Here is a 134,352-nt window from a genome sequence, read left to right as displayed (position 1 = left end):
AGAATCTTTGAAAACTGGCTAATAAAAAACACAGGAGCCAGGCACAGTGGCACACGGTTGTAAACCCAGTAACTTGGGAGGATGAGGCAGGAGGATTGCAAGTTCAAAGTCAGCCTCAGCAACTTAGTGAGACCCTGCTTAAAATAAAATATAGGGCTGGGGATGTAGCTCAGTTGGTAAAGTGCTTGCCTCACGTGCACAAGGCCCTGGGTTCAATCCACAAAAATAAATAAATAAAATATAAAAAACAGGGCTGGACATATGGCTCAGTGGTTAAGCGCCCCTGGGTTCAATCCCTGGGAACAAAACCAAACCAAAACAAACTGAAAGGGTAAAGTTTCTAAGCTGGAAAGCTTGAATGTAAAAGATTAGGTATTATTAAATTCCTCTGTTACACCCAGATTCCTGAGATAGTTAAGACAACACCCTACTGGCCATTTAGCCTAGGGCCCTGTGCAGTTCGTCACAGGGCCCAAACCAATCAGTTTGAATGTGTAACCCGCTTACGAATGACCAATCACCCCCGCCCCACCTGTTCCCGCCAATGATTGTGCCAATCATGTTTCAGAGTTGTTGTTCAATTTTCCCGCGCCTCATGATGATTTGTTCTGATGTATGCAAAGCTTCCTGCCCTCCCCAAAAAGTGTACTTAAGCTTGGTTTGAACCTCTGCTGGGGGCTCTGGGCTGCTCTCCCTTCTTGAGTGAGCACAGAGTCCCAGCGCGCTGGAATGGATCCCTAATAAATCCCCTTTTGCCAATTGCATGGAGTCAGTCTCTTGGGTGGTCTCTCCCTCCGTACCTTTACAAAACAAAAAACCCATGTTTATATATATAAACTTATATAAACTCTCCCTACAGTTTTTTGGAAGTTAAATATAAAAATAAAAGGTATTAAAGCAGTTGTAGAAGTTGGATGTTTAGAGGTTGAGGGTCTGTGCTTTGGAAAGCCTGATGCCTCTCCTCTGTCCCAGGTCGCCTGAATCTGACTGTGCAGGTGTCAGAGGCCGCTGAGGCCCCTCATGGACACACACCCAGTTAACATCCACATTGTGCATCCTGCCCTAGATGACCCATGGCCAGGGGGCCACTTCCAGACCTTATTAAGGACTGCACATACTCAAGCAGGTTCCTCAGTCCTCTGACCCCTTGTCTGGGACAGGGGCAATGACAGCATCCCTCTTGCAGAGTTCTGGTAGGCTTGATATGAGATAGAGTGACACACAGATCAAGTGCGGGCAGTCAACGAAACCAGCTTACCCCACTAGCCTGTGACTTGAGGGTCGTCCTGTATCTCAGCATCTGTGCTGTGCCAGGCTGGTGTCCCACTCAGGAGGGGTTGAATGTATGATGGGTGGATGCCCAGTGGGAGGATGGGGGGGATGCAGGGTGGGGGGATGGGAGGGTGCAGGGTGAGGGGATGGGTGGATGCAGGGTGGGAGATGAGTGGGTGGAGGGTGGGGGATGGGGAGATGCAGGGTAGGGGATGGGTGGGTGCAGGGTGGGGAGATGGGGGATGCAGGGTGGGGGATAGGTGTGCAGGGTGAGGGGATGGGTGGATGCAGGGTGGAGGATGGGTGTGCTGGGTAGAAGGATGGGTGGATGCAGGGTGGAGGGATGGGTGTGCAGGGTGGGGGATAGGTGTGCAGGGTGGGGGATAGTTGTGCAGGGTGAGGGGATGGGTGGATGCAGAGTGGGGGATGGGTTTACAGGGTGGGGGAATGGTGGGTGCAGGATAGGGGGATGGGTGAGTGGAGGGTGGGGGGATGGGTGGGTGCAGGGTGGGGGGATGGGTGGATGCACAAACAAATGGATGGGTGCTGGTGGGTGGGAAGGTAGATGGATAAACTAGTCAACTACTTTGAAAAAGGCAATTTCTCAAAAAAATTAAACAGAATTTCCATATAATCCCTCAATGCCACTGTCAGGTCCATACTCAAAAGAACCTGAATTGATATCGACACACCCAGGTCCAGAGTAGCATTATTCAGAAGAGCTGACAGGTGGGAACAGCCCGAGTGTGCATCAGTGGATGAATGGATAACATGCAACCTGCGGAGCCAAAGTTTCACCTCGACCCTTCCGACTGGGCTGAGAATTAAATTGGCATAGTCAGAATAAGAGAAAAGTGTATAAATAGATTGAATTCGAGTTTTTCCTGGCACAAGAGCCTTCATAGGGAAATGAAGATCCAAAGAGAGAGGCAGCTGAATTCTTACGCACTGACGGTGGCCACTGGGGATAAGGGCTGGTCTAACCGGGTTGGCTTGCACAGTGCCTCAGCCCCAGTCCCTGTCCTTGGTGAGAGGGATGCGGCTGTCCTCTGGGGTGGGCAGGACATTCCTTGCAGCAGAATATCGTTTTCTGTTTTTAATGAACAGAACTAAGGTCAGAGTGATCTTTCTCATCTGCTGTTCGTAAAATGCCTTTAACTTAAAAACAGAGTGCCCAAGCAGGTATTTCAGAATAGTATGTTCTAAACTCTCCCAAGAAGCAAATTTGGCCCGTTGAAACAATGGACTTTTCTTTTATATATATATATATATATATATATATATATATATATATATATATTTTATTTTTTAATTGGACACAATACCTTTATTTATTTTTATGTGGTGCTGAGACTCAAACTCAGGGCCTTGCACGTGCGGCGAGTGCTCTACTGCTGAGTCACAACCCCAGCCCCCAAACAATGGACTTTTCCCCCTGATTTTTGGTTCTAGGGATTGAATTCAGGGGTGTTTTACCACTTAGCTACATCTCCAGACCCAGACTTTTTTTTGGAGGGGAGGTACTGGGGATTGAACTCAGGGGAACTTAACCCCTTTTATTTTGTATTTTATTTAGAAATGGGGTCTCACTGAGTTCCTTAGCACCTGGCTTTTGCTGAGGTTGGCTTTGAACTCACAATCCTCATGCCTCAGCCTCTGGAGCTGCCCCAGACCTTTTTATTTTCTATTTTGACACAGATATCACTAGGTTGCTCAGGGTCTCACTAAATTGTTGAGATTGGTCTCAAATTTGATATCCTCCTTTTTTTTGGGGGGGGGTGTATTGGGAATTTAACCCAAGGATTTACCATGAAGCCACATTCCCAGTCATTTTGTTTATTTTTATTTTGAAACAGGGTCTCACCAAGTTGCTGAGGGTCTGGTTAAATTACTGAGGCTGGCCCTGAATAATTTACAATCTCTTGTCTCATCTTCCAGAGTCACTGGGATCACAGGCTTATATCACTGCTGCCCAGATTAACCATGGACTATTATTCAGCCTTAAAAGTAAAGCAAAGGGCTGGGGCTGGGGCAGTGGCAGAGCGCTAGCCTAGCATATGGGGGGCCCTGGTTTCCATTCTTAGCCCAGCACACATAACAAATAAAGTGCAGGCATGCCGTGCCTCTGCAACTGCAAAATACAAATAAATAAATAAAGGAGAAACCAGGCATGGTGGTGCAGGTCTGTGGTCCCCCATGGGGTGTCTGAGGACAGGCCCCAGCATCTGGGTGGCCTGGCCACCTTCTGTGTGAAGTCGCCAGGAAGGGCTGCGTGTGCCACGCTTCCCAGGGCTGCGTGTGCCAATGGCAGGGGGGCGGGTGGTGGGGAGCTCTACTGCTACACCCACCCAGATCCTCTCTTTCTCTCTCGACTTCCCTTCTCCCTGCTCCCTCCCTTGTCAGATCAGACCCTCTGCTTGCCTTTGGCTTTCTTCCTGCCAAGTGTCCTGCCCTCTCCTGCAGTCGAGCTCAGCAGGAGCTGGACACAGAGCCCAGGCAGGCAGGCAGGCAGGGGCCACGACCTGGGCAGGGCGTCTTCTGGGTGTCAAAGCCCAGAATCACAACAGTGTAGTTCAAGTATCTTACTTGGCTTTCTTTTTAATGCTAGAATCAGGCAACACATTCGTCCTTAAAACAGCTTGCTTCACTGACAGAAGGACTGAAGGAGGCAGAAACAGGTGGTACATACCTGGGTTCCCAACTACTGGGGAGGCTGAGGCAGGAGAATGGCAAGTTCCAGGCCAGTCTGGGCAACTTAGTGAGACCCCCATCTCAAAATAAAAAGGGAAGGGGTATAGCTCAGTGGTAGAGCACTTGCCTCATGTGTGTGAAATCCTGAATTTAATCCCTAGTACTACAAGAAATAAAACTTTAAAAAATGAAGCAGAGGGGCTGAGGCTGTGGCTCAGTGGCAGAGCACTTGCCTAGCATGTGTGAGGCACTGGGTCCGATCCTCAGCACTGCATATACATAAATAAAAAATAAAGGTTCATCAACAATGAAGAAATATTTTTAAAAAAAATGAAGCAGAAACAAATCACAAAGAATAGATTGGTCTTTTTTTCCCCCTTCTTTGGTACTGGGGATCGAACTTGGGGATGTGTAACCACTGAGCCACATTCCCAGCCCCTATTATTTTTTAATTGAAATGGGGTCACACTAAGTTGCTTGGGGCCTCACTAACTTGCTGGGGCTGGCCTTGAACTTGGGCTCTGCCTGGCTCAGTCTCTAGAGTTGCTGGGATTACACACGTGCACCACGGTGCCCTGCCTGGATTGGTGATTTCAAAGTGACTTTCCATATGAGGCAGAATAGGGACACACAGAACCACAGGAAAGTAGAAGTTTGGTCAGCATCAGGAGCTCCAGGTTTCTTTTTTTGGCTCCCAGCGAGCAGGGAGCCCATCATGCGACTGAAACTGGCCTGTCCTCTCTCTAGTTTGTCTTGCCTTCCGCTTTTCCCTGCTCCCTCCCTTGTCAGTTCAGACCCTCTGCTTGCCTTTGGCTTTCTTCCTGCCAAGTGTCCTGCCCTCTTCTGCAGTCCAGCTCAGCAGGAGCTGGACACAGAGTCCAGGCAGGAGGGCAGGCAGGGGCCATGACCTGGGCAGGGCGTCTTCGCTGACAGTGGATGGAATCAGCTTCTCTGCGGGTCATGTAACAGCTTGGAATCTGATTTGGAGATGCGAAGCTTTAGTACAGAGTCAGCAAGAAAAAAGTAGACTTATTGCACAGTCACCAGAGAGGCCGAGAGGATGCTGGGAGAGAAGCGCCAGAGCCAGGAGTCTGGTGGGGGGTTTGGGCCTCTTCTTTTTTTTTTTTTTTTTTTGAGAGAGAGAATTTTAATATTTATTTTTTAGTTTTCGGCGGACACAACATCTTTGTTTGTATGTGGTGCTGAGGACCGAACCCGGGCTGCACGCATGCCATGTGAGCACGCTACCACCGCTTGAGCCACATCCCCAGCCCTGGGCCTCTTCTTTTCATGGTCTCTGGAATCTCCTCCCTTGTCCATGTGATCCTCACTATTATTGATGGGTCCTCCTGTGTCCATGTTTGAGTTTTCTATTGGAAAACTAAATAGAAAAACTTCTGTATTTTTCCACAGACGCCCAGGGATTCTCCAGAAGCCTTTGGTCTCAGACTAGGGTAGCACCGTTGGTCCCCCCTGTTCTGGGGCTTCAGCCTCTTGGACTGGGCAGCCACTGGTTCTCCCTGCTCTCCAGCCTGCAGATGGCCACGCCGGACTGTCCAGCTTCTGGTCGTGTGAGCCAACCTGATAAATCCCCTTTTTATAATTATTCTTCCTGTTGATTCTGTCCCTCTAGAGAGCCCTGACTAACACAGAACAACTGTGTGCTTAGAGGCATGAAGCCCGGCATCTCCAGGCTCCTCGTGCACCATAGCAGCAGCGCTGTGGGCTGAGGGGCTCCCTCATGACTTTCTTTTTTCGTTTCTGGTGCTGGAGATGGGACCCAGGGCCTCACACAGGCTAGTGAGCAATCTACCTCTGAGCTACACCCCCAGCGCTTTTTATTCATTTGATTTTGAGATAGCATCTTGCTAGGTTCCTGAGGCTGGCCTCAAACTTGTGATCCTCCTGCCATTGCCTCTCAAGATATATTTTTTGAGCAAGGTGGTCTTTAAGCACAAGTCAGGAATTTCTTCTGGTGTTCAACCAGAGGGTCTGTTCTGCTCAACAATGAGGAAAAACTGCATCTGCGGGACCCGAGGGAGGTGCCTCCCCAAGGAGCCCTGAACGTAAGTCCCCAGGTCCTGATGTTCTAATCCACACCCCAAGGTAATAGCATCAAGAAGTGGGACATGTGGGAGCCTCGAAGGATCAGGGCCCTATCCCTCAGAGGGATCTCAGAGACGTCTTCACCCCTCGATTGCCATTTATGAACCAGGAAGTAGTCCTGACCACAACGGAACCTGCAACACCTTGACTGTGGACTTCAGCCTTGAGGATGAGGAGAAACCGATTTCTGTGTTTTTCTTTTTTTTTTTTCTTTTTTTAAACTGGGGATTGAACTCAAGGATGTTTCATTACTGACTTTTTAATTTTTTTTTTTTTTTTTTTTTTTTTTTTTTTTAAATTTTAATATTTTTTAGTTTTCGGCGAACACAACATCTTTGTTTGTATGTGGTGCTGAGGATCGAACCCGGGCCGCACGCATGCCAGGCGAGCGCGCTACCGCTTGAGCCACATCCCCAGCCCCCTGACTTTTTAATTTTGAGACAGGGTCTCACGAAGTAGCTTAGGGCCTAGCTAGGTTGCTGAGGCTGGCCTCAAACTTGCCATCCTCTTGCCTCAGCCTCCTGAACTGCTGGGATCACAGGTGTGGCCCCTGCACCCAGGAGTTCATAGCATTTTGTTAAAGCAGCCCCACAAGTTAAGACATCTCCCAGGGCTGGAGTTGTGGCTCATGGTAGAGCACTTGCCTAGCATGCATGAGGTACTGGGTTCCATCCCCAGTGAAAGGAAAGTGACCACAACACTTGGAGCAACCAAGAGATCTTTATTGCAGCAGTGCAACAGAGGAGAAAAGAGAGAGAGAGAGAGAGAGAGAGAGAGGGGCCCGGCAGGAGGGAGTTTTTATAGCCCAAATCTAATGGGGTCTCTGGGTCTGCAAGCTGCCTTGTTGGCACAAGAGGGGTTAAGTGTCCAGCCTTGTCTGGGGGGGGGTGTTGAGTCTCAGCCTTGAGCAGGGGGGTGAAGTGTTCAGCCTTGACACAAACAGGTGATAAAGGACCAGACAGAGGGGGATTTGAGTGCGTAGGTCATCTTGCAGCTAACATTCGTTTAGCCTACCCTGCAGACAACTTATTCAGCCTGTCCTGCACCTAACATTCCTCCCTTTTTGTTTTTCTAGGTGACATGGGGGGCGGCGTAAGATCCTCTGGCTACTTCCAGCTTAATGGTGGCGGCCTGGGACCTAGGAGGGAAAGTGGAGGAATGTACCGGGGACAGGTCTGAGAGCACCAGGGCAGCCAGAAATAACACCCAGTGGCTATAGACAGTTATCTCAGAAGGGGCAAAGTCCACAAAGTTCCTTGAAGCCATAGGTTGTCAAAGGCATCAAACCATTTCTGAGTGGAGGAGATCTTTGGTATCAGCCATTGGTCCTGTAGCAGGGACTCTAGGAAGTATCGGAGGTGGCTTGGTTGAATTCAGTAATGGTAAGGGTGACAGCCCAATCATAGCCAGTGGAAGGACCATCACCTTGACTCATAAACTGAGAGTGGGTGGTGTCATCCTGGTGCCATGTCGCTTGGATGTAGAAGTGGCATCTGTGTTTTCAGATAAAAGCTTGAGAGAGATTAATGATTAGTAAAAGAAGAAGAGAGTTGGCAAAAAATCTTGAGTTTGGTGGGTGTGGAGGAAGTCCAGGACTGGACATTTGGAACAGGTGCCTTTTTAAGATGGGAGACATGGTACCAGGGAGAGTACCATGTCTTGGTCACCATTGGGGTAGTAAGTATGACTGTAGGGGGTCCCGTCCAGGGAGGTTCCAACGATTGAGAATGCAGTTCCTGAAGTAAGACTGTGTCATCTAGTTGAAGAGGGTCCAGTTCAGTTCGTGTTTATGCTGAGATGAGGCAATGAATGGTGCAGGAAGGCACCGGTCTGCATGTTCCCTTAGGAGTTTGCATAGAAGTGTGAGATTAGGCAGTGTTATAGTTAAAGCTTCATCCCAGGGTTGCATAAACTGACTTCCAGACCGCTCACGTATAATCTAATCAAGCCTTTATTGAAGCACACCAGTGGTGGCTGACCAGAACATAAAGCTGTTCCCCTGATCAGCCCCCAACAGTTGCAAGGGCCCTCCTTATAAGCCTGAAAACCACAAAAGGGATGTTCGGGGGTCCAGCCAATGCAAGCCAGCCAGGTTACAGAAGCCGGACAGTGCAGTCAAGCAGAGGGAAGCCTAACCCATCACAGTCAGCCCAGTCACCCCAGTTACAGAAACAGAGCCCCGTGACCCTAGTTACAGAAACAATGCCCCATTAGGTAGTTCCGTGTTCTTAAAGGTTTCTATAGCAAAAGGAGAAGAACACCTTGCCCCAGTCAGGACCCTTCCACCTGGCCTGGTTGTTTTACAGGATGAAGTCATAAAACAAAATGGAGTCACATTTGCTCCTACGATCACAGCAGGTAGGACACAAGGGAGGAGGAGTGATGGGAAAGCTGTGGGTGGTTAAGAAAGGGCACCCACAGAGTTGCTCAAAGGGGCTAAGGCCTGAAGGAGCTCTAGGGGCTGCCTGAGTTCAGGTGAGGGCCAACTGCAGGAGATGGGGCCAGAAGAGCCTGAGTTCAATGGCAAGTTTAGTGAGATGATCCTGGAGAATGACATTAGGCCTCTCATCCTTACCCAAGGATTGGGGTTGGTGGGAGATGTGGAGCCTCCAAGTGATGTTGAGGCCTTTGGAGGCTAGTTGAACCACCTGAGAAGTGAAGGCCAGACTGTTGTCTGACTGGGTGGAGGTGGGAAGTCCAAACCTGGGAATGATCTGCTGGATGAGGATGGAGGCGACGGTGTCAGCAATTTCCCTGGAGGTAGGGAAGGCTTCTCTCCAACCTGAAAAAGTATCAACCAAAGAAAGTGGTAGCGAAGCTTTTTGTGCCTAGGCATGTGGGTGGAGTTGATCTGCCAGTCTTCGCCTGGGTGGTGGCTCCTCATCTGAGGTGTGGGGAGCTTAGGTTTGATGCTTCCTTGTGGGGATGCTGTAGAGAGGCAGAACAAGCAGAGTGGACCTGCCGGAGAGTAGTTCTCATTCCTAGGAAGTGAAAGAGGGGTTGTGAAAACTGGAAAAAGGGGCTAGAGAGTGTTTTAGATGGGGGTAGAGTCTCTGGAGCTAGAGGAGTTGGTCAGGAGTCGTAGGTCTCCATCTTGGGCATCAGGGGCTGGTAGTCTTGAAGAAGTAGTTAATTGAATGACTGGTTGGTGAATTTGTGTATCTGATCTTGCAGGAACTTCTGTAGGCAATTTAATAGACATGGTCCTATTAGGAGAAGATAAAGAGGACTAATAGGGGTCCTGCCAGGGGAAGGAGCCAAGGCCATTCTTGACTGAACATTCCCCATGGAGCCTGTTGGCCTAGTTGCTGTCTCCTCTTTTCTAGCTGTTCTTGACCTTCATTACTCCCAGGAATGACTGTGTTTTGGCTTAACTGTTTTGGGTAGGTGTTTAAGATCAAGCTGGTCAAAATTGACTTTTTTTCTATCTATTGTTAAGAGTCATGGGGCTGGGGATGTGGCTCAAGTGGTAGCGCGCTCACCTGGCATGCGTGCGGCCCGGGTTCGATCCTCAGCACCACATACAAACAAAGATGTTGTGTCTGCTGAAAACTAAAAAATAAATAAAAATTCTCTCTCTCTCTCTCTTTCTCTTAAAAAAAAAAAAAAAAAAAAAGAGTCAGCCGAGTTCCCATAGGGGTCACCTGTGGGAGAACTTGAGAGCAGCTTCTTAGTTCTGCTAGTGCCATTTGTGCTAGGATGGGTCCAGGTCTGCTTGACCATGTTGACCATGTGGCTTCCCTTGGAAGCATCAGGGATGTCTCCTGTCTCCAATGACCCTCCTGTTCACAGCAAGTGCACTGATTGGCTTTCCATTCTCCAGTGGTCTCATCAATCTCCCTGATCAGGAGGTTATGTGGCCCAGGTTGCAAAGCGCTTTAGAGAAATTCCCTGTTCCCTGGATTCAGACTGACTCAGAGGGCCAGAGCCAAATATTGGTTTTCTTGGCCATTTTAATTTAACTTTAAGTCTTGAACTTAAACAGCCAGCGAAGTCATTCTGACATGTAGCAAGATGGGAGGCAGAGCCTTATCTCTGGTAAGGCAGGGCTCTTTATAAATCTTAGGTAAAGTGTTTTAGTATTGAAGTTGATATTTGTTTTTTAAATATCATTTTATAAAGTGTGTATATATTGTTGCTTGAAGTCACATGAATACTAGCTAACACAATATGATATTACATTTAAATTGTACCCAGGGTATAGAACTTCATATTTATCTTATTGATAACAGGTCCAGTTATAGAAAGTTAAATGATATAAATAAATCTCCAATATGTTATTTTTATAAGCCTAAAATTACCATGCAACCTTTTGGAGAACACCAGCTTGATATATATTTTTTTTCTCTGTTCTGGGCAAGTTAACCCTTCAAGGACACCTGGGAAGGGGAGAGCTTTTCCTTCCCTTTCTTTCCTCTCCCTCCAGCTGTTCCCATGGAGCCCAGTTGGTAACTTCCTTATCTTAGACATGTAGCCATCTCTGTGAAGCCCCAGCTCCAGGCCAGAGGCCTTGTTTACATATTTTTGTGAAAAACTAGTAAGGGGGTGTCCAGCACCTGGAGTGCTGATTTTTTCCAGCCAGTGACCAAGTAAAACAGGGCAACACGAAAAGAGGAAGTTTATCTACACTGAACTCTTTTGTAGAGATTCTTTTGCTGAAAGTCCTAAAATCAGCCATGGTGAAGATTCTGGAGAAGGTCAGTTAAGACTTTTCTGTGGCCTGGGTAGGGAGGGGGAAGAGAGGAAGGCGGGGCTGAGAGCAGCTCCCTGGATCTGAGAATGAGGAAGGAGATGGGAGAGAATAATGGGAAAGGGGTTTGGGATTTTCCTAGCAATGAAACTTGAGCAGTAGAACAGGTAGAGCAGAGGGTAAGATGGGAGTGAGTATCTCAAAAAGCCTGTAAGGGACTTTAATTCTTAGTAACCTGTTTTCAGTGATGACAAAGCAACTTTAAAGGCCATTTTCACCAGATCTTGGATAGAGGTCTGAGGGCTCTCCTCAGCTAGTTTGAGCTTCATTGAGAGATCACTCCGGGGCGGAACTCGATCAGACCCACAGAGGGGACAGGGGAAGGGTCTGAGGAGAAACTGCATGGAAGCTCGACCGGACTGGACTTTTATGGGGCTTACAGCAGGAAGGGAAGGGCTTGGGTCAGGAAAAGGTGTTTTTAGGGTCCCTTGTCCCCTTGGAGTTGGTCAGGGGAGTTGGCTGAACTCCAGGATTGGCCAGGGGGTCCTGCTGATTGACAGGCGTTAGGAGATCTGGCTGATTGTCAGGCATTTCCGCTGGCACCTGATTGATGTTCCTTTCCCTGGGGGCTGCTTTGTTCTAAGTCGCCACTAAGTCGCCACCACCAACCTAACAGTTACCAGTCCTCTGAGGGAGACCTACAAAGCCTATGCTGGTAAACTACCAGCTGAGAAGGGGAAGGGGAATAATTTTGAACCCAAGAGTCCAATCTGCACAAGGAAGGAGTCCCTGAGGGCCACCGTGGCCTTAAAGGCTGTGGTGGGTGAAGAGGTTTGCCGGACAATCAACGGTCAAATCCTCCCGACACCACCATTGAGTTCCCAGGAAGGGGAAACTCACCAGTTGAAGGCCGGAGTAGATGGAGTTCTGGCGGTCAAGAAAATGGGTTCAGGCCGACCGGTGAGTGGCACTTCCGGAAGAGGGATCCAAAAGTGGGTTTTAACCCTCTTCCCGGGTTTTGGCACCCATGAAAGGAAAGTGACCACAACACTCAGAGCGACTAAGAGACCTTTATTGCAGCAGTGTAACAGAGGAGAAAAGAGAGGAAAGAAAAAGAGGAGAGAGAGAGAGAGCAAGGGAGAGCCAGAGCAAGGGAGAGCAGAAGCAAGAGAGGGAGACAGAGAGAGCAAGAGCAGGAGTGCAAGACAGAGAGAGAGAGAGAGAGAGCGCGAGAGCGCGACAGAGAGCAAGAGAGAGGGGGCTGGCAGGAAGGAGTTTTTATAGCCCAAATCTAATGGGGCCTCTGGGTCTGCAAGCTGCCTTGTTGGCACAAAGGGGGGTTGAGTGTTCGGCCTTCAGCAGGAGGTGGGGGTGGAGTGCTCAGCCTTGAGCAGGGGGATGGAGTGCTCAGCCTTGACACAAACAGGTGATAAAGGACCAGACCCAGGGGGGTTTGGGTGTGTGGTTATCCTGCAGCTAACATTCATTCAGCCTGCCCTTCAGACAACTTGGTTCAGCCTGTCCTGCACCTAATACCCAGCACCACATAAAAGCAAACTAAACGAAGTAAAGGTATTGTGTCCATCTACAACTAAAAGAATATTAAAAAAAAAAAAAAAAGACATCTCCCAAATACCCGGCTTCCTAGCACCATCACTTTGACGTGAGATTTCAATATGAATTTGGGGACACAGACACTCAGTCTGTGTTCTGTAGGATTGTCCGTGGGGCAGGCCTAGAGATTCTGGGGATTAGAGCTGGTGAAGAAGCAGGGAGGAGCCTCCTGGCCAGAGGGCCCCCACAAACAGGTCACTGATCAGGGTGACACCCTGGTGTTTTGGGAGTAGAGGGTGAGACGGGTGCTTTGAACAGGGTGTGGGTGGGTTTGGGGCTGAGGGGAGGCAGACATCTTGAGGCTTGTTCAGCATGTTGAGAAAGTGGTCGCAGGAAACCCGAGTCCTGCCTGCCTGGGCCCCATTCTCATCAGCCTGGTTCCCACAGGAGTCTTAAGGTCAGGTTACCTGCTCAGTGTGTGAACCATAGATAGCATTGAGCAGCCACTCGTGGAGGTGGGGCAACTCTCAGTAACAGAGGAGCGCAGGGGGCTGCCTTTTCAGAGTTACCGGTGGCCAGTCCTGCTCCCCACAGGTTGAAGTACAACCTTGGAGAAGCACCGAGGCAAGCAGATAAAGCAGAGTTTATTTAAAAAGGGGTCACATATTCTCCCGGGAGCAAGAAGGGGGCCATAGCTGGTGTCCTGGTACCCCAAAGTGAGAGCGCCTGCCTTTTGTTCTAGGTCCTGGGCTTCCTTTGTTCTCCCCCCCCCACCCCCTCTCCCTCCTTCCTGCGAAGGTGACCAGGCCCAGGGGACAGACGGCCAAAAGGTGAGGAGCAGATGGCTGGAGGGGCTAAGGTGGAGGACCAGGGCAGGAAGGGGGTTGACAACTCCCTGTAGGGAGGGACAGAGCCTGGGACAAGTTACTTTAGCAACAGGTTGGAGCAGGGCAGGTGACCTCCAGAAGGGTGGAGGGAGGGCTGTGAAGACAGGAGCATTTCAGTTCCTCGGTTCTCTGACTCTGACTCTCGCCTATCTGCGCTGAAGGCCTGTCTTGAACTCTGGCTTCATTATTACAGAGAGTGTGAATTATCTCCAGGCTTCAGAAGAAGGTGCTGTTGACACAGACTCAGAGCCGGGCACTACTGGTTGGTTGTATTTTCAACTTTTATTCTTAAAACCCGAGGTTGAGAAATAATTGCAGGATTTAAAGATCTATGTACCCAAGCCTCAGTCACAAGGGGATGACTAATACCAGCAAGAATTGCAGCAATTTTTAGACTGGGTTCAGAAAGGCAGCGAGTCCCGGGAACAAAAGGCAAGTTCAAAGCTTTGAGGGGAGTGAGGCTGACCTTTGCAGAACTCAGTGGACTAGCCCACCTGGTCCCTCTTCCTCTGAGTTCAGGGGCCTGTGGGTTGCCTCCCCAAAGGAAGCATGTCGCCTTGTGGGAAGTGGGTGTGGCTGCCTTCTGGGGCAGTTCTGGAACAAGGGACAGTCTTCTTTGGCCCCCTGAGTTACCTGATTGAGGGCAGACCAGGCTCCCTGCTTCAGCCCACCTGGAGGCCCCTGGCTACCCTTTCCTACAGCCAGGTCACCCTCCTGGCCTGCTGCTCCCTGGACAGTGCCTCTCTGGTGCTGTCCCCCTGAGGGGAACCCTGAGGACTGACTCTGAAGCAGGCTGTCCACTCTAGAAGCCTCTTTTTTTTTGTTTTTTTTTTTATTGGTTCTAGAAGCCTCTTGATCCCTAGAGAAACACGCTACATATAGACAGGTGTGTCCCACCACAGGTGACCCATGAAGACATTGAGGAGCAGAAAACATGGCAGCAGGGAGGCAGACACTCTGGGGACCCACATCTTCCTTCTCCTCTTTCTCCCACTCTTGCTGGGTCCCTCCTTCCCCAATCAACCAGAAATCTGCTCCCTTTACTCTGTGGAGCTCAGAGGAGCCTCAAGTCCAGCTATTCCTCTAGCCTATGGCCATCTCCACTTCCCACTCTAACTGTCCTTCCTGCTCCTAGGGCACCCACTGAGCCAACTTGGCCTCCAGCTGTCCTGAAGCATCCCACAAAGCCAGGATGCTCCATGTGGCCACAGGACCTCCAGGCCCTAGTCCCACCTGCATTTTGTGGTGTCCCCACCCCTGCCTCTGCCTTGGTGGTTCCCTCTGCTGAGGTCCCCACCCCAGCTTGGCCTTGGACAGGTTCCCACCTTGGTTTTCAGTCCTGGGGGCCCTCTGGCCCTTTAGAAAGAAGTTTCAGGTAAGGCCTCACTAAATTGCTGAGGCTGCCTCAAACTGCCTGGGCATCTTGGATTGCTGGAATCCCGGGCATACACCCTGCGTCCAGCTTCCCTGTCTTTAGGTGTGGAACAGCCATGGTCAATGTCACAGCTGCAAGCCACGGGTGGCTGCAGCACTGGGATGGGACTGGTCCCCAGTGACACTCGTCATTGGTGTAATGTGCATGCTGGGTGTAGACTGGAAAAAGTCCCTGTAAAACCTCTCTTATACTGATTATGTGTTTGAATAACATTTTGGATTTATTGGGGAAAATAAAGCATATTATTAAAACATTTTTTTCCAGTTTCTTTTCTTTTCACTAAGTTGCCCAGGCTGGTCTGGAGTTCCCGAGCTCACACAACCCTGGGGCCCCCTGACTACAGATGCAGCCACAAGCCTGGCTTCTCCTTGTTTTTATTCTATTCTGCTCTATTTATTTATTTATCTTTGGCACTGGAGACTGAACCCAGCAGGGCTTAATACTGAGCCACTTCCCCAGCTCTTTTTATTTTATATTTATTTTGAGACAGGGTCTTGCCAAGTTGCTTAGGGCCTCGATAAGTTACTGAGGCTGGCTTTGAACTTGCAGTCCTCCCGTCTCAGCCTCCTGAGCTGCTGGGATTGCAGGCGCACTGCCATGCCTGGTATGTGTCACTAGAGTGGACGGTGCAGTGGGCTTGCATTGTAGCTGGCGGGCTCTGCTGTTCTACTTCCATCTCAGTGTGCCTCTGCTGCCGGGAGCCTGAGCACAGTCCTCCCTGCCTAAGTCCCTGTGCCTGGCACTGCCCAGACACTCTGAAGATGCCAGGTGCTTGCCAGAGAGCCAGGGAAGCCCTTGATTTGCACCCTCTTTCTGCTGGGGGTGGCTGCGGGTCATAACAGCAGGTGGGCTTGCCTTCCTCTGGTGCAGGTATCACAGATGAGAGTGTTTGTGGGGCTCTGTGGGAGCTGGGTCTTCTGCCAAGGAGGGGCCACCTTTCCTGTGCCCCGGGGCTCTCTAGTGGAAGAGCAGGTCACAGCACTGTCCTGGCTCTGGAAGCAAACCTGAGTTCAGTTATTCTGGATTCAGCATTGTTTTTTAAACAAAACTTTGGCTTGGCGTATGTTTCATTTATAGAAAGTGATACTTAGTGGTGGAGTCAGACAGACAATGAAGTTGTTCCAGAGCTTTGTGTTTTCCCAGCAAACCAGCCACTTCTGCTGCCTGTGGTGCTAACCTGTGAATTCACAGGCTCCCAAGGTCCAGGTGGTCCACAGCTCTAGGCTAGTTGGATGACTGTCCTTGAGAAGCTGTAGGACCTCCAGGGAGAAGAGGGATGTGCCTCAACTACGTGAGAACAGGCCTCCTCAGGTCATATCCAGGCAGAACATGCTGGCCTGCACTGCCCCTGTGCTAATGGATTTGGGTCCTGGTGTTGGCGAGGAGACCATCTTTCCTAGAACTGAAAATCAAGCTCTTCTCTGGGCCAGCTGGAGGTTCAGGCTGGACCTGTCATGGCAACCCCCTACTGATCCATAGCATCGCCTGGCTCAGTGGCAGGGCCTTGGGCTTCCAGGACCCCCCCTGCTGAGGTCCCTGGGACAAAGTAGAAAGGTCAGGACCCCTGCTGGACCATCCGCAGGGCAAGTGGAGTCATTGGTGGCGCTGTAGTGTCAAGGTTAGACACTCTTAAAAAGTGCATGGTCATGAGGGAAGGCAGGCAGTGAGGTGGGCGCTCCAGAAGACAAACTTCAGACGAGTCACTGAAGGTAATCTGTGGTTCTGGGGCCAACAGGGAAAAGTTGAGCAGGAACTGTGAGCGAATGGGGATCGGCAACCACTCTGGTGCCTGCAGTTACGTCAACAATTGACTCTGAGCTCAGTCCAAAGGAATGAATAGCCAGGTACAGTGGCCACACCTGTGATCCTCGAGACTTGGGAGGTTGAGGCAGGAGAACCACACATTTGAATCCAGTCTCCACAACTTAGTGAGATCCTGTCTCAAAATAAAAAAATAAAAAGTGTGGGAGACCAACATTACACATGACTGAGTCACACTCCCTGGCTGGGTGCTGAGGCGCTCAGTCACAGAAATGTGACAGAGCTTTCCCCACCCTTCTTGGATTCAAGGGTAGGTGTCTCGTGCATGGGTGTGTCTTGCTACAGCCCCATGGGTGGAGCTACGCTCACCTGTTCCTTTGTAATCTAACCCCTTGCCCTGTTTAGGATAGAATCTTCCATGGAAGTGCCTTGTTGTGTGTGTCCCTTTCTCTAACTGTGCCCTTGGGTGTGGCCTACCCAGGTGTCAGTCAACCTGCTGACAGTGGACATCATGAAGATAGACTCAGCCCCCTGAAACTGACCCCTTGCCTCATTTGAATAGCTTCTCCTCAATAAAAGGGGTCAGCAGGGTCAGCATGTGCTCTCACTCTCTATTCCTGCGGACCCTTAAGGTCAGAGGAGCCGTCACAGCGACCCCAAAGAAAAAGGTATTTGTGTCTCCTGTGGGTTATTTTGCGCAGCCCAGTCAGCCCAGTTCAATTGGCTCAGTAAACCCCGAGCCTTTTAGTCACAAGCGAGAACAGAAACCCAGCAAAAAAGAACTGGGGATGTGGCTTGGGTAAAGTGCCCTGGGTTCACTCCCCAGTACAACAACAACAACAACAACAACAACAAAACAGGATAAGCACAAGGCAAGGTGTGGGAATTGGCTCTTGACAGAAGGGGGTTCTGCAGGTGCCCAGAAGGTGAGGCTCCAAGGAGGAGTTTCTTCAGCTGGACCTCATGGGCACACAGCCAAAGAAACCCCTTTGGACGTGTGTGTGTTCTGTGTGTGCAGTGCTGGGGATGGAACTCGGCGAGCATGCTGGCCAAGTGCTCTGCCACTGAGCTGCATTCAGTGTGACTCAGCGCAGGCTTGTGGAGGCCTCCTGTGCTGAGGCACGGTGCTAAGCTGCAGCCTCTGGACCAGGCTCCCCCAGTGCTGCCAGCCCTGGGGACGCTGGGTGGTGAGGTGGGCCTGGTGGCCACAGTCAAAAACCAAATACAAATCTGAGGGCAAAGACACCTTTTTTAATAGGAATGCAGCTTTGAGGAGTACTGACAAACCTTGAAGACACGGATACAACTGGATCGTAAACAGCATCCTTGCCAGCACAGGTAGGTAATTGAGAGAAAACACATACAAAAATCAAAGGACAGACCCAACTTCATAGTTATCCCGACAATAATGATTGCTTCCAGGGTTTCCTCATATTCATTTTTGTGCTTTTAGTCTAAGAAGTTAGAAAGAATAATAAATCTGTCAAGTCTGATACCAAATTGTACAAAATTGTCCAGACCTATGGAGGAGAGGCGAGATGATCATTTTACAAAACATTGCTGCTATGATCACCAGCATCCGTTTACATTTTCCTTTCCTGGACTTTCAAGACTCCTTGGCAATTTTACCAGGAAAATAACATGCATCAAATAGAAAACACATATTCTTTATGTAACATATTCTTACTGGGTGGTATAGGTCATGAAAGTTAAAAAAAAAAAAAAAGGTTTTGTCCTTCCTTGTCAAAATATAGGCATTAAAACAAACCACAGGAAGCCTATTTGGCCAGCACACATGATGGAGTCAGCCAGACCCCTGCAGGACAAAGGACACAAGAAGCGCAGAGCCCCTCGGGTCTGACTCTGGCAATGCGCTCAGGACAGGCAGGCCTGTGGACATGCCAAAGGCCTGGCGAGTCCCCAGAACCTGTGCACCACCACTGCCCTGGTGCAGCTCAATATCTTTGGCCATACGACCTATCTTTAAAGCTGAAAACTATTAAAAAATATTTTGGCCAAGAATAGTGAACATTTTACAACGAAAAACTGAAAGCATTTGTTCCCTTAAACCTCATGGTTTGCGATGCTGGTTTTGGTTTTGACTGTGACCTTAGTGAGCACCCTGAAACCATGCAGCCACAACCCCCTTACGCTGTGCGGGAGGGTCTCACCACATGGCTACTTAACTGCAAGACGTTAGCTTTCTCTTCTTCCATGACTCAATCCCGACAAAGCCTTACTGTCCCGATGGGCCTGTGGCAGCCACTCTTCTGAGCAGAGCCTCCCAAGCCTAGGCACATGAAGCAGATGTTCTAGACATGGCAGTGGACACCTGTGAATGTCACACACACTGTCCCAGGACTGCCTCAACATCCAGGGGACTCCTGAGCAGCCCCACTGGCTCAGTGGGTGGCACAGGACAAAGGGATAGACACCCAAGGAGCCCTGCTTCCTTCTCTTTAGGCCATCAACTTACCCTATTTGCAGATGAAGCCCCACCCTACTTCTGTGAATAAATGAAACCCAAATTAGACCAGTTTTCAAACCCTAGGGGGCCTCTCAGCTGCACTAAGTCACAGCAGGACAATTAAAGCAACCAGAGGGGTCCTGTCAGGGAGCCAGAGTGGAGGAGGGCAGGGCCAGGGTGAGGGCAGAGCAGGATGAAGGGCAGCCCAGCCATGTCTCCTGGCTGTTTTCATCTAGGATCTATAACTGCATAAACCATGGTGAAAACCTGGCCTCGTGACAGTCATTCCCAGATGGCCGTCTCTCGATCACGGTGGCTTCCTTAAGAACAAGTCTGGCTCTAAAAGATCAGCTTCTCCAACAAAATGGAATGCCTTCCAGTGCTGGTACTGGAACTACCTTGTCAGGAAAGCTTTAGGAGGACGGTAAGCCAGAGCGCCTTGTCTAGGCAGCAGGCAGCAAGCATGTACTCAGGTCTTCCTGGTGGCTGCTTCCCACTCAGCAGAAGCTCAGGGTCCAGACGCTGCCCCTGTGCCTGAGGGCCTGTTAACCTAGGGTAGCAGCTGGCTTTGGGCTCTCGGTCACACAGGTCCTGGGAACAGTGTGTGTGACATTCACAGAGGGTTCAAGTGTGGGTGGGGTTCTGGGTGGGAGCTGAGGACCTGAAGACACTTGGGGCTTGCTGTAGAGGTAGAAAGACGTGCAGCAGGCAGGGTGAGCAGCTCAGAGAGCAGAGGAACCTGGCTGGTCCACCCCTCTGCTGATTACAGGTAGAAAAGACTGGGTATTGCTGATTTGGAGAATCATACCCATCAGAACTGTCAAATGCCCACAGGACGTGGGAATGGAGTCCACAGGCTTTTAAAAGAAAACAAACCATGAAACTGAAAGTAACCAAAAAGCAACATGGCATGGTGGCCGGTGATGGGCACCGAGGTTCTGAGAAATGGAGGCTGGCCACAGGTGCCAACAGAATGTGTGGTAAGGGAGGGACACACGATCTTACTTCCTATGTGGTGGCAGCCCCCGAGGGCAGAGTGAATTCTGGAGAGCTGAAGCACACAGGCAGGCAGCTAATGGTAAACTGAGGCCCAGCCGTGTGAGCCCTGGGCAAGCTGCGGGTCATCCCAGGATCGGGACGTAACAGGATTTATAAAATGATAAAAAAGCCCATATTTTCAAAGATATAATTTATAGAATATTCTGTACAAAAGCAGTCTTTAAAAGGGACTCTGTTCTCAGAAGAAGTCCGCAGCCGTTGGCCTTCTCTTTTGAGTGGCAGCCAGCAGCTTCTTGGTTTCCAGGGGAGAGCTGGTGGGGGTCTTCAGCACTCCATGGAGGGGCCTCTGCTCAGGGTTGAAGGCCACTCGGGAGAGGCCTGTGGGGCTGACCAGGATACTCTTGTCCGTCTTCTTGAATTCTGTCCCAAAGGAAGGTTAGGCCATGTTAACCAGGTGATGCCTGTCCTTCAACCTGCCTTGGGCTGCTGGGTGGTCTTCCTGCAGGCCCTGAGGACGCAGAGGCAGCAAGGTGCTCCAGTGCCAGGCAGCTGCCAAGGGAGCTCTGGGGGAGGTGGCTGGAATGCTGGGCAGTAGGCGCCTCTGGGAGAAGCACAGCTGCGGGTACAGGAGCAGCCCTCCTCCCCACTCCACAGACCAGGCTGGGTCACAAGGCAGGACGTGTCCTTGTGGCCTAAGAGGCAGATCCTTTTATTCTTTCTTTTGGGTACTGGGAGTTGAACCAAGAGGCGCCTGACCACTGAGCTACATTCCCAGTCCGTTTATTTTTGAGACAGAGTCGCCCCCTAAGTTGCCCACGCTGGGCTTGAACTTGTGACTCTCCTGCCTCTGCGTAGCTGGGATTACAAGCGTGTATGAGCCACTATGTGCATTTCATGATCAACTTTTTAAAACATGGTTTTGGCTGTGGTGCAGCTCAGTGGCAGAGCACTTGCCTGTCACACAGGAGGCCAGGCTCCAGTCCCAACAGTGAAAAACTGAACACCACAAAAAACTTGCAGCCAGCAAGGCGGGGCCATCCCTCCTCCCTCTCCCAGTCTGAGTAGGACAACTGCAGCTGGCCTTTTGTCTCGCCTGCGCCCTAGCACTTGGCAGCCCTGAAGGTGAGGGGCACACAGTGGGTGTTGGCAGAGGTGAGGAGGGGCCTCCACCTCAGCCCCCAGTCCCAGATTTTCCAGGCCTGTGGAGGCAGCCCTGCCTCTCTTCAGGGGACCCTGAGCTGGCTCCAGCTGTGCCGTCTGAAAGAAATGTTTCCAAGAGGAAGCCCCGACTTACCTGCAGTGGTATTTCTGTTCAACCCAAAGGTGACTTTCTTGGCACTGCTGGTTGTTCTGTCCAGCTGCAGGAGAACAAAAGGCACACTGTGCTGCAGCGGGTGCCTCCTCCTTGAATGGGCTCTTTGGGACTCGCCCAGGAGGGAGGCCCCAGCTTGTCTGCAGAGACCAGAGGGCCAGTAGCACCACAGCCCACATCGACGCCTGCTCTGTGTCTGCAGACCCTGCCACCACTCATCCTGGCCTGGACCACTCTCTCCCAGCACACAGCTTGCCCAGCTGGAGGACGGTCACCTGGCTCAGTCCTGGCCACATGGCAGTGTTCCCAGGGAAGGAAGCAGAACAAGATCAGGACATCTGAAGTCTATGGGATACATGCTCGTGACCCCCACTTGTTTTGTCCCAGAGTTTGTAATTTTTAATTTGCAGATTATACAAAGTCAATTAGAATAGACCTACAATGGAATCTAATACCACTGGGCAATGAATGCAAATTATCTAACTTCTATTCCTGAGAACTTTAGATCATCAAAATTAATAACATTCTTTCCTACTTGAGAAACTCCTTAGAGGCTGCTCCATTCTAATTGTGAAGCGCTGCCTCAAAGCCTTCCTAGAGCCCGCCTCCATGTTTCTCCTCTGTTCCCATCTCGCTCTGCTCAAGTCAGGCTCCACTCATGAGGAGCATTGCAGCAGCATGCTCATCTCACTGGCACCTGAGCCCCGGCTGTGACCTCTCAGTGTGCTTCCAGACCCCAAAACCACCAGCTGAGGACACATGCCCCAAGGAGGCGCACCTGGACAGCTTGCTCTGCAGGGCGAGGGGCAGCACTGCTCTTGGCTTTTCTGAAGAAGAGGGGCTTTGGTAAGAAGTGGGTGTCAAACTTCACAAAATCCTTTTCTGTCCTCAGTGGCTGCTTCTTCAAAGGGGCGACAGTCCTGCTGCTTCCCTAAGGGTGCAAGGGGCAAGAGGTCAAGGGGGGTGGGTCACACCAGAGAGCCACCTGTGAGGCCTTACACACAGAATGTGACCTAGGCCAGCAAGGCGAGAGCTCTCGGAACAGACTCATGTCAGTGTGCCAAGAGCCCTTCTGCCAGCACAGGAGACCTCACACGCAGGCCACAGCTCACCTCGGCACCACGCCACTAGGGGACAGAAATCTCTTCTCAGCAACTAAACCCACTTGTTCACCTGCATATCCAAACCCAAATCCTGGGCCGAGTGCTTGTCCTTCAGAGTTTACCTGCTAAACAGCAACTCAGTCTCTAACCTGGGACCAAAATGTCATGTGGTTGCAGGTCTGGCATGGAGAGCAGGCAGTGCCAGCACTGGCTCTGCAGGTCCCCACAGGCTTCATAGGACTTTCTGGGGTGGCTGTAGCCAGCAACCCACCGGCAGAGGCCTAGTCTGGCTCAGGGTATGGGAAGCCCAGCACAGTGGATGCCACAGGGTGGTTTTGGCATTGGTATTCCTGACTTGAAGCCAGCTGTCTTCCCTCAGCAGACCCAGCAGACTTGGGCCCCACGAGCTCCCCACCTCTGCTGGCACAGGCCCTGGGAATTACTTAGCAACTGTGCAATCCTAAAACGGGTTGCTAAGGGTGTGAGCCACACAATGTCTGGGCTGCTCCTGGAGAAGGCAGGTGGCACAGCTCAAGTAGGCAAAGGGCACGCTACCACTTGGGCAAGCCTACACTAGGAAGAGACTCCAGTCCAGCTCAAGCCCTGCTGACTCTCTGAGGCGTCTTACTGACCACACACTCACTCCCTCACCTGGCCACCCAGGAGGCCTCAGGGTCATGGCACTGCTATGTCACGGGTCTAAAGGCTTGTGCTAAAAACTTAACAGGCCTTTCCTCTGAAGGGCCAGGGAGCAAACATTTTCTGATCTGGACCATTAGATCTGTCACACCACTTAATTCTGTCACTGTGGAGTGAAAGTGAACATAGACAGTGCAGACATGAATGACACAGCTGTCCCCACAAAACCACGTGTCCACCCTCATGTGGAAGCAGTGTGCACCAAGACACAGAGTGAGGGCAGGCCCACAGCTGGGCCCCTCCTCTAGACCTGACTTAAAAGATCAGCAGAGAGAAAGTTCCTCTCAGGGAAAACCTAATACGTGTCAGAGAACTCTGGGTTCCCTCCTTTGCTAGAGTCCCAGATGGACCAGCTGGATGAAGAACCAAGCCCAGCACTGGACAGAGACCTGCACCTGCCTGTGAGCACTCAGGGGGATCTCCCAGCCCCATGCCCACCTTTCCCTCACCTTGGAGCGTGTGGCCTGGGTGTAGGTGGTAGCCGGGAAATACCTGCACTTGCCACTTGGACAGGCAGCTGTCATTTGCTTGGGTGAGGAATGTTATAAATCACCGCGCCTTCTAAGCATGGCTTGGTCCAGGTCTGACCATGCCCAGCAACCCCCAATCCCTGCCACAAGAGGGAGCAGGGCTCCTCAGTGGGCACTCTGAGGGCCTGGGCACCCCTACCTCGGGCCCTGCCCACCTTACCAGAGCTTGGAGCTGTCTGACTCTGGATCCCAGTATTCCGTTGTATTCTATCAAGCTTGACATTTCTTTCATCTTCTTCCTCTTTTTCAAAATTGTCTTCTGACTGGACAGACTATAGAGGTCAAGGCTGCTGGGCTCTGCCTTCTTTTTTTGTGGCCTCCTGCACTGGGGCAAGGTGGTCTGGCCACTGCCATTGACAGGGTGCACTCCAAGCTTCCTCTTCCTTTTCGGGACTTGGGTTCCATCTGTTGGGGAGCCTCTGGCAGCAGGTCCATGAGGATGGCTGCTGCCAGGGCCACTCTGGGCCTTGTCCTCCAGAGGCAGCTCTGTGGGGTCCCGGATCTCTCCCTGTGCGCCCAGGCTCTTTCTCTTCAGCCGGTTCCTCCTGCCACCTGTGGGGACGGAGGCAGGATGCTCCGAGCTGCTCTCCTCCCTGGTGCTAGACTCGGCCGCTCCCACCTGGGGGACCTGCCTCTGAGCAGGCTCAGGCTCCCTGCCCCTGCTCTGTGCTGAGGGTGAGGCTGTGTCCCTCAGGTCCAGAGTCTCAGACTGGGGGTGGCTCCTCTTCTTTTTTTTCCTTTTTCTTTTCTGAATGCGGCCTTCACTGTCCTTTTCCTCAGCAAGAAAGACTCTGTTTCCTGTAAAGACAGAGAGCAGTAAAAAAAGCTCCCCAGGGCTGGGGACAGCCTTGCCTGACTGGACTGGCACCCAGGGCCTCATATATACAAGGCAGGCTCTCTGTCACTGAGCCACACCCCAGGCCGTGGGTTCTGGGACATCTACTTCCAGAAGAGTTCTGACCTCCTGGGTGCACCTGGTGCCTCCACAGGCCTGTCTCCTTCTTCCCTCGCAGCTGTGACTGCAAGCCTCCCCATCCCTTTCAGTGGAAGGGGACTGAAGGAGCCAGGCTTCTGATAATGTGATGGCCGTAAGGTAAAAGCCACCACGAAACCCCTACTCCAAGGCCGAGGCAGGAGTCTAGAGAAACCCTGGCACATCCCTGCTCCAAGGGCAGAGGCTCTAGTCTCCACATCTTGTCCTCGCTTTCCTTCCCCTGAAGATGCGGCACAAGAGGAGGAGTTGAGCTGGAGCCCTGGTTACATAGAAAATAACAAAACGTGGGGAAAAAACTGTTTACGCTTTAGCCATTTAAAATGGACACTCTGCCAGGCACAGTAGCACCTGCCTGCAATCCCAGCAGCTCAGGAGGCTAAGGCAGGAATAAAAGCTCAAAGCTAGTCTTGGCAACTTAGTGAGGCCCTGTCCCAAAATAAAAAGATCTGGGGTTGTGGTTCACTGGTTAAGCGCCCAGTGTTTAATCCCCAGAACCAAAACAAAAACAAGGAAAAAAAAAAAAAAAAAAAAAGAAACAAACAAAAAAACCCCAAAATGAAACTTTTTGCTCTGCCCATGATTTGTATGCTATCTCAAGTTCTCTGGACCTCAACAGCGCACCCACTCCACCACCCTCAGCCCGGCGTGCCCTGCTCTGAAGCCCTCCAGCTCACCTGTTTCCTTCTCCAAGTCAGCTTTCTCTAAGAGCTTACGTCTTTTTTTCTTATGTCTTCTTTGACTGAGAGCTTGATCACCTTCATCAGCAGCAATGTCCTCAGGAAAACTGAGTTGAGATATACCACCTGAGAGACACCGGAGCCACCTCTCAGCTTCCTGAGGTCTTCTGCCCTGGGGTCTTGGAGCTGGCCCCTGCCCAAGCTAGCCAGATCAGACTTTAAATCTGGATGTCTGCCTCATCTCCACCACCCTAAACCTGGAAGCCGCTGACACAGTAATTACACACTTAACAAAGCTTTGTGGATTTTTATCAACTGTGGGTAACCCTCTGTGGCTCAGTCCTGGGGCTGGACTGGGCCAGGCAGTCTCCTGACTGCACCTGCTCTTTGCTTCCCCCAATTCCAAGCGTCCAGTGGATGAGGGGGGCTTGGGTTCGTCATTCATCCAGAGGTGACCCACAGCACAGCAGCTTTCCCTTGGGGACAAAAGGTCATAATAGCATAGTAAAGGGATCAGAGGCAGACTTCCTTCTTCATGAAGGACCAACTGGAATCTCCCTAGCCCAAAAGAAATCTGCTTAGTCAAAACGTAATAAAAACCCAAACAAGGGGCAGCCTGCTCCCTGGCCCTGGTATTTATGGGGTGCCCAGGGCAAGGTGGGCAGGTTGTAAAGGGTGCTACACTTGCATTCCCGGCCTCTTGTGTCAGGTGCTCCAGGAAGAACACAGGTCAGGGCTACCAGATCCCAAGAGCTTTCAATAAGTGCCCTGTCCAACCCCTAACCCAACGCCTGGCACAGATGTTCAGGAAGAACATCCTGAATCACTATGCAGACTCTCCTCACCTTCAGAAAGGCCTTGGAACCTGAAAGAGAACACAAAAGTTCATAGAGAAACACTTCCTTCTGTCTTGCACAGACTCATGCATTGAACTCATAACACAGGCAGGCTTCAGCTACTCTTAGCCCACTCCCTTCTCCAGCAGGGGGCCAAAGAGGAATCCCAGAACATGTATCCAGAGAAGGGAGAGACCGGGACAAAATCACCCTTGATCACCATGCACATCAAGGACAGTGTCTGTCTTGCAAGTGCTCTACCCCTGAGCTACATCTCCAGCCCTTTTTGTATTTTATTTTGAGACAGGGTCTTGCTAGGTTGCTCAGTCTGGCCCAGACATGAGATCTTCCCACCTCAGCCTCTCAAGTGGCTGGGATTAAAGATGTATACCACAGTGCCCAACTGAAACCCAATTTTCCCTCACTTGTTTCTGAAGGTAAAAGAATTTAAATCTCTAATTATGTTTAACTGTCCCATGGAGACATGCCAGGTGGTGTTCCTATACAATTTTGGTGCATTAGAACAAGAAAGCCAAGGCTGAGGACTGATGCTGTGGCCTTCAGTCACCCAGCTATACAAAGGGGCAAGTTATAGAAGCTACCTTCCGGGGGTCTTTTTAATATGGAAAAAGAAACGACAGTGCTCACATCAGTGCCCACACTATAGTGTGATCAGACAGTTGTTACTTGTCTTGGGTCATAATGTGCCACGGGATCCATGGTGCATGACTGACATGCCTCTGTGCACTGACACCAACCACTAAATCAGTGCACCATGTTGGCCTAACCCTGCTGGAGGAGAAAGCAAGGGAGGCAACCCCCACCCATCTTAGCAACGTAGGACTCCTGGACAGCATCTGACTTCAGTCTCTTTACCCATGACTTGCAAACACCAGCAGGCTTCTTTTTACATTGATGTTGTTATAAAACAGTGAAAAGCCAGGTGTGGTGGCACATCCCACTGCTTAGGAGGCTGAGGCAGGAGGATCACAAGTTCCAGGCCAACCTCAGCAACTTAGCGAGGCCCTGTCTCATGTAGCTCATACCACAAAACAAACCAAAACAAAAACAGCAAAAAGACATAAGCATGGCTGCATCTGAAGAATGGAACCTGAGGGGCAAGAGCCAGCTGTTTTCATTAGGTCTTCAGTTTATGTGTTTATTACATTGCTGGGGCTGGGGCTCAGCCATAGAGCGCTAGTCTAGCACGTGTGAGATGCTGGGTTTGATCCTCACCACCACATAAAAGTAAACAAATGAAATACAATAAAGGTATTGTGTCCATCTACTATAACAACAAAAACCCCCAAAACCCCAAAGGACAAAGGACACAAAGTGAGCATGATGACAGCTGCCTGTCACAAGACTCAAAGGAGCCCACCAGACCACTTACTTTTTGATGAGTTTGTAGAGACGTTTCCGGTTGAAGGGAGGAATGTTTTTCTTGTTGGTTATTTCCAAGAGTCGGTCTGCAACAGCCTTATAGTCAAACTACATCACAAAACAACAGCCTTATAGCAAAGCCACATGCTTGACTTTGGAAGTTCACATCTTCCAATAAGACCCCTAGGCACCAGAGAAAGGCTCAGCAATCTCATGCTGAGACGGGGACCAGGGTGGGAACCATCTTTGAAAGTCACCTCCCAGCTATCTTTCATCTAGGAGAAGCCAGGCAGTGAGCATTCCATACCCCCTTTAAACTGTGACATAAGGCACATCACCAAATTCTCCTAGATGTGCTTCTTTTTAAGTTTAATCTATATTTCTTTTTTTTTTTTTGAGAGAGAGAGAGAGAGAGAGAGAGAGAGAGAGAGAGAGAGAGAATTTTTAATATTTATTTTTTAGTTCTCGGCGGACACAACATCTTTGTTGGTATGTGGTGCTGAGGATCGAACCCGGGCCGCACGCATGCCAGGCGAGCGCGCTACCGCTTGAGCCACATCCCCAGCCCCTTTAATCTATATTTCTAATCTGTACTTGGCAGAACAATAAACTCTTATTCGAAAAGGACTGCTGGAGCTGGCTCTGTAGATCTTAGCAATTAAAATGGGGACCGAGAGCTTTCAAAATTCCACACTACTTAAACTCATCTTCAGTAAGCTCATTCTAAGGAAGGGAACTTCAGTGACAGAAGTGATTAAGAGCTTCACATGCCAGGCTCTACAGCACGATTAGCTTTGACCCTAATTCTCTTGCCAGGCCACGAAGTAAGTCTATATTCTATAAAAAGCAAACACCCACCTGGAGAAGTAGCCCCGTGTCCTCCAAGGTACCACAGTCCTTTCTTCCTCTTTTATCACTGATTCCATCTCTCCTGGAGGGGCATTTGCTCAGTGCTGTCAAAATGCACCAAAGGTCAAGATTCTTCATATGTCAGATATGCAGTAATGATGCTTCCCCAGGAGCAGTGTTTACCCAGATGAAAACAAATGTTTCTTCCCAGAGATAACCCTGCACCTGCACTTGATAATCTCCCAAAGGGGTTTGGGTTGTTTGGTCCTGGGAAGAGCACGAACCCTGGAGGAAGCACACTGCTCCTGGCCCTCCTCCTTGTGGTGACACCACAGACAAACCCACATAAATTGCTGCTACCTCCACTTCCCTGCCATAGGCTGTCCTGGCTACTGCCTGTGGCTGAGGGGAAGGGAAGCTCTTGAAGCACTCAGGCAGGTGGACCACAGCTCTGTGCTGCTCTTGACTGTGAGGAGGTGAATGGACTTGGAGTCTGTGGTCAGTTCTAGGTGGAAATCTGTTCTACAGCTTCAGAAACTTTTACCTTACATGCAGGATCAGATGCATTTCAGATTTAGGAGCTTTCTGGATTTTGAAATATTTGCACAGACTGAACTGCTGAATATTTCTAATCCAAAAGTCTGAGATGCTCCAGAATCTGAAACTTTTTGAGTGTCACATTGATACTTCAAAAGTTTCAGATTTGAGAACATATTGGATGAGGGATGCTCAATCTGTACTAGATTGGCAACTTTTCCTGAGGCCACACTAGGACTTGCTCAAGCCTGCCACCTGGGCTACTAACACTCCAGTCTATCCTTGTTTTTTGATATTGGGGCACTCCAGGGGCACTTAAACACCAAGACACATCTCAGGCCCCCCCTTTTTTTGGTGGTGGTAGAGATTGAACCCAGGGCCTTTTGCATGCGAGACAAGCACTCTTATCAACTGAGCTATATCCCCAGCCTTTAATTTTTCTTTTTCTTTTGATACCCGGGGTTGAACTCAGGGGCACTCAACCACTGAGTTATATCCCCAGTCCTATTTTGTATTTTATTTAGAGACAGGATCTCACTGAGTTGCTCAAAACCTCACCATTTTTGAGGCTGGCTTTGAACTCACGATCCTCCTGCCTAAGTCTCTTGAGTTGCTGGGGTTACAGGTGTGCACCTTCCAGATTTTTTTTTTAAAGAGATTCCTTTATTTTTTTTAAAAATGGGCCTTTATTTTGTCCATTTATTTATACACAGTGCTGAGAATCAAACCCAGTGTCTCACATATGCTAGGCAACTACTCTGCCACTAAGTCACAACCCCAGCTCCCCTTCCAGATTTTTTAAAGACAAATACAATATTGATTTTCCACAACAAATATTGGTCTTTTTAAAAAAATAATATAGAGCCTCCTTTGCTAGGGGATGGAACATAGGACCTTGAGCATGCTAGAAGTGTTCTACCACTAGGCTGTACCTTTAGTCCCCAAATTTCCTTCTTTTTATTGGTGCATTATAGCTATACAAAATAGTGAGATCTAGTGTTACATGTTTGTACACAATCTAACAATATAATTTGGCCAATATCATTCCCCAACATTTCCGCTTCCTTCCCTGCCTCTCACCCCTGAACTTCTGCTTCTCAATGGCAACATGCATTTCAAAAGGTGGTGAACTCTAGGGTTGGGGCTGTAGCTTAGTGGCCAAGCACTTGCCTAGCATGTGTGAGGCACTGGGTTTAATCCTCAGCACCACATAAAAATAAAATAAAGACATTGTGTTCACCTACAACTAAAAAATAAATGGGGGGGGGAGGTGGGGAACTCTGACCTAACCATTTACTTCATACCACTGTGGGGGTTTTGATGGTCCACAACCTCAGAACCTCAGGACACAGAACAGTATAAGAGCAGTGTCAGTCCACAGTGAGCGTCTAAACACCCAAAGACAGGAAATAAGAGCTGCCAGAAGGTGAGCACATTTCTGACCACCTGCAGAGCTCTGCAGAGGAGGCTCTAGCAGACAAGTGTTCACACCAGGGTGTTCAGACACATCAAATGAAACAGAACCAATGAGAAGACCCCAACATATGAGCAAGGACAATGATAGAGCCCTCACAGAACTCAGCTCCCAGAAGATACAAAAGGTGTGGGCTTGGGGCTCCCCAGGTCCCCAATGGGAGCAAGTGTCTTCACGCACCCGACTCTCTTTCTAGGGAGGGGTCTGGGCAGAGCCATATTCCACGAGCCAACTCTGGATTACCTTCAATAAGAAACCACCAAGTGTTTTACTATTTATTTTTGTGTACTAGGAATTGAACCCAGGGGCACTTAACCATGGAGCCACATCCCCAAGCCCTTTTTATATTTTATTTAGAGACAGGGTCTCACTAAAGTTGCTTAGGGCCTTGCTAAATTGCTGAGGCTGGCTTTGAACTTGTAATCCTCCTGCCTCAGCCTCCAGAGCTGTTGGGATTACAGGCGTGCACCACTGAGCCTGGTTAGCAAGTATTTAAGAAATGTTTACTTGATGAGAATTAAAAACAATAACAGAATCCCCAAAGACAGAAGAAAGACCACTGTAGGAAATCTCACCTGTCTTCTTTCTGCTAACTACTTTTTTCCAAGCTGCCTCGTTTTCAAAAGTCTCCTCTTCAGGGAGGTCACCATCACCCACTTTGGTTTTCTGTTCCTCCACTGTGTCTTCAGGTACAAGAGGAGACTGATCTACAATGACTTCAAAAACACCCCTAGCTATAGTCTGTACCAGTGTGTGGCTGAGGGTAGAAGCACAGCGGAGAGAACGCAATTAAAACACACCATCTGGACCTTGCACAAGAGGAGTGCAGCACCTGTGGGGTCACTACCAGCGGTCAGCAGGCACCTGTGAGGAGCCACCTACATGCCATGGGATGGTAGGCCATGAATGCACAACAGGCAGAACTCTGGGTGTGGGAGGACATTCCAGGAACAAGCGGGTCAAACCTTGAAGCGGGAATCCAAATCACTACCCAGTGCTTCAAAGGCCTCATTAATGGGAATCGACACTGCACATTCTTTGCTCTGGACACTCATCCTAGCTGTCCTGCACCCTGCCTCAGAACAGGACCCCACCCACCTCTGAGTATCCACCAAAGCAGTACAAACATGTGATGAGCCACTTACTCCTTGGTCTTGGCAGCAATTTTGCAGAATGGGTCAATAAACTTGAGGTTCTGATCTGCCAAAAGCTGTAATTTAGACATAAAATAAGAAAAAAAGATTGAAATAAAACAAAACAAAATCCAGCCCCCCTTTCCTTCCTTACATACTGGAAAGGGAACCGTTCTGTGCATCTGGAGCGTGAGATGCAGTGATTCCTGTCTTCCAGCCCCAGATGTGCTACACCACAGAGGCCTGGTAGGCTCAAGGTCACAGCCATCCTACAGCCTTCTGGGTACCTTAGTATAGTAACCCCAAGCACCACCAGCCCAGCCAGCGCTATCTTGCAATACACAGGCTTTCTCCCTACAAGAAGTTCTACGTGGGTACTACCACAAAGTGTGAGATGAAGGCTTTCTTATTCTTTTTTTTTGGTACCAGAGATTGAACCCAGGGGTGCTTAACTACCAAGCCACATCCCCAGCCCTTATTGTATTTTATTTAGAGACAGGGTCTTGCTGAATTGCTTAGGGCCTTGTAAGTTACTGAGGCTGGCTTTGAACTTTTGGTCCTCCTGCCTCAGCCTCCCAAGCCGCTGGGATTACAGGTGTGCGCCATTGTGTCTGGCTACGGTCTCTTTTAACAATGATGATGACAACAACAACAACAACAAAATCTCTACGAAACATTTGTAAAAGAAAAAAATCAAAATTGTTCATCTTCTCAATGTTAGATAATTATCTATATACTAAAAATACACTTCATACCATTTGTATACATTATGGTTTGGGTGTGAAGTGTCCCCCAGAGCTAATGTGAGAAAATGTAAGAAGATGCTGAGAAGAATTAGTTAGATTACAAGAGCCTTAACCCAATCAATGAATTCATTACCTGATGAGATTAATTAAATGGTAACTGAGGGAAGGTGGGGTGTGGCTAGAGGGGATGGGACACTGGGGGCCTGGCTTTGTAGGATATATTCTGTTTTTGGAGAGTAGTCTTTCTCTCTGCTTTCTGATCATCATGTGAGCTGCTTCCCTCTGCCACACTCTCCTACCATGATGTTCAGCCTCACCTCGAGGCCTGAAGAATGGAGTCAGCCTTCTATGGACTAAGACCTCTGAAACTGCGAACCCTAAATAAACTTTTCTTCCCCTAGAATTGTTCTGGTCAGATCCTTTAGTCACAGTGGTGAAAGAGCTGACTAAAACATATGCATTGTCTGTTGCCTTTTCCCCTGCTGCTTTGAAAATCCTCACTATATCCTGAGGATTTCTCCTCATTCCTGAATTCTCTGAAGGGTATTTTTAATTGTTTCTTTTCCTTTCTGTCTCTCTCTTTTTTTTTTGCCATCAGGAATTGAACCAAGGGGTGCTGAACCACTGAACCATATCCCCGGTCCTTTTTACTTTATTTCTTAAAAATTGAGACAGGGTCTTGTTAAGTTGCTTAGGGCCTCACTAAGTTGCTGAGGCTGGCCCTGAACTTGTGATCCTCCTGTCTTAGCCTCCTAAGCTGCTGGATTACAGGTGTGTGCCACCATGCCCAGCTCTCAAGGGTATTGCTATATTGGTACAGAAATCCAGGGCTCAAATGACCCTCCTGCCTCAGGCTCCAGAGTCACTGGGATCAAATGTACGTAACACTGTGCCTGGCTCACTTCTGTTATACAAACAGGACTGCTGCATGCATCCTGGTGCCCATTCCCCATGGGGAATGACTCGGAGAGGCTGGACCCACTCTGCTACTAATGTCACTGGTATCAAGTGCCAAGGGGCGGCACTTTGCAGACAACTCTTCCGAGCACCTGTGGTCTTGTCACACTGCTGCCAGCATGCCCAACTGTTTCTTACCTCTTTTCCTCCCACTTTGGATAGTTCGTCCAAATAAATATCGATGAAGTGGAACCTCACTCCATCAGGAGACTGGCTCTCAGGACAAAGGATCTCCTTCATCAGAACATCCAAAAAGAGCTTGATTCGGCTAAAGAAAAAAAACAAAAAAACAAAAAAACAAAAAACCAAAAAAAAAAAAAAAACATGATTCTTTTAACGACAGCATGCCAACACTTTCATCCCCAAGAGAAAACAAAATTACTTAGGTGAGAACTCATACTGCATAACAATAAAGACAAGGCCAAGGAAGATGTCCAGGGAAGGCAACCACTAAACCAGCATGAAGTACTGCCCGCTACACCTGCCAGCTACTTGTGCCTTCACAGGGCTTGGACCCCTCCCTGAGGAAGGAAGCCTTGCTCCTTACATCACTCTAGGGCATGACTGCACACCAGACAATTCAGGAGTTCTGATCAACTGAAAAGCTTTAGAAAGCACCCTATTATCCTACAAGTGTTTTCTGGTGTCACTGAAGATCAGCCAGGCCTTGTGTGTACCAAGTGTGCTACTGCTGAGGTAACCCCCAGGCTTTCTTCACTGGTCTCGAGGGTCACCAAATGCTAACTCAAATAGTTTACCAACCTTTCCTCCCAGCCATTCCGTTTCAGAACTTCAAAAGACTGCCTCAGGACCAGGCGAATCAGCTAGAGAGACAATTTTTGTTATAAAGAAATGTTAATCAGCTTGGCAGAATAAGGAGATCAAATGAAATTGGTGCATTGTCTGGATCCGGAAAAACAAAACAATATCCATGATAAATATAATGATATATTTTGTTTACTAATGATCCCCAAGTGCTTCCTTGACAGCTAGAAGAGCTGCAGAGAACCTTCTATAAATACCTGATGCTGCTCTACTTCAGACAAGGGCTCCACTGTTTGTTAATAATTCCCCCCCCCCCCACAGCACTAGTGATCAAACCCACGTCCTTGTGCAGAGTGGGCAAGTGCCTGGCCACTGAGCTAAACCCTAACTCCCCTCTATTGGTTTTATGATGCAGAACATTCTTTTTGCATAGAAGCCTTTTCTTCTCAGTACTGTGGAATGAACCCAGGGCCTTGTGCATGATAGACAAGTGCTCTACCACTGAGCTACATGCCCAGAGTATTTTATTTTGAGACACTGTCTCTCCAAGTTGCTGAGGTGGGCCTTGAATGCCTGATCCTCCTGGCTCAGCCTCCTAGGCAGCTGGGATCACAGGCTTGTGCCACTGCGCCTGGCTGCACATGAACTCTTAAAGTCAATGTGGACAAAGGCATGCTGACCTTACCATGTAGTATTTGTCCAGGCGCAGCTTGTCTATTCCCTTCCATTCTCGATTCATGGTTTGCCAGAAGGTCTGAATGAACAGGTGCTCTGCAGGGAACAAGAGGCTCTGAGAGCTCGGTTCCCATGTTAGGGTAGACCACATAGTAAGAAAAGAGTGAAGAGAAACTAGGGTTTATTTACTTGTCTCAAAAATTCTTGGGAAGTTAAACAATCTGGTCAATAATTGAATACACTTGATAATTTCCTTTACATTAAGATAAATAGATTAAAATACCAGGAGGCTAGTGATACCTCCCCACCAGAGCATTCTCTGGAGCACCTTACCTACTGAAAAGCCACGTTTACCTAAAATCCAAATTCCCTGATCCACACTGCAGGCCCTTTCCACAGCACCCTTTAAAACACACACTCATCCTGATGAGCACTCACGTGATCTTCGCAGGCTCCACTTTCCGTCTGTGCTAGGTATCATTTGGGAAAGCTTTAGCACAGGGCATTCTAGTCCTCTCTTCTGAGCCTTGATGCTAGCACGTTTCCACTGGAAACACTTGCTGATTTCTTTCTTGGATTTACTTTTCAGAGTAAAATTCTTTCTTAATACATCAAGCCTATACTATACATGATTCAATTTCCTTCACTGTGAGCTGAACCCAGAACCACTGTGGTTTCTCAAGCCACTGTGATGATTTTGCTCTGGGGCGTGCTAAGCAGAACACACTGTCATCCTTTCTTCCTTTATAAATAATTCAAGTCTGTCTCAGCAATCTTAATTTTCCCTCTGGCTTCCTTTTGGTAGAGAAGTTTCCTTGTAGTTTGCTACCAGTGTTGTCCTCTATCTAACCTTGGGGAGCATGCACCTGCCAGAGGTGACCAAATAAGCTGGCTTGTGAATGGACAGCTGTGAGAGTGCCCAAGTGACTCAGAACCTGGCTGAGGAGTTAGTCTTTGCGTGTCAATTGACTATACACAAGGTGCCCCCATACTGTCTTAGAAGTTGCTACCTCCGTCTACAAGCTTTTAAAACAAGAAAGGCTTGTTGCCCGATGCCCATATAACATAGTACCAGGCTCATGTTAAACCAACGCCCTGGGAAATGGGGGACTCTGAAGGAAGGAAAAGAAACGACACTGACTAGGTTTCCCAGGCAAATTACCAAATGTGAAGAACAAGGAAGTTTTGAAAGTCATGAAAACATCAGGACTTACGAGCCTCTGAGCTGTTAACAACATGGATGAGTTGGGAAATAGAGTTCGCTAGCTCCTCCTGCAAAGGTGGGGTTGGGGAGAAACATCGGGGTTATTACGTGTTGTACCATCAAGGCAGCACTGTGGCCTGCATCCTCCTCCCACCCTGCTGGCGGGAAAGCCTGTGCTTCCTGCTCTAGTGGCTGCCAACAAGGGGTGAGGCTGTGAGCACCTGGTGTCTCCAAGCGTAAGACCTCAACTGTGCTGACTTCATGTGTGTGTGGGAACAGGCTACGCTGTGGGTTTGAAAGCATGTAGTAAGCTGTTCAACGACCCACCAAAGGTTCACATTAGCCGTCAATCCCTGGCTTTAAAACTGTAATCAAGCTGAGATTGTATCAAAATCTTTAAATGCTGTGAAAGTCAGAAAACACAGGGTCCCTCCCTGGTGGCTGAACACTGGGGTTCTCACTCCAGAGACCTAATTTGTGGGATAAAAAAGTCTTCTACCTGGCGAGAGTAGGTTGGAAAATAAAGGTTAGATAGGACCCTCCTAAGGCTCCGCCCTGCCAGGAGTGCCCTCTGAAGACAAGCTCGCCAAAGCACAGCAGGGCCTGTTTCGGGAGAGCGCAGTGGGCACGGCCTGTGGAGAAGCCTGCCTGGCAGCAAGCCTTCTGTCCACGAGGTCCCTGGGCATGAATGGTCCTCAGTGATACTGCTCACACTTCACCTAATTTTCCTTCCTTTTAAAATGAACTCCAGACTTGAAAATGTTGTTGTTTATTGGTTCTTTCTTCACTAAAGCTGCTGGTTGTTACTTTTGAATGAATCTAAAAATGTTTTGCCCTGCTAACCTACTCAAAATATGTTGAGTAGAGTGAATATGAGAATCCAGACAAGCTGTTACCCGGCATGGGTGCAGTGGCAGGGCTGCATGGAGGAACCCAGCAGGAAACTGTGCAGGAGGACCTGACAACAGAGGCTTGCACATTTCTGCCACCAGAGGCGCAGCTGCTTTCAGAAGGCAGTTTTCTATGAGCATTCTCTAACTGACGGTGGGGCTGAGTGTACTCCACAGATGGGCACCAAGGCTCACCCAACACACTTGGTGAGTGGCACAGTTTCCACCGAGTTTCCTTGGTTAGTGGTTAGAGAGGCTTTAGCCACAAGGGCCTGTGGAAGAACGGAAGGCGAGCAGGTAGCTGCCTTATACCCAATACCAGCCACACTGTGGCAGAGGCAGGCGTGGAGCCTACACCTCGCAGTTTCTTAAGATTAGTGCTTCCTATCACACTTTTTTGTCTACAAGGAGTAAACTTGAGAGAGAAGAAACAGAAACTTTAAAACACATAATGCAAAACCTACCATGGAATCTATGAAATGATGACAGAAGTCTACGACTTAGAATATCCATTGTATTTGAAAGATGATTAACCTAAAAGCTGGTGCAGCATCCCTTTCTGTTCAGACGAGCTGAGAAACCGGCTCCTGGAGGCACTCATTCCCAATCTGCTTAGGTATGCCAGGGCACTGACTGAGGGTCAACATCAAGTCTCTCTTAGCCAGCGTGCCAAAGGTCCAGGAACACGACAAAGGGGCTGTGTTACCTGCAGAAGGGGTTCGTCCTGCACCCACATGCAGTAGAAGAGTCCTTTCCATATTTTTAGGAGTTCTTCTTGGCTGAAACCTCCTGCAGGGCAAAAGAGCGCACACACACACACACACAAATCTTATTTTAGAGTCTATATATTTCCTTTCTTAAAACCTAAAAGGGCCACAGTAGTGGTGAAAACATTACCACATGCTTCTAATTCTCTTCCAACCCTAAGCCTTGTTTCTTAAATTTGAATGACAGGTTTCCTATGTTACAATGAACACATGAACCGCACAGATAGTTCAGCCTTGGAGAGGGAGCTATGATGACAAGTCCTCAACAGTCAAGAAACACAAGGAAGCACGTGTGATCACAACACAATCAACCCCCCGGGGCTGAGGGTGCAGCTCAGGGGTACAGTGCCTGCCGGGGTTGATACTGAGATCCTGGGTTTGATCTCCAGCACAGCCAATGCTCTCCAAACCAAAACCAGACAGAGCCCATGAGGTGGCCATTTATAGAATCAGCACCCGCCTCAAGCACTGCCTGCTTAGTACTGCAAATCTGACAAATGATGCAGGATTACCCAGTCACATGAAGTCTAGCAATTGGCAGGCCCACTGAAGAACAGAAAGCCAGGCAGGCCGAGGATGCCTGAAAGTCAAAGGACTAGGAAAGATCCTTTGGAAACTGATACGGCTTTGAGGTATTTTCCAAAAAGCACCCCTTAATTTTTTAAATATGGTGCTGAGGATCGAACCCAGTACCTCACGCATGCTAGGCAAGCACTATGCCTCTCAGCCACAACCCCAGCCCAGTACCCCTTAATTTTAAGGATCCTACCGTGAGGTTAAATGCAGCTGTCCCTAGTCTCCTTCCCAGGGACAGCTGTTGCTTGCTGGGCAATTTTAGCTGGTATTGAGTGTAGCCCTGGGTTGGCCTTATTCTTCCTCTAGCTTCTCAGAGGCCCCACCTCCCCTTTGCTATGTAGGAATGAACCACCAGGCTCCTTCAGCCTGTAACCGACCCAGGAGCCATGAAACATTCTGAGCCACACAAGGAATCAGAAATGAGAGACAGGTGCCCACTCCTGGATCTCAAGACCATGGGCCAGGGAACCAATATCCTTAAGTTTCCATGTGCTACAAATGGTCTTCACTGATATCTTACTAGGAATAATGGGGACAATCTTTGGGAGTAGCAGACTGGGATATAATAGATGAATACAAAAAGTAGCATGGAACTGGTGTGATTGCAACACTCCAGAGATAATAATGGACTGATATTTGGTGTATTCAAAATGAGTTTACTCCATTTTATACACTTTATTAAAAATAAAAATTTCCTCACATCAATAATTTTAAGATGGTCTTGATTCTTTTTTTTTTAATTTTAGATGTTGATGGACTTTTATTTTACTCACTTATTTATATTTTGCAGTGCTGAGAATCAAACCCAGTATCTCACATGTACTAGGCAAGTGCTCTAGCACTGAGCTCCAGCCCCAGCCCTGGTCTTGATTCTTTTGTGACAGTTTCCCACTTAAATCAAAATATCAGAAACTATGGTGAAATTCAAGTACATGCCCTTCAAGAGCTGCACAAAAGAGGTAAAGGCTGGTTTTCCTCCCTTCTGTTACAAATGAGTCACATGTAGGGATCTTCATCTTTATTTTATTTTTATGTGGTACTGAGAATCGAACCCAATGCCTCATGCATGCTAGGGGAGCATGCTACCACTTGAGTCACATCCTCAGCCCACATGTAGGGATCTTTACACCAACAACATAAAATCCACCAGAGTCCAGCCAACTGTAGTCATAAAAGCAACATTTTTTTTTTTTTTTTGATCAAATTCAAAGACTGCTTAAGTCTCTAGTGAACTAGTGGACCTGGGCAAGGATCAATGACTGCTAAAACATTAGGCAAAAAAGTACTGAGGAACAAAACAAAACAAAACCTGAGTTGTGTTAAACCTACCTAGCAACACCAGCTTATAGAAAATCCAGGGGGTAGAGGAACAGGTTAAGGATGACCTTGTGATGTAGTTGGCAAAACCTCAAATGTGTGAGTCTACAGGACAAATGACCAGTCCTCCAACAAATAAACTGTATGGGGGAAAAAATGCATAAAACCTGTTGGAATTAGCAGACGTCAGTCAAATGCAACAGGTGAGTCTTATTTGAATTCTGATTCGTCATAAAAATCAGCAGACTGGGTATTACACATTAAGGATGTTTTTAAGGTATGAGGAGGGTACTGTGGCTATGAGTCCATATCTTTCAGACACATATGTTGAAGTGTCTGGAAATGGAGTGAGATGCCTGGGCTTTGGTTCACAAGAACCTAGAGGGAAGGAGGAAAGGGCAGACAATCTGGCTGGGCACTGGCAAATGCCAAAGCAGAGAAATGAGGACATGTGGACTAGGGTTGTAGCTCAGTGGTATAGAGCGCTTGCCTAGCATGTGTGAGGCACTGGGTTCGATTCTCAGCACCACATATAAATAAATAAAATACAGGTATTATGTCCATCTACAACTTAAAAAAAAATGAGAACACTTTTTATATGTTTGAAATATTCCTTAACAAAAAGACAAAAAGGATGCTATAAATGTTAAAGAACTTACAAGCAAAGAGGATTAAAGGAGCTGGGTTACTGTGAGGCCAGGGCCTGGCACTCTGGGTTTTTGTGGCTGGTTCTGGAGTAGATGCACCGTTATTTCCTGCCCAATTTCAGGGCAGGGATATGGAGGAGGCAGAGGTTGGTGGGGTTCACCCTACACGGAGGGGAGGAAGAAGCAGTAGGGGCTTAAGTCAGATTAGCAGGAATTCTCTGGGCCACAGGACTGCTCAACAGCAAATGGCCCTCTGCTCAGGCTCCAGGAAGTCTCTCTTCCACTAGGCTTGGAGCACACAAGCGTTTCCTGTGCTCAGCCACCCTCAAAAGAAGACGGCCTGCCTGAGAGTGGAGTCTCCCCAGGGAGCAGAGTCTCAGTGGAGAAAAATGGGGCTCTGGTGCCACTGGCTGGCTGCAAGAAGCTGCTCTTCAATTTCCACTTAAAGCTAGTGTGGCTTGGAGGTTCTGCTGATTGGCAACTGAAGAGTCCTAGTAAAAACACATTTTTATTACAAAACATTCACACACTACCAAAGTTACACAGTCAAGTGTGCCTTGTTCACTGCCTCCCAAATCCCGTTTCCTCTCCATAGGGGTCACTGCTATCTGCCTTCTGTTTCTAGATCTTTCCTATGCATGTGCAGAACAGTTACTTGTATTATGGAAAAGCATGGCTACCTGTTAGAACGTAAGAATGACATTCTTTTGTATTCTGGCTTTTCTTACTTAAAGCTGCTTGGTGTATGTTTATCTCTTGATAGTTCTCAAACCAATGGTAAGCAACAATGGGGTATACCCAATATCACAGGCAAAGAAACAATACGATATACTACAGAGACCTATATGGAAAAACAGAAGATTCTAACAAAGCCAAATTAACAGCAGAACCCAGACAGTAAGCAGGTATGTGAAACACATTCTGACTCGTCTCTGCTGAAGGAGACCACAAAGTACAGCAGAGACCTGACAGGTGGGCAGGCCCCAACTGCTGTGTATAAGAGCTTAGTACCAGAAAACTGGCCACTGACCTTTGGGACTTAGTCTCCTTACTGTACCAGGCATATGGTCAGGGTCAAAATGAAAGGCACATCAGAGAAGCATGTTGTGAGTGAAGTGTGTTCAACAGCGGGGTGTGGTTCTGATCAACTCACTGTTCAGCCATAGTTATCCAAGTGTGCCACCATGCCCATCTAGGTTTAGTTATTTTATTTTTTTTGGTACTAGGGATTGAACCCAGAGGTGCTTTACCACTGCCATTCCCAACCCTTTTTATTTCGAAACAGGGTTTTGCCAAGTTGCTTGGGCCCGCTTAGTTGCTTAGCCTGGCTTCAAACTTGTGATCCTCTTGCCTCAGTCTCCCGAGCTGCTGGGATTATTTGTGTGTGCCATTGTGCCTGGCTAGGTAGTTATTTTAAAACAAATCAGGTGAACATGAAAGTGAGACAATACAGACACAGGATATACTGAATGGTAACACTATTTTTCCCAGGACATGAGCACAGAAGCCATTTATGATAGGGGCAACATCACACTAACTTAGCCCAGGGTCAAAACTCCTATTCATCAAGACCTCAGGTAGAGAGTTGCCTCATCACCATCAATAAATTTAAGACCACTTACCACAGACACACTGTTGTTTTATATGTATCCAAAGAAAGCAATGATGTGAATGAAACCGCCACAGGTTGATTCAAATGCTAAGATATACCTCAATTTGGGGCAGAAAATTTTATGTGGGTGCAGTACTAGGAACTGAAACCCATGCTCTATGACTGAGCTACTTCCTCAGCTACTTTTTTTTTTTTTTAAATCTTTTGAGATGGGGATCTCACCAAGTTGCTGAGGCTGGTCTTGAACTTTTGATCCTCCTGACTCAGACTCCTGAGTAGCTGGGATGACAAACACACACAATCCTGCCTGGCAGATGTTATAAAGTTGCAGAATTGATAAAAAGGTAGGGATTGCTGGGCATGGTGTTGCATGCCTGTAATCTCAGTGATTCAGGAGGTCAAAACAAAAAAGACAGGCAGGGATTGACTGTTTAGTTCAGTGCCAAGAACAGGGTACATAATAATAGGTGCTTCTCAAATGTTTGCTGAATATAGGAATTAATGACTAAATCATGACAAATGAGTTGTTATGAACCAAAACCATGATCAATTCATGTGAGTGAGGACTCACGGGTAAAGCACAAGAGCAATATTGTTTTAAGTGGTACAAAGATTTCCAACTTGTTTTAAAGATTATAGAGCTATTGTGAGTGAGGACTCACAGGTAAAGCACAAGAGCAATATTGTTTTAAGTGGTACAAAGATTTCCAACTTGTTTTAAAGATTATAGAGCTATTTATTTGTTGGTGACAGTTAAAATACTTCCTAAACAAGATGCAAAAAGATCCTGAGCCTGTCAATGAGAGTCAAATGTTGGGCTAAGCTATTTCCAAACTTGTGTTTCTATTTTGATGGGGCTTAGCTGTGGAAGAGACCTTGGTTTTTCTCATCTATTATTGTTATGACATCTACTGTAGTTATTTTTGATGGCCGATTATACTAAATGCAATGTGCATATGGTGATGAACACCACAAGTAACTGGGTGTGATGGGTGCTAAGGAGGCAGGAACTCAGGACATTGGTGTCAACTGATTGGCCTCAGGCTACCTTAGCCTGGTGCCAAATTTGAAGTTCTAGACCTGCTCACAAAGTGGTGTGAGCAAGAGGCTGTCTGGATGTCTCAGGTCCATATGTACCACACCTGTCTTTGTTCTTGTCCACAGCCAGGACCTCATAAGTTGGATATGCCCCCACTTCAAGCTAAGAAAACAGATGGAAGCTTACTGAATTTGGGGTAAGAATGGCACATCAACAGATAATTAAGAAGCAATATACCTAAATGCTACAATAGACAGCAGTGTTTATAGGTGCTTAGAACCCTACAAGAGTGGGAGCAAGAGGGAGGAAGTGATATTGAACTGAATGGGAATGGAGAAGAGGTAGGCTTCTCTGCAGAGTGAGCAGGAGGCAGACAAGCAGCAGAAAGTTTTGGGGGACTTTGGGCACTGAGCATGAGGTGCTAGTGGGACAACCATGCGGAGTGCTGGGCTAGCGGTTTAGGTTTAAGAGGCATTGGATTACAGATATGGGAAACCAGGAGGGTAAACTAACGGAGATCCCAAACAGATGTCAGGAATTCCGATCCACTCCTTAGACTTCCCACCAAAGCTTAATTTTTCTTTTCTTTCTTATTTGGGATATGTGTGTTTTGTGTCAGTAACGGGTGTGGGGAGTAATGCTCTTTTAAGCAATTTCAATTGTGCTATTATTAGCAGTAACTAAGCCCAACTTTGGCCACCTCGATGCAACATAAGCAGGCCTCCGTCGCCCATTGCAGTCCATACCTTAGGTGGGACTAAAGGGTCCCCAGAACCTTTTAGTCGGGTAAATAACACTTCCCCGCACTCCACCGCCTGCTTTCCAGCTGCACCTCGGGAGCCCTCCAGCCGCGCTTACGGTCTCCGCGCCCGTCCCGGGCCGCGCAGCTCCTGCCCTGCAGGCGCCGTGCTGGGCGCACCGCCCGCGGCCCGCGCTCGCTCGCGCACTCCACCTGGCCACTTCCCGCCCGCGCGCCTCCAGGCCGGGCCCGGCTTCTCCCGGCACCTAACGGCGATGTCCAGCCACCAGCCCCGGGCCAGTTCTCGGCTCCGCCGCTGACCTTCGGCATACCACCGGACTCCTGGCCGTTCCCGCCCAGCACGGCCCAGGCACAGCACGCGATGGCTCGCCGCTTGCCCCGGCGACCGCGACGCCGGCCATGTGGCGCGGCGGACCCCCTGGGCGCCCACCTGTCTCGCTCTGCGTCTTCACGCTGAGGTACTGGCGTAGCTTCCTCACCGCGCGGTCGCGGACGCCCTTCTCGCCGGACGCCAGCCGCTGAGCGAACTGGACCTCGGCGGGCTGCACGGCGGGGGCCATCGCGGCCGCCTGAGCAACCCCGCCGAGCGCCCGCCCCCCGACCGCGCTTGCGCAGAGCGCGGCGCGTGCCGATGGCGTCATAGAGGCGCCGTGCGCCGCGCGTTCCCGGCCCGCGCGTTCTGGGAGCGGCTCTGGCCGCGGGAGGAGCCGCCCGGCCCCACGGCGTCGTGTCGGCGCTGTCTTTCGGTCGCCGCAGGTCAGGGCGGTCGGCGGCGAGGTTAGCCAGGGTCGGGTCTTGTCCGGAAAGACACAGACGGCTGGTTTAAGTGGCCTAGAATCTCGAAGCACACTTAGCAAAGCCCCGTCAGGCCAGCAGCTCAGCTCTCCTGCGATGCGTACGCACCGCGTTTCCGTGGCGCTTAGCCCGGGAAGGCAGGTTCTCCTGGGGCCCTGCTTAGCAGGCTGACAGGCAGCCCCGCCGGGCCGCTACCGCGTGGTTCTGCCAGGGCCAGAGCACTCCTAGTGCCCAGTGCCCCGTGCGCTGGTGCAGGGTTGGGATGTGGAGTACGGCGGGACCCCCGCCCCCAGCACCTGGGGCAGGTGCAGGTGTGTGCACTGCGAAGGGAACCAACCCATCCTCCCTAGCTTCATGGGGCGGGTGCCGAGGTGTCCAGCGCACAGTGCTCGGTCTCTCCTCCCCCCCCACCCCCCGCATCTGGTGGGAGGGGTGTGGGGTGCCAAGTGAACCACCTGGTCTCCCATTGGGCATCCTGGGCCCAGTTCCGGTTGTGGTGCGGCCAGAACCTCCCCTTGTGACCTCTCCCCGGGCATCCTGGGACAGGTTCTGGGAGCCAGCAGGCCAACAGGTTGTCTGGCCTTTCAACATGCACTTTACGGGAATGGGAATCGTGCAGACCTTGCTAATCCCAGAGGGGAAGTCCTTAAAGTTGTGCTAACTTTGGGATCATGCAAGACTGTAGGGAATTTACCGGTGTAGGGTGACTCCCCTGGATTTAGGGTGGTTATCTTACTGTCACCTGGAAGAAATAACCCTCGTGTGATCGCAAACGTTCACCTCTCGAAGTGAAAGCTCCAGGAGCGGGTCGCTGGGTCAGGGCCAGAGCAGTATCTCTCACCAAAAGAGAAAGGACTATTTGGATTTATTTATTTGATATTTATTTCTGGGTTTCACGTTTCGTCTACTCTGCAGTTAACAAGTGTTTAAAACCCGGGCTAAACCAGAAGATCAGAAGTGGGACCTCTCGGAGTCCATCCATCGATCCCGAGGCAGAGGATGCTGCTCAAACTCCGGGAGCTTTGAACCTCGCAGCTCTCCATACTGCGGACCATTCGGACCCGGCGTGGCTTCGTTCCCGCGCTTTCTGGCGTGCCGGGGTCAAGGAGCGCCGCGCAGGCGCACTGAGCCGAGGCGGTGGCCATGGGCGAGGCAGGAGGCGCTGAGGAGGCCTGCCGGGTCAGTGGGGAGGGCCCGCTTCCGGCGGTCGGCCCGCGGTGGGCATCGCCCAAACGCTAAAGGCTGTTCGCATGGCCGGGCCCGGTGCACTGGGCAGGGCAGGAGGGGGCTGGGACGCGGCTTCTCGCCGCCCTGGAAGGCCTGGCTCAGGACGCGGCCGGCAGGTGGCGAAGGCGGCTTCGTGGCTGCGGCTGTGACCACGCGGCCTGAGGGCGACTGGGTGCTCGGACCCAGAGCTGGTCCTGGCCGTGTCCGGTCCGCGTGCGGGCAGCGGAGGCCGCCAGGTTAAGTTGCAGCGCGGCGTTCAGTGGGTCCTTTGCGGCGGCCTCTTCGCTTTCTTGCGGCCGCACCGCCCGCCCGGCGCTGTGCAGGAGCTGCACCTCTGCCCCTTGACCTTGCGCTTGACCCCGGCGCTCCGCTGGAGCTATGCCCCTGCCCTTTGACCTTGCACTTCGCTACTGGGTCTCCCAGTTTCCAGGCCTCGGCAAGGGGTCCGAGGCTGGCGTGGCAGGCCCCCCCCCCTTTTCAACCTGGGTCTCGCTGGTTCCCCGACGCAGCGAGCAATCCTCGGGCCCCCAGAGCGGGGGGAAGAGGTGCGGGGCACGGCCCGACACCCTCGCGTTGTCACCTGCTTTACACACGTGTGACCCAGACCCGTGTCCCCTAGGAGAAGACACCTAAAGACGCGCTAGGAACAGAGGGTCAGGAAAAAGAAGCAGGTCGGCTTGGGCTGCTGGTTTTAGTCATCTGAAGAGAAATATAATAATTTTAAAGGTCTTCATTTTTTAGCACATGGGAACCAAAGAAGAGTTCGTTAAAGTCAGAAAGAAGGACCTGGAACGGCTGACAACTGAAGTGATGCAAATACGGGACTTCTTACCTAGAATACTAAATGGGGAGGTACTGGAAAGCTTCCAGAAATTAAAGATTGTAGAAAAAAGTGAGTCCCACCTTGATTTTTAACAGTTTGATTGGTTATTGGTAATGTAATCTAATAGAGCAGATTTACCTTAGGTACATAACTGTAATTGTATATAAATTTTAACGTGTTGGCTATAGTCCTTGTAATTACATTAGGGAGAGTCAGATAAAATGTGGAGATCCCCTGAAAGAGTAACTTAAGAAAAGTGTGTTGTGTTGGAGGAAAGGTTGCCAGTTTTCTGTAGCTTCTCTTTCTGTCCTGTTTTCTTCCTTGGAAGAAGAATTTAATGGTTTTCATTCTGAAAAACTCCACTCTGAAAATTAAGGCCTTTTGCAAATTAAAGATCCTGCCATGTTGCAGCCTCAGGTGGGATTAATGGAGCCGTAGAGATAACTGAATGTGTGTGCACTTGTCCCTGGGTGGATGGGAAGGTCAACTTCCAGCACTGAGTTAAGGCCAGGATTTTGAGGTCTTGTCCATTCACACTCTTGAGCTTCAAACTGAGCTGTCATGTCAAGTACCAGTGTAGGACCAGTGTAGGACCCTTTTAAAGTTCTTGAAGGTAGTTCGAGATTGATCAGTACATGTCTGGTTGAGGCTGCTTCACCATCAAGTCAGCCTTTAAGGGTTAAGGCTAATTCCCCATGATCATTTCAGATTCTTAAATGTTTGTCCTAGCTTAATGAGACTGAGGTCACTAGGAAGAGGCCTGTAGTTTGACTAGGTCAGGTTTATGGTTCATTGCAATGTGGGAGACCACATTCCAGAGGAACTGGGAGGCATCTCACCAAAGAGGAGGATCATATTGTTACAGGACTTGAGGGGCAGGGTAGGATTAGGGTGGTGTGGAAATGAAGCAGTGGTGGTTTTTTTTTTTTAAATTTTTTTTTTATTTTTTGGGGTGTGTGTGTGTAAGTGTAATATGTTTATTTTTATTTGTTTATTTTTATATGGTCCTGGGGACCAAACCCAGGGCTTCACACATGTAAGGCAAGCACTCTACACTGAGCTACAACCCCAGCCCTTGGTGTGTGTTTTTATTTTCTCTTTTTGGTGGTGCTGGGAATTGAACCCAGGGGCCTTGTGTATGTGAGGCAAGCCCTCTACCAGCGAACTATATCCCTAGCCCTGAAGCAGTGAGTGTTTTGATGGCTCAAAGCAATGTAGAGCTTTGTGTAAAGAGGCAACGTAGGTCTTATTGAAGAAGTTCCTGGTTCCATTCACTTAAAAAGTGCAAAGTTCAGATAGACTGTGTAACACTGTCTAGAAATCCCTTACATGAAGCTCTCTGGCTAGCAGAACATGCAGGCTGCCTATGTTACAGAGGCTCTTTAGGCCAGGATGTGGTGTTCTTTTTTTTCTGTAAAATCTCAAAACAGCAGTTTCTAGGAGTTGGATTTTTCAGAGTGAGACTTCTAAGTGAACAAGTCCATAGTCCCTCAAAGATGCATTGTGACCCTTCTCAGTCGCAGGGTCCTTAGGAGATATATTGTTCCTTGGCTTTTTCCATGTCTGCTCTTCTAGCCTGACAAATTGCAGGATGGGTTTTCATTTTTTCAGCAAACTAATTTTTACTTTCTCACATCTGACTCATGATAACCATTCCTCTGTCCCCATCTCACACTGGCCAGCCTCAATCTCAGAGTAACCCCGCCACCTGCCAACCCCCACACACTGGAGACTTTGTAGCTACCTGTCTGTCCTCCTCAGCTGTTTCCCAGTGTACCAGTGAGTCCTGTATATTTTGCTTCAGAGAGGCAGCCTTACTTCCACCGAGGCAGCCTCGTCTCCACTGCTGTGGGGACATGAAGCTCTCTGGCTAGCTGAACATGCACCTAAATCCCTGCTGTGGGGACATGAAGCTCTCTGGCTAGCTGAACATGCACCTAAATCCCGTGTTTGCCTCCTCCAGGCTGTGTTGACCCCTTTGCCAGCCTGAGTAATCTTTGGCAGTTCAGTTGATCACATCATTCCCCTGCTCAAGTCTTTAACAGTTGCTCTTTGCTCTTAGGATAAAGACCAGCCAACCAGTAAAACCATTACCACCCAAGTACCTAAACCAGATCAGATCAAGGGTTAAAAGGCTTCATATTGCTGGATATAGCCCCTGCCCAGAGTCGTTGTCAACTTTGGCTGTCCAGATGTGGCTTCCCTTGCTGAAGTCATAGTCCTCTGTGCTGCTCCTTCCTACTGTGTGGGGGTTTTTCCCATTTTACTTTGATAGTAGTAAACAAGCAGGGCCCTTGTTTTTGGTTACTGTTATCTTTTCCTGGCTGGATGTTTGTTCTTGTAGGATTGCCCTCCTGTCTGCATGCTCCTTTTTCTGAGTTGCAGTGTTATGATGCTTACATGTGCTTCTAGAAACCTGATGTTAGAAAGGAAGGACCAAACTGGCTTGGGTTATTGTAGAGGGTTCACTGTGGACTTCCAACTTGAGCTATTGAGGAGGACTTTTGCTTTTCTGGCCTGGCCTGAAAGGTGGCCTCCTAAAGCACCTGTCGTCTAATTTTTGCTCTGAGTTCTTACCATTTGGGAAAGGTCTGAAGGAAAACAGTATCTCCCCCCCCCCTCCCTTTTTTAAAGGCCTACATTTGATAGCCTTGGCCTTCCCATGGACCTGTCTTCAGTTGAATCACTTGTAACATGACTAAGAATGAAGCCACAGAGAAAATCCAGAGATCACACTGTGGCAACAAGAACTGTTTGGCATATGGATTCTTCTTTCCTTCCACCAGCCCTGTGGTCCAGTAGGGTTATTGGCTTTGCTTGGTGTTGGTTATTTTGCTTTTAGAAGTGGGTGTGTGCATCTAGTCTTAAGCAGTGACCATGGGCAACCTGAAGGTAGAAACAAATGTCAGGGAAGGGAGTTGAGGGAAGTTGTGTACCTCTTTTCAGAAGTTTCCTTTAGAGTGCAGGTGAGATTCTATTTGGATGCCTTCTGTAGGCTTAATCTATAATGTAACTTGCAAGCCAGCTTTAGGGCCTGAGTTGATGATGAGCATAGGGAGAGATTGATACTAGCATAGGACCTACCTTGGGAGGCTGGTCAAGGTAAGTGGTGCTTTGGAATACTACTGATGATGTGTTACTGGAGCATCTTTAGGGACTCAGCTCTAAGAGGGAAGATGTTGAAGTTTAGGGTGGTGGCATGTATGGAAGTCTCAAATGGGAGTGAGAGGGAGGATTATGGGTTCATTAGCTGGTTTTTCCTCCTTGTACAGAGTAAGAATTAGAGTATAGTAGAACTGAGGACAGTGAATCTGAGTAGTTTATACAGGACAAGTAGAATACAAGTCATGGATTGTTTTTAGTTTAAGTGAGAAGCGCTTGGAGGTTTCTACATAGAAATAACTTCCAAGTAGTGATTCAGGTGATATTTTCAGGGGGATGTCTTTTGCATCTGAATATAGGATAGTTTGGAGGGGTTGGGTGGGAGATGGAGAGAAGCAGTGATAGTTCCTCAAGGGAGCCTCTGGGCTCTGTTGAACTTTGAGTCTGAATGGAGCAGGAGGGAGGTGAAAAGAAGCCACTAGTCCTGGTGATGAAGTATGGACACATAGTCATGCTCAGATCAGCCAAGCAACTGTGGAGTGAGGGGAGCCATCTGTCCTACTGTCAAGCTAGTATCTCAATGTGTGTTTCTGTCTATTTAATAGGAACAATAGTATTTACTTCATAGGCTGTGGCAAGTTTAAGTTGAGAAAACTCTTCCAAAGTACTTGGTCTATTCCATAGATAGTATCTCCCAGCTATGGGAACCACTTGAGCTTTGGTGTAATGCAGAGTGTGCTCCAGTTCACACCCTAGCAACTTTAATCACTATTGCTTGGTGAGTTTGGGAAAGGTATTGGAAGATTTGAATAAGAAACCGGGTTGATGCCACTTCTGTCCTTGATTATGTGTAACCCCCCACTTCAGGTTTTTCTGCTTGTAAAGTGGGGGTGCCCACAGTGTTCACAGTGACAACTTACTCTGTATCTTCTCTTATCCCTTCCCATTCTTTATTCATCCAACAGGAGGTATCAAAAATTTGTTTTCACCTGGGAGAATTCTCTTTGCTTTTAAAATAAATTTTCACATAGTATATGGTGGTTCTATATGTAAAATATGTAAAAATTGTATTTTGTATTTTTTGCATTTTTTTAATATTTATTTTTAGTTTTTAGGTGGACACAATATCTTTATTTTTACGTGATGCTGAGAATCGAACCCATCGAATTGCATGCTAGGCGAGTGAGTGCACTACCACTTGAGCCACATCCCCAGCCCTGCATGTTTTTTTTTTTTTTTTTTTTTTTAATATTTTTTAGAAGTAGTTGGACACAATACCTTTATTTTGTTTATTTATTTTTATGTGGTGCTGAGGATCAAACCCAGGGCCTCACACATGCTAGACGAGTGCTCTACCGCTGAGCCACAAATCCCAGCTCCTGCATGTTGTTTTTAAAAATTGAGCTTTAGAACATTTACTTATGTAATCAGGAGGTACAATAGGGGTGTTGTGATAAAGACAAAAATTCAGTATTAGGGCTTTTTGAAGACAATTGCATTGTTATCGTCTGCATCCAGTTTTCTCTTTTTAGTTTTAGCAGTCAAGTAGCCAGAAAGACAAATTACAGAGACAAGGAGTTGCAGATGGTAGATAGTTTACCTGACAACAAGGGCTCTTTCTAGTTAAACTGATCTGGGTGTTTTGTTTTAATATAGCTAAGCAAGATGCTTTCCTTCATTGGTGAGTGTTCATCTTGGGGAGAGATGATGAAAAAGCCTGTTAAATCTTCATTATCAGATTGAAAATGCTTTTCATGTATTATGCTGTATTTTGTATTTTTTTGGTAGTAGGTCCTGGGGATTGAATCCAGAGGGGCTGTACAACTGAGCAACACCCTCAGCCCTTTTTATTTTTTATTTGAGACAGGGTCTTGCTAAATTGCTGATGCTGGCTTTGAACGTAATATCTCCTGCCTTAGCCTTCTTAGTAACTGGGATTACAGGCATGTGCTACTGTGCCAGGCTGCATTTCAGATGATAAATGCATAATTGAAAAAAAAAAAAGTACCACTTGACAACTTGGTGGTAGTTTATTAGATATTCAGAGTTTCAGGGGTTTTGAACTAATTTAATTTTGTTGACATCAAACAAAATTTCAGATTCATTTCTGACATACTTTGGTTTCAACATCTTAAAATTTATTTTAACAAGGGGCTGGGGTTGTGCCTTAGTGGAGGAACACTTGCCTTGCATGTGTGAGGCCCTGGGTTCGATTCTCAGCACCACATATAAGTAAATAAATGAAATAAAGGTCCATCAACAACTAAAAAAAAAAAAAGCTTAAAAATTTGATTTAATAAATATATTTAAATGTTATTACTGTAATATAGGCTTGTTGTGGTCATTGAAAATACCAGCAGTGCATATCAACTGTTGCAACCATGATACACAGGCAGAAGATTTGACAAAACTAATTTTCTTTAGCAGTGAAAAGTTATCTTTTAAAAATTTTAGGTTTGTCTATCAGCGTCTAGCCTCTATCAGCTTTGTCAGTAGAACTTTGTGATGATGATGTGTAATCCATATTGTCCATGTCTTTTTCAACTAGTACTTGCCTGTGTGGTCAGCTGACCTAGCACTATTTTTGGAAAGGATGTCTTCCCCCACCCTCCCCATGCCCATTGTTGTTCTTGACATAAGTCAAGTCATAAGTGGCCATATATGTGTGGGTCAAATTCTGGATTTTTTGTTAATTTTTATTAGTATCATTATATATTGTTTAATTTTTTTTCCAAAACTAGGTATTGAACCCAGGAGTACTAAATCACTGAGCTACATCTCCAGCCCTTTTTATTTTAATATTCATTTTTTATTTTGAGACAGGATCTCACTAAGCTGCCCATGATGGCCTCAAACTTGAGATTCTCTTTTCTCAGCCTCCTCTGTAACTCTGATTACTGGCATATACCACCATGACTGGTTTTCTTTATTCTGTTTCTCTGATGAAATTCTCTTGTGGTCTGTATTCTAGAACATACTAATCAATTATTTTGAAGTCTATATCTGGTAAATATGAGTTATATTAGGTTTACTTTTGTTGTCTGCTTTTCCTCTTGGTAGGCCTAGTGATTTTTTTTAATTGGTTAACAGGTTTTTTTTTTTGTGTGTGTGTATGTGTGTGTGTGAGTGTGTGCAACTGAGGATTGAACCCAGGGCCTTGTGCATTTGAGGCAAACACTCTACCAACTGAGCTATATCCCCAGACCTTGTTGTTGTTTTTAAACATGAAATCTCACTCTGAATGATGGTGTTTTTTCCTACAAGGATTTTTTTTGGTGGGGAGGGTTCTGCCAGACAATTAGAAGAGAGTAAGAGTTGATCACCTTCATTCAACCAGAGATTAAGTTGATTCATGGTTGGCTCTATTATCAGTTCCAGCTGCCCTGATTCTAATTCATTCTCTCTTGTGGCAAGAATACTTCAAGGGAGTTCAGTTTACCACAGTCTTCTCACCTTGGCAGTCCTTAATTAACATTTTTTATCTCTTGCATGCCATGGGCATAATTGTAGCTCTGCCAGGCACCTTGGCTTCTTTATTCACTGCTTGCTTCTACAGTATCTCTGTGTCTTAACAAACTGCTGAGTGCTGTAAGGGGAGAAATGGTGCCCATGTGGGCTCATTTGTCTATTTCCATTTTCTCCAGGATCATGGCATACCCCTACATTTTGATAGCCCTGCTCTTTAGTCCCCCAGTTTCATGGGACTGTTAGATGCTCTGTCTAGCTTTGCTGTTTCTTTGCCTGTATGGCTTTTGAGTGTGCAGAGGCCTCAGGAAGAATTAGGTCCACATACATTGAAATATTTCTCCTGAGTTTTGTTATAAATTTGAAGTTATTTAATTAAGTAAGTTTTAAAGATATTATAAAATGGACATATTAATTGTGTACAGAACTGTAATTTTGAGTCACTCAGGTTCTTGGCAGCAGCTTGAAATCCATTTCACGGTGTGGTTTCTGAAATGTTTCACCTTAAGGTGAACTTTCTGAGAATTTGCTCTAATGAGAAGCAAGGGGAACCTCTCTTTTAGCTCTGAGAATTATTTCTGGTCCATAGAAGTATGAACTAGAGAAAGAACTAAGTAGAGTGGAAGAGAAGTAAGTATGAAGAGCTGGTTGTTAATTTGACCTGGGCTTCATATGAATCAGTTCATGTCTTGGTGGAGAATAAAAGGAATAAGAGTACAGAGAAGTGATGACTTGCAAAGTTGTTGCTGGGTCATGGGAGCCAGCATGTGGAGGGAAGCATCCAGGAACTGGCAAGAGTGGAGTGTGGTCACTCCACTGCCCTGGACCTGGAGGAGCCAGAGCCTGAGAGTTACCCCCTGAGTGGGAGGTGTGCCTCTATAGGATGGAGTTCTGCAGGGAGAGTGCACTGAAGTTAAGAAGTAGTTGACTTAACCTGTTTTCTGCTGTCTTCTGGTTTCCTGCGGGGCCTGCCCTGTCTTCATACAGCAGGAAGCCAGCCATAGGGCAAGGAGCCAGTTACTGTGGATGTTGACATCAACCTTTTAAGGCACAAAGCAGGGTGGACTGGTGGGGCTGCCTGGAATACAGGAGAGCGTAAAGAAGAAAATCAAAAGGGACTTATGCACAGAGAATGTGAAAGTTTGGCAAGATGGAGAGGATAGAGTCATGTAGTATTTGAAAATCACTTCAGATTGCCCAGTTATTTCTGTCACATCTGTTTATCGATAGATAAAAAGCAAAATCCTCAACTCTGGTTGGGAAACACTTCAGCAGGATTCATTTGAGATGAGCAAGGTTAGTCTTTTTTTTTTTTTTTAATTTTATTTATTTATTTTTTATTATTAGTTGTTCAAAACATTACAAAGCTCTTGACTTACCATATTTCATACATTTGATTCAAGCGGATTATAAACTCCCATTTTTACCCCGTATACAGATTGCAGAATCACATCAGTTACACTTCCACTTTTTTACCTACTGCCATACTAGTGTATGTTGTATTCTGCTGCCCTTCCTATCCTCTACTATCCCCCCTCCCCTCCTCTCCCATCTTCTCTCTCTACTCCATCTACTGTAATTCATTTCTCTTTTTTTTCCCCTTTTCACCTCACTTCCTCTTATATGTAATTTTGTATAACAAAATGAGGGTCTCCTTTCTTTCCCATGCAATTTCCCTTCTCTCTCCCTTTCCCTCCCACCTTTCGTCCCTGTTTAATGGTGATCATCTTCTCATGCTCTTCCTCCCTGCTCTGTTCTTAGTTAAGATTAGTCTTAATTATATGCTTGATATTTGTCAAGGACTGCTAGGCAGTGAGGGAATATAAAAAGGATAAGATTTGATCCATTCCTTGATTTCTAGGTAAGTTGGGGAGTTTGATGTGAAGGTAAAAGAAGGTAGTGAAGCCAGGTAGTGCCGTATACACTGGCTGTGCCCGTATGGGAACACATTCTGATTAGTCATACATTTTCCTCATTCTATAAAAGATTAAGGCCTTTATATAGTTTTAGAAGCAGATTTTTTGTTAGTTCAATTAAAAATTTTCTATTTTCCCTCCCTCCCTTTGATTTGTTTAAAAATTTTGATAGCTAATTAAAGTATTTGGCTCGCTTAGGATGGATGCTAGGACTTCAAGTGCATTTAAGTTTATTAACTGAGGTATTATTTCATTTTTAAAAAATAAATTTTGGAATATTAACTTTTTTTTCACCTTTTCAACATTTTTGGAACCTATAAGGAGTACACCAAAGGAGATCATCAAAGTTCTATTTAAATCACCAGCATTATTTCTGCGGTACAATTTCATTTGCTGGGTAGAGGGTTCTTTGTGGAAGGAAGGGACTTTTGTTGTTGTTTCTAACTTTGTGCTCTTCCTCCCCATATCTGAGAGTCCACCACTGAAGATACTGTAACCTTGCTGTTGTGTGGGTACAGCAGTGGGGAGCTGCTGAGGATGGCATCACAGCAGAGCTGGCCTCCAGAAATTGCCCTAAGAGGTTGGGCACTCATGACGTGGAGCAGGGAGCTGGGTAACTGGGACTGCAGGCACCACTGGAGGGCCTTATGCAGTGGGATCTTCTCAGTCCTCTACTGAGTATATATTGGTTACTGTAAAAAATTCACAAGTGTACATGAGATGGTTGTAGCCTGTAAGGAACATGAGAGCAGGGAAGATCAAGATATATACAGACAATGCAGCCTAAGTAGTACCTTCTGGAGGCCATATGACTGAAATGGCTATTAGTTGTTTGGGGCTGCCAGAAGGTGGAAGAGGAAGGAAGGATCCTTCCCTTTTAGGTTTAGGAGAATGAATGGCCCTGTGATGCCTTGAGTTGGATTTGTAGCTTCTAGACCTGGGAAATAATACATTATTGTTCTAAATCACTCAGTTTGTGGTACTTTGTTACCACACTCTCAGGAAACTAATATACTACTCAAATCTCAGTTCAAAATAGAAATGGAACCCATCAGTAATATACTGTAAATTCTTTTCTGAACCTAACAGAGAGTGATAAAAGTTAATGGTTAATTAAAAAGCCTTTATTTTTGTTTTACGATTCATAAAAGTGAATATATTAATGGAAGATGGTTGGTGATTTGTGGTAAATATGCCTTGTGTTAAAGGGTAGAAATTAATCCTTCTGGATGGTCTTCATTTCTTTGATTAGTGTTTTAGAAGTCCTGCTTTTCATTTAAAGCTCTCTGCCTTCCCTATGAATAAATTGAGCATTAAAAGAATTATTCTGTGGCTGGGGGCTGTGGCTCAGCGGTAGCACACTTGCCTGGCATGTGTGAGGCACTGGGTTCGATTCTCAGCACCACATATAAATAAATAAAATAAAAGTCTACCAACAACTTAAAAAAAAAAAAGAGACATTCTAATATTATTAAAACTATGAAGCTGGGTGTGGTGGTGCACACCTGTAATTCCAGCCACTCAGGAGGTTGAGGAAGGAAGATTGAAAGTTTGAGGGCACACAATTTAGTGAGACCCTGTCTCAAAATAAAATAGAAGGGATTGTGATATAGCCAAGGTAGTCCAAGGTACAGAGCACTTGCCTAGCATGTACAGTGACATAGGTTCAATACTCTGTACTGCAAAAAAAAAAAACTCAAACAAAAAATAGACTATAAAGTAAGGATTATAGTTTTAGAAAATGCATTGGTGTTGAAATGGTTTGTGGTTTCTCTGTATAACAAACCCCTAAAGCCTTGCTTTCCATTCAGTTTACATAGTTAGATTGAGAGTTCATCTTCGTTTTGAGTGCTGAGAACTAGCAACTAAAATACAATTGAGACTGGGTGGCAGGCCCCATTTTAATACTAAGGGCTGGGTAAGATAATGTCTTTTTTTTTTTTTTTTTTGTAGTGGGGATTGAACCCTGCACATTGCACATGCTAGGAAGGTGCTCTACCACTGAGCTACACCCCAGCCCCTTATGTTTTATTTATTTATTTACATTTACATTTTGAAACAAGGTTTCACTAAGTTTCTCAGGCTGGCCTTGAAATTATAATCCTTCCACTTCATCTTCTTGTATAACTGAGACTATGGGAATGTGCTACCATGCTCTGCTAGAATAATGTCTTGACTAGATATAATGTATCACTGACTACTATATTATTTTATTCCCTGGGTTTTTAAAAAATTGCAAAAGCAATATAGTTTTTCATTTAGAGGCTACAGATAATAAATGGCTACATGTTTTTCTCTATTCTAGGGTAAGGAGGAAGGATATATAAAAAAGTGAAATTATCCATGTGACAGATATTTAGGTAGTACCTGCTGCATTCCATATTCTTGGAGCTTAGCATAAAACCAAACAAAATCCCTGCCCTCATGGGGGTAGGTGGCAAGCAGTGGGCCAGGTTGAAAAGTAGGATAGTTAGGAGTGGGCAGCAGTGCTCCCATCTGGTCACAAGGTGGCGGCCTCACACAGTGGAGAGGGACTGCTGGCTCAGTGAGTGTGCTTGGGTGGCTCCCTCATCACTGACTTGGAGTGGGGGTTGCCCTGTGGCTTTGTGTGTTAATCTACAGTAAGGTCATAATCTGCCAAGAGAGCAAGAGATCATAAAGCTATCTTAGTGAAAGAAGTCTTTTGGGTGGCCAGAATTCCTATAGATTTTTACACAAAATAAAGATGTAGAGATGTAATTTTCTGTTTTCTTTACTGTGTTCAAGTAATATGTAGCTTAATAATGGAAGCAAACTTTAAGGGTTAACTGCAAAGAGGAAATTTTAAACTACTGATAGTTTTGTCTTAGTTTTCTACATTTTGTTTTTTTGTCTGTGACTGCATGTGGTATGTATATTATATGATTATGTATTTGTGCATGCATATAAATACTATTTTTATTCAACACCTACAGATATGCAACTACATGGTTTTTAAAGCATCTTAGTCATTGATAGTTGATTTCTTAGGTTATCTAGGATTAGTGGGACAAAAGAAAAGAATTACAGTAAAAGTCATGTCATAGCTCAACATATCTTAAAAGAGCGGAAAAAACAACTCTGATTTAGGAAATAAGAAATAGCGCAAGTGATGGTATCCTAGTTTCTGAGAAACATTTTAAGAGAAGCTTTGCCAGCTAGTTTTGTAATCTCTATCTGGTCTGAATATGAACCTTTAGGTTCTAATCTTTCTTCTTTGGCAGGAAAACTTAAGAGACTGCCTTAGTTTCTTCCTCCAGAGCTTTTGGAATGCCATGTAGTTCTCAGCAGTTCCTAGGAGTTTATCTGGGCTTTCTCTAGCCTTCTCAGACCACTAGGTTAAAGCGTTGTCCCCTCTCACTTTTTTCATTTTTTGTGGTACTGGGGATAGAATCCAGGAGCTCGTATATGCAAGGCAAGTACTCAACCACTGAATTATATCTCCAGTCCTTTTTTTTTTTTTTGATACCAGGGGTTGAACCTAGGAGCACTTAACCACTGAGCCACATCCCCATCCTTTTTTATTTTTTATGCTGAAACCAGGTCTCACTAAGTTGCCCAGGTTGGCCTTAGATTTGTGATCTTCCTGCCTCAACCTCTGGAGTAGCTGGTTTTACAAGCATGTGACTCCACACCCAGCAACCTGCCCCTTCTCTTTTTTTTTTTTTTTTTTTTAAAGAGAGAGTGAGAGAGGGGAGAGAGAGAGAAAGAGAGAATTTTTAATATTTATTTATTTTTTTTTAGTTCTCGGTGGACACAACATTTTTGTTGGTATGTGGTGCTGAGGATCGAACCCGGGCCGCACGCATGCCAGGCGAGCGCGCTACCGCTGAGCCACATCTCCAGCCCCTGCCCCTTCTCTTTTGTCTGCTCTTAAATGAGGACTTGTTTGTTATACTTTTCTCCTTGAGGGTGGAATAACATTGTTTTCCAGCTGAGACTTTCCCTTATCACTGAGGCCTTCTTTACCCTCTGTGTTTGCTCCTTCACCAAGTGGTGGCTGAGTTCCCATGCTCGCCTATGCTGCATGTGCCTTGTGTTCATTTCGTTTTGTTAGTGATGAGAGATGACAGCTGTTGTCCTGAAGCAGTTGTACTCAAAGTGTGGATTTTCAGACATCAGAAATGTGAATTCTCAGGTCTACCCAGGCCCACTGCATAAGAAACTCCATGGATAGAGCCTAAATCCTGATTCTGATGTATGCTCAAGTTTGAGAATCACTGTTGAATTAGAGACATTATACCGAGTGTTTAGCACTATTCTCAAATCTTGGAATATATGAGTGTAAAAATGGATGATTTTGCTGGATGTGGAGGTACTCACCTGTGTTGCTGGTTACCAGAGAGACTGAGACAGGAGGATTGCAAGTTCAAGGCCAGCCTGGGCAACTTGGTGTGACCTTGACTCATAATAAAAAAATAAAAAGGCTGGTGATGTAGCTCAGTAAGCACAAGGCCCTGAGTTCAACCCTTAGTACTGACAAAAGCCAAAATTCCCAGATGATTTCTCAACCCTTCTGGAAAAAAAAAACAATTAAAAATTTATGTTAGGTATTTGATTTTTTGAACATCGGTATTTCTAAAATGAAAGTATTTGAAGTTGTTTTTCTAGGCCATTTGTGACTCATCAACTAAGTGAATGTGGTGGAAAGGAAGCATGACTAGTTCCTACCCCTCCACTACAGCATTTTCTCCTCTTGATCTCTGTTGCTTCCCTCCTCCATTGACTGCTTCTGCAGTTGTTCCCATTGAGTCAGTCTGCCAGTTGGTGGGACTTGCTGTATGAATCAGCCTGTGCTGGCACCATCGACTCACTGAGCTGCTTCTGCTTCATCGGGAACCATGAGACAGTCGGCTTCTCTGCTCTGCCTTCAGTTTTTTAAATACCATTTTCTTGAAGCCTTGAGTTCATGTCTGGCAGTAAACTAAGGCCTTAAAAGCCCAAAACAAAACAATAAAAAGAAGCACTTTCTCCTCTGGACTAAAAACTGATAAGAACTTAACAGAGTATTGGTTATTTAAGGACTGCTTAGATATCAGAAATGTAACTACTTCAGCTAAGAAGTCAGTGCAGGCTTTACCAAAGGAAGATTGGGCAAATGATGCTTAGGAGAGATTCATGATTTGGCATGTCTTGAGTATTTTATGTCTCTTTCTCCTAGACCTGGAAAGGAAGGAGCAAGAATTAGAGCAGCTGAAACTGGACTGTGAGCATTTCAAAGCCCGCCTGGAAACGGTGCAGGCCGACAGCGGGAGGGAGAAGAAGGTAGGGTGCTCGACACTGGCTCTTCACCAGTCAGGACTGTGTACTTGCTGCCTTTTGCTCATGATGAGCAGCAGATCTTAACAGTTTCTCTCTTAATCCCAAGGGATTGTATTTTTTAAAAGTATGTATTCCTGGACAGGCATGGTGGCGCACGCCTATAATCCCAGCAGTTTGGGAGGCTGAGACAGGAGGATTATGAGTTCAAAGCCAGCAACAGCGAGGCACTGAGCAACTCAGTGATCTACATCCCCAGCCTTTTTATTTAGAGACCCTGTCTCTAAATAAAATACAAAACAGGGCTGGAGACTCGGTTCAGTGGTCTAGTGCCCCTGAGTTTAATCCCTGGTACCACAAAAAAAGTATGTATTCCACATGCGTTGGAAGGCAGGTGAGAAATTGGATTTTATAATTGTTTAACATGTAGATTGTTTGCTTGGTGCCTTTTTATTTTTGAGAGGAAGAGAGAATTTTTTTTTTTAATATTTTTTAGTTTTTGGCAGACATAACATCTTTGTTTGTATGTGGTGCTAAGGATCGAACCTGGGCCGCATGCATGCCAGGCGAGCGCACTACCGCTTGAGCCACATCCCCAGCCCCGAGAGAATTTTTTTTTTTTTTTTTTTTTTTTAGAGGAGGAAAAGTTTATTGGAGGGCTCACAGTTTCAGAGATCTCAGTCCATAGAAGGCTGACTCAATTCTTCTGGGTTCAAGATGAGTTAGAACATCATGGCCCAAGAGCATGGCAGAGGGAAGTAGTTCACATTATCAGGAAACAGAGACACCACTTGCTAGATACAAATATATACACAAAGACATGCCCTGATTCCCACCTCTTCCAGCCACACCGAGAGAATTTTTAATATTTATTTATTTTTTTAAAGTTTTCTGCGGACACAACATCTTTGTTTGTATGTGGTGCTGAAGATCGAACCTGGGCCGCACGCATGCCAGGCGAGCGCGCTACCGCTTGAGCCACATCCCCAGCCTCCTTTTTATTTTTGTATCTAAAAGTCTACTCTGAAGCATAAAAGACTCATAATGTAATACACTAGAGAAAATATTGTGCACATCATGACTTATAATTGGAGATATTAAACCAGAAGTAGTTATAATTGATTTAGGTATCTTCTGATGATATATTAGAAATAACCAAATATATTTTATTCTGATATTAGGAGATGCTATAATATTCCAAATATTTTAAAAAATTAGTGGCATAAATTATTCTTCTGTAAAACTAGATTGATTGGGGGCTTATATACCTTTTAATTTAGAATAATGAAACAGTAATAGTACTAATAATAGCAGCTAGTGTATGTTGGATGTTTACTCTGTGCTGGCAGGGGGTATACAGCTGTCCGAGTCTTATGCTTCTCCCACCACAGGGGTATCAGCAAGTACCACTGCTGGTAGTTACATAGCTGATCCAAGCTCACACTGCCTGTGTGCTAACTTGGGTTTCATACCACCTCCTCACACAAAGGAATTCTGAATGTTTGTGGTTTCTGTAGAGGTTTCCAAAACTGAGCAAGCACGGGTAAGAGTTTTATTCTTAAATTTGAGTTAGATTGAGTAGCTCATACTTAAGGTTGGAAGTTTAGTTTTGCCATATTTTATTTAGATCACGATAAACTAAAATGTCAGTTGGTTAGTTACAGACTAAACATTCCATGGTCTGAAAGAAAATGACCAGCAGACAAGAAAGAATTTGATATATGTAAAAAGTGTAGTTCATTTGTCCTGTCCTTCCGTAAATTGCTGAGATGCCTTGTTAAAGCTGAAGCTTAGATTGAGCAGAGTCTTACATTTCTTTCTTTCTTTTTTTTTTGGTACTGGAGAGTGAACCCAGGGACACTTAACACTGAGCTACATCCATAGCCCTTTTTATTTTGAGACAGGGTCTTACTAAATTGCTGAGGGTAGTGTTAAATTTACAAACCTCTGGCCTTGAACTTTTGAGTTGCCGGAATTACCGGTGTTCACCACCACATCTGGGATAGATTTCCTTTTTTAAAAAGTCAGTAGCCATATAAAAAGTGGATGTTTTGCTGGTGTTCCAAACGTAATGATTAAAATAAGTCATTCCAGTAAATGCCTTGAAAACTACTTTCAGATCATCGGGGTACTGTTACTGTTGTGGTACTTTGACCTTAGTTAAAATATGAGACTATTTTACCTTAAAATATTTTCTATTTTTGAGTTTTCTGTTTAATACAGATGGAAGCCCCTGCAAGTTTCCTAGAACTAGGCCGTTTTTCTTTGGCAGCTGTCACCGGTAGTTACAAAAAGTCCAGGGGAGGTCCCTATATCCTTCTTCTCGTTCTTCCAGTGATATCTTGCGTAACTGTAAAAAGCAGGAATTTGTATTGATGTAATCCACACACCTTATTCAAGCTCACATGTTTTTCCTAGACTTTCTACCCCACCAGTTTCGTGCATACTTATTTGTGTGTGCGCATGTGAATGTAGTTCTGTGCAATCTCAAGACATCTGTAGATTTATGTAACCATCAGAACTATTCCTTCACCATAGGCTCCAGTTGTCCTATCACTTGTGACCACACCCACCCCCTCCCTATTCCCAGTTCCTGGCAGTCGCCAATGCATTTTTCATCTCATTGCTTTGTTTTTTTCAAGACTGTCCAAAAAATAGAATCACATACTAAGTGACAATTGAGATTGGTATTTTTGCTCACATGTATCTGAGTTGTTGCATGTATCAATAGTTAGTTCTTTTATATTCATAATGTTCCATGGTGTTGATATGTGACAGTTTTTAAAATTATTCCCCATTGAAGCACAATCCAGATTGTTTCCAATTTTTTTGCTGTCACTAATAAGGGTATTAGGAACATTCCTATGAGTTTTTATATGAATATGTATTTTCATTTCTCTGGATAAATGCCTTAGAGTATAATTGTTTTGTCATATGGTAAGTGCATGACTAGTTTTGTAAGAAATTGCCAAATTGTTTTCCAGAGTGGCTGCATGGTTATATATTTATATATTATGGCCAGCAATATATGAGTGAGTCACATTCTCCACATTCCTAACCTACATTTGGTGTTATTACTTTAGCCATCCCCCCCCCCCCCCCCCAAGAATGGGGTCTTGCTAGGTTGCTTGAGCTATTCTCAGACTCCTGGGCATAAGGGATCTTCCTGCCTCAGCCTCTCAGGTAACTGAGACTACAGGTACATGTTACCATGCCTGGGTTTTTATTGTAGACATTCTGTTAGGTGTGCTGTGGTTTTAATTTGTATATCCCAATGGTGAATGGCATGTCTTTTCCTGTGCTTGTTTGCTGTCTGTGTTTTCTCCTCTCTGAAATGTCTCTTCATGTCTTTTGCACAAGCTCTAATTGGATTTTTTTAAACATGAGTTTGAATTTTTTTCTTTCTCTCTTTTTATGGTACTCAGAAGTGAAACCGAGGCCTTACATGTTTTTGGCAAGTGCTCTATCACTGAGCTATTCCCCAGACTTTTTAAAAAAAATTTATTTTGAGTCAGAGTCTTGCTAAGTTTCTCGGACTGGCCTTGAACTTGTAATCCTCTTGTCTCAGTCAGCCCTAAGATTATAGGACTGTAACACCATGCCTGGCTGGGTTCTTTGAGTTTCTTTTGATGTTGTACTATGTGTTTAGCCCTGTGCTGGATTATATCACCTCAGCTGTCATAATGTGACCATGGGGGGACAGTCCTGCTTTCTCATCTCAGTGGTTCTTCTGTGGTCTTGTGGAAGAACTGCCAAAAGCAGACTTATTGGAATGCAGACTGCTTTAATTGTGAGAAAAACTAGAAATCCAGATAGATAGAATTTTTGTGTGTGTCTCCATGACTTGAGTGACACACACCTGAAGTCTAAAATCTAGACTGCTTTAGGAGATAAAGCCCAGCATGAAAGCTCCAGGGTTTATAAATGACATTAAGCAACATTAGCTTCTGTCATAGGCTCAGTGACCATGTTTGTCCTAAAATAAGTGTGTATATCTGTGTGACTGTGTATGAGTCTCTGTGTACAGACGTGTGGTCTTTAGGTGAATAGGAGTGGACCACCTGATGGAAAGTTTTGAGGTCAGAAGTATTTGACTCATGCCACAGGTTGGTTCCCTTTTCTCTCCCAGGTGAAAAGCCCTTTTCCTTTAGTTGGCCTGTGCTTATGTCTTTAAAAGAAACCTAACACATCCAATATACCTTGATTTTTATGGCTTATTTAATTATGTTGGTGTAAATGAATTTAACTAGGTTTTTATATTTTTTAGTTTCTCTCTCTCTCTCTCTCTCTTTTTTTTTTTTTTTTTGGTGTTAGAGGTTGAACTCAGGCCTCATGCATTCTAGGCAAGTACACTACTGTTGAGCCACACTCCCAGGTCAGTTTCTCTTTTAAATCAGAAAAGGCTGTCATCTTTTAAGGGAATTCCAGCCATCAGAGAAGTATGGACCTGGTGCTAGTTGTTGGAGAGGGCAGGAAGCCCTGCATCAGCTCAGGCCTACCCAAAGGTAAATCCTTGAGGCATGCTTATATGGTCAGGGTCCATCAGGAGGGTAGCTCCCTGTCTTTCCCTTTGAAGAGAGCCTGGCAGAGACTGGAGGGAGGGTAAGAACCATCTCCTGGTCTTTGCTGTCTTGGTACACTGCATGGTGCCAGGGTGTCTGTGGGACACCCACCTTTACTTTCCCTCCTGCGCCTGTGCTGTAGCTTTCCTGCCTGCTCTTAGCTCTGGTATTTGTTCCTTGTTTGGCTTTACAGGTGTGTATTTCATATTCACCAGCACCTTGATCATATTATCATGAGGATTTGCGGATGCGTTTGCCTGGAAGCAATCTTTTTATGGTGCTCATATTCCTCAAGTCCATTTGGGTGAATGAGTACCTTTACCTCAGTGTCTGCTCTGGCAGGTGGTATTTAGACAGTGGAGTGAGCCATTGGGAGGCAGTAGCACTCTTAATGGCAGTGGCTTGAACTTTAGGTTGCTACTTTGCTCAGGCATCCTTGTGATGCTGTTCTCATTGTGGACACTTGGGACCTGAGTTTTGCCTCCTGTTTTCACTTCTCTTAAAGCAGTTAATTCAGATCTTTGGGTTATTTATAAACGTAAATGCAGTAGTATGTTTTTTCTAGGACTGGAGGTTTATCTTTTAGACGTGGATTGCAACTCTTTCAGGACTAGTTTTCATTTGCCATTTTTTTTCTATGATTCTGCATGCATTTCTTTAAAAATATCTGTGAAGAGGAATTTTGAAGTCAAATGCTAGTGTCTGTTTTTCTGATTTTATTTTGTTGTGAATTTAGGAGAAGCTGGCTCTTCGACAGCAGCTGAATGAAGCAAAGCAGCAGCTCCTACAGCAGGCAGAATATTGTACAGAAATGGGAGCGGCCGCCTGCACCCTCCTGTGGGGTGTCTCCAGCAGCGAGGAAGTTGTCAAAGCCATTCTGGGAGGAGTAAGCATGGCCAGTGGTCGTCCGGGTATTGTTTGAATGTGCTCGTGTGACTTGGAGGAGACAGAACATTTAGAGACTGAATCTATGCTGTTGTCCGTTTGCTTTAGCTGCATCCTTAGTCATCACATACCTACTGTGTAGTGTCCCTTGTAACTTGGTCCTCTGGAGACATCTAATATGATGAAACATGATCTCTTGTCTCCTAGCACCCATGGGCATACCACTTTAGTATGGTCATTTGATATGTGAAGAGCTTAACAAGGTTAAAGTTCTTTTATGTATTTTATCTCATGGATAATGGAGTACTTAGTTTTTTGAATATTGTATATGTTAATTATGGGTGCATGTGTGTTTAGAGATTTTGTATATATTTTTTATGTATCTGTATATTGGGAAACTCCCTAGAAAGAGAATTTGAAATGGGCTTTGATGAATAAGATAGCAGAAAATGGGAAGGGCAGCTCAAGACGACAGAGCCAGTGTAATCAAAGACATGGAATCAGAAGTCTGTCTGTTGTAGGACAGTGAGGAGGTCAGTGGAGGGTAGTGGGAGATAAGGCTTTCCAGGTAGGTTGGAATGTGGTTTTGTGACCTGAGATACCAGGGTGATGAGTTTACCTTACAGGTAGGAGGACTAGGTTCTCTAAGGGTTTTGAGTATAAGAGTGATAGGACAAGAGTAGAATTTTAGGAAGATTAACTGGCAGTGAATGAAGATGGGTCAGAAGATGGAGTGGTGGAGTTTTGGATGGGACAGGAAGATTAGCATACCTACTTTGGAGGAGATAGAAAGAGTCCCAGGTGAGAACCGTGTGGTTGAGGCAGAGCTGACAGCTGAGGGAAAGAGTATAGCATGGAGCATGGGGCTAGACCTGGGGATGGATTGGGCACAGAGGGAACAAGGGTACGGGCGCCTTTGGCAGGGAACCAGAAGTGTGTTACTTAGCACTTACAGAAATAGTGGTGTTTGACTTCAGGCAGAGAGATGAGAATATATTTCAAAAAGTGTGTTGAGTATGTACGGTATGATTTCCATACCTTAAAACCCACCCATTGTGTGATTCATGGTTTTTAGAAAACTAACTTTGAGACCACCATAGTATAGCCTTAGCATATTTCTTTTAATCACCCAAGAAGTTCCTTTGGTTACCCAGGACCTTGCACATGTTGGGCAAGTGCTCTACCATTGGGGTAGATCCCCAGCCCTTTTTATTTTTTATTTTCAGACACTTTTTTTTTTTTTTTGACAGGATCTTGCTAAGTTGTCCAGGCTGGCCTCAGACTTCTGATCCTGCTGCCTCAGCCTCCTGAATAGCTGGGGATTATAGGCATGTGCCACCTTACTTGGTTTCCATTATTATTATTTTTTTAAAAAATATTTTTAGTTATAGATGGACACAAAACTTTTATTTTTATATGGTGCTGAGAATTGGACCCTCATGTGCTAGGCAAACGCTCTACCACTGAGCTATAACCCCAGCTCTCCATTATGGTTTTGAGTCAGTTGGTCTTAATTCTCTCATCATTGTGTTAACTTCCTTTATTTCATATTGATCTATAAATATCTTTCGATGAGTCTTCAGGGTTATTTTTCTTGTTTTCACTTCCCCCAAACTGTTTTCTCTGAACTTTCAATGGAGGGGTAATTTTTTTTTTTTTTTAATACAAGGGATTGAACCAGGGGCATTTTATCACTGAGTTATTTACATCCCCAGTCCCCCCCCCCTTTTTTTTTTTTAATAAATTTTGAGAGTGTCCCACTAAGTTGCCAAGGTTTGCCTTAAACTTACAATCCTGATTCAGCCTCCCGAGTTGCTGGGATTACAGGTTTGTGCCATCATTTCTGACTAGAGGGATAGACTTTTAAATATTGCTTCTATAATTAAAACTAGGGTTTTTTGTATCCTGCACTTTAAAAATGTTTGTACACTAGTATCTGGGAAAAGATGTGATACTTCCATTTCCAAAATTTCAGGATAAAGCTTTGAAGTTTTTCCGCATCACTGGCCAGACAATGGAAAGTTTTGTGAAGTCACTGGATGGGGATGTCAAGGAACTCGATTCTGATGAAAATCAGTTTGTTTTTGCTTTGGCTGGAATTGTAACAAGTAAGTGATTCTTCTCAAACATAGTGGCTGTTATGTGCAGAGGTGGTGACAGTTGGGAGTGACCTCTCTGGACGTTTTCAGATATCTTCATGGGGCCTCAGCCTGGAGAATCTGACTATAGATCTGGAGTAGGTATGAAGTGTGTATATTTTGGAAAGTCACCCTCCCAGGGGATTCTGATAAATATCAGTTATTAAGAATGATCTAAGGAAACAGAGTAGTTTGTGTGTTCTGCTTGTCATTTGTATAAATAGAAGTAAAAAAAACTAAACTAAAATGTACATTTGGCTACTTGTGTTTTGGAATTATCATCATTTAACTAATATCTAGCTGGAGTAAGGAGCCTTAAGGTGAGCTTCACTTGAGTTCTCATTTTATCACATTCCCAAAACTTAGGTTGTCTCTAGTGAAGTGCTCCTGGAAGCTCATAAACTCTGTCTTTGCCTGAGAGTTCTGGTAAAATTCCATAGCAGACTGTTCTAGGGGATTACTGTGATGAGTGATACCTGTTGTGATGCTGTGAACATTTGTGTACAAGTTTCTGTGTGGCTGTGTTTTCAGCTGTGTGTGTAGTTACCCGGCTGTGGATTAGAAGGGTCTTGTGGCAATTGTGCTTCACTTTTTGAGGTAGGTAGGAAAAGTGCCAGGCTGTTTGCCACCGTGGCTGTACTCGCCTTCTCCTGTCTACTTTCTCCATGTCTTGGGAACATCAGTCTTTTTTCAGTATGCAGGTATCTTTGTTGTGGTCATAGGTTGATTCTTTGAGCCCCATTTGGTCCTCATGCTGCTCAAACTCTAGGGAGACCATTGGGGACTGTCAGGATCCTTACCACGGTCATTGAACCTTCTAGAAGTAAGGTGAGTTTGTAGAGAGCTGATTTTCAGTTTGTGCATGATGGGCACAGTTTCCTTCTGCTTTTTCTGTGGTCAGCTGTTGGATCATCTGTCAGGAGAGGAGCTGAGCAGAAATATTTCAGACTCTAGGCAATGGAGAGGGAGCTGGCATAGGGCGGCTCTGTGGGAAGGAAGGTGTTCTGTAGCCTTGACCTGGACCATCTCACAGCTAGTCTGTTCCTGCCCCATGTGTTTCCAAGACAAGGCACTACCCTGCCCCCCTAAGCAGCATGGTGTCAGGTTTTACAGTGTGTGTTTTCTACAAGGCCTCCTCTGGGCACTGAATTGAGCCAGGGACATCACTGTGGGGCATTGTGTCATCAGTCAGGTATGCTGGGTGGGGAGAAAGTGTTGCACTGATGCACCTTCCCATGAGGAGGAGCCCCGTGTGTAGTTGATCATCAGTCAGTTGACTATAAGGAAAGGGTTGTGTATTTCCAGTTGGTCCTCCTAACAGTGATCCTGGCATGAGGACTAAAGGCTGTATTGAGGTCCACTGAGTTGCAGGTGCTCTGAGGCCAGTGACTGTGGGCCTGGGCTGCTGGATCAGAAGACGGGCTCTGATAGGTTGTGGGCCTTCCAGGACTGAATGTCTTGGATAGCCTGTCTCCTTTGGGCCCAATAATTCTGTTGGCAGGCTGTCCTATGCATTGTAAGATGTTTAGCCTTGTCCTTCACATCTGCCTATTGGAGGCCAGTAGCAAATCTCAAGGTGCAGCCACCCAAATGTCATCCCCCTGCCCATGCCGTTTTGAGAACCACTGCCCCAGCCATGGCCTGAACTCTCACGCATGTAGAGAGAGAACTTCATGGTCATCTGGGTATTGGAGGTGGTTGTTGAGAAGTCTGTTGAGATCACTGAAGGCTCTTTGGTTTCTGTGTTCTGTGGGTATGGTTCTGACATGTTAGATATTGTCTCATTATATGAGTGTTCTTGCTAGTTGAGAAGAATTTGACGTTTGTTATCTATATTATCTGTTTAGTCACAGAATTCTCTTATATGTCTTTCAGAGACCGGCTTGGATAATTGTAAACGTTGCTTAGAGTATGTTCTTCTTTCAGTTAACAGGCTGGGGCCTCTATCATGAGTTATTGTTGGTGGGACTAGGAGTTTTCATTTGGAAACTTATGTCTCCTCTTTAGTTAGCTCAGCCTTAGAGTTTTCTGGATTAGTGGAGTGACAGAGGAGATTAATACATCTTGGATCAGAGAGACCCTGTGGGGCTCCATGTGTCCTTTACATGGGCACATCTGGGCTGAAGACTTGAATGAAGTAGCTTGGATTTCTGGTGGACTAACTTTCTGGGTATTGTTGACTTTTCCATCTTTAGAGAATGGGACACCATGCTGTGTGCCATGCTGTTTCTGTAAAAAAAAAAAAAATTAGCTTCAGGTGGATGAGGAGAGGGGTAGTATTGGGGTTAGGTCTGCCTTTGAAAGGGGGATTATGAATTTGGTATTTGTTCATAGATCTTAGAAGATCTACGTCTTTGACTATTAGTGTTTTAAAATAAGTGTTGTTAGGTGGTTGCAGGACCTGGTATAAGAATTACTTTTTTTTTTTAAGCTTGTCACAGTTGGCCTAAGACTTGGATGGCTTCAGTGGTAGATGGTGTCTGAGAAGCTAAGATGAAGACTGACAGTGATTTATCTGGATGTTTTATCTAAGTGTGTAGGTTTTTCCTCATAGATATTCTGGGAGCCTGGTTAATTCCTTATTTCTTTTTTAAAAAAAATTTTTTTAGTTGTAGATGAACACGATACCTTTATTTTTTAATTTATTTTTTATGTGGTGCTGAGGATTAAACCCAGTGCCTCACACATGCAAGGAGATGACTCTACCACTGAGCTACAACCCCAGTCCTTGATTATTTCTTGAATCACATATAATATTCAGATCAACTATAAGTTGTGTATGCAACAGTTTTATGATCCTCTCAAAATTATCCTCTGTTTAATATTTTGAGACAAGGTTTCCTATGGTTTCAAACTCTTGGGCTCAAGCAATCTTCTTGTCTCAGCCTCCAGAGTTGCTGGGACTATAGGCACATGCCACCATACCCTGCTCTGCAGTACCTTTTATCTGCCATTTGCAAAATGAATCTCTGGTGAAAAAATTTTGCAGGGGTGTGTCCCAGAGAAGGAAGAAGTGTTTTTCTCATTGTGGCACTAGAATAACAATTACAGGTCAGGAAAAATGAAAGATGCTGGGAGTATTCTTATAGTGAGTGCAAGTGTAGCATTGTGGGAGAAAGTCTGAACTAATTAAAGAAGCAGGGCCTGTGCTTGCAGATAACCACAGGGACGCAGGGACTTGTGTTTGGAGGTTTTTCTTCATGTTGAGCAATAAGTTATAGCATTTGACTGGAAGCAAAGCATATCACTCACTGTATGCCTTACCATTGATTTTTCTTACTGGACTTCCTAACAGTACTTACTCTGCAGTGGAAGGTTAGATAATTGGGCAGAAGCAGATTTTGCATGTAGAACATGAGCAAGTTGTAAGAGTCGCAGGAACATCTGACAGAATCGTTTGGCTCTTGTAGACTAGTGACATCCAACAGGGGGCAGTAGACTCAACTCTTTCAGACAGCCTTCCAGTCACAGGTGTTTCTCTCTGAGCTGACTTTTTGCACAGAAGTGAGGTTACCTGTAGTGGTAGGAAAATTGAATTTGAGGAATCACTTCTCAGCAGGACCAACATTCCCTTCAACTCTAGGGGGGTTTCCTCTAAACAGTGCACAGAGGCAGAGCTCCCTGGTAGAGACTATCCACAGCCTTTGACTCTTTCCTGTTCCCCTAAGAGCTAAGTAAATGAATTGATAAGAAACTTGTCACCACCTGCTCAGGAAAATACAAAGAAACAAAAACCAAACAGCAAAAACAGGGCCAGAATGTTAATGTTAGAGAAAACATACAGAATTTTACTAATTTTTTTTTTTTTTTTTTTAAATAGAGTGTGGTGTTAGTGTTTGCATGTAAAAGAGGTTTATAGAAGATAGGTCCAGGATGAGTAGTAGCAACCCAGTAGTAGTACATTATACATGAAAATTATATTTGTATCATTATTGTTAATTTGCTTTATTGAGGTACAGTTCATATGCCATATGTGAATTGGATAATTCATGGTTAAAGTACATTATTTGAATGGCTTTTAGTATACTCATATAGTTGTGCATTCATATCACAGTTTTTTAAAACATTTTGTCATCTCAAAAGAAACCTCATTTACTTTAGTCATCACCCCATTCCTGGCATTCAGCATGGGCATCCAAAAATCAAGCTTTTTTCTCTATAGATTTGCCTGTTTTGGTTCTATAAATGAAATCATGCAGTGTGTGACCCTTCATTTGCTCTTTTTGGTCTGGCTTATTTCACTTGACAGGATATTTTTGAAGTTCATTCATATTGTAGTACATGTCGGTGCTTTCTTTCTTTTCGTGGATGAGTAATATTCCAATGAATGAGTATTCCGTATTTTGTTTGCCCGTATATCAATTGATGGACATTTGGGTTCTTTCCACTTTTCAGTTATTCTGAATAAGGATTGTACAGATATGTTTGTGCAGATTTTTGTGTGGGTATATTTTCATGTGTTTTTTCTTATTAAGTATATAGCTATGAGTGGAATTGTTGGGTCAGTTCCACTGTTTGAAGAATTGTCAGACTATTTTTCCACAGTGGCCACACCACTTTACATTCCCACCAGCAGCGTGTGTAGTCTCCAGTTTTTCCATATCCTTCCCAACATTTAGTATCTGACTTTTTGATTATTGCTATCCTAGTGGATATAAAGTGGTGTATGATTGTGGTTTTGATTTTCATAGCCATGGTGGCTGATGATGTTGAGAACATCTTCTCATGTGCTCATTGTCTATTTATAATATCTCCTGTGAGAAATATCTGTTCAACTCCATTGCTTGTTTTTAAATCAGACTATCTTTTTAATTATTGAGTTGTAAGAGCTCTGTGTATATTCTAGATATTAGTGCCTTGTTGAATATATGATTTGCAGATATTTCTCTGATTCTGTGAGTTCTTCTCACTTTCTCAAAAGTGTATTATGAAACACAAACTTTTTATTTTTGATTATATCCAGTTTATCTTTCCTTCAATTGCTCATGCTTTTGGTGTCATTAAGAAACCATTGTCACAAATGTTGTGCATCTGTGGATCTCAGTTAGGTCAGTGACTCCTGTTCCAGGTTCCACTTACTGTGGATGCAGAGATCTTGATCATGACTCTCGCAGCCTGAGTACTATGGCATTTGAGGCTACAAGCCCAGGTATCTCTAATTCAGGGAGAGACTAGAAGATGAATTCCCAGCTACCTGTACCTCTGCCGCAAGGGACTCTCTAGCTCACTGGGTTCTGTGGTAGTTGGGAAGTTAGTTCACTCTAAGAAGAGAGATAATGGCTATGGAGAGCAAGTCTCTGAAGCTGGTGGCTGCCATCAAAGGCTCCTTGGCTCAGGGCTAGTGTGCCCAGAAGGCAGAGTCAAGGGACCTTGACCCAGCCTGGCAGAAAGCAGATGCTTTACTGCAGGAAGGCCTGAAATGTCTCTAGGACACCTGGTCTTTCATTGATGTTCTTGTGGCCTCTAGGGGTGGGGCAGAGATCCATGTCCCTGGTGTTTGCCTCTGGTCCACCTTTGCACACTTCCTGACTTCTCCCCTGTCCTGCCCCTGCCTTGCCCCCTTCACTTCTCTCCAGATTTGGGAGAGGTCCTGTCTCAGGCTTTCTTTGCAAGAGGAAGCTGAGAGAGGTCGGAGTGGGTTTAGCTGTTTATAGCAACTTTGGCAGCAATTCACAATTCACAAAACATTGTTTAATTCAAGGTCATAAGGTATTACTCCTGTATTTCTTTGTAAGAATTTATTATAGTTTTAGCTATTACATTTGGGTCTTTGATACATTTTGAATTAATTTTTGTATAGTGGAGGAAGGGATCTGGCTTAGTACCTGTGCACATGCATTTGTTGAAAAGGTTATTCTTTTATCCTTTCTCCACAGAATTGTTGAGGCACCCTTGTAGAGAGTTAATTGGCCTTAAATGTAAGGTTTATCTTGGAACCTTCAATTCTGCCATTGATTGGTGTGTCTATCATTATACTAGTACTCTCTTATTATTATTATTATTATTTTAAATATTTGTTTTTTAGGTGTAGATAGAAGACACAACACAATGCCTTTGTTTTTATGTGGTGCTGAGGATCGAACCTGGGTCCCGCCCGTGCTAGGCAAGTGCTCTACCGAGGAGCCACAATCTCAGCCCCTCTCTTATTATCTTTATTGCTGAAAAGATTATTACAACCCAAAGCAAAAATATTTAACATAATACATCTCAATCTACATATCTTTTCAGTATTTATACCTTACATCAGACTCATTTTTAAAAATTATATAATCACTACAGTAATCTCTAGAAATACCTTTAAAACATTTTAATGAAAATGAATCAAGAGAAGAACATTTTAATAGAAAATCAAACCAGTTCTTTGTTTATGGTGGATGATAATAGTCAATTCTATATGTCTTGAGTTGACTCACAGGTAAATATTCCAGACAGATTAGATATTGGTAAATAAAGTGCCAGCTATGATGTAAGATAAATGTGAATTCTGACAGGTTGATGAATCTTGGTACTTACTATCTGTAGAAGTTTATTCAGATTTTATGCTTCGGTTTGTGCTTAATTATTCATATGATATAGTAAAATGCAAAATTGGTATTTGCTATTACAGTACTGGATATGATATGGGACCTCATTTGCCAGAAAGTTTGGTGTGTTGGGAGTTGTTGCCTTCTATGATAATAATTTTTTTTTTTTTTGCTCTGCTCTTTATTTTCAGTGATGAAGTAGTAGTGTTCCTGTTTTACTATTGCTATGTAACAAACCACTCCAAAATGTCAAGTCTTAACATTAACAAAATTTCTTTTACTTGATCAGAACTGGGCAGGAAAATTTACTGCTACTCTCTAATATCTAAGCCCTCAGCTGGGATGTCTCAAGCTGCTGTAGGGTGGGACAGTGAGGGCTGGTGGGTGTCTTTTTTCTCTCTAACCTGGTGGAATCTCTGGGTCACATCAGTGTCCCCTCTCTGTGTAGTCTCTTCATCATGGCAGCCCCAGGTAGTGCAGGCTCCTAGAGCAAGTGGACAAGGGACCAAGGTGGGAACATGAGGCTTCATCCTACCTAGTGATGGGTACACAGCATTAATTCTGCTGTGTTCTGTGGTTACAAATGAGTCACAGTAGAAGGGACACCTCGGCTCTTTATGTTGGGGAATGGCTTATTGCGGAGACGTCCTTGTGGGCTAGCTACTAGAGTTACGGCTGGCTGATGGTTCCTGGTGGGTTTTGATGGCAGTCTTCTGGGCTTTCCTGAATGCTGCTTCTCCTTGAAAAGTTCCTTAGATTTCCCTTCTGTATATTAATGATGCCAAATGCTTAACTGCTTCATTTTCCCTTAAAAAATATTTCTTTAGTAAAGCTGGAATGTATCACTGGCTAGATAATACAGTTGTCAGGTTAAAATGAATTAAACACAGAAGGTGAGTTTATGTCAAGGAATGGTTTTGTCCTTGATAAAGTTAGGGCTATTGTGAAGTTATGTACCAAGTGACATAGCAATTATGAGGCCAAAATGCTGGAAATACAAGGATAAATGGGAAAAATTACAGTAGATTTGGAGATTTTATATACCTCACATGGTTCTTCTCAACCCAGATAAACTAAATAAACAGGAACATGAAAAATCTGACTCTATACAGTTGATGTGGTAGCATCAATGAAATTTTATATTTTGCAGTCAGATTATGATTAATTGAAGGCAGGATAAGTATAAAATTCTTCCTCCATTTTTTATTATTCTTAGCAAACTAAAAATAGAAGAAAACTTCCTTAAACTGGTACAGGATATTTACCAGCAGCAGAGGAGACATCCCACTTAACTGTGGATCCCTAAAACATCCCATTAGAGCCAGGAGAAAGACAAGGGTGCTGCCTGGCTTCTCCCTGGCTCACTCATCCCATGTACAGCTCTTAGTCACTTTGAATCTTGCTTTATTGTCAGTCCTAACTAAAGACAACTCTTTTGCATAGGTACATCATGTACTTGGGTCACAGGTATTTGGGGATGTTGACAGGGCCAGCATTAGCCCCTGGACCCTGTGTAACGACTTGGTCTGGTCTCCATGCTGATTGGCTGGGCCTCAGGCATGAAGAAACATGCTTACTGATCACAACAGACTATAACATTTTGGAAAAATATATATTCAGAGTCAATTTTCATATTATTTTAGTTTTGTGCCATAGTTAAAATGCTCACAGGAGTAAAAGTGAATTTTAGAATGTTCAGTCTCAGGACTGTTATGAACCCCCACCTTGTGTTTAGATTTGATAGCCAGCAATCTCTGCTATGGGGCAAGGTGCTCAAGCAGTGGAGGTGTTGCTGCTCACATGGACATTGCTCCCTACTTTACTAACTCTGGTGGTTGTCCTTGGTGCTGGGATGACCGCTTTGTGAACAACAGTGGTTTTTAATGCCTCATCAGCTCTTTTCCTTAGTTCTCTTAGGAGAAAAACAGCAACAGGTCTTCCATTGGGACAGAATTTTGCAGATTCTTTTTTTTTTAAAGTTAATTTTTAAAATATTTATTTAGTTAGTTTTCTGCGGACACAACATCTTTGTTTGTATGTGGTGCTGAGGATCGAACCCCGGCCGCATGCACGCCAGGCGAGCGCACTACTGCTTGAGCCACATCCCCAGCCCGAATTTTGCAGATTCTGAAGCTTGTATGATCTTGACGCTTTGTTTCATCTCTGTTGCAGATGTTGCTGCAATAGCATGTGGTCGTGAATTCTTGGTTAATTCCAGTCGGGTGCTCTTGGACACAATGTTGCAGCTGCTGGGGGACTTGAAGCCCGGACAGTGCACCAAACTTAAAGTGTATGTAGATAATAGCTAATAATTCCTGTTGATTTTACATGTTACCTAGAATATGCTGATTTGGCCTCTCTTCAAGTAAATAGTTGATCTGGTAATCATTCTAAAAAATAGAAGAAATAAGTTACCTGGAGAATTTAAGGGGTGCACTATACTTAAGTAGTATTTTAGAAAAATAAATTAAGAAAAAGAATGTCCTCACCTTAGACATACTATCAATACTATCAAGTGACACTTCAGAGTTATATGAATGGTCTCAAAATGAACTTCAGTAGGTATTTGTTATGAAAATATCCTACTTCCAGGTACCAAAATCTGTATTTATGTTCTATTGTCTAACAAATTATGACAAAGTAAGTAGGTAAAGCAACACATATTTATTATCTCATAGTTCTGTAGGTCCGAAGTCTGAGCGGGCTTGACTGCGTTCTCTGCTTAGGGGTCTCATGGGGCTGAAATCCAGGTGGTGCCTGGCTGGATTCCTTCCAGAGGCTTGGGGAAGAATCTATTTCAGACATCTACAGGCTGCTGGCTGAATCCTACCCAGGCTGGCTGCGTTCCTTCTCTGTGGCCCCCAGCTTTGAGCCATATAACTCATTATTACCCTTACTCTTGAAGTTGCTCAGATTCCTCATTTATCCCAGCCAGATGATACTCTGCCTTTGACTGACATGTGTTTAGAGTAGGAATACCTGCATAAACCATTTTTAATTAACTTAGTCTGCTAATTAGCAACCTTAATTATACCTGCACAGCCCCTTTTGCCAGATAATTTAATATAATCTCAGGGTATGGTATATTTATAGTCCCAGGGAGGACGGGGCCATTTTAGGGTTCTGCTGGCCACACCAGCATGTACTGTTACTTAGTGGAGCTTTTATTTTGTGTGTGCTAGAGATGGAGCCCAGGGACAATTTACTACTGAGCTATGTCCCCAGTTCTTTTTATTTTTTGTTTTGAGACAGGGTTTCACCAAATTGCTAAGGCTGACTTTTTTTTTTTTTAATTTAAATTTAATGATAGCTTCTTTAAAATCTGTTTCAGATACTTCTAGCATCTCTGTCATCCTGGTTTTGGTGTCCCTCGATTGTCTTTTTCCTCTCTGAGTTTGGATCTCCCTGTTTCTGTATGCTGAGTTATTTTGCTTTCATCCTGAGCATTTGGGACATTGTGGTACGAGACTCTGGGCCTAACTTAAACCATTTAGAAAATGCAGTCACCCAGCTAGGTTTGAGTTGCAAGGTGTAGCCAAAGGCCTTTTTGTGCTGCATTCACTGACTCCTGTTTCTAAAAAGCCTTTATCTGAATATCATAAGACAAAGCAATCTTTCTAGCACCCTTGTGTGTGTGTGCTGGAGGCCCATGTGGGACCTGAAGGATGGTCCCTCTTCTCTTTGAGTCCTTTAGGGGCTGTTTTTTTTTTTGGGGGGGGGGTGCCTGTTTTTAATGAGATCCACACAAGCACATATCTTGGGGAGAGGCCAGGAGTTAAACCTTTGTGGAGTCACTTTCCTGAGCCCCTACCTCTTCACAATACCTTTTAAAACTGTGTGGTTACCTAGAACTCCCTCTTTCAGCTTTTGCCCTGCAAAGCTAGGGCTTGGTGTGCCCTGTTGTGTGTTCCTGCTGCTGCCGTCCCTGCCACTCTGCCCACAGCTGCTCAGCAGAGGGTGGGGCGCTGATCCTTCAGGGATGGGAAGAGTCCCCTTCTGCTGAGTGGGTTGCCTGGGGGCTCCCACTGCTATCACAAGGCTGATAGCAGACCCCTTTCTCTTTCCTCTGGCCTGAATCAGGGACTTTGTCCTGCTGCACTATGGGGCAGTGCTGCTGCTGGGTTTGGGGCCAGAGTCCAGGCCAGGGCAGCTGCTGTTTTTTTGAGCCTTCAAATTCTTTTTCCCCAATCTTTCTTTTACTGTTTACTTTTCAGAGACCTCAAGTAGCTGCTCCATGTGTTCTGTTCAGAATTTGTAGCTACATTCAGTAGAAACAAGTGAGCTTATGCCATGCTGTTTGGATCAGACTTCAGTTAATTTATTGTTTTGTGTAACACATCTATGCACATGAGCAATATGTGTACTACAGTATAGCACATACGTATGTATAGTTTTGTTTTGGGGATAGTTTTACAAATGGCCCGTGGATCTAGTTTATCTCATTTAGGTATCTAATGTCATACCAAAGCAAAGATAACATTTGGGTCATCCTTTCCCTGACTGAAGGGCATTCGGTGTTCTCAGGTTTTACTCTGCATCTGGAATGCTGCACCCTTGGCAGGTATCTCCTGGCTAACCTGTGTGAGTCCAAGGGTTTTCTTAGAAGTGTAGTATTTGAAAGGCAGAACATTCCCTTCTTCAGTACTGTGCAATGCTGTCTGTGTGCATACTTCCACCTGCAGTGTGTCTGCCCCGTGTCCTTGTCACTGCTACATTGTTGTATCCCATAAAGAGTATTTATGTTGTCTGTCATACTGTCTCCTGCCTCTTCCCTGTCAGTGAGAGTCCTTCCCTGAGTCACCTGCCCATGCCCTCTGTCCATTTCCTGTTGTGTCTCATGTTCATAATTATATGCTGCAGTTCCTGGTTCTGGATGCTGATCCCTTCCTTGCCTTCTTTGCTTCTGTGGTCTCTACAGGGTCTATGTTGAGGGGCCCTCCTGCAGCTTCAAGGATAGGCTTTGTGTCAGGGTTGGGTCCTTGCTAGCCTCTGGGGTCTAGTCCTTGGAGTTCTGTGTCTTTGGGTTCTAGTAAGCTCCTGTCGATTGCAGTGGGCTTGGGAGGAATTGCCTGCCAAGCCATTTACTTCCTTTCTCAGCAGCCTGCCAGTGTGGTATGCAGATGATTAGCCTCTAGTAGCTTGGGGTCTTGGCAGCCTATCCTGTGACATCTTCCTGCTAGTGGTTGGCTGCCTCCTGATCTGTGCTTTGATTGGTTGCCTCTCTCTTTTCCAGGGTGTCTCTTCTCCTGACCATCATCTGCACTGCTGACCCCCTACCTTGAGCCCTCTGGAACAGGACCTTTGCTGTGCTGTAAATAAGCGGCTTTACTGGGCCTCTCCTGCCTTGCCTAAACTGAAGCTTACTCTGCTCCACTCCTTTTTAGCAGCTGGTGCCTCAGACTGAGATGGAGTTAGCTTTCTGTAGTTGCTGGCTTTCTAAAGGCCATCTGTCTTCTACTCATAAAAAAATTCTCCTCCCAAATTCAAGCAACCAGTTATCTGCACATTCATTCTTTCTTCAAAGTTTATTTTTATTTTTTATGGGTGCATTATATGTACCAGTGGGATTCATTATGCCATATTTGTATAAATGCATAACATAATGAGATGAATTTCATCCCCCAGTACCTTCCACATCCACATCCTTTCTCATCACTGTCCTTTTCTTTTTTTCTTTTTTAATATTTTTTTTTTTTGGTTGTTGATGGACTTTTTTTATTCATTTATTTATATGCGCTGCTGAGAATCGAACCCAGTGCCTCACACATGTAAGGCAGGCTCTCTACCACTGAGCCACAACCCCAGCCCTCATCACTGTTCTTTTCTGACCATCAAAGCACTTCCCTTCTTTTATAAAGGATTGACTTATTAGTTTCCTCCTCCTCGATTCCATCTCCAGTTGCTGGAACATCCTGGGGGATGATTCCTTTAGCAATCTGACTCCAAGTCTCTTGCCTTCTTTGGTTCCCCAGATTTGATGTGGTCTTTACTGTTGTTGGTGCTCTTGTGCCCTAGCTGCCCTGAGGTAGTCAACACTGCTGTGTGTTCAGCCTGCCCCTCAGTCCCTCTGCCTCCTCATCACACCATCTACCCCTGTGCATGCATCCCATCTCTACACAGGTTCAACCTTAAGCCAGGTCAGTCATCTACTTTCTCCTTCCCTATCACTAGGACTGCTATGTGATGCTTTAAGAAGGTCCCCAAATGTGTGGATTTGTGTTATTTCACCCTCTGCTGGGGCTCAGCACTTTTTGGATCCTGTTTTGTTCTTACTATTGTTTCTGCAGGGTCAAGGCAGACTTGGGGCACTCTGGGTGAGCTCCAATTCATCTCTGCTACATCTTCTTCATAGATGGGTGTCAAATGCATGCAGAGAACAGAGAGTGTGAGTGTGGGCTGACTCACCCTGGTGGCTTCCTCCCTTGTGCCCACCTACCCTCTCTCTTCTCTCTTGTGTCAGGAGAAGTATGTGGAGCATGTATATGTTTGTGAACAGCTCTCCCTCCCTGCTTTTAGTTGGCTGTCCTCTGGGGTTGTGTTCAAGTCAGCATGTTCAGGTCTCTTTCCACTGGCTTTTCTGAGGCCTTTTCAAAACCTCCCTGTTGTGTTATGACGACCCATCAGCATGCTGGGGTCCACATCAAACTGTCTGCAGAGAAAAGTCCAAGGAATTCCCAGAGAGAAGAGGTCGGTATTAGTTGAAGATGCTTCTAGAAGTGTTTCTTCAAAATGCCCTAGGGAGTGGCAGTATTATGGAAGCAGTCATGGAGAGGCAGATACAAAGCCCATGCCTTTCCGTGTCCAGTGTGTTTTGCTTCTACCTCATGCCTTGCCATTCTGGGCAGCACTGCTGTGTTTTTGCACAGTTCTCTGTCCTCAGGCTTGATACTCAGGGAGGGCCTGGGAGTGCAGTGTGATCAGTGAGGTCAGCTGCTCACTCAGTCCTCACACCTGAGGACCAAGAATCCCCCCTGTCCAGGCTGCTGGTGTAGCTTTGTCTTCTCTGTTTTATGGGTTATGGTCACCCATGTTTGCTGTCTGTCAAAAGCTGTCCAAAATCTCTCTGTGCCTTTTGGTATTCTTACCCTCCTTTATGCAAGGACTGATTTGACGCCAATTGAAAAGAATCTTTAAATATGATTGTTTCTCCAAAGAATTTTAGTAAACACATCAGTAATCCTGAAAGGAAAAGAAGTCTGTTAATGTCTCAATACAAGAAGGGTGGTTTGGATGGCAGTCTCTTTTGACTTGGCAGGTAGAAACTTGATGCATTATTTACAGACATTTTTTGTTACATTGAAAGTGTCATATAGAGAAAGCACATGCACAAAAAACACATTCTGGGTTTGTGTTCTGCCAGCTTCTTTGTGACCTAGAGGTTAGTGGTCTTCTGAGAGGTATGACCTGATGATGTGGGGTCTCAGGTGGTACTATGTTTGCCTCAGTTACATTTGTTCCACTTTAGCTTCTTAAGATTGATGAGTTTTGATCAGATATGAAATTTTAAAGACATTTGTCATTTTGTGAGTTGGTTTTCGCACCCTAAAGCTAAATGACAATGGAGCTGAACTTACTTTCTGAGGTTTGCCTCATGTTACAGTTATCACCAGATAATAACTCTGCCTTTTGACCTCTAGAGAAGATTGATTTGTCTGTTTTCATACTGTAAATCAGAAATGAGCAGTTTTTTTTCTGTAAAGGGTTAGATAAAAAATATCTTGGGCTTTGTGGGCCTTTTGGTCTCTGGTGCAGTATCTTTGACCTGCTGTTGTAGCCTGCCATGAACCATACTTTTGCCTTTGTGGACCTCCAGCTGTGTTTATGATCTGAAGTAGGGGCCTTTCCCTTCTTGGAATTACTGCTTAGAGATCTCAGAAAATTAGTCACAGTGCCAAATTCTCCTCATGAGCGCTTCATCTGAGCAGCCCTTAATACTGCCTCAAGTTAGTTAGTAAATTAGTTACTAGTGAGTAACTTTGGGTTACCTATAAAAATCATCAGTGAGACCTGAAGCGGGGACTTCCAGAGGGCTGAGGGTCCTCACATCTTGAGGACTGAGAATCCCCTCCTCTAGGCTGCTGGTATAGCTTTGTCTTTTCTGTTGATTGTGGCTGTTGACTTTGAAAATGGAAGTGGGGTGGGGGGAGAGAAGGGTGCCTTGTCTGTGCATCGAGCCTGCTGAGTCTCTTGGTCAGCGGTGCTGATTCACTGTCTGGTACTGAGCTGGGGATTTACTGTGTCCTGTCTTAGTGTACTTGTCTGTGAGATGGTAAAAATAAGTAATGAGCTTGCTTCTGACAAACCGAGTTTAGTGGGGAAACTAAACACCTTAGCAAAAGACTCAACTTTTCTGTGGCATGCAGTTCACTTACTTAGTCTCTTATTAGAAGACTGGATCAGTATTACTGATTTCCTGGCATGGTACTGTTATCAATTCCATCTTTATTTGAAAATTTGCTATAGTCTTTGTTATGGAATTTTTGCATTAATTTTGATTTTTTTTTTTGGAGGTATTGGGGATTGAACTTAGGGGTGATTAACTACTAAGCCATATCCCTAGTCCTTTTGATTTAAAAAAATTTTTTTTAGATGTTGAGGGACCTTTATTTTATCCATTTATTTATATGCAGTGTTGAGAATTGAACTCGGTGCCTCACACATGCTGGGCAAGTGCTGTACCACTGAACCACAACCCCAGACCCCTTTTGACTTTTTTTTTTAATATTTATTTTTTTTAGTTGTAGTTGGACACAATGCCTTTATTTTATTGATTTACTTTTATGTGGTGCTTAGGATCAAACCCAGGGCCTTTCATGTGCTAGATGAGCACACTACTGCTGAGCCACCCTAGCCCTCCTTTTGATTTTTTGAGACAGGGTCTCACTAAGTTGATCAGGCTGGCCTCCAATTTGTGATCATTGTGTCTCAGCCCTCCTGCGTCACGGGGATTACAGACATGTACTACCACATCTGGCACATTAATTTGGATTTAAAAAAAATAATGAATTATTTTATCTTAAAAAAACATGGCCACTGAATATGTTTCTCAGTGCCTTAAATTTGTGCCCAAAGTAAGTGCCTTCCTTTTCCACTTCCTAGTTGTCTCTGCCAGGTACATTTTTGATGGTCTGTGTATTAAACATTGTGGGGACTCTGGGCTCTGCTGTCTTTTTCTCAGATAAAGAGAATTGATGCTTGTCCTGGTGGGCCGTTAGCTTTGCCCAGAGATCAGTGGACTTACTCTCCCCTTTGGCTTCTGAGAGTCTGCAGTACATGCTCAGTTGGTAGAGTGACTGCCTTGTATGCACAAAGCCCTGGGTTCAATCCCTAGCAGCATACACACATACACACACATACACACACCCACACACACAAGAAAGATCATTGATTTAGTGTCTCATCTAGTGTAATAGTCACTCATCTGTGCCTTTTACTAGGAATATCCCATTGACATTTGCAGCTAGTGAGATTCTTGGGTTTATGTTTATTTTGTCCATGTTTTGTTTCTGTTTATTATGACTTTTTTTCTGAGTTCTTTTTCTAATCTCTCCAACCCCTTATCCCCTTCCTCCCACTTTCCTTCTTCCTTTTTTCTTCTGTGGAATTCACTGAGATCTTTTTTGATGTCCATTATCTTTCCAAGGATCTTGAAAGTTATCTCTCTCTTTTTTTTTTTTTTTAGTGATAAGCCCTTTAAAATTGTGCTTTGTTACACACCTGAAAGCATTAATGCCTCTCTCCTGTCCTGGTCGATGCTTTTCCTTATAGCTCACAGAGATCTTCTGAGATCATTTTCTTAGTTTCTGAAGTCTGTTCTTCAAATTCTTTTAGTTCAGGTTTGTTGGTGGTAACATCTCTGAGGTTTTCTTTGGTAATATTTTTACTTAACCTCATTTGCTGAAACTGCTTTTGGTGGGTTTACAATTCTAAATCTGCTGTAAGTGCCTCTGTACTTGGAAGCTGTGCTCTTCCTGTCTTTGGTTCCCGTTTTTTGTTGTCAAGAGCCCAGCTTCAGTGCACTTGCCCCATTGTAGGTGATGTGTCTTTTCTCTGGCTGCTATAAAATCTTTGGTGATCTGAGGTTGAATTGTGATGTTTAGGTTTGCATTTATGTTTGTCTGTGAAATTTTTTGTGTGCCTTTTGAATCTGAGGGTTTAGATTTGCTTGTTTCTGGATGAGTTTTTGCCTTTATCTTTCTGAAACAAACTTTTTCCTCTCCCATTCTTTCTGTTCTTTCTTTTCAGAATCCTAATTGGAAGAATGTTGAACATTTTCACTGTCCTGTCATCCACCTTTTTTTCTACCATGTTTTTGGTTTAATATTTTCTAAGTGTCCAGTTACCCTTGAGTTTTGCAGTTTTATAATTCATTTCTGTGTTATTTTTTTGATTGCTCAGTCATTCATAATAGTAGCCCTAGCTTCTTGTTCATGTTTTAATTTCTTTTCTTTTTTTTTTGGTATCAGGGATTGAACTCAGAGGTACTCAACCACTGAGCCCCATCCCAGCCCTATTTTGTATTTTATTTAGAAACAGGGTCTCACTGAGTTGCTTAGTGCCTTGCCATTGCAGAGCTGGCTTTGAACTCGTGATCCTCCTGCTTTAGCCTCCCGAGCTGCTGGGATTACAGGTGTGCACCATCACACCCATCGATGTTTTAATTTCTTTTCATTGTTTTCATGTATGAAACATCTGTTTTCTGTTTTGCATTTGATACTTGCAGGAGCTGAGAACTTTTTTGTTCTGGTTGTCAGTGGGTCCTTTTGCTGGCTGTTACTTGTAGTGTCTTGTTTTTTTCACAAGTTTTGCTGTGGTATGTGTTATGGGGATTCTGTGAAGACCAGGTGGAAGCTGACCTGGCTGCCTGATGCCAGGCTTCATAGTCAATGAATGGGAAGATGCTGTTAGATATCAGATGGCTGTATTGAACTTAGAGGTGCAACACACTTATGACTTGAGAGTTACCTCTATACAAATGCAGGTTTGGTACTAAGAGAGTGAGCAATCAAGAAATATGGCGTGTGAGGTTTCTCATGGAATCCTCTCTGCCTTGTTTCTCTTGGCAATGTGAGCCTATAGGAGATGGTGGTGTGGCGTCATTGCTGAAGGTGCCCACTTCACATAGACGAGTAGTGCTTCCTGTATTTTAAACTTAATATATGCCCTATCCAGGTGGTGGAGTTGGGCATCTGAGATGGGAGAAAGTCTCTGGGTATGTTCAGGCCCTCTGGAATAGGAGACAGAGTTAGAGTGAGATACAATGTGGGTTTACCTGCATGTCAACACCGTTTTCTTTTGCATTTCAGGTTAATGTTGATGTCCCTGTACAATGTGAGCATCAATTTGAAAGGCTTGAAATACATCAGTGAGAGCCCTGGATTCATTCCTTTGCTCTGGTGGCTTTTGAATGGTAAGTGGTGGTCAGCTTTTTGCACAGTTGTGTGCTCTGCTTCTGCAGGGGAGGGCGTATCAGTGTATTAGAAACTAGAAGTGATTATCTCAGGGCATTAGTTCTTTAACAAATGACTGCAAACTTAAGAAAATTCATTGGTGTGCTAAGTGGTTTTTAGTGCTGATTCTCAAGTGTTCCTTTTGATTTAGTTGGGATGTGTTGTGAGCTATGATACAGAGAAGATTATTATATAAAATAGCATACACCTTCCCTTTCTCTCCGAGTAAAACAGTATTGTATGTGGTATCTGCAGCAGGAGAAGTCCTGTCATTATAAAGAATTTGGGAAAAGAGAAATTGGAGAAATATTGCAACTCTGAAGTTATATCTATCTATGTGTATGTGTCTGTTCAGATTTTCTTTAGGGCTGGGGGTGTGGTTTATGCAAAAAAAAACTTGACTTTCCTTGTTGTTTCATAATTCAAATCTATTTTTGAGCTTCACTTCTACTTGGTGGTGACTACTTACTTTTTCTAATAGGTTTATCAGGGCATGATTGGCATGCAGAAATTCCCATACATTAAAAGTTGAACAATTGATAAATTTTGATACAAATAGTTACCCATGAAATCATGACCATAGTCAAGGTAATGCAAATCCATTACCCTTGAAAGGCACTTTGGGCACTCTGTGCCCCCTTCCTTCCAGAGAGCCATTTACTTTCTGCACTGTAGTTTTGTTTTTATTTTCCATGCTTTTAAATAAATAGAATCATAGTTTGTATTCTTTTCTGCCAGCTTCTTTCACTCAGCATGATTATTTTGAGACCCACCCATGTTTTTATGTGCGTTAATAGTTCATTACTTATTACTAAGTAGTATGTCTTATGAAGATGTATCATGGTGTATTTATTCGGCTGCTGTTTGTTGGATATTTGGGTCATCTCCATCTTTGGGCTATTGCAGATACAGCTACTGTGAGCATTCTTTCATGGGTCTTTGAATGGCCATGTACTTTTATTTCTCTTGGGTAAATATTTAGGGAGTAAAGTGGCTGAGTTGTATGATAGGTGAATGTTAATTTTTCTCTTTTTGTTTTTTATTTTTGTGGTGCTGGGGTTGGAATCTAGAGCCTTGGACATGCTAAGCAAGTGCTCTACCACTGAGCTACACCCCCAGCCCTGTCTGTCAGTTTTTTGTGAAACTAGCAAATTGTCTTCCAGAGTGACTAAACCATTCTAGTTTAGCATATCCTCACCAGTGCTTGGTCCAGTCCTCTTGTTCAGTTGTGTTCAGTCAGTGTATTCAGTAGTGAAGTAGAGTACTACAGTGGATACTCTGCTGTGGTTAGCATGCATTTTTGTTGTCACTAATGGTGTCAAGCATTTTTTTTCACTGTGGTTCTTTGCCATTTGTATAGGTTTTGCTGCTGCTACTTTTTTCTTTTCTTTTTTTTTTTTTTCCTTTTTTGGCAGTGCTGGGGACAGAACCCAGACCTAAAAAATGCTAGGCAAGTGCTCTTCTGCTGAGCTACATCCCCAGCCCCATGTATCTTCTTTGATGAAATGTCTATTCCTGTCTTTTGCCATTATTTATTTTTTTTATTTAACACTATTATTAGGCTGGGGATGTGGCTCAAGCGGTAGTGCGCTTGCCTGGCATGCATGCGGCCCGGGTTCGATCCTCAGCACCACATACAAACAACCATGTTGTGTCCGCCAAAAACTGAAAAATAAATATTAAATAATTCTCTCTCCTCCTTCTCTCTCTCTCTCTCTAAAAAAAAAAAAAAAAAACAAAAAAACACTATTATTTATATAACCATTATTTATTTATTTTTATTTAATGTTATTTCTTTTTTTTTAAAACACTTATTTTTTAGCTGTAGGTGGACACAATGCCTTTATTTTATTTTTATTGGTGCTGAAGATTGAACCCAGTGCCTCACGCATGCTAGGCGAGCTCTCTTGCTCTGAGCCATAACCCCAGTCCCTGGGTTATTTCTTGTTATCAAGAATTCTTGGCATGTTTTATATATGAGTCTTTGTCAGGTATGTAGTAAAACACATTTTCTCACAGTTTATGGCATGCCTTTTATTCTCTTAATGAGCATTTCTAAAGAGCAAAATCAATTTTGATTTTGGTAAAATTTAATATATCTTCTTTCTCTTCTAGGAATCATGGTTTTGGTGTAGAATGCATTGCCCAAATCAAGATTGCAAGGGTTTTCTAATGGGTTTCTTCTAATAGTTTTCTGGTTTTACATTTTACATTGTGTATAGGACCTATTTTGATATTTGTGTGTGGTGTCTTGTGCATAAGGCTTTCTTAGCTTCCTGAGCACCTTTGGATTGAACTGTGAACTGCCTTTACCTCTGTGTTGAGAGTCAACTATTCATACACAGGAGGGGCTGTTGATAGACTAACTTCTGTTCCATTGATCCAGTTCCATATCGTTATGCTATTACCACACTATATAATAGTCTTGATAGCTTTGTAATAAATGTTAAGTCAGGTAGTGTAAATCCTCCAGATTTGTTATTCTTCAAAGTTATTTTGGTTATTTGTAAGCCCTTAGCCTTTCCATATGAATTTGAGAATGAGTTTGTCATACTCTACCAAAAATGTTCCTGGAGTTTTTATTGTGATGGTGTTGGATCTATAGTTCTATTAGGGAAGAATTTTAACAGCAACAGTATCGGTCTTAATGTGAGAGAAAATAACTGCCAACCTGAATTTTACCTTCCCTTTTCCCATACGTTTCAAGGGTAAGGGTGAAATGAAGGTGTTTCAGGCAAATAAAACCAAGAGCATTGTTACCTATAACCCCCCACCCCCACCCCAGTGGGCAGTTCTAAGGACATGCTTCTGGAGGAGTGCGGTTAGAAAGAGGACAGGATGCACATCATGGTCAGAGAGCATCTTCTAAAAGACAGCTGTGGAAGCACAGTGGGAGCCAAAACCAGCAGAGTGGGAGCATCCACAGAGGAGCACTCTGAGGTCTGTGGAGCAGGAATGCAAGACACTACTTGTGGGCTTTTGACATTCGCAGGTTGAATGGAGATGATACAAAAAAGGGCACATTCCTGTACCATTTTGTAGGCCAAAATGGAATGTGAAAATAACTTAAAGGATGATAAGCAGAGTGCTGCACATGGGATTACAACCTCAGGTTTTTATTTTTTATTTTATTTATTTATTTGGTACCAGAGTTTGAATCCAGGGACACTTAACCACTGAGCCACATCCCCAGACCTTTTTATTTTTTATTTTGAGGCAGGGTGTCTCTAAGTTTCGTAGGGCCCGGCTAACATGCTGAGGCTGGCCTTGAATTTTAATCCTCCTGCTTCAGCCTGGAACTGCTGGGATCACAGGTGTGCACCACCACACCTATACCTCAGCTTTTTTTTTTTTTTTTTTTGAGGTTTATAACATATGTGTGACTCAAGGGCACTCGACCACTGAGACACATCCCCAGCCCTATTTTTTTGTATTTTATTTAGAGACAGGGTTTCACTGAATTATTTAGTGCCTTGCTTTTGCTGAGGCTGTCTTTGAACTCATGATCTCCTGCCTCAGCTTCCTGAGCCACTGGGATTACAGGCAAGTACCACTGTGCCCCGATGAACCTCCTCTTTTTAATTGTAGTAATATGTAATGTGATTGGCAACACAGTTGGGTTTAACCTTATCTTGCTGCTTGCTTTCTTGCTGTCCTCTCTGTTCTTTGTTTCCCTTCCCCCCTTAATTCCAGCTTTTTCCTGCATTAACTTAAGTATTATTTTGTGATTTCACCTGATTAGCTTTGTCCCCTTTCCTCATAGTGGTGTAGGCTGGAGAGTACATTTAGCTGCTTTCTGTGCAGACGCACCTCTTGCTGTTGGCCATTGTATGGTCTTCCATCTTTTCACTGTTATTGTCACATATATGTTGTAAACCTCAAAATGCACTTTTTTTTTTTTTTGCTTTAAAGAACTGCTTTTGGGTTGGGGATGTGGCTCAAGTGGGAGCGCACTTGCCTAGCATGCGTGAGGCACTGGGTTCTAATCTCAGCACCACATAAGTGTGAAATAAAGATACTGTGTCCACCTAAAACTAAAGAAGTAAATATTAAAAAAAAAAGAACTGCTTGTTTTTGGATGCATCATGCATAAATGGGGTATAGCTTTTCATTCTTCTGGTTGTACATGATGTAGAGTTACACAGGATGTGTAATCATATAAGCACATAGGGTAATAATGTCCGATTCATTCTACTATCATTTCTACCCCCAATACACCCTCCCCTTCCTTCACTCCCCTCTGCCTAATCCAGAGTACCTCTATTCTTTCCTGCCCTCCCATTGTGAATTAGAATCTGCATATCAGAGAAAACATTAGGCCTTTGGTTCTTTGGGATTGGCTTATTTTGCTTAGCATAGTATTCTCTAATTCCATCCATTTACTGGCAAATGCCATAATTTCATTCTTATTTAAGGCTGAGTAATAATCCATTGTGTATGTACACCACAATTTCTTTATCCATTCATCTGTTGAAGGGCATCTAGATTGATTCCATAGTTTAGCTATTGTAAATTGAGCTGCTATAAATATTGATGTGGCTACGTCACTTTAATATGCTGTTTTAAGTCCTTTGAGTATAAACTGAGGAGTGGGATAACTGAGTCAACTGGTGGTTCCATTCCAGATAATCTGGTGAATCTCCAGACTGCTTTCCAGAGTGGTTGCACCGATTTGAAGTCCCACCTGCAATGTATAAGTGTACCCTTTTCCCCACATCCTTGCCAATATTTTTTGTTGCTTGTATTCTTAATACATTCTAACTGAGTGAGATAGAATTTCAGTCTAGTTTTGGTTTACATTTCTCTAATTACTAGAGATGGTAAACATTTTTTGGGGTGTTTGTTGATAGATTGTATTTCTTCTTCTGTGAAGTGTCTGTTCAGTTCCTTTGCCCATTTATTAATTGGATTATTTGTGTTTTGGTGTTTTTTGAGTTCTTTATATGTCCTGGAGATTAATGCTCTGTCTGTGGTGTGTGTGGTAAAGATTTTCTCCCATTCTGTAAGCTCTCCATGTTATTGATTGTTTCCTTTGCTGTGAAGAACCTTTCATTTTTATTCTATCCCATTTCCTGATTCTTGATTGTACTTTAAAGAATTGATTTTTTTTTTTTTTTTTGGTGCTGGGGGTTGAACCCAGGGCCTTGTGCATGTGAGGCAATCACTGTACCAACTGAGCTATATTCCCCAGCCCCAAGAACTGCTTTTTAAGAGCTTGCAAAAGTATGAAGGTGGCCTGGTGATGTAGCTCAGTGGTAGAATGCTTACCTAGCATGAATTAGACTCTGGGTTCAATCCTCAGCACTCCAAGAAAAGAGTTTCCAAGAAGAGCTCTAGCAATGGCTCCCCATTGAGTCCCTGCTGATGCAGCACTTCTTGTGCCTGAGTGACCTAATGTGTTGTGGGAACTCTGAGACAGATGTCCCTCCCATTTTACTGACCAGGAAGCAGGCTCAGAGAACGGGAATGCTGCCTTATTGGCCAAGGCCAGTCAGGAAGTACTGCATTTGGTGTCCCTAGCCTCACACCTCTGACTGAGCTTGTGACTTTTCTCCTGTGCCATGCTGAATTCCTAAGTTAAACCTGCATTTAACTTGAAATGTGAAACTTAGTTGCTACCTCCATTTTCATAGATGCCTTACCATTCTAGGGATTCTGTTTGCCTGTGCCACTTCTGCTGTTCCTGGCATCTGCTGACTTGCATGTGTTCTGTCATGTGTTGCAGTGGGACTACTCTGTTTGTGACTCAGACTCTGCACATTCATCAAAGTGACCCATCTGCCATGCCATTATGTTTTAAAACCCCCTGGGCTAAGTAGCACCTTTTCTACTTCCCTCTGTGTGATCTGCTGTCGACAGTACCGTGTTGAAAAGTTGAGAAGTGATTTCAGAAGAAAGAAATAAGGAATCTGTTGGTAGAGTGGAAGCCAGAACCAGATGAGCTCCATGGAAGAAGCAAAGAGGCTGCCTTCTATTGTGAGCAGCTTTTAGTTCTTCTGTGAAGGTGGGAGAGATGGTATCTTTTTTGGATTTTTGGAATTAAAAAAAAAACAAACCTAGAAATATAAAATAGCCTACTATGTTAAGCTATACTAGTCCATTTCCTAATCATCTAAATGGTTAGATACATTATGTTTCCACACTTTCAAAATCCAACTTAAAACTACTCACCAGGGAACGTTCCCAGTTTTTCTGACCTCAAGTCTGATCTTCCCTTCTCCTGTGTTCCATGGCGAAATGGTACCAAGGATTCCTGCTGTACTGCTGACGGGTTGTTTGTTGATAGCCCCACACTAATGTATTGGGAGTCCTAACTGGGTGAGAGAGCTGGAATGTTCCTCTTGCCTCCCACAGAACACGTTGATGGAACTCCACATCCTCTCTGCATATCGCTGCTTTACCTGCCCCACTGGTGGGTGGTTGTGGAGGGCCCTCAGCAATCAGAACACGAAAGAGGACAGCCCTATTGAGGACAGTGTTTACTGAGCTCCTAGCATGGTCTAAGGGAGAGCTCTGAGGCTGTGACTCTCAACTGGAGAGGTGCCAGAGGGACTGCTGGAGCCAGACCACCTATGAATACATGGATGGTATTCCATGATTAGAGCACATTCTGGCTGCTGTGGGGAGGCCAGTGGGAACAGTGATGGGATGGGGGTGGGGGCGGGGGCATTGCATATTTTACCTGAGAGGGCCAGGGCATCCTGAGCCAGGGTGGTAGCAGTGGAGATGATTTGTGTGGCTGGATTCAGGGCACTTTTGAAAGGAAAGGGGGACTCTGTGTTAAAAACCTAAAGATTTTCAGGGAATGCCAGACTGAAGTTACCTGGATTCAAAAAGGAAAGAGTGTATGCGGAGAGAATGCAGTGATCACTGCAGTTCTTGGGGCTTGCTCTGGGCTGCCCCTGCTCTGTGCACCTCCAAGCATTAACCCAGCCAGTGGTACTGGGCGAGTTGTGGGAGGAGGGGCAGCAGGGACCCTGGAGGACCAGCCAGGAGTCAGGTTGACAGGAAGTATGGGCGGGCTTCTCTTGAAGAGCTTTGGCAAGTCTTATTATTATTATTTTTCCCTTTCTCTCCTCCTTGGTTCATCCTCTTTTCTTAGATGTCTTTTTTTTTTTTTTTTTAACGAGGACAATATAATTAGTGAAAAGCACAAAAACATAAAAGTGAAGCTCAGAAAATGATCACAAAGAAACGGTTATCAACCAGCCAGCTTGAGAAATGAAGTTGCTGCACACAGGAAACCTGTGCTTTTCCCTCATGGCTTCCCACTGTTTCCGTTTTGAGCATTATGTAACTGGAATTGCGCAGGCTGTTTGATCCGGCATGTCTGGGAAGCTCATTGTGCTGTTGCGTGTTGCTGTGTTTCGTGTTTGTTGCCTTATTATGGGGTTTCTCAGCATGTTGTCATTTGGGGCCTGATAAGTTCTTTGTAGTAGGACTATCCTGTGCTCTGTAGGTTGTTTAGCTGCATCTCTGTCCTCATCCCACTCAACATGTTTCCATATGTTCAAAATGTCCCACTCCCCAGGAGAGCCACTGGTGTACCCCGTTCCATGGTGTGAAACAACCACAGTCCACTTACATTTACTGCAAGTGTATGTTTGGATTATTTCTAGTTTTTGGCTTTTGCAAATAGTGCTGCTCCACAGGCTCCTGTAAATGTGCATTCTTGCCTGTTGGACATGCCTTTAGGAGGCCACCTTCTGGGTCTTTGTGAGTGCCTGTCTCTCACTGTAGCAGTCTGTGTTGGGCTGTTTGCCAAGTGTAAACTTTTACCAATAGCAGAGGACCAACAGTTGCTTTTCGTTTCACAGAACACCTGGTGTGTCGGCTTGCTTCACCTTAGCTGGCTGATCTGATATAGCGTTATCCTACTGTGGTTTTAATTTCCATTTATTTGATAGGTTCTGATATTGGCTTACTGGCTATATGGATACCCTCTTTTGCCAAATCATGTTCAAGCCCCTTGTCTATTTTATTAGATTGTGTGAATTTTACATTCTGGATACAGGATCTTTCTTTTTTTAAGTTGTAAGTATATTTTCCCACTCCAAGGCTTGTTGTGTCTCTCTTAATGGTATCTTTGAATGTAATGCTTTTGTTTCCTGTTGAAGAAGTATTTGCCCACCCCCGGTCACAAGGGTATTTACTGTGTCCTTCCTAGAAGCCTCCTCAGTTGGCCCTTCAGTCTAGGAGTAGTCTGCCTGGTTTGCCTGTGGGCTGTAGTAGGACGGCTTCCCACGTGGCACCCTCACCCAGTGATGCCGTCGAGGACCCATCCTCTCCCTCTGCTCTCGTGAGCACTCTTGGTTCTCCAGCGGCTGCCCACACAGAATGGAGTGCTTCTGGCTGCCCTTTTATTCCTCTGGCCCCTGCCGTTCTGCAGAGCAGAGTGTCACTGGGCAAGTTTAGGTGTCTAGACAGACCTTGGCTTTCTTCGGTATGGCCTTCATTGTTCCTGTCTCTTTTCCATAGACATTTAAGAGTCTGCCTGTCATATTCCTGTTTTTTTTTTTTTTTAAATAATTTTTCTTTTAAAGAGAGAGAGAGAATTTTAATATTTATTTTTTGTAGTTTTCGGTGGACACAACATCTTTTTTTTGTATATAGTGCTGAGGATCGAACCTGGGCCGCACGCATGCCAGGCGAGCACACTACCACCTGAGCCACATCCCCAGCCCTGTCCTGGTTTTTGATTGAAATTGCTTTGAATCTGTAGGTCAGTTTGGAAAAATTGGCATCTTTATAAAATGTTGAGACGGAGACCTCCAGTACACATCATGGTACATCTCTTCATTCTTTTAGCCGGGTATTGTTTTTTCATAGGTCTTAAGTATCTTGATCAAATTTACTCCCAGTAGCAATTCTTATCTCTTTTTCTTTTTAAATATTTTAAAATTATAGTTGGACACAATACCTTTATTTATTTATTTATTTTTATGTGGTGCTGAGGATCGAACCCAGCACCTCGCACATGCTAGGTGAGTGCTCTACTGCTGAGCCCCAGCCCCAGCCATCCTGCAATCCTTATTTCTAATGGCATAATTAGAAATAGACCTTTGACTACACACTGTCAGTTCACCCAGCATATCTGTGAGTACCTGCACGTTCTCTGGCCTCTTCTCTGGTCAGCACTGGGAAGACAGTAGCAGCTGAGCACACCCAAGCCTCTGCCACTGTGGAGCTGGGGGGTAGAGAGAGATGACAGAGATCGTAAACCAGTGAAACACACCCTGTTGAGTGGTACTTCATGTGATTGAGGGAAAAGGCAAGGAGAGGAACAGGAGGGCATCTTTCTTTTGAGTTTTAAAATGGTAATGGGAGGCCACTGAGCAGTGGACTTCTGCATGGAGACCTGAAGGAGGAAGAAGGGAGCTCTTTGGATGTCCAAGAGGTGTGTTCCAGCCAGAGGGATGGGCAAGGGGGGAGGGTCTGAGGCAGGCTCTTGTAGAGCAGGCATGAGGAGTTAGGAGGAGTTGGCATGGGGTTTGTTCTGTGTAGTTTGGCAGTGATTGTTCAGGGAGCACCAACTGTGTATTAGGCTTTTTTTTTCCCCCTTAGTTGTAGATAGATTTTTATTTTATTTATTTATATGTGGTGCTGAGAATCGAACCCAGTGCCTCATACATGCCAGGCAAGTGTGCTACCACTGAGCCCTGTGTACCAGGCATTTTGATAGATAACTTCCACGCATCCTTCCACTTGGTCTTTATAATACTGATGCAGATAATTCAAACCTTTAGTTTATAGATGAAGAACAAAGGCCCACTTGGGTTAAATAGCTTTGCTAAGGTATACTGGTGAGGGACTCCAGATTCCATGTTCTTACCTCTGTAGGTGCTGCCACACTTTGTCACATGCTGGACTCTCACTGTACTTCCTATTTTAGTTCATGTATTTAATGTGTGGCATTTGAAAAATGGATAATTACCGGATAAAGAAAAAAAGATTTGTTTGTTCTCATTTTAAGGTATGGTTGAGAATAGAGGAATCCTCTGAGCACATATTAAAGAACTTGTGCAACTGTCAGGATGTCCTTTGACCTAGTTGGTGAGTTTCTTCTTGTCAGTGTCAGGGTTGTGTGTGTGTGTGTTGTGGGGGAGGGCTTCAGTGCCATTTCTTGTTCTCTGGTCCTCAGTTAGCCATAGCTGAATTCCCAGAATGTTATTTGTCCTTCCCTTCTGCGCCCCCCCCCACCACCACCACTTGGATATGAGGGTAGATGGAACCCTGTTACCATCCAGAAGAACTAGTGTCCTGAAGGAACCAATTTGGGAACCACAACATCAGTTCAGTGGTGACCATGGATGTGTCCTTGGAGAACAGGAGGGGAAGTGAAGGAGGAGGAGGGTGGGCCTAGAGGGACTTGGTAGGCCTTCCTTCTGCAGAGACTTGTCATTTCAGCGTAACTTTGTGTAAAGCTTCTAATCCCTTCACTGAATCTTTGGGTACACGTCAGCCTTCTGTTCTGAATTTCCCCTGCACACAGGGAAGGGTGTTGTTGCTGGCTCTCATGACCAGCCATTGGCCAGTAGCAAACCCTCTATCTGGTGCTGGGCTGGAGTGGCACAGCTTACACAATTTTGCTTCCAAGTTGTTCTCCATGGATGTGATGCAGATATATATATATATATATATTTTTTTTTTTTTAAAGAGAGAGAGAGAGAATTTTTAATATTTATTTTTTAGTTTTCGGCGGACACAACATCCTTGTTTTTATATGTGGTGCTGAGGATCGAACCCGCACCACATGTGTGCCAGGCGAGCGCGATATCGCTTGAGCCACATCCCTAGCCCAGTGATGCAGTTATTGAAGCTGGGCCAGCAGAGTTATCCAGATGCTGCTACTGGTGACAGCTGGGACCGAGAGAGCTGTGCGCTCACTGGAGGTGTTTGTCCGTGGTGAACACCACTGCCTGTGGCCTTGGAGCTGTGGGCAGTGCTGGCCTGGGTGTGCTCCATGCCGAGCTCTCATCAGCGTTACCCAGCTGTGGGACATGCTCTCCTCACTCTTCCTGCACTGCCCCAATGCCCCGCCCTCCCACTCCCTGTCGCCTTAGATGATGGAAACATGAACAAGGAAGGCTGTCTACTTTTGGGAAGAGGCACTGGGAGCATTGAGAGGATTTTGTGAGAATAGCCCCAAAATGTCAAGAGGAAGCAATATTAAGAATGTTATTTCAGTTATTCTGATTTCTTTGAACTTTAGTAATGAAATAGCTCATTTTTTTTTGGTTTGTGTTTCTGTGTGGTTCGTTTATATAATTTTTAAGAATAGGCAAAACTAATCCATGGCAGAAGAAAGGAGAACGTGGTTGCTCTAGTTTGCACTGAGTGGAAGGGAAGAGATGTGAGGGCACTTTATGGTGAAGAAGTGTTCTGTACCTTGATTTGCTGTGTGCATTGGTCAGAACTGAAGTAGTTACACATAATTTCTTGTGCGTCCAAGAAAAACACTTTATTCATGAAGTTTGCTTACCCCGCCACCTTTCCTTGTTTGTTGTGGTTCTGCCCTTAGTTTCTTTGCTCATGCATCCTTGCTGATGTGCCAGGATTCCTTTTACTGTTTACTTTTCCAGAGTTATGCATGAGTTGTAAAAATAATGGAGAGAGTAAACCCTCACTCACTGTCCTCTACTCCCCTGATAGTAACATATTACACAACCACAGAATGGTTACTACATTGGTACAATATTATTACCCAATCTTAGCCCAAATTAGAATTTTGGCATTTTTCCCATAGATTTTCTTTCACTTAGCATATTTCCAAGGGTCATCCATGTTGTAGCTTGCATCTGTACTTCACTCCTTTTTATGCCCGAATAATATTCCATTGTATGAACCTACAGTGTTTGTTCGTTCATCATTTGATAGGCATTTGGGTTATTTCTATCTTGGGGCTGGTATGAATCCTGTTACAAGTATTTGTGTGTTCTAGTTATTAGAATAGGTCTACCACCAAAAATCCTCTGAATTTCCTCTCATATGAGAAGACTTTGATTCCTCTTCATTTAAAAGGCTGTTTCCCCTGGATGTAGGTTTCTACAATTGACAGTTGCTTTCTTTAAAGAGATGAAAAAGGTGGGTCACTCCCTTCTGGCTTCCAGGGTTTCTGATGAGAAACCCAGACTCTGGATCATTTTCCTTGGTGAGGGTCCACTTCTTTCTTGCTACTGTTGAGATTAGCTTTCAGAGGATCGGGTGTGTTGTGTCTTGGAGTAGATTTTCTTTAGGTTTATCTGTAGGCCTCTCTCTTTTGCCAGCTCAGGCAAAATTCCAGTCACTGTTTTCGTGGACTGTTTTTCACCCCGCCCATTTTTCCTCTCCTTCCTGGAATGCAGTGACCTGAATGCTTGGTCTCTTATTTTGGTCCCATGGGTCTGTTCATTTTCATTTTAGTCTGTTTCTCTTGGTCATTCAGATTGGCTAATTTCTATTGTCCTGTCTTCCAGTGCACTGATGTGTCTCACCTGTCCCTTCCCTTCTGTCTCTACCAAGCTTTCTATCTCAGTTATGACAATTTCAGTTCTAATTCTTCCTTTTGTTATTCCTTATATGTTCTGTTTTTTTGCTGAGATTATTTTAGAATTTGTTTCTAGTATAATTGCTCATTGAAGAACTTTTGCTTTAAAACCTATTTATTAGATTAGCCTGGTTTTCATCACTACAGTGAAATGCCCAAGGCAGACTACTTTATAAAGAAAATTGGTTTATTTTGGCCCATGGTTCTGGAGATTCAGTGTCCCAACATCATGATGTGAGCTCTGGTGAGGGACCCTCAGCTGCCTCACAGCATTGCAGGAGATGCACGTGTATCTCTGTGCTTCTCTCCGTCTCTAGTGAAACCACCAGGATTCAATCATGGGGCTTCTGATCTCCCTTTGATTTTCATGATATCTGCCCCCACCATTTTTCTCTCTTCCACACATAAGAGAAAACATTCAACGCTTTACCTTCTGAATTTGATTTATTTCACTTAACATTATGGCCTCTAGTTCCATCCATTTTCCTGCAAATGACATGATTTCATTTTTCTTTATGGCTGAATAAAACTCCATTGTGTATATACCACGTTTTCTTCATCCATTCAGCCACGGTTGGACACTTAAGGCTAGGTCTGTAGTTTGGCTATTATTACATTGACCTATTCTTGCATGTTTTCTACTTTTTTCCATTAGAAACTTTTATGGGCTGAATTGTGTTTCCCCAAATCTATGTTGAAATCCTAATCTGTAGACCTTCAGAAATGTGAGTGAGTGTATTTGGAGATGTATTTGGGGACTTTTAAGGGGAGATGAAGGTAAAATGAGGTCATTAGGATGGCCCTCATATCAACCTGACTGTGTCCTCATAAGGGGAGATCAGGACACAAGGTACACACCAAGGGATGATCACATGAAGACATGGGGAACATAGTGTCTGCAAACCAAGGAGAGAGGCCTCAGGGCCTCCTGAGGCTCCTGAGCCCTGTAGTGCCTTGACCTTGGACTTCTAGCCTCTGGCATTGAGAGAGAGAATAAGTTTCTGTTGTTTAAGCTTCTGGGCTGTGGTGTTTGTTATGGCAGCCTGCATATACTAATGCACAGCCCTCAGCACATTAATCAGTTATTTTAAATTCCCCATCTGATAATTCCAAAATCGGTTATCTCTGTATCTGGTTCTGATGCTTGGTTTGTCTCTTCAGGCTTTGCTTTTTATTTATTAACAATACTTTTTGTTCTTTTCTGGTTGAAAGCTGGTGTCGATGTAAATAACAATGACACAGAGATCCTCCAGAGAATAACGATGTTACTTAGGCTAGCAGAGCACATCCCGTAGCAAACTGGGTGAGGGGAGGTTTTTAATGGCAAAGCAGGAGGGTTACAAATGATGTTCTGGAACAATACTCCTTGCTGTAAGGGTCCATAACAAGGGTGGCAGCAGTCCAGGGCTGGGCAGACAGCTGGGCACATGTCCTGGGTAAGGTGGTGGTGGCCTTGTGCAATGCTGTGGTTTTAAGAGAGTCTTTGGAGAATAACTCGTGTCATCAGGAATACAAGTGTGAGAACTGCTTCTTCATGTTGTCCCCAACATATGCACGTGAGAGCTTGATGGCTGGCCACTGTGGCTCCATCTTGATTTGGATGACTTTTACACTGGGCGTGATTGATAAGGGATAGGAATTGGGGGATAGGCCTTTTGCCTGAAGTGTTGGCCAGAATTTGTGCTGTGCTTAATGTAGGTGCCTGAAGCTTCACACCCTGAAGTGCCTTTGTTTATTGTCTCCTGTTGCCTTTGGGTTTTCTGTGGAATTCCTCCTGAGACTGTCTGGCAGCCCTCTCAGTGTGGTCCCCTGTGTTGCTGTGCGCTGTGACTCCTGATGGTGTGCTGCAAGTTGTGGGATGGGAGTAGAAGTGCTGTCTTCTCAGGATCACACTCAGTCTAGAGGCGATGACCAGTGTTCCTTAGCTTTGCCCTGTGGGTGAGTCAGGGCTCTCCCTACCCTGGGTGACTAGACTCTAGCAGTCTGTCCTGGAGACCAGCCTTTGTGATGCTCAGAACCCCAATGTGTCACCTAGTGGTTGTTCCTCCTTCTACCTACCAGAGCCACCAGAGCACCTTTCTTGGCATTTCACTTTGAGAACTTGGTGGGGTTTCTAAAGCAAGCCCCACAAAAATGTGACCTTGGGAGTTTCTTACTGTCATGTAGCCCATGCTCAGCTTTCAATAGTCTTGTCAAAGTGATCATTTAACTCTTCCTGTCAGTTATGACTCCAGTGGCTTCTCCTCCAGGGAAGTAGATCTCACTATGACTCTCCAGATTTCAGGGTGCCATTTTGTTTTGTGACCTAGTTCTCCGATAGACCCAAGAAAAGTCATTGAGTTTCTTGCTGTGACAATAGGAGTTGTGATTTCCCAGCTCTTTGCATGTTGGAGTTGAAACTGCTAAGCTGAAATTTGAAAAGAACAAAGCACATGAAGAGCAGGGGAAGACTGCTCTAGGCACAAGGACCTAGGCGTGTGTAGAAACTGAGGGCTGGCCAAGCTCATGCTGTGAGGCCAGGGGACCCCAGGGGGACAGCCAGGAGAAGTTAGGTGGGGCTTTGTCAGTGGGTGGAAGGCTTGGGGTTCCATCTTGAATGCAGTGAAGCTCCTGCAGCAGGGAGGGACATATTCAGATTTCTGTTTAAAAAATTGTCATTCTGGCTATAGCAGGGCAGATGGATAGGAATGGAAAGGGGCAGGAAGGCAAATATTAAGTAAGAAAGCCACCAAAAGGCCACTGAGCCTTCTGTGTAAGGATGGGTAGCTCAGCCTAGGGTGGTACCCTGGGCTTAAGGTGTGCTTGGATGTGAAGCTACAGAACTTCTGATGAGTGAGGGGACAGTTAACTGCACTTGTATCTTTGGGTGACCCTGTGCTATTTATTTACTGAGACAAAGATGGCAGTGACGAGGGAGGAGCAAGTGGGGAGCAGCATGGAGACTTTGAGTTGTGCTTTCACCTTATGAAACCTGAGATGGCAGCAGGCTCCCAAGGAGAGCTGTCCATGCAAGTTTTTGCAGATAGAAAGTCTGGAATTGCAGGGGAAGACTAGAATTGGAAAAGCAGTTGAGAGTCACTGGCAGGTATGTGTGGTTTGAAGCCTCTCAGTAGATGAGGTCACCTAGGGAGAGAAGAGGAGAAGGATTCCGGGGCTCTAGAGTAGGTACCAGGAAGAAGAGCCGCAAGGAAGGAATACGGTGGAAATCATGGAAAAATGTGTTTCCAGGAGCCAGGGCCAGTGTGGTCAGGGAGGGAGAAATGAGCAATGACAACTAGGAGGTTCCTTGGTGGTCCTGAGAGGAACTGTCTCAGAGTGAGGGAATAGCAGTGTTATGGATAATAAAGGAGCAATTCAAGGTAAGGCGGGGGTGGCAGCCACAGTAGACAGCTCCTTCTAGAATGTTCTGGGAAGAGAAGCAACAGCTGGGCAGTGACTGGAGATCAATTCAGGGTCAAAGAGAATGGTTTCCTTGCTTTATTGACTGTTCTTTAAAGTTTGAAAGCACAGGGCTAATGTAGCTGCTGATCCAGTTCATGTTCCTGGGTGCGTCTGCAGCCTGGTGCACAGTCTCCAGTGTGGTCTGATGTGATTTAGGCTGGCCCAGAATCCACAGGTACCTTGGAAGTGTCCGACGAGCCCAGAGGAGGGAACTGCACTGCGTGTGCCCCGGAGTTCCACCATGCTTTGGAATCCCTGATAGGCACAAGTTTGATTACACTTGGAACACATTGGCCCTGTCCCAGGAAGCTTCAACAGATGAGGGGAAGATCCATTAGATTCTTTAAGTATAATTTTGACCATTATTCATTTTAGATGATTGAAAAGAATTTTAATTATTACCAACATGTGTGAACAAAAACCATATTAAAGTGGTTGCCAGAAATTTTTATTACAATTTATTGCATCTTCTCAAGTAGGGATTGTGTGGAGTCATTTGGAACATAAAGTCTAATACATGTACTCATAGAAATGAATTTCTCATAAATTTGATAATATTTTATTTGAAAACTGTACATAATTCATTATAATGCTTTGATTTCTTTTTTTGAAATGATGGGGATTGAACCCAGGGGTGCTTTACCATTGACTGATACCCCTAGCTAGCCCTTTTAATTTTAACTTGAGACAGGGTCTCTATGTAAATAGATGAGACCTTTATTTAGGGAATTACATTGCTTTTAAATGATTACCAAGAATTCCACTAACTCCAATCTCTGTGAGGTACTTAGTAACATTATCTCTCTTTTTCTTTAATGAGAAAATAAGCACAGGAAATTAACTGACTTACTCACAATTAAAAAACAAATTCATGTCAGAATCAAGAACAGAAAAATAACCCATCACCATTTTCAGCCAGCATTTTATAGTCCTTGTTTTATAAGGACAACCTGCTTTGTTGCTCAGTATACCTGAATAACTGAAAAGTGAATAGCAAACCAATCCTTATGTTGGATTTCTCCACACGCAGTGTTAGGGCGTACGGGAATCATGTGCTCTGCAGCAGGTGATGTTGTGACCCTTTGGAAGCAAGACGTTTGAGGAGACAAGGAAGAAGTGAGCATGATGCTGTCTAGGTAAAAGACCCAGCCTTCACAGCTGCTTGTTCCTTGCCCCCAGCAGGTCCTCTGAGAGGGGAGAGAGGAGTTGGCTTTAGACACTGCAGAGACCACTGTTGTATCATTCTGTTTTGTAACAAAAGGTTCTATAAAACCCCTCTGGGGAAAAGTACAACATGGAATTTTTATAGCAAAGGATAGCAAAAGTGGCAAAAAATACCTGTATGAATACACAATGCAAATACAGTATTTCAAACTCAGTAGGAGGAAGTTTTGGATCAGAGTGTGAAATTAGTTGAAGACAAATTTTTCAGCCACTGTTCATCCAAAGCTTAAGGGCCTAGCAAAAGTCTGTCATTAAATGGATGAAGTGCCTGCGTTTTTACTAGGTCATAATAATCCCCTTGGGGAAGAAGTGCTTTATCTTTAAACTAATTGTTTCATTTAAACAAATATGTGGTTCATAACTTCTAAACTGCAGCTGTCTTCTAGCTTGCTTGCTATGGAACCATTTTAATGTCACATAACAGCAGTCTGTCAAGATAACTCAGTAGATCTTTTGAGCTGCTGTTATGGGAAGAGCATTGCTGAGCTGCCTTATAAACCTTTATATTAACCATACAAACTTGAGTTAGTTTGGTGACATACTATCCCTTCCCAAATGATCACGTTAGATAAATTTTTTTAATATTTATTTTTTTTGTTGTAGATGGACACAATACCTTTATTTTATATTTATGTGGTGCTTTGGATCGAACCCAGGACCTTTCATGTGCTAAGCGAGTACTCTACTGCTGAGCCACAACCCCAGCCCTAGAGGAATTCTTTTTAAAAGTAACTTTAAAATTAGTCCTTTGAGCAGTTAAAAAAAAAATCTTAATATAAAAGTCCACTTCTTTAATATATAAGAACAATTATTTTCCCTTTAAAAAAACTCATTTGTAAGCCAAAATAATTACAACTTGCAGAAATATCTTTTTATAAATGGCTTAATTCTTATGCCAGTCTATACAGAGCTGTATTTTTTGTACATCTTCAGAAATTAGAGACACTGAAAACAGAGTATTTACCTTCTAAACATGAAGATACAGTCATGGCTCAAGGAACATATCAAGGAGCTTAAAGTCTCTGGAATGAAAAACTGATACTCATCATCCAGTCCATACATTCTTTAGTATGTACACTTAACAGTCCTAGTCAGAGGAAAAAAGGGACAAATTTCACAAAACTGTTTCCAGACTAAGGCATAAAAATGTAAAAAATTTAAACATTTAATATATAGTCTATTCCATTTGGCAATGTGTAAATTATATCAAGAGATAAAAACCTATCTACAAATAGAATATAACAAAAGGAAAATGTAATTTAAGAAGTGATCTTAGGTTCAGAGCTCTTCAGTTCTTCCAAATTTGAAGGTCAAAGTGCTAAAAAATATAAAAGCATTTTGAAAAACAACACAGCTAGTCCTGGATAAAGATCAGTATTTTGAGTAACATGCACCAAAAAGAATCCACTGGAAGCAATAAGTGACCCAGACATCAACGTGAAACCAATGAGGAGGCAAACTCAGGCACTTGTTCTTCTTAACCAGCTGCTCCCCTGGCTGTCACTGCTCACCTGGACGTTCAGTGCAGCACTTATCCTTCATGCTTAAGTAAGGAAAGCCAATGTGGAAACACACCACACTGGTGGGAAGCTCTTGCTTAGGATGCACCGTGGCTGCATCGATCATGATCCACCAACCTGTGAAAAACAGCATGCCTGCACCTCAGAAGCCACGGCACCTCTTCTCTCACTCCAGTCCTTACATTCACATCTGGCCAACAGAAATGATCTAGGGGGCCTGCCATTTTCACTTCTTAAGCATGGATTTTTATTAAGTACTGTATTCCATTATCCTGCTCCACCTCAGCCCTCAAGAGTCTAGAGTTTTGAGAACAGGGTCTTCATAAGTTACTGAGGCTGGCCTCAAACTTGCCATCTTCCTGCCTCAGCTTCCTGAGTTGCTGGGATTATAGGCATGTACCGTGGCATCTGGCATATTAGAATTTTATTCTGCTTTATTTTAATTATATAGAATCGGGTTCCACATAGCAATCCCCAGATCCTTCCTTGTTTCTCTTTTTGTGTTTTAAAAATAACTGCCATTTTTTATCAAGCATCAGGAAAAGGTTTAAGTAGCATTTCCCCCTGACAGGCTTTGTGTGGGGGGTTAGTTTTCAGCTTTGCCTGCTGACTGTGTTCAGGAGGATCATCTCTCCTCATTCTCCTTCAGTCTCCCTCTCCTCAGTACAGTCATATTTTGAGTTAGGTTAGGATCCAGTATTTCTATTATTATGATTGCTCTTATTCAGAGCTGAGCCACAAACTGTTTCTTTTCCTTCCAATTTCTTGTTCCTCTCAGTTAATATTCATCTCATTTTTTCTAGTTTTCTGTGTGTTTATTATCCACTGAGCCCAAAACTCTGCACCCATTGTCTGGATCTCCTTTCAAGTTGTTGATTCACTCCAGGTTTGCTGGTGATTGAGGAGGAAGTTTCTGCTTCTGTCAGTGGGCCACCCTGCTCAGCTGTGATCAGAGCATCCCTTGTCAACTCGCTGCCCCACGTCTCCTCCTCTTTGCCTTAGGTAGAGGAGGTCCTCAAGTACGTTCTGGAAAGTGACTGTGTGGGATGTGAGATTTTGAGATGTTTCATATCTTTATTTTACTCTCACCTATGATGCTCATAGTTTGACTGAGATAATATTCTAGGTTGGATTTTGTTTTTATTTCTGGATTTTGAAGAAATCATTATTTTCTGACATTCAGTGCTATTGAATTTTGATTCAAGATTTTTTTTAATATTTATTTTTTAGTTATAGGGGGACACAATATCTTTATTTTATGTGGTGCTGAGGATCGAACCCAGTGCCCCACGCCTGCCAAGCGAGCGCTCCACCTCTGAGCCACAACCCCATTCTTTACATGGTCTTTTTTAAGCTTATAAAATCTTCTCTATTTCATTTTCTAAACTGAAATTTCATATTGTTGTGCTTACATGTGTTAATCTTTTGTGAATTCGGCTGGTAGCTGAAAGGGTCCTTTCAATTTGGGAAGTCATTTTGTAATTGTGTTATTTATTGAATTACTAGGGAGTAACTTACAATTCCTTGTTCTATTCTTTTCTTTGTACTGTTTTCCATCTCTCTTGTAGCACTACTTTTAAAAAAAACATTTAATTTTCAGTTGGACACAATATCATCTTTATTTTATTTATTTTTATGTGGAGCTGAGGATCGAAACCAGGGCCTCACACGTGCTAGGTGAGCGCTCTACAACTGAGCCCAGCCCTTGTAGCACTACTTTTAAGACAGTTCCTCAATTATGTTTTCCATACTTCCTAATGGAGTCTTCATTTCTACATGCTTTTAATTTCTGAGACTGCTGTTTTATGGGGGGAATGTCTTTAAAAACATTATTCCATTCTTGCTTAGAACTTCTCTTATCTCCTCAAGGATGTTAGTAATAGCTTTAAAATTTCTAGATACTTCACAGTCTCTTTCCTTTGCCTCTCTTTTGTTTCTGTTTCATGTGACAGCCACCTGTCTCTTCTCAGGTTCTGGTAATGTTTGGTTGTCTGCTAGTGTTGAAAGAGGGATTTCTAATGCCAACTGGAAGGGCTGAGCTGGTGAGGGCTCATGAACTTGCCTGCAATTTCTGGTGATTCAGAATTCATTAGGAACCCACATGTTGGTGTCTTTGAGTATATCCTTTTGGGTTGGTTGGATGGTCCAGAGAGGACTTCTCCAGTCTGTATCTAGAGTATGAAGGCCTCAACCGAAAACAGCATGAAAAGGGGTAACATCGGTTAACTTATTGGTTTGTGATTACCTAATCCCTGTGTTAGCCTCAATTTTACCTGCTCCAGTAGTTCCTTCAAAAATAAGTTTCCAGTCCTATAGGGAAGGGGCAGTTGTTTAGGGGCAAGAAGTAAGGAATGGCAGAGAAGACCAGGGATCTAACTGATGCTTTTGCTGTTTTTTTTGTAATAAAGTTCAATTTATTGAACCAAACTTTATTATAAAAAAAGAAGCCATACTGTATCTTATAAATGACCTAAGTATAGAATACAGAATACATACACATACACAGGGGCAGTTGTCTAGGGGCAATGTCGCAGTCCAGCTGCAGCAAACTAACCGGGGGGTGACGAGCAACTTGTGTACATTGATACAGCAGGAGTGGGAGCCGTTTATTGTAGGACAGGAGGGGTCTTTATACATTCCACACAGCTTATCTTAATTAACATAAACTAGATACAGCAGTCAACCAATAAGGAATCTCCACACTTAATGGCTCGCTGGCACCACCTCACAAACCATTCCCCCTGGCAAAATGCCAGGCGCCATCCTGACTTGTTTACAGACTCTAACAGGGCAAGAAGTAAGGAATGACAGAGAAGACCAGGGATCTAACTGATGCTTTTGTTGTTTTTTTTTATAATAAAGTTCGATTGGTGTGAGGGAATTGTGAGCCTTTTTCTTAAAGGCCCTTGGGTGGGAAAGCAAAACCTTTTCCTTAGAATGGCAGCTATCACTTAAGATGGCCATCCAGTTGCTAATAATTTATGCAGGGTAGGATTTGTTCATTGGTTGACAGGTGTATGTACCATGTAATCACCACCATCATCAAGACAGAATAGTTCTGTCACCTGAGATATGACTCCCTTGTACCCCTTTGAAGTCAGCACATCCTCTAACCCACCAGTCTTGGCAACCACAGATCCTGTTTGCCATTTCTAGAATAGCATATAAACAGAATCATGCAGTGCACAGATTTTGGGTCTGTCTTTTTTCCTTAACATGATTTATTTGAGATTTGTCATGTTATTGTTTGTGTCATTTGTCTGTTTCCTTTCATTGCTAAGCACTTTTCCGTTATAATAGTGGTTTACCCACTCAGTCGTTGAAGGATGTTTTAACTATTTCCAGTTTTTGGCATTTTTGAGTAAACATTTGTAATAGTTTTTTTTTTTTTGGTAAATGTAAGATCTTTGTTAAATATAAGTTGGATTACTGAATTGTATAAGTATATACTTAACTTTATAAGAAACTGTCAAAATTATTTTCCCAATGGATGGAACCATTCTAAATGTCTACCAGTAACGTACGAGAGTTCCAATTGCTCCTCATTCTTGCCACACTTGGTTTTGTCAGATAACTTTTAGTTTAAAAAATTCTATCCATTTTGATAGGTATGTAGTGGTATCCTATGGTGGATTTAATTCACATTATCCTAATAACCAATGATGCTGAGCATCTTTTAGTGTGCTTACTAGTTGTATATCTTCTTTGGGGAAGTCCCTTTTCAAATATTTTCCCCATTTTTATTGGATGTTTCTTTTATTATCCGGTTTTCAGAGATGTGTATGTATTCTGTATTCTATACTTAGGTCATTTATACGATACAGTATGGCTTCTTTTTTCATTGCCTTAACTGTATCTTGTATCTGTATTTTTTTTTTCCTTTTGTATGTATATCTTATCTATTGGCTTGTCTTTTCATTGCTTTGTGTCTGTATCTTTTTTCCCCCCCAGTACTGAAGTTTGAACTCAGGGCCTTGTGTATTCTAGGCAAGTGTTCTACCCAGCCCTTTTTAAAATTTTATTTTGAGGCAGGGTCTTGCTAAACTGTCTAGTTTACCTCCAACTCATGATCCTCCTGCTTCAGCCTCCAGATAGCTAGGATTATAGGTGTTTGCCACCACCTTAATGTAACTGTATCTTTTGAAGAGTACCCATTTAGAATTTTTTTAAAGAGAGAGTGAGAGTGGAGAGAGAGAGAGAGAGAGAGAGAGAGAGAGAGAATTTTTTAATATTTATTTTTTAGTTCTCGGCGGACACAACATCTTTGTTGGTATGTGGTGCTGAGGATCGAACCCGGGCCGCACGCATGCCAGGCGAGCGCGCTACCGCTGAGCCACATCTCCAGCCCCCCATTTAGAATTTTGATGTGGCTTATAAATTTTCTTTCCTGTACCCATACTTTTCTGTATGGTGCTTTGGTTTTATATCTTAAGAAATCTCTATCTCAAGGTCATAAAAGATTTCCTTCCAGAAGTTTTATAATTTGGCATTGGTCTTTTATTTTTTTCTGTATATAAGATAAGGTGTGGATTGAAGTCCTTTGGTTTTGCATATGACTGTTCAGTTTTTGGAACCTAGAACCTAGAACTGCAGGTCCTCACACATTTTTATTTTCTAAATTGTTTTGGCTGTGCCAATTTATTATCTAAATAAAATTGAGAATCAGCTTGTTTATTTCTACAAAAAAATTCTGCTGGTATTTTGGTTGGGATTACATTGAATATATAGATTAATTTAGGAAGATTGAGGTCTTAACATTATTGATTGAATCTTCTTTTTCATAAACATGGTATATCTTCATACTGTAAACATGGTATGAAGATATTTTATCTCTTCATTTAAATTTTCTTTGAATCCTTACATTTTGTAGTTTTTAGCATTTGAATCTTATACATACAAGATTTTTACTTAAATGTTAAGTTCATGGTTTTGGTGCTATTGTAGATGGTATTTCTTAGAAGTATGATTTCAGTTTTAAATTTCTTTTTTTAATATTTATTTTTTAGTTATAGGTGGACACAATATCTTTATTTTATTTTTATGTGGTGCTGAGGATCAAACCCCGTTCCTCATGCATGGTAGGTGAGCGCTTGACCTCTGAGCCACAACCCCAGCCCCTCAGTTTTAAATTTCTGTTATATAGATACAGTTGATCTTGTATCCTGCGACCTTGAAAAATTCAATTTGTTCTAGTAGCTTTCTTTGTGTATTCTTTGGGAGTTTCTGTATAGGCAGTCTTGTTGTTGTCAAATGAAGATATTTTATTTCTTCCTTTCTGATATATAAGCTTCTTATATATATCAACCTTATGGGCTGCCTTTCTAAGTCCTGCTGAGGCAAGTATGAATTGGTTTCTACGAGTCACTCCTCTAGTCCCGATCAGGAACTGCTTCAGTGCCGATTGGATGGCAGGGGAGGTCTGATGTACCTCATCATCATAATTTCTAGCTTGCTCCCAAACTCGCCTGCCTGCGGTCCCAGGAGGGTGTTAGATAAGATCGTATGGATATCATGGGAGGTTAAATTATATGACTGAGTCAGGTATTGAAACTCTTTGGTCTATGTGGTGGGACTTGAAGTGTAGGACCCAAGCTGCTTTTCATCTGTGAAAGATCTGACAAAGAGAAAGCCAGATGAACCCAGATTACACCATCTACCCCAGCCACCTCGCGTAGAGGACGCAGAGATGCGGGTTGGACAGTGGCAGCCTATGAGCATGTGGCAGGAGGAAAGAAGGGTGGAGGGACCATGGGGACAGTTGTTGCAGAGGCTTCATTAGAAAGAGAATTATGGTAAGGAGAAGGAGTCCTGGGTAGGGTCTTCTGTCCCTTTGGAAGCAGGCGCAGGGGAGGTGAGAGCTAAGAGGTTGAAAAGATCCCTGATAATATTGGGATCTAGAGGGCCATTAAGCGGCCATTTAGAGTCATTGTCCAAAGGATATTGAGGCCAGATCTGATTGCACAAGTGGATAAGTTTTGTGGGGTTTAGGTCCAGGGTGAGAGAGCACTGAAAACCCAGGCCCCAAATAAAAGACCACCTATAGACTCAGTTGACAGTAGGGATCAGCTGCAGCTATGAAAGGTGCAGCTGGGGTGTCCCCAACCACACACTAACCCTGGGAGTGCCAGATGTTTCAATAGTCATTTCCTGGTCGTTTAGGTTGACCTTAGGATGGAATCCAGATAGGTGACTGGGGACGCCCAGTGACTCTCAAAATGGGGAGCGGACCAACCGGGGAACTGATCCTAGGTTTTGGCACCAAAATGAAGGGAAAGTGAGGAATGAGAGATGGGTAAGTGAGAAATCAAAGACGGAGACCAGGCAGAGACACACACCAGAGTTTGTCAGAGCTGATAAATAAAGGCCATCCCCCTGTAGGAGAGAGAGGCAAAACAGGCTTGGAATCTGGGACTTTATGCAGCAGGCTCAGGAAACAGAGCTCGGTGGGTCCTAAGCAGATGGTTAAGGGTTGGGTTGGTGAGAAGGAGTGGTCAGCCTTTCTCTTAAAGGCCCTTGGGCGGGAAAGCAAACCTTTTCCTTAGAATGGCGGCTATCACTTAAGATGGCCATCCAGATGCTAAGCAGGGACCTTATAGTCTTTCTTTCCACTTTTCTTTTGGGCTGTGTACTGGGAGGGAGAGCAAGGGGCTGGGAGTGGGTAGTCCCTTCCTCTTTTTGTGTTCACTAAGCTGCAGCTGGAGTAGCCTAAGATGGAAGCTGGCAGAAGTAGCTCTCAGCTCCCTTCTCACCAGAATAGGGTAGAATGGGGAGGGAAGTGTGTCAGGTGGAGTTTTATTTACACTGACCGGATTGGAGCATCCCAGGGTGGGTCTGCTGCAGTGGAGTTTCTGAGACTGGGACTTAGGTCTAATCAGGCCCCGGGCTTGGCTGGGTGGTGACTGCTCTGGAGATGATAGAGCAACACACCCCTAGGGCCTGGCAGCTGCCAAATTCTGTCTGGGATCTGGATCCCAGGAGCTTCCTAAGAATTCCCCTCGTGGGGCCCAGGAGCCAATCCTCCACACCTTCTGCTGCCCATGAGCACAGCCTTAATCCCTGAGTGTGGTCACTCCCGCCTGTTTGGGCTCCTGACCTGCTGCAGCTGGTCAAATAAACTGCTAGACTGAAAGGGAAGCAAGCTGGACTCCCCTCTGACCTTCTGACTTGGACTGCCGGGCGTGCAGTCCTCTCTGTGCCTGTTCCACTAGTGTTCTGCTAGGTGTGCCCTAGGCTGTGTGGAGGCGCTGGCTGGGACCTGACTCCTGCAGCAGCAGCAGCAGCAGCAGCAGCAGCGGCTGCAGGAGGCCGCCTCAAGGTGGCGCCACCAGCCAGTTGGGAACCTGAGCACTTTTCAGGCACCACTGCACAGTGCAGTCTCTGGCTCAGCTGAGTTCAGGCTGCTTCTCTGACCTCAGGTGTTTCTCTATACATCTGCCCCTCAGGTTTCTCTCTCCCTCTGTGCTGAGCCAGTGCTGCCACCAGTGTGCAGCCGGCTGGGCTCCCGTGGAGTCGTCTTTGTTTAATGCACCCAGCTTTCTGCGTCTCTGAGACACTCTGACTGTCCAGTACTGAATTTTAGGGAAACCCAGTTTCACCCCCCTCATTGAGAGCAGGGCTCCCACTGCTTGAATCCCGAGCCACGGAGTAACCGTGGCCTCCCTCTAGTCTGCCATCTTGAAGCAGCTTTTTTTTTTTAAATTAGTGTTTGTGTGACATATATTAATGTACTTTTACCTTTAACCTGTGTCTTTTAAATTTTTCTTGGATTTCTTATAAAAAGCATATAGTTTGGTCTTGCTTTTATATGCATTCTGTCTTTTGTTATGTTTATATTGTTTTCATTTGATATAATTATTGAAATGCAGATAAGAATGTAGAAGTATGTTTTTCCTCTTTTTTGTCTGCTAATGGATTATTTTAATACTTTTTTCCCCCTGGGTTGTTGGCTTATTACTTACATGTAAAAATATTTTTTCTCTTAGTACTTGCCTTAGGGTTGATGATATAGTCTTTAATTAGAATACCTTTAAATAATAGCATACTGCTTCAGGTGCAGCATAAATTCCTTATCAGTGTTTTCCCCAGTGTTAATCACACTTACTTACTCCCTGTTCTGATCACTCCTGCTCCTCAGGGTCATCTGCGTCTGCTGATTATCACTTGATAGACTGCCCCCCTCCCTCCCAGTACTGGGAATGGAATTCAGGGCCTTGCACCTGCTAGGCAAGCATTCTGTGCTGTGTCACATTCCTAGCCATTTTTACTTCTATTTTGAGACAGGGTCTTACTGAGTTGCCCTGTGACCCTCCTGCCTGGGCCTCCTGTTTACTTGACTGCTTATTATAAGTGTTGATAAAGTATTGGGCATTGTGTGTAGGGCAGTAGGGCAAGGGTTTAGCCAGCTTCTTTTTTATTGGCACAGACAGATTTGGGAAAGCAGAGATATTCAAGGGAGAATTCGAGATGTGCCTTTGTGGTACAGCAGGGAATACACATCGAGGGGAGAAGCCAGGCCTTCTCGAGAGCAGGCAGCAGCCTCAGCCAATGCTTCCATACGGGACAGATAGTAAATATTTTGAGCTCTGTAGCCACAGATGGTCCCTGTTGCACATTGTTATTTTTTTTAAAATCCCTTTAAAATTTTAGAAGTCATTCCTATCCCAGGGTCTATTACAGAAACAGGGCATGTGCTGCACTTGGTCTTTAGATCCTATTGTACCACCCTGTAGAGGAGACTGGTGTAGGTAGGTGGGGTTTACACCTGGGAATGGCCACACTTCTGTTCTGATGTCATGTTTAGTGAGCTGGCTTTGGGTTTGGGCATTGCCATGGTTACCATCTATTCGGCTGGAGTCAAATTCCTCTAGCCTTTCCTTGAGCTCAGGAGGAGGTCTGAGTTGTAGTGTCTTCACCCTTGGCTTGTTAGCCCTCTTTATATCTGTGTCCCAGAGGGGCCTCTTGCCATCCTTTTGCTCCTGTCCCAGGTATAGTTATGAGGTATTTGCTGGCCTGCTGAGGGGGGTCATGTTGTTTTGGTTCCTCTCATGGCCACTGTGCCTGTGTGGTTTTGTGTTTCCCACAATCCTGTCCTGGTTTTGTGGTAATCATCCCATCCTGTGCCTTGGCAAGTAGAGAAGGTTTCTCATCCTTCTCCCAGAGTAGGAGGACTCCTGTGGTCTGGGCTCAGAATGGTTTCCTGCCCCTTCCTTAGGAAGGAGCAGAGTTTCTTTCATCTTCCCTCTTGTTCTTCAAGGGTGTGATGGTGTGGCGACTTTCACGGAGGGATTGTCCATCCCACTGGCTTCTTGAAATGTAGTTCTAAGAAGAAGTTGCTAGTTTTTTTTTTTTTTTAATTAGGTATATATGACAGCAAAATGCATTTTGATTCATTGTACCCAATTGCAGCACAACTTTTTATTTCTCTGGCTATACACAATGTAGCTTCTCATCCTATGTGCAGCCTTACATGTATCTAGGGTAATGATGTCCATCTCATTCCACCATCTTTCCTGCCCCCATGTACCCCTTTGCCCAATCAAAGTTCCTCCATTTTCCCCATGCCTCCCCACTCCCTGTTGTGGATCAGTATCCACTTACCAGAGAGAACATTCAGTCTTTGGATTTTTGGCATTGGCTAACTTCACTTAGCATGATATTCTCCATCTCCATCCATTTACCTAAAAATACCATGATTTTATTCTCATTTTTTAAAAAAATTTATTTTTTAGTTGTACACAATACCTTTATTTGTTTATTTATGTGGTGCTAAGCATTGAACCCAGGGCCTTGCATGTGCTAGGCGAGCGCTCTATCACTGAGCAACAACCCCAGCCCCCAATTTTATTCTCTTTTAATGCTGAATAATATTCCATTGTGTATATGTACCACAGGTTTTTTTTAATCCATTCATCTATTGAAGAGCATCTAGGTTGCTGCCATAGTTTTAGCTCTTGTGAATTGAGCTTTATGAACATTTGATGTGGCTGCATTACTCTAATATGCTGATTTTAAGTCCATTGGGTATAGACCGAGGAGTGGGACAGTTGGGTCAAATGGTGGTTCCATTCCAAGTTTTCTACAGAATCTCCATACTGCTTTCCAGATTGGTTGAATCAATTTGTGGTCCCACCAGCAATGTATGAGTGTGCCTTTCCCCCCACATCTTCACAAACATTTGTTGTTGTCTGTATTCTTGATAACTCCCATTCTGACTGACGTGAGATGAAATCTTAGAGAAGTTTTGATTTTCACTTCTTTAACTACTAGAGATGTTGAACATTTTTTCATGTATTTGTTGATTGAATGTATGTCTTCTGAGAAGTGTCTGTTCAGCTCCTTAGCCCATTTATTGATTGAGTTATTTTGTTTGTTTGTTTTGATGTTAAGTTTTTTGAGTTCTTTTTGTATCCTTGAGTGGCAGAAATTTGTATCCTGTGGGACAAAAATTTGCTCCCAAAGTGTAGACTCTCTGTACTAGTTTTGAGCCTGGCTCGAATATAGTACTGTCAAGGAGTGAATTCATGGCATGTCAAAGGTTTCCAACAGAGAAATGGCAGAGTTGGCTCCATCCTGGTGGAGATGATAGGCTTGAATTGCACTGTTTTCTTGGTCCAGCTGTTCTTTAGGGACTCTGGGAGAATTCACATGAAAATAATGGAATTCGTATGAATATTACAGCCCCTGCTATTGGGTAACTCAGTGGCCCTGCATAGAATCTCTATCTATATGTTGTCTCTGGAAGATTTACTGCAGTTCAAGTGAAAATGAAATATCTTTTAAAACAATTGTATGAATAGGCAGAACTGTAGCAAACAACAAGGAAAGTTATTGTGTTAGCTGTACATCACTGTGCAAAATACCTGAGTTTATCAACTTTAGAGGAAGAAAAAATTATTTTGACTCAAGGTTTCAAATTTTCTGTCCATGGTCACGGGCCCTGTTACTTTGGGCCTGTGATGAGGTGGTAAATCTGGTGGGAATGTGAGGTGGAGGAGGGCTGTTCACTCATGGCAGCTGGAGAGCAAAGACTGAGGAAGGAGCTGGGGTCCCTCTGATGACCTAACCTCCTTCCACTAGGCCCCTCTCCTGAATGTTCTCCCACCTCCTTCTAGTGCTGTGGGGACCTAGCCTTCAACATGGGCCTGTGGGTGACACTTCCAAACCCCTACAGCAGCCCTCATATTTCTAGTTTTAAAATTATAATGGTTGTCATATTTGAAGGCAGACAGTTACTAAGTAGACAACGATGACTGTGTTTTATTGTGCTGATTTTACATCAAGAAGTGACTTTCTGGACTAGCCTGTGGTTTCCTCAACTGGAAAGAACCCTTGTGGGGCAGGTTATTGAGAAGTTTTTACTAACCAGAAGTGTCACCTTTTTCCTTAGATCCAGATGCAGAGGTGTGTCTTCACGTACTGAGGCTAGTCCAGTCTGTGGTTCTGGAACCAGAAGTCTTCTCCAAGTCGGCCTCCGAGTTCCGGAGCTCCCTGCCCCTGCAGCGCATCCTGGCCATGTCTGAGAGCCGCAACACCCACCTGCAGACAGCGGCCCAGGAGCTCCTGGAAGACCTCCGTGCCTTGGAGCAGGATGTATAGGTGCACTTGGCCACCAAGGGGCTTGGTGAGAATGCCAGTGTCCCTCCCCTCCCCAAGTCCCTCACTTTGTATTCAAAGCCATCACCGTGTGCTGTGTGTTAGAGACAGCTATCTGCGATGGACTAGAGATGGACGTGAATGATATGTATCCCACATCTGTGCCTTTCTTAGAGCAGTGGCTTGCTGCCCAGTGGACTACCATGACCTGTAGGTCACTGCAAAGATGGAGATTAGATAACCCTCTACCTCATGGTCAGCATTTTTCTAAGATACATTTCTTTGAAAAGCAATTCATTCTCTCTAGTAATTATAAAATCTCCAAAATGCAGGTTTACCTTTGTGACCTTTTGGTGACCTTGCTATTTCAGATGACATTGGACATTTTAGGTCTTTATTTTTTGTGCCTCTTTTATTTTTGAATAAAGAAAGTCAGATGAGTCAATGTGTGACCACTGTTATGTTCTGAAATGTACACTCAGCATTAGGAAGTGGGTCTCTTTGTGTATCAGGGTGCATATACTTGCTTGGTACAACAGACTCCTTCTTACGGTTTGTTTGTCCTTTGACTGTTAACTGAGAAGTCCAGTTTTTCTTATAAAAGACATAGGAAATGGCCTCATAGGTTAGAACACATGCGGTTAGTTGCGATTCTTTAAACCTAGCTCTGTTCCCCTTTGTGTGGGTGTGTGTGTATTAGGCTCCTGCTGTGTATGTACCCCTGTCTGTCTGCTGGTCACACCATCCAGCTTATTCGAGGCTGCTGGTTGAGGATAAAGGAGGACATTCAGCACCTCTCAGATCCCATGATGCCTGTGAGAGAGAGCTGCCATTTAAGTCAACAGCCACAGTAGGGGACATACTCTCTCTTTCTCCGGAGCTGCTTCCTTCAGTGCTTTACTGCAGGGTGCTGGACTCTGGAATTCCTGTGAGAGCTAAAACGAATGCAGATGTCCCTTTGCAGTGGCAGCCTAAACAGGCTTACAAGCTGTTCCTGCTGTGTGTGTTTGTAGAGGACCTTCATTTTCTTTTAGGTGGATTTTCAGAGACAGTATCCCATTGGTAGCTGAGGCTGAGTGCAAAGCATAGAGGGAAGGCATAGTTGCTTGGATCTCACAAGCCAGCGAGTTGTGGAGCTCCAGCTTATCAGAGCCAGGAAATGTAAAGGGCAGTTTAAGGTGCTTGGCAACAGACAAGGTCCTTCTGTCCGGTGTGGTTCTATAGGTCCCGATTACTGGCAAATAAAAATGAGGATGTTACATCTTGTTACTTTCTCTAGCATGGACAGTCATCTTTTTAGTTGCTGCTGGTTTGATAGAGTAACCAGGGGATTGACTAGTGTAGTTAGTTTGTGCTGCCTCTAGAACTACAGGGGTTTTCCTTTTAATAGTGGGGTCAGCAGTGTGTAGAGAGGGAAAGGGCCAGGCCTGTGAATGCGGCATAGTTGGTAGTTAGCAGATGGATTCTAGGAAGGACCGTTCCTTCCTCTGATTCTGAAGTGCTGTGGATAACAAGAGTTCATTGCAGTTCCCCTCAGGAGGAGGTATGGGGCAAAAGCTGGTCCTCAACCAGTGTCTCATGGACTATGCTGGAGGCCAGTCTCAAGGAATGTTTTCCTCTAGTGTCCCTGTTCTTCACAGCAAGGTCAATAGGAAAACACAGTTTCCTTAAGTTTTCTGCATCTGACAACCTAAAGCCAACCTAAAGACACTTGGTTAAAAAAAAAAAATACATAGAAGCATGTGCTTTGTATCTTTACTTTTGTGAATTTTAAAGTCAGAAACACAAGCAGAATGTTAGTGTATATTTTTTTAAATTTGACTTTCAAAGAATTCCTCATATCTTATATTAAGTTAAGGAGCACTCCCTTATTGGCACTGTCACTTGGCAGGTGAAGGTGCAGAACCAGCCTGGCCCTACCTCCCTGTGCCTTACCATCCATCTTGCTTTCTGTCAAGTACGAGAGCTGTGGTCCTTATGAAGGTGCAGAGTGCTCTGTGTCTCTGTTGCCAGGAGACCTGGCATGATCTGGGATATGCCTGGAGTTGTAGAGTCCTGCTAGCTCCATGCTGTGTCTTTCATTTATTCCAGAGGACTTCTTTGTTTCTTTTCCTTGGTACTGGGGATGGAACCCAGGGGCCTGCTGCCACTGAGCTCCATCCCCAACACTTTTTATTTTATTTTATTTTGAGACAGGTTCTTGCTAATAAGTTGCCTTGACTTATAATTCTCATGAGTCACTGGGCTCACAGACACACACCACCACACTTGTTGTTGCAGAGGATTTGTAAGTTGTGAAAGTACCAAGCACAGGTCTGTGGCCTGGAGAAAGTCAGGCCAAGGCCAAGGAGGGATTGTAGAAACAGTTGTAAATGTGCCCTCTACACTGATTTCCCCAAGTTTGCCACTACCTATTTTTGCCTAACTCTACTGTGAATTGGAAAGTTGATAAATGTTGACTTATTAATTTTCTTTTTTTTAATATTTATTAATTTTCAAAGTGTCCTGTAATTGAAGTTTGCTGGTTTCTTTGTTTTGTTTTGTTTTATGGTATAGATGCATCTTAGAAGGACTCTTCTGTTCAGTGTGAAATCTTGGGTAAAGATGCACAGTGTCTGGCATCCCACAGGGCAGTGGCAAGCATATACCCCCTGAGAGGTGTTCCCAAGAATTAATCTTGTAGACCCTTGACTGTCTCTGTTCTCTGGGAGTGTGTACATTTAAATTTATCTCCAGATGTAGAATAAGAGATTGGAGTCATTTGAATATGCTGGTACATGTTACAAAAGGAAAAAGTGTTTTTCTGTTTTTTGTGATGTTACTAATGATAAAATATACCTAATGTAAAAATTGACCACCTTAACCATTATTATAGAATTCAGTGGCATTAAGTGTGTTCCAAGTGTGGAAATGTGAAACGGCAGGCCAGCAGTCTGACTCCATCCACCAGTAACCATCACACTGTGTTAGAACTTTTTCTTCTTCCCAAGCAGAAATTCCATACCTATTAAATGATTTCCCATTCCCTAACCCTTTCTCCTTCCTCCCCTCATACTCCCTCCTGTATCTGTCTGTGAACTCTTGACTATTCTGAGCAGCTCAAGTAAGTGGAATCACAAAGCATTTGTCCTCCTGGGTCTGGCTGATTTCCCTGAGCCTAGAGTTCTCAAGCTTCACCCGTGTCGTAGCATATATCAGCTTCACTCATTTTCACGGCCACATAGCCCATCTTGCATGTGTGTCATGTCGTGTTTGTCCATTCCTCTGTTGATGGACACTTGGTTTTTTCCCACCTCCTGGCTGCCAACCATCTGAGTGTACAAATATCTGTTTGAATCTCTGCTTTGAACTCTGTAGGGTGTACTCAGCAGTGCAGTTGCTGTCATACAGTAAGTATCCCGTGTTTAACCTTTTGAGAAACTGCCAAACCATGTTCCATAGCAGCTGCACAATTTTACCGTCTATCCAGCAGCAATGCCCAGGGGTTCCGACTTCTCCACCTTTGCACCAGTACTGTTTTATCTTCTGGTTCATTGATAATGGAACAGGTGGTGGCTCACTGTGGGTTTGGTTACATTACCCTAGTGATAATGGTGCTAAGCTTGATCTTAGTGGCCATTTATCTTCTTTGGAGAAATGTCAAGTCCTTTGCTCATTTTTGAGTTGCAAGAGCTCTTTACATATTCTCTATTTACCCCTTATCAGATATAAGATTTGAAAATTCCACCTACTGTGGGTAGTATTTTCACTCTGTTGATGTTTTTTGTTTCTCAGGAGTTATAAATTTCGAAGTGGTTCAATTTATATCTTGTCTGTGCTTTTGGTGTCTGTGCTTTTATTATCAAATTCATGGTCATGAAAATTTTCCCCCTTATTTCCTGCATTTCATATGTTTTATCTCTTCAGTTTAGTTTTTAATATCTTTTGAGTTAATTTTTGTGTTTTTTGTTGTGATAATAGATCTCACTGTGTTGTCCAGCATGATCTTAGTGTCTGGGCTGCAGTGATCCTCCTATCTCAGCCTCTTAAGTAGCTGAGTCTATGGTGCCATGGCACTGTGCCAGCTCAAGTTAATTTTTCTTTTGTTACGAAGCCAGTGTCTAATGTCTTTCTTTTGCATGTGCATATGCAGTTTTCCCTTCACCATTTGTTGAATTTTGTAATTGTCATTTTAAAATGTTTTTGCAAATGTGATATTCAAAACTGAAAAAATCTTGTATAGTGTACTCATTGTATTTTCAAAAGTATTTTATTTCACAAATAACTTTTATCCTGAGGAGTTTTAATTGTTCCAGAAGAGCTCTCTATGGTGCTGTTTATCCTTCCATAAAGGTACCCTTCATGTTCTCAGAATGCACACAGAGTGACTGTCAGTTAGAAAAACAATGCTCACTCATTTACTCTATTATGGTTTTTTAAAAAATATTTCTTAGCTGTTGATGGACTTTTATTTAATTCATTTATTTATATGTGGTACTTAAATTCGAACCCAGTGTTTCACACAAGTGAGGCAAGTGCTCTACCACTGAGCCACAACTCTAGCCCTATTATGATTTTTAATTGAAGGCATATTTGCAGCTTCAGTTTTAAGACTAAATAGTTTTATGCAGAGTATTTCTGTGAATATCATGAAACTTCCTAGGAAGCAGGAAGAGGAATTGAGGCCTTGAGAGTCCTTGTCTGAGGTTGTGTCTGAGGTCGCAGGGAAGGGGCACTCTGGTGTGTGCCGGGAGGCTTCCTGTTGCCTCTCAAGTGGTAGGTAGCAGGACGTTGGAAGGTGGGGCCTGGAATATGGATGTACATTTTTAAATGTAAAAGAACTTAATTCCATTCTAAGATCATTAGATGGCACACTGCTTCTGTCCATGTTGCCCTCCCCAGCCTTCCCACTTAAGTGTAGGAGTCCACCATGCCAACATCGCCAGACGAGTCAGTCTCCAAATACATTTTCCCAGGGTAAAGCCTTTGCTCTCCCCACAGACTTGGGCCACACTCAGCCTGAGACCCAGTGTTTGGGTTCCCATCGGATGGTCTCTGCCTAGCTGCTGTGCATACAGGTGTACTGCACAGTGGCCAGCACAGAGGTGACAGGTCCCTGCCAGAGGGAACGTGTTGCCCACCCACCTGCTAGCCCTGCAGGAAAGTGCTTCCTTGAGGTTGCCCTCTCTGTTGCTTGCACCAGCAGACTTCTTTCAGTTGTGCCTCATATCTACCCTTTCCTTGAATTATAAATTCTTAAAACAGTATTTCTTGGCTCTTGTGGAGTGATAGGCCACTTTGAGAATCTGATCAATCTCCTCTACACAGAAATGCTCATAAACATGTATCCACCATCTCATACAATTTCTGGGAATTTGTAGGATCCTAAGATTGCTAGCTTGCTGGTAAGCAGCCCTCTGCTCTGTTCTCGAGAACCACATTTGTTGACTGTGTGTGGCCTGGTGCGGTGCCAGGAACATCATGAAGCACTGTAGCATTGAAAGCATTTAGTAGTGTCATGACTTTTCTGACATGTCAGGTTCCCACATGATGTGCAGCCCAGTAGCTGGACACAAGAGTGCTGGTTTCCTTTTGGTAGCAGAGGGCCTGTCCTTGGTTTGCTGCAGCTCACTCAATACTCATGCCCACCCTTGAGATGTCAGCACTCCCAGCCACACGCTGCAGGAGGGGACATTGGAGCTTGTGCAACAGAGCTTCTCTTTGCATCTGCCCTTCTCTGTGGGGACCCTTGGTCATAGCTGATGTCACAAACCCCTTCTTTGGCCGGTGTCTTCATCTAGGCCACTGACAAGGCTCATGCTTTTGGTATTTATAGTTCTGCCAATGAGTAGTTTAGACCCTCTGACAGAGGGTTTGCAGCCTCACTGGCTGGCATGCTTACTCTTTTGCTACCAGAAGGCCATTGGCTCCAGAGTGAAGGAAGAAAGTGGGGGCAGACAGTGAGCCCTATAGGCAGCAGCCCTTCGGTTTCCTACCCAAGGCCTGGACTCAGCACATTGATCCATGACAGGCTCCCATGGCTGCCTAGTCATATAATAGCATTTAGAAAAGATGGGAGACATGTAGATTAATCATCCATATTAAAAACAGGGTTTTAAAAGATTCTGTTTAATATCTGCAGGTCAGCTTATAAAATTAACAGTTATTTTTCCTGTTTCAGTGAGCTGCTTGCTCATGGGTTGCTACAAACCAACATATGTTACCTTTGCCTAGAAAAATCAAGTACACCTGTCTCGGTGTTTGTTTGTTTGTTTGTTTTTTGTTGTTGTTGTTTTTTAGATTCTGCAGAGCCAAGGCAAATGAGGCCAGGAGCAGGTCAGACTCCCCTCTCTATATTGGAAATACAGGGAGCTGCCCCCATTGCTGGACAGACAGGCCTGGCCCAATGAGGTGCCCAGGCCTTAGGGGTAGAGGTGAGATGCCCCCACAATGGCTCTGCTTCTACTTTCTCTTGTTTTGTAACCAAATGCTGCTGAAGGAGAAGCGGAGGGCAGCGGATGCTCAGAAAAGATCACTTAGGGTGGATGGAACATGAAATTCATCAAATGGGCAGTTTTCTTGGAGCTGAAAGCCTCAAAGCTGTTTTTGAGCAGGACCATCTTCATGGACTCCTTATAAAATGCACTGCATATCTGAGCCTCTGCGCACATGCTTGACATTTCTTGCCTTGATGAGTCAGTGTCCTGACTCCAACAGCCGAGCCAGGGAGGTGAGCTTTCCACATTTTGTGCGAGCACCACATTCTGGCACCCAAGTACACTTCCTGCCTGTGAGAGGAGCAGTTGTGCCTCACTTTTGGATGAGGTTTCCTACCTCTGCATAACCATAGCTCTGTGTGGTGGTGGTAAAGGGGGCAGGGATGTGTATTGCGTACATCCCCTGAGATGGTCACAGTTTGGCAGTGAGCAGGGGACAGGGAGGGAATCCCTGAATGTCCAGATTGAGTTGTGGTCCTGCCTAGAGTGCGGCTGTTGCAACATACGACTAAACCAGTCAGAGTACTCCAAGTGAATTTTGGTTGACTAAATAAAGACACAGACACAGAAAGTACCTTTTTGGATTCAACTGCTCCTCAGTCACAACTCCCACAAGGGGACCAAGGCAGGCATGAAAGAGGGATCACACCTCAAACCCGGGTTTTACTGGGGAGAAGCCATTCAAATGAGGCAAGGGGTAGGGTTACAACAAACAAGTGGGTGTAATCCAATCCCATGTGGTGGCACCCACTCCTGGAGCTGCACCTCTCTTATCTGAGCAGAGGTGAGGTCCAGTTGCATTGCAGTACCTCAGTACCTCTTTACTCAGAACTTAAAGGTGTGTACATAGCTCCTGTCCAGAGCTGTTCCTGACATGTAGCCTCTGGGGGGTGTGCATGGGTGTGTATTGGGGGGGGCACTCTATTCTGTATTTGAGATGTGCTGTTAGGGATGTGGCTGTGCAGGGAGCCGAGGCCTGTTGGTTTACAGCAGGCCTTTCTGGTCTGTGAAAGGTGCCCTTGAGAACTGTTCAAGAGCAGTTGGGCACTTGCTTGTGCTACCTGCTCCCCAGAGAGCCCTGCCCCATGACTGGTTTACCTTGGAAGGGAAAGCCACCAACACCCAGGCTGGCTCAAGCTCTGCCACCCTGCTGGCATCCCCTTGGACCTGCCCTCCATGGCTTAGCTTGGCCCACCAGAGCCTGAGAGCCAAGAAGAAAGAAGCCTTTCCAGGGTGGATCCTGCCCTAGACGCCTCTGAGCTACTGTGCTGCTCTGTGCCTCCCACATCCATGCACGCCAGGGGCCTCTTCACAGCCCTAGTGCCTCTCTGACCCTGTGTGCTGGAGTCAGGAAGGGACGCAGTTCAAGCCTTTCTAATGATGTCTCTGGCGAATCAATGGAATGAGCCACAGGTCTCTCTGTGTGCTGCCTTGGGAGATAAGTGTCTTTGGCCAGGGTACACTCTTATACCTGTTCTTAAGTCCCATGAAACACTGTCAGGAATTTACCACAAATAAGAAGGCCTGAGCTCCATGTGTGGATTTCTTTCAGGGAGGGGAGGGACGCACACACAGACGGGACTCAAGAAGAATTTGTGTGTGGGAGGTGGCCTTTCTGAGAGGCGGTGGCCTCTAGGGCATGTTCTCACGTCGCGTGAGTTGGGCTACTGAGCCCATTGCCAGTGTGTGGTCCAGAGCTGCCCTTGCTCCTGCGTCTTAATAAGTGACCCGTGGCAGCTGGGTTATTTCCAGAGTTCACTGTGGTGTTTGGGAGCCCCAGCTAAGGCTTTCTGAAGTGCTAGCTTCAGGCTTTAGGGCTAGAGTTAGGGTGCAGGTGAGCATTTCCCCATCTGATGGGGCCAGAGGCCACTATGGCTACTGGACTCCATGGGCCCAGGAGATACACCTTGCTTTGTGGACCCTGAAGATAAGGCCAGGTTTCTGGGACTGCATTAGCTGCTTAACTGTTTTTGGCTATAGACCAGATGTACCTGCTCAGGCATTTGGTCATGTCTGCAAAAGCCTGTGACAAGTGACAGAGACTATCTCAGAGCCCTGTAGGACAAATCTGAAACCCCTACTCAGGAGAGTCCAGCTGAGTGTTAGTCAAATTTGCATTGCTCTCTTAAGAACAAACTCACAATCCATTGACCAGAGACCAGAGCAGAAGGCCAGCTGGATGCAGAGTCATTGCACCCTGTGGCTATCTTGGCTCCTACTTGTCTTTGGACCAAAAGCCCTTTTCTTCATTCTGTTTTCTCTGTCTGAAAGAACCCCATTTCTGGAAGCTGCCAGAATAAAAGCTCTATGTTCAGGTTCAAGGAGCTAGATTCACAGGGGAAAGGAACGCACCCTGACCTGGGCAAGGTGTCGAGGCTTTGGGGTGAGAAGTCTGTCTCTGAGGCTCACACATGCCTGCTGACCAGCTCCTCTCTCCCCACATCCCATGCAGTTTCAGGGGTACTGTCTATGCCCAGCTGACGTGATCTTGGAGGCTCCAAGCAAGGAACAAAACTGCCTGTCCTTTTCCCAGCTCCTGATGCTATCGTCTTGTCTCATAGGAAACCCTGACTGATGTCTGGGCAGGTGAAAAGCCTTCCTGTTTGTCCTTTCGATTAGTCACACTCAATTCTGGGCCATGCTGTCTGTTCTTGGCACTGATCCCTGGCCCTGGAGGGTACGAGGCAGCCAGTGGGGCTTGCACAACACAACTCCAGGCTGTGATATGGTATTTCTTCCCTGTAATTTGCAACCTCTGCTGTTACTCAGCACACATTTCCTCATTTTTTAGTTCTTCCAGAACACTTTGACCTAGGCTATACCTTGTGCTATTCTGGAGAGGTGGCCTTCACCTCAGAGGGAGGAGGCTCAAGAGCTGCTGTGGTGGGGAGGGCTTGGCCCCCTTCCCAGGGGCTGCAGTTCCAGCCTGAAGCCCTATCTCTCTGTGTGCCTATGGGTGAAGTAGAAGTCTGGCCTTTCCTTGTCCAGAATAGATGGCACTGGGCCGCATGGGCCCAGGTCCCTCTGCCATGTGGAGTGTTTGCACCATCACCGAGAACAGGAATGGTGGGCAGCGTGATGCTACTTCAGGGTTCTCAGGGGTCAGGGAATGTGTGCACGGACTAGAGTTTAATTTACTCCTGTTGTTTCAATGATCTGTTGCAGCAGGCTCTGAGCAATACACTACGTGAAATAGAGCATCTCAAGGCTTCCAAACCTGCTGCATACCCCTGGGCACTGAAGCTGTCCCCAGGTGCTCAAGCTTGGGACTCCGCCTTTATTGAGGTGGCTCAGCAGGTGCTTTCCATGCTGGTGCATGTCTGGAACCCCATCCAGAGCAAACTCATGGAAAGTCGGGAATGAGGTGGTAGGTTTGGGTCCCCTTGAAGAGGAGAATCTATTCCCACAGTGACTCTAATTGCCACAGGCCCTTCTTCCCTTCAGGTTTGACAGCTTTTCATCTGAGAAAGTCTACTTTCAGAGCAAGATAGAATGAGTAGGACTATATCCAAGAGCCAAGTGGTCTTTCACTTCTGACCTTAGAACTTGTTGTGTGACTTTTGCCTAAATTTTCATTTTTTTCTTCTGACTGCCCATTGTTTGAGCTCCTGTTCAAATGCATCTACATGTTCTTGGCATCCCAAGCATAAAAGAGTGGGGAAGATTCCAGCCAGAGACATGGGTGTGCTGGCAGACAGCATAGAGTAGGGGCAAGTGACCACCCCTAGCAGGGCCCGGGACCTCCGCACTGGCACCCCGGTTCTCTGCCAGCCTGCGGAGGATCTACAGAGATTGCACCTGGCTCTCTGTAGCTGCACCTATTCTAGCCTTTTTCACTGATGCCTCTGCCCTCTACCCTCAGTCTTCCAGAGAATGCTGGTTGGGTGATGGCCAGCATTGGGCCTCAAGGCCTTTCTCTGTAGACTCCAAAGAGCCCTGTTTTTTGTGGGGTGCTGGTTTGAGCCCTAGACACCACCTTGTCTACTCACATCTTTTGGGTCAGTCTTTACTGCAGCCACTGCTGTATGCAGGTGAGGCCTATAGCCTCTGTCCTGGGCTTCTCAGATGAGGCAGGGTGGGCTGCCAGACTCCACCTAGGCAGCTCTCCCACAGCAGGCTCATGTCCCTCCAGGCAGCTGGAGAACAGAACTGCTGATCCTCAGCTATCCATGGAGGTGGCCAACCCAAGAGTGCACCTTTAGGAGTCGCCCCCCGTTTTTCTCTGCCCACCACCCTTCCCTGAGATTGTATAAACAACAGTGCCTCCTGCACAGAGGTCTTGCCTCAGACTCCACTCAGTGTCCAAGTGGTCCAGGAAGAAGTCCTCTTGTGTCCCTGACCATGGTAAAGCATGGATGAGTAAGTGAAGGACATGCACAAAGGCAGATGCGACCCAGACTCCTAGGCCCCTCCTCCGCCCCACAAGGCTCTCCATATTGCTGGGCATGGCCAAGCATGACAACCTCTATGCTCCGGCTCTGGCCAGGCCCTGAAGATTCAGGAAATTGGAAATCGGGGTGTTGGGCTCAACTCAGTCATCCGAATACTCAAGCAACCAACCACTTGTCTAGCACTTGCTAAGTTTGATGTGCCACCTGGATAGTCCTGTAAGCCTCCCCCAGTCTCTGGGCAAAACGCTTTCCAGCTGTTACTGTCTCACAGGTGAGGAACCAGGGACTTTGAGGTCGAGTTCTAGAGTGAGTTGGGCTTTGCATTGGCAGTCGGACGGTAGATCCTTGTCATAATATAAGGATTTGGGGGGCTTAGAAGGGGTATAGGTAAGGGAGAGAGGGTCTCTTGCAGAAAGGGAGTCTGGTGGCCAGTGACATCAGCTGGACTCTGAAGGATACACATGGTCTTGCCAAGAGTAGGGAGTCCTAGGAGGAAAGATAGAGTGTCATGGGAGAGCCCAGCGTGGTTTCGTGGTTTCTGTGTCTTGCACCCTTGCTCGACCATTGTCTGTGTACCAGTGTCTGGATCTATTAATAAGCACCATGTCCATTCAGTGCTTCTAAAATCAAATGAAGGCCACTTCCCAGGAAGACGTAGTCCTGGATCAGGGGCTGCCTTGCTCCTTGTTGTACCTGCCTCTTAGAAGGTATGAGGCACTGAATGCCCATGGATGGGACAGATGCACAGTGTGGGTGAGATGGGGTTTTAGCCTTTGTGGTCACCCAGTGTGGATGCATCACCACAGAAGAAGAATGATCTCGTGTTCCTGGGTTGTCGGTCCAGAAAAGGGAAGGGGCAAGGTGGCAGAGCTGTCTTCAGAAGGTCAGGGTTGTCTGGACCAGCATCTAAACTCCTTCTTCTCACATTGCCACCTGGAAGCCATGGCTGTCATATGCAACAGGCTGCTTTGGCAGGAAGGACACAAACAGGCCCATAGTTGCCTTCTTTTGTGGCAAAAATCGCTTTGACTTGAATGCTTTTCTGTTGACGTGACTGAGTGGAAAGGGGTTTGTGACCCTGGCCATGCGTATGGGACACAGGCTTGCTGCTGGTGGAGAGGGGTCTTTCAGGAGAGATGGGCTGAGCTGGCTGGCCTGTTTGGCAGAAGCCTGTGGGGAGGGGACAGCCTCTGATGTAGAGGGCGGAGTATTCTAGCACTGCACTTCAGGTCTCCTGCTGCGCTTGAGTAGGCCCCTTCCACTTCAGCTCCTGAGACCTGACGTCACAGAGGACTTCTCTTCCTACCTAGCCTTCTAGGGAAACAGGGCTGGACATGCCTGTGTCCAGCAGCTTACTGCTCAAATCTCTCGCCTCTGGGGCTGCAGGCCCACCTGGGTTGGTGACATTTTGGGGCATGCATTCTCAGCCCTCTACACTTTCTGACTCCTCTTCCTCATACTCATTGGCTCAGACTGGCCCTGCCCTGGGGACTGGGGAGGGGTCTGTGAGCTGGAGGAAGCTGGCAGTGGACACCCAGGAGTCTCAGTGTGCATGCACACATGCGAATACATGCATGTGTGTAGTGTAGCCTGCGCATGTCCTTGTGTGTTACGTGTAAGGGCGTCCATGTAGTTGTGTGTAGGCCTGTGCACTCACGAGCAAGTAAATGTGTTCGCATGTGTACTGGGGTTCCACGGGGCTTAAGCCCCATCCCTCAGTAGTCTTCTCTTGGAATGTCTGCTACATGGCTCTCTGAAATGGGGCTGTGCACTGCATGCACTGTAGGGAGGAACTGCTATAGGTCATTTACTCTGTGTCATCTGAGGGGTGACAGCTCAGGAAGGAAATGTCACTGCCCCCTCCCAACACCAATCTGGAAGGCTTCAGCTACGGAGCACTATCTGTAGAGCTTGCACTGGTCCTGGTGGCCTGTCCAGGTCACTTAGCTTCGTGGCCTGTATTCTCTCTCAAAGACCCCCTCAGGTGTCCGTTGCCTGTACCTTCCCCTCATCCTGTTCACGGGCTCGAGGGCCCTGCCAGCACACTGGCAGAGTGCCTGAGCCTCTGCCCATTAGCAGCAGCCCTGCTCCCAGGCCTGCCCTGGCCTTCCTTGCTAGGAGGTTGAGAGTTATCCTTAGAGAAGCCCCTCCCTCACTTCATACTGTTAGTCACTGTCAGGCTTGTCTGGCAACCCCCCAGCCCTGGTGCCACCCAGCCCAGCTCCTCCAGAGCAGCCCTTGGCAGCCTGTCCAACCCAGGGAACAACAGGCAGCCCCAGTGAGTGTCCCCCCTCCCTCCCACTCCAGATACCAACATCCCTTTTACCCCCCACCCACATGCGTGTGCTGGAGTCTGCTGCCTCCTGCAGCCTTTTACCCCAGTGCACTCTCAGGGCCCCTCCCCTGCCCCCCCCCCCCCCGCTTTTGGACCTCTCCTTCCTTGGGTGTTCTGAATCCCGTGCCCAGCCCTGTGTGAAAGGCCACCTAAAGCTCATCAGTGTGAGCCTTTCTCTTGAGCACATTTGATTCTAGTGAGGCAGTTCTCGGTTAATGTGGCCACAGCAAGGGACTGTCACCTGCCACTGTGGGGCTGGTTAGGCTAGGCTGAGAGCTGCGGGGGGCAGGCTGGGAACTTAGCCAGAGCAGGGGCCAGGGCTGCAGGTGGATTTTCTCCTTCTTCAGGAAGTCCTTCCTGTTTGGACAAGGCCCCCTTTACTGGAGGATGGTCTCCTTTACCCGTCCTGGTGTTAGCTGCATCCAGGTGCCTTCCTAGATGTGTGGTAACAGGCATCTATGGCCTGGACATAGGGACTTATAAATGTGGCCTCCACTGTGCCCACCCAGCATCTCACCAGACCCTCACTCTTCCATGCCCATTCTCTGCCCAGCAGCCAGCTGGATCTTTGTAAATTGTGAATCTCACCATATCACAGTTCCTTGCTTTAAATTCCTTGGCGACTTCCCATGGCACCTCCAGCCAGGGGTGCAGCACCTGCTGCTCTCATCCTGGACCATTCTCCCGGGCTCAGCCACAGCCAACACTATTCTTTCTTTCTTTCTTTTTAAATATTTTTTTAGTTGTGGATTGACCTTTATTTTATTTATTTATATGTGGTGCTGAGAATCGAACCCAGTGCCTCACACATGCTAGGCAAGTGTGCTACCACTGAGCCCCAGCCCCAGCCCTACCATTCTTGCTCACTGCTGTCCCAGCACCTAGCATAGTTCCTGGCACAGATTGATGGACACCATGAGTGGCATGCTTGTGGGTGGGCAGAACTCACATAAGCAAATAGATCTCACGTTAGTGATAGGTCCTGTGTGGGGCAGTCACTCAGTTGTGGGCTCCTGCCTGTTGTCATCCCTCTAGCTCACCCAGCTGGGCCTAGTTTGGGGCTGTAGTGGAGACAGGCCTGTGTTGCTGACAGGTACCAGTCACTGAACCAGACTCTGTTGCTGTTGGGGACCTCACCTGGACCCCTCACATTTTCTGCTTTGCATTTTGCACCCACCCTCTGCACCTTCAAGAAAAGAGCATCCCCTGAGGATAGCCCCATGGCGGACCTCCACTTTCCCTGCCCTCCCCAGAGAGTGCTGAAGGATTTTTGCTGATGTGGCATTAAGGTGTTGACTGATTCTGTAGCTCAGTTGGCTCCAGGGCCAGAGGAGCCTAGAAGACCTGTGTCTCTCAGTTTCACAGCAGGTGCTTGCTGTGTTTCGCCCAGTGTACCCCAGGCATCTCTGTCCACCTGGCTGTCCCAGCCTGGCCTGGCCCAGCCAACTCTTCCTTCCTGTGGCACATCACTTGGAAGTCACTGATCAGGTGGGAAGATGTGCTGCAGAGGAGGGTGTGCCCCAGGCTGCTGTATGGGCAGCAGCGGGCACTGTAACAGCCTGTGGAAGAACAAGGCAGGCGGCTTGCTCTCATGCCCAGGGGACAGTCAGGTCTGGAAAGGAACATCGTGAAGTAGAGCCGCTGGCCTAAGACTCACTGGGTAGAGGAACCTCATCCTATCTTATCATATTCTTGGAGATTTCTCACTGTTCTAGGGTTCTTAGCACAGTCCTCTAATGGTGACCATTGGTCCTGGTTGGTCTCCTGGAGCCACGGAGCCTCCCACTCACCCTCGACAGGTCTCTCATTGTTTGAAGAAGCTGCTGTCTGTCTCTCACCTCCTACCACCAACAACAGTGCTTCTCAGAGAAACCAAGGCGAAGGCTTGGAAGTGACTCTCTAGAAGTTATCACTCCTGGTGGCATGTGGTCCCTGAGCCCCAGGGCTGCGGCTTTGAGGCAGGAGGACCTGGTCAATAGAGATGAAGCGTCTGTGGGCCCTGGCTGTGGCCCTGGCCCATGAGCCCTGTCCTCCCAGGACAGCACCTTTTCAGGACAGCCACGTTGAACCATGTGGAAGATCAATGGCGGAGGGGCTTGACAAGGGAGGGTATTCTTGCCATGGGTATAACATGTATACCTTCCAGGAGGGACAAAGGGCCTCCATCTCCTCCCTTGAAATCTCCTGGAACACACCCATGGTGGCAGTTTTTGGGTGGCTAGGGGGCCCCTTCTCTCTAGGAAATGAAATGGAACTCTAGGCATATAGGTCAGTGGTGAAGCAGCACGGTGAACATGGCACTGTTGGTCACCAGGGCCCACTGGGCACCCCAGCTCATAGGGACTTGGCCTGGGAGATTAAGAGCCTTGTGCATCTAGTTCTGCTTCTGGTGGAAGGGCTAGAGGGAGGGCTCTCCCCAGGCATTGCTCACCCAAGCGGGAAGGAACTGGAAGGGGCTGTGAAGAGGCCTCTCGAGTTCCCACCAACTACCCACGCTGCGCCATGGCCATCTTCCCTGAAGATGGGAAAGCTGATTTGAACATTTCAAGTGCCTCAGCCCTGCAGAGTGGGCCAGAGCATTAATCACTGAGCCGTCACCCTCTGCAAGGCTGGGGAGGAGGAAGTGAGTCAGTGAGCACTGTCGCCACAGCAGTAACTCAGCACAGGATCCAAAAGAAATCCTTCTGCTTCCTGCATCTCTGCTGGCGTCAGCTCCCCAACTGGCAGCAGGGGATGCTGTCACGGAGGAAACACTTGGCACAGATTCCGAGTGTTGGTCAGGAACAGGAGGCTGTGTTCTGAAGGCTCCTCTGGCTCTCATCTGCAGTGGTGTGAGGCAGAGTGGGGGCCTCGTATTGTTCTAGGTGTCTGATGCCATTTTCTGTGGACTACTGCCCCCCACCAGAGGTACTGGAAGATTTTGGTGTCCTGGGCATGACCTAGAATTCCACTCTGGCCCGTTCAGCAGTGAAAGGGTCTCTTCTGCTCTTCGTTGAAGGTTCCCACACTGACCCAGAGCCTGGAGGGCTGGGTTGCCTCGTGGTGAACAAGGAGCCAGCTCAGTGCCTGTCCTGTGGGTCGGGCCAGGGGAGGGTGTGAACGACACAGAGCAGGTGCCACGTCACGGGAGTGTTGGTAAGAATGCCAGGCCATGTCTGCAGTACCGGCCTGTGGTTGCCAGATGCTCTTTCCCTGTCGGTGGGGTCCTCGGCTGGTGCAGAGGGTTCTTGGCCACCTTCCGAGGAAACACTCTTCTTCCCTTTAACAACTTGAGCTTGTGGGTTTGGGGCCTGCTCTTGTCTGGGAAGGGTCATGTGGACCTTGGTGAGAGCAGCAGAGCCCCTCCCCACAGCTCCAACAGGGCAAGGCCACCTCCCAGCCTGTGAACAGTCTTCCCTAGTCACTGTCACTTGGATTCCATATTACAGCTTTGAACACATCTTGTGACTCTGTGTACTAGCATGAATGTGTGTGCACATGTGAGTTTGTGTTGAGCTCCACCTGTGGGATGCCACAGACCTGCCCAGGATGTGGTCACATGTGCCTTCCTTCAAGAGCCAGGGGACCTTGCAGGCTTTGGAGAGCAGTAATCTGGCTCCCTCTTGGTGGCCATGCCCACCCCTTGCCTCCCTCGAGAACCCACTACAGCTTTCCTCGTCCTCCGGGGTGCCTCCCTCTGACCGCACTCCAGGGCTTCTAAGAAGATGAAGAAGCCTGAGGACATCTCTGGTGGGTTGCTCAGCCATGTAAACGTCCACACGTATCCATTGTCATGCTCGTTTGGAAAAGGAAGCAACCCACTTCACTTGCCTTCCTTGTCCCTAGGGCTGCTGAGGGGTTAAGGACCTTGGAGCAGGGCCAGTTGACCCAGCCCCCACTCCATTTGGGAGCCACCATCTTTTTATCACCCCATGAGGGTGGAGACCTCATGAGCTAATTTTTTCCCACAGGTTTTATTTCTTAGACACTGTCACTTTGAGGGGTAGGTTTCAACATATTAGGAATTTGGAAGAATGTCTTCCAGGCATGAGTCCTGCCTGCCCCATGCCAGCTGTGGAGGGAAGGCCACTGGGAACTAAAGGGCAATTGGGGTGTGGGGAGAGTAGGGGTGGGGAAGCTTGTCACTGGCTCCTAACATATTAGCAGAGTCATAGAGGGGCCTGTAGGCAAGGTGCTGTGACCTGGTTGGGAGTGAGGTGGAGGATGACCAGGAGACTCCAAGGACTACTGTTCACCAGAGAGTGTCCAGAGCCTCCGAGGACGGTCCTCCCCCTACAGTAATGGGCCCAAGGCACCAGCGAGCAGGGAAAGCTTGCCTGGCTCAGTACACGGAGCCCCTTGTGGGGAGGTGCCCACAGCCACAGGCCCTGTTGCAGGGTGTGCCTGTGAGCACCTCGTCCTGGCCATCTGCAGGGCCCTGGAGGAGGTGGAGGGTCCACTGTGACCTGGGTGAGTGTCCTGGGGCTGCTGTCATGAGATGCACAGCCTGGGCTTAGATATAGCAGTTGCCTGTCATCTCGCATCATGGAGACAGGAGTTCTAGGTCGAGATGTCTTGGGGCCGGTCCCTCCTGAGCCCTGTCCTTGGCCCGCTGCGTTGTTGTGTGTGTGTGTCCTGATATGCTTCTCTTATAAGGACATGGTCATGTTGGATCAGGACCGCTCCATGACCTCACTGTACCGTACTCGCCTCTGGAAATACAGACTTTATCTCTAAATACTGTCGCGTTCTCAGGAGCAGGGGGCTAGACTTCAACATAGGAGTGGTCCACAACGTTGCCCTCTGCTGTGGGTTTTATTTGTCTTTCTTATGGCCCTGGGAGGTGCTGTTACCAGCCACCTAGGCTCATGGGAGAAACTGAGGCTATGATGTGAAGAAGTGTGTCCAGAAACTATGTACCATCCCTAGAGGGCAGTGTGGACACAAATCACAGTGCCACCCAAGTACTCCAAGTGCCATGGGTACTTGGCCACGTGTGCAGTGAGGGGTGCCTTGTGCTCCTAGAGGGGCTGATGCCCCACCCTGGCCACACAAGCACGTGCTCACTGACCCTCCCAGACGTGTGCTGCGTACCAGTGGGACCGTGTCCTTCACCTGTCACAGAGAGTAACAGTCCTGGTGGGGCGTGGCCGTCATCTCCCAGGTTGCAGGGAAGCAGAGCTCTGTGTGGCGCGGTGACTCTGGTAGGCTGTGACTGAGCTCTGGCCACCCTGCTGGGCAGGAAGGAGCTATGGGAGGCAGCGGCAGCTGCTCTGTCACATGGGCTACACCCTGGGTGACACCCTCGGGCCTCCATGGAGGTTCACTCTGCGTCTCCTTTGCTTCCCCACCTGTGTTCC

General features: G+C 45.5%; 2 protein-coding genes and 1 pseudogene across 8 annotated transcripts; 1 reads left to right on the top strand and 2 right to left on the bottom strand.

Moving 5' to 3' along the window:
• Positions 1–16,433: 16,433 nt before the first annotated feature.
• Positions 16,434–43,940, bottom strand: Rrp1b (ribosomal RNA processing 1B). Of its 6 annotated transcripts, XR_013343280.1 has the most exons (17): positions 43,775–43,940; positions 37,333–37,415; positions 35,747–35,804; positions 34,543–34,628; positions 33,855–33,916; positions 33,231–33,360; positions 31,402–31,466; positions 30,832–31,013; positions 28,255–28,349; positions 27,407–27,504; positions 26,023–26,042; positions 25,175–25,303; positions 23,667–24,304; positions 21,953–22,105; positions 21,157–21,220; positions 17,684–20,282; positions 16,434–16,571 (listed from the first exon to the last, which is right to left on the bottom strand). XR_013343280.1 is itself a non-coding variant. In XM_026410087.2 (16 exons), exons 1-16 carry the CDS (start codon positions 43,902–43,904, stop codon positions 20,101–20,103), a joined length of 2,175 nt encoding a protein of 724 aa, XP_026265872.2. In that variant the 5' UTR covers positions 43,905–43,940; the 3' UTR covers positions 17,595–20,100. The 6 variants fall into 6 exon arrangements, 5 of the variants coding, with proteins under 5 accessions (XP_026265875.2, XP_026265876.2, XP_026265872.2 ...); XM_026410087.2 differs by lacking the exon at positions 16,434–16,571 and having other exon boundaries at positions 17,595–20,282; XM_026410088.2 differs by lacking the exon at positions 16,434–16,571 and having other exon boundaries at positions 17,618–18,686.
• Positions 43,941–43,992: 52 nt separating this feature from the next.
• On the top strand, positions 43,993–116,251 carry Hsf2bp (heat shock transcription factor 2 binding protein). 2 transcript variants are annotated; one of them, XM_026410066.2, is made up of 9 exons: positions 43,993–44,100; positions 45,055–45,318; positions 46,108–46,258; positions 59,852–59,955; positions 65,248–65,397; positions 67,372–67,504; positions 76,231–76,348; positions 85,365–85,468; positions 115,606–116,251. In XM_026410066.2, the coding sequence occupies exons 2-9, from the start codon at positions 45,283–45,285 to the stop codon at positions 115,812–115,814; spliced, it is 1,005 nt and encodes a 334-aa protein (XP_026265851.1). In that variant the 5' UTR covers positions 43,993–44,100; positions 45,055–45,282; the 3' UTR covers positions 115,815–116,251. The 2 variants fall into 2 exon arrangements, with proteins under 2 accessions (XP_026265851.1, XP_026265852.1); XM_026410067.2 differs by having other exon boundaries at positions 43,993–44,121.
• LOC113197644 (transmembrane protein 50B pseudogene) lies at positions 103,978–104,443 on the bottom strand (annotated as a pseudogene).
• Positions 116,252–134,352: the final 18,101 nt, after the last annotated feature.

Source organism: Urocitellus parryii, chromosome 2 (assembly GCF_045843805.1).
Source record: "Urocitellus parryii isolate mUroPar1 chromosome 2, mUroPar1.hap1, whole genome shotgun sequence".
Classification (NCBI taxonomy): Eukaryota; Metazoa; Chordata; class Mammalia; order Rodentia; family Sciuridae; genus Urocitellus; species Urocitellus parryii.
Note: the sequence above shows the minus strand (reverse complement) of the source record. Positions and strands in the feature narration are given on the sequence as shown.

Excerpts from the sequence above, each read along its gene's own strand:
- Hsf2bp (XM_026410066.2), top strand. The coding sequence starts at position 45,283 with ATGGGCGAGGCAGGAGGCGCTGAGGAGGCCTGCCGG. Across the intron at positions 46,259-59,851 it reads ATTAAAGATTGTAGAAAAAA|ACCTGGAAAGGAAGGAGCAA; the intron begins GTGAGTCCCACC and ends TCTTTCTCCTAG. Across the intron at positions 76,349-85,364 it reads CAGTGCACCAAACTTAAAGT|GTTAATGTTGATGTCCCTGT; the intron begins GTATGTAGATAA and ends TTTGCATTTCAG.
- Rrp1b (XM_026410087.2), bottom strand. The coding sequence starts at position 43,904 with ATGGCCCCCGCCGTGCAGCCCGCCGAGGTCCAGTTCGCTCAGCGGCTG. Across the intron at positions 34,629-35,746 it reads TGTTAACAGCTCAGAGGCTC|AGCACCTGTTCATTCAGACC; the intron begins GTAAGTCCTGAT and ends TGTTCCCTGCAG. Across the intron at positions 33,917-34,542 it reads GCCTGGACAAATACTACATG|CTGATTCGCCTGGTCCTGAG; the intron begins GTAAGGTCAGCA and ends TTGTCTCTCTAG.